General features: G+C 36.1%; 2 protein-coding genes across 2 annotated transcripts; both read left to right on the top strand.

Moving 5' to 3' along the window:
- The first annotated feature begins 9,956 nt into the window (after nt 1-9,956).
- On the top strand, nt 9,957-16,000 carry LOC149787907 (uncharacterized). Its single transcript, XM_089974153.1, has 2 exons — nt 9,957-15,536; nt 15,940-16,000. Exon 1 carries the CDS (start codon nt 10,081-10,083, stop codon nt 15,211-15,213), a length of 5,133 nt encoding a protein of 1,710 aa, XP_089830279.1. The 5' UTR covers nt 9,957-10,080; the 3' UTR covers nt 15,214-15,536; nt 15,940-16,000.
- A 27,413-nt stretch (nt 16,001-43,413) lies between these two features.
- Nucleotides 43,414-142,993, top strand: LOC149787906 (phospholipid-transporting ATPase ABCA3-like). Its single transcript, XM_089974152.1, has 20 exons — nt 43,414-44,092; nt 56,428-56,667; nt 58,755-59,002; nt 63,380-63,617; nt 64,943-65,116; nt 67,221-67,402; nt 68,049-68,183; nt 69,720-69,849; nt 76,255-76,409; nt 79,582-79,737; nt 88,808-89,018; nt 90,749-90,998; nt 96,763-97,040; nt 108,843-109,838; nt 113,786-114,013; nt 114,625-114,938; nt 123,881-124,078; nt 125,959-126,146; nt 129,086-129,256; nt 131,841-142,993. Exons 1-20 carry the CDS (start codon nt 43,795-43,797, stop codon nt 132,271-132,273), a joined length of 5,223 nt encoding a protein of 1,740 aa, XP_089830278.1. The 5' UTR covers nt 43,414-43,794; the 3' UTR covers nt 132,274-142,993.
- Nucleotides 142,994-144,179: the final 1,186 nt, after the last annotated feature.

The raw sequence follows: 144,179 nt of genomic DNA, 5'->3' as shown, positions 1-144,179 counted from the left end.
TCTAAAGGATCCGAGGCGTGAGCCTGGTACCAAGCGTAGAAAGCTTCTCGTTTTTCGGTACGCATGTTGTCGGGGTCGTAATAGTGAGCCTCGGGCAAATGGGGTAGAACGGCGTGTTGATTGGCTTCCGTATTGAAAAAGTGTGGAAAGTACCCTTTAGCCATTTCTGTCATTCCAAACGTTTCAGGTATTCGACTCAAAGGCATGGCCAAATAGCTCATCGAATCTTTAAACTGTTCTTGTCCCACTTGCATGAAAATGATTTTGGCTCCGTTCAAAGTCACTTTAGGACGCTCGGTGCCATGTTCCGTATAGTATCTCAAAAGAAACTGTCCATCGCATCCGGAGAAATTGTGAGCCATCACCGTGGCATGACGATGACAATCTCCGTAACGTTCGATGTCCTCTTTGCTCCACGTCTTGTCGATGGGATCTAAGACTCATTGGGCAAAATCGTCCAGCGTCTTTGGTCATCGAAAGATTTTTTCACGCCCTCCAGGAATTTTGCTGCAGTGAGGGCAATGACTGAAGATAGGTTCTTGAATGCACTTCTCGCACGCTCGATGAGCCACGCAGAAATTAGGAATGTGAATACCAGTCTCTTGCATGCATTCGAAATCGAAAAAGATGAAATTGCCTTTCTTCTTGTGACCATCCTCTTTCTCTGGTGGGGGTTGGTATTTTTGCACGTAGCATTGGTGTTCCAAGTCCACGATGTGGTGACAAATGTGACATTTTTTCTTTCCTCGACATACGTGTGCCTTGGCATTATTGGTAAGTATGCCTTGTCCACAGGTAGGGCACAATCTCAGCAGTTGACAAGCACATTTCTTCTGTGAACCTTGTGTTTTCAGATGTTGTTGGTAACAGATAGGGCTGACAAACGTGCGCAGACAAGTTGAACAATGCACTGGTCCTTCGCTCAGACAGGGTGGAGAGGCCAAACATCCTGGGCATTTCATTCCACAATGCTTGTGTTGCTCTCGATTGTTATAACCATAATCACATTTCTCACAGTAATATCTGTATCCCAGGAATCCGGTGATGGTGGTAATGGTATCGAAATGGTCATCGTGATAATAAACATGAATGTATTTTCCGTCCTTAAAATCTTGGCCTCGAAACAACAGAGGTCCGCGCATTTCTTGAGGGTGCACTTTCAAGGTGTATCGTGGAGCTAGGACATCTTGCACTTTTTGCATCTCAGGAATGCCACAGGGTGTGTCTTTGGACAAGCCAGCTTGTTGCAACAGGAGTTCTGCTTCGTTTCGTTGTTTGGCTCGATAGGAACGTTGAATAGTGTTCCAGGTTCTTTCCATTCTACCGTGTCGTTCTTGTTAGCATAGCTTCGTCCCACCACGATGGCACGGGCTAAACACATCTGGTCATGAGTGTTGTTAATCCGAACGAGACTCTTTTTGGTGTTGCGAAGGTCATCCACCAATAACATCTTTCTGCGTCCAGTCCCTTGAGGAGGAGAGACGTGGGTCATGTCCAGTGTGGCTTTTCCATCGGTGATGTCAAACTGGTCATTAGATTGTTGTACGTGTTGAATCTTGTCCATGACTTTGGATGCGGTCAATTCTGCAGGGGTGCTAAACTCGATCCAAACAGGGGATTTCAAACCGTCGTGTTGTATGGAAAGTCTCAAGCGATCGTCTTCTTTGGGTTGACATTGTCGCTTGAGTGCAGTGAGCAAAGAATCCCACACCCCAGTGATGAGCACTTCTGCTTTCTCTAATGGCACTTCAGCCTTGAAATCTTTAAACTTCACCGTGTATTTGTAAGCCGTGGTTCTAAATTTTCTAGAGGAGCGCTTTTCCGTCTCTCGAATGGAATAGTATTTTTCAGCGTTGACTAAGGGTGGTGAACTTGGTTTAGAGGTTTCAAATTCTAGTTCACTCATGTCCTCTTCAAAATCACTGGCATGAATTTGTGCCAAGTTTTCAGCCCTGGTACGAGGCGATAGATCACGTTTCTGCCTCTTACTTTCTTCTTCTTCTTTCTTCTCGAATGAATAGGATCGTTTCATCTTGAGTGTAAAACGTCAAATGACTCAAGTTTAATCACCATAGACTAATTTATAGTCCTGGCAGACCAGCGTATATAAAAGGGTGTGTGTCTTGTCCTTTCACTATTCATTTCACTCTCAAGCTGAACACAACGATGGAAGAGACTAGCCAAATCGAACGTTTCATCAGAGCTTTGCGAGGGGTCATTAGAAAATTCTCTTCAGACCAGCCGACGGACTACTCTCCTTCCTTTCGAGATAAAAGTCAAGATACTTGCTATATCTGTCAGAAGAAAGGGCATTGGTCTTCAGAGTGTCCAGACCGTCAAAAAAGAAAAAAAAATAGGGACTAAAAAAGACAAAAGTCAAGATACCTGTTATTATTGTAAAGAAAAAGGACATTGGTCTCCAGATTGCCCAAAAAAGAAACAAGAGGAGTCAGAAGAAAAGAAGGATTCGTCAGAAGAAGAGAGGGATTCTTCGGAAGAAGAGAGGGATTCTTCAGAGGAAGAAGAGGAAGAAAGAAGACAATTCTATTTACAAGAGGCAAAGAAACAGGAGAAGAAAAGAAGAAGGGAAGAAAATGAGGAAAAGACGGTGAAGAAATTTAAAAAACAGAGAGACTAAACAAGGAGAAAGAAGAAGTAAATGAACTTTTTTAAAGTGTTCTGTTGTGAATTGTGAATTGGATTGTAACAATGGATAAAAGAATAAATTAATGATATAAGGTAAGTGTCTTTGAGTTATGATTTCAAAATAAGAAGCTACACTCACGCACTCATACAAAGACACGTACTATAGGGGTAAAATGGTTTTTGTTTTGTTTTTTTGAGTTATTGGGAAATTGAAATTGTATTTCTTTTCGAGAAATGTGGGTGGCCCTGAAAAGGGCCTTTTTATTTTGGTGTAAGGGGTGAGTTTAAGCAATCAGCTTTAACTGCCTTAAGCCTTTGCTACGGCCAAGGCCTACTTCTGGACTGCGTAATGGTGATGATGATGATGATTGGGTTGAAATCACTAAGGGTGGTACGGTAGGCTTAGTCACAGGGTTAACGTGTTTAGCTCGGGAAGGTCGTATTCTCTTCGGTCGTAATAAAGAAGTCTGATACATTTGTTTCAGACTTCTTAACTCCGCTAAAATGTCCAACAGTACCGTGACCGTTTGATTTTCACCCTCTTGTTTCTTTGCTGCAACTTCTTCTTGCTGTTGCTGCTGTTGTTTTTTTCTTACCTCTTCTTCTTGCTGCTGTTGCTGTAGGAGAAAAGCTTGTTCCGCTTCCTTTTGTCGTTGTATAAATTTCTCCAATTCTTCTTTCTGTCTCTGTCTAAAATTCTCCACTTGCGGTAATGAAGAAGGTAACGAAGGTTCCGGAACAAATTCTTGCGAGGAGAGAAAATCCACAAAATCCCAATTCACCTCTTCTGAAAGTAAGTCCGGGTTCCCTTGGGCAGTCTCCTCTGTTGGTACACCCCAATGGATCGATTTCTGAGTTTCCGTCATGTTGAATCACTGTCGCATAGATTGACTGCACACAAGCGCTAGCGAATCTATATAGACCAACTGACGTCACAGACTACTCTCTTCGGATTGGATGCAAGCTGACTGAATTTTGTAACGCGTGTTTGGATTGGTGAATGAACTCAATCCGTTTCAATCCTTCCTCTACCTATAAATAAGCGCAGTTCACTGCATTGATTCACCTGTTCTCGTCGCTTCAAGATGTGGACCACAGTCGAATCATCCACCCTTGTGTCTTCTATGATGTTTAGGACGGACATGCTCATGTATGTCCGATCCAAGTGGACCGTTGTACACAGGACAAACACCAGTCTGTGGATACGTAGGATCTACGTAGAAAGACAAGGATGCCTCAAAAGAGTGCTGATTTACGGGCCAACAGTGAGACGCAGCCTAAGGACAAGAAGAAGACCAATGCGGTGCCCTTTATGTTAATGGATACATTAACATAAACCCAAAGGCCCTTTTCAGGGCCACGCATATGTCTCGAAAAGAGAATGACTTTTCAATTGCCTACCCCTTTTTTTAAATTTAAAAAAAAAAAAAAATCCCCTTTTCAATTCCCCTTGTCCCTAGACAAGCCTAAACTCTATTCCCCCATGTTAAATTCCCCTTGTACGTAAAAGTGACCCACGATTTATTCCCATGTTAATTCCCATTGTACGTAAAGTGGCCCACGATTTTTCGCCATGTTAAATTTCCATTGTACGTAAAGTGGCCCAGGGGTCTCTGTAACGCTAACTTCCATTGTACGTAAGGTGGCCCACCTTACTACTAGTCCCGCTTTCCATTTGATGGCCCATGCCAATGAATACAAAACTATCATTCAAGAACCCCGACTTTACGTGCGTCGTGTGGAAGTGTTACCTAAAGTGGGAAACGACGTCAGTCAGACGTTGAGCAGAACGACCGCCAAGTATCCGATACGACGCTTAGAAGTGAAAACGTTCACCATTCCCGCTGGACAGCGATCCATGATCGAAGATCATCTGTTCCAAGGACAGTTACCCAAACGTTTGATTGTTGGTATCGTCAGGAATTCAGCCTTCAACGGAACCCACGATCAAAATCCTTTTGAGTTTCAACATTACAATGTGTCCAAGATCGAAGTCAGTCGCGACGGCAAGACATTGTGTACCCGACCCTTTGAGCCCAACTTTGGTGTCGCAAAGAATTATTTGAGATCGTACTTGTCCCTGTACGAAGCCACGGGACAGTTAGGAACCAACACCAGTCACGGCATTACGTACGAGGATTACGCAGGAGGCTATGCTTTGTGGGGTTTTGATTTCACTCCAGACCAAGGCAGCGACGAGGGACATTTCCACCCTATAAAATCCGGCCAGATTCGTGTGGAACTTCTGTTTGCAAATCCACCTCCAGATCACACAGTGAACGTCCTCCTGTATGCAGGATTCGACAATACCATAGAAATCAACAGTTTGAGAGAAGTCATTCTAGACTATTAGAAGCCATGGAAGACTGTTATCCCTCTTTGCCTAGTGGAGAAACTTTGAAGATGGAATGTGAGGAGACCGGGGAAGAAGAATCTCAAGACAAAGACGAAGAAGTTGTCATGATGAAGTCGAGATGGCCAGAACAAGAAGCCCATTTAGTCTCCTGTTTTGCCAAACACTTGGTCGAAAAAATGACGGAATTGATCAAGAAAAATTGCTATGGATGTCAAAATGATCATCCCAGTCAAATTCAACACGATAAATGCCTGATGTTGAGTCAAGAAGAAAAATTGGACGAGTATCTGGACGAAGCTTGGAGTCTCATCTCGGACGAAGTCGTGTTGCATCAGTGGTATAAAGACTTGCGTGAACATTCTTGTCCACCATTAACCACTCAAGAGATCCATCGTATCGAAGCTCTCCTGAATCAGAGTGAGGAGACGAAACGAAGAAACGGTTATTTGTCAGACATTTTCAAGCAAAAAGTCAGGATCGAATTGATGACTTATTATTACCTGTGAAGAAGAGAAAAAACACACAAAAATGGATACCTGGGAACTTTATTACCTTTTGAACCACAGTTCGTATACGGCTTCTTGGAATCCTGTCGTCTGTGCTAAAGATGAACTCCCTCATCGCAAACCTCAAGACCATCTATCTTATGTGATCAACACGGACGACAGTCATCTCCCAGGAACCCACTGGGTAGCCGTTTACTTTCCTCAAGAAGGATGTGTGGAATATTTCGATTCGTACGGATTGCCCTCTTTGGAAGACGATATCATCGACTTTATGAGAAGAAATGCTCAGACCACCCGATTCAATAATGTGAAATTACAAGGCACAGATTCCTTGGTGTGTGGACAGTACTGTGTGTATTTTCTGCATCATCGCAGCCTGGGCTATTCCTTAGAACATTTAGTGACTCATTTTGATCCTCGTTCTTCTTCTAGAAATGATGTGAAAGTAGATCGATGGTTCTGTGACCATATGCTTATCTTTTGTCTCAAGCTAGGAAACGTAGTGTCCATCAATGGCCTAATGATTTCCAACAGTGGAAATCACAATTTCATTCACAACGTTGTCAGCCCTGTTTAAAGTAGAGTATGAATTGAAAAAAAAATGTTTGTGATTTGAAAAAAAAATGTTTGATGTTATAGTGTTGGATTATTGTTAAAAAGTGTTAGAGATGTTGGTTAGTGTTAAGTGATTTTTGAATAAAGAAATGTTGTGTTTTGAAAAAAAAATGCCTTTGTCTTTTGTTTGGCTATAAGAATGTTTGATTGATGCTCTTTAATTTCTTACTATCCCTCTCATGACACTCATTGAACGTTGCGGCTAGAAAACCGTGGAGGGATGTTTTCCTTCACGTCCGCGCTTTGACTTTAAGAACCGGGGAAGTTTCCAGTCTAACCATCCATTGTCGACTCATCCTTCTACGAAGATGTGCTCCAAACTAGCTAAGCTAAACGAAGCCTACGTGAATTTGCATAGGGTCAGCCACAGTCTGATACCGAAAGCTGAAGAGATAGAGAATGTGAGAATGTTAAAAGTCACTGAAGACCTGATAGAAGAGCTCTTCAGAGAAGAAGTGAACAGGGAGAAAGAAGAATGGACAGAGAAGTACAGACTTCAGAGACAGCAGCAACAGCAACAACAACAGCAGCAGCAGCAGGAACCTGAACCTGACAGAGGCTTTGTCTACTGTCGTATCGACACCAAAGAGTTCTTCTTCTCTTTCCGAAGAAGCAGACCTATCGTCAGAAAGTCTATCCTCAGAGGACGACGCATTCTTAGAAACTAAAAGATTGCCATAGCAAACAACCCCCCCCCAAAAAAAAACCCAGCCCTTTTCAGGGCTACCCCAATACTCTAGAAAAGAAATAACAATCGATTTGCCAATGTGTGTAGGTAGAGTAGTGTGAATATAAACACTGACTCTTTTTTTATAGTGTGAGGGTATGTGTTTGTGTATAAGATTGTGTGTTTGTAAGTGCTCACGTACGTTGTTGTGGATAGTAGAATAAGATCATGTTGGTTTTTTTTGGTGTTTGAGGTGTGGGGAGAGTAGATTTGGGGTTTGATTGCTTTGCGTATGTGAATAATATATTGAAGTTATTAATGAAAAAAAAATTTTTAGAATAGGAACGGGTAGTATAAAAAAGTGAGTGAGTGTTTCTTTTAGGTCCGCGCGTTGTTTTTGGTCATGATCTAGGTAAGATCAATTTTATGTTTTTAGGGGGATGTTTTCCTTCACGTCCGCACTTTTAGTATAAATTGAAACTCGTTCGGCAGTCCAGCTACCCTTGTTGATTGATCAACACCAGAATGAACACCAGACTAGCGAAACTGTTGGAACTTCATGTGCATCTGGATTATGCCAGGCGCCTGTTGAACGAACTGGCCGCGGAAGCCATTGTGGAAGAGGGAAGGATGAAAGAGGAGGAGAGAAGAAACAAAGAAGAGGAGGAGAGAAGATACAAAGAAGAGGCGGAGAGAAGATACAAAGAAGAGGAGGAGGAGAGAAGAAACAAAGAAGAGGAGGAAAAGGAGAGAAGAAATTTCAGAATCCCAGAGACAGAAAATTGGGATTCTGAAGCTATTTATCCTCCCTCTGCTCTCTCCCCAAAAAAAAGTTAAAAGCAACTGGGGAACAAGATGTGTATGTGGCGCCAGGCCTGGAAGGTGCCATCATTAACCAGGTGTCCATGAAGTTCCAAAAAAACAGCCCTTTTCAGGGCTACCCAATACTCTAGAAAAGAAATAACAATCAATTTGCCAATGTGTGTAGGTAGAGTAGTGTGAATATAAACACTGACTCTTTTTTCATAATGTGAGTGTATGTGTTTGTGTGTTTGTGTTTGTAACTGCTCACGTAAGTTTGTGTGAATAGTAGATTATGGGTTTGTTTATTGCTTCTTAGCGTATGTGGAGAGTATAGTTTGGGTTTTATTATATGAAATGAGAAAGTAGGGGATGTTTTCCTTCACGTCCGCGCGTTGTTTGGTCATGATCTAGGTAATATCAATTTTATGTCTTGGGGGATGTTTTCCTTCACGTCCGCGCTTTAACTATAAGAACCTAGAAAGTTCGTCGTTCGCACCATTCTACAGAATAATCTAGACAAGATGACGCAAGTGATTGATTTATTTAATCAGTTGAGGCATATCTATTTCTGGATGATAGATGCAGAATATGCTATAGAAAGGATACAAAAGGAATGGGAGTATGAAGATAAAGAACACTTGGTAACCAGTCAAGTCGAACGTCTAAAGGCCGCCAGACATATAATAGAAGGAATGATAGAAGATGAAGTCAACAAATCAAGAGGATTTACTGACCCACCTTATGTCAGAGTGGGGAGTTTGAAGGAAGCACTGGATTATGTCATCCAAGTTCGGTGCTTCCTAGAACATATAGTGTATCCTAGATTTTGCTTCTTGAATACATTAACACTCAGCTTGGCTGATGTGATTGAATCCATGTAGGCGTAAAAAAATGTATCAATGCTTTTTTTATTATATGCATTTGTGATTTATTGTCCTTTTCTGATCCTGATGTTTAATTCGGTAACAAAGTTATAGAAAAGATGAGAAAATTTATGTTATTTGCATGTTAGTTTTACCCACAAAAAAATCACAACTTTGAATGAAATGTGCAATATATAGGAATACATTATGTTCATTGGTGTTATGGTGTTGATGAGATTAGTAATGGTTGGTTGAATACAGGCAAACAACGATAAACATATCAACTAAAGGGATAATGATAAATTGCCATTAGACCCAATACAACGGCGTTATGTTAAATTCTCATTTCCCTTTAACCATCCATCATGCTAGACTATGGATGTGCTGTTACCGTTGGAACAGCCACAGTAGTTCTTTAGATTTGTCTCCCTTTTTCAACTCTTCATAAATATCAGTTTCCTATTTTTCGTTTGTAATACGTCCAGGCAGGAATGTGAACGTGCCTTCACAGCTCTTTTCGTTGAATCTGAAGCCCACCACAGTGTGAGTAAATTTATGAATTATTGTTAATGCCTCGTATATTTAATTTCGGATATGGATGGTAATTGAAAATGACAATAAGTTACGACATAGGGATAGATAACTATATGCAATGCCACGTGGTTTGCGAGTGCATACGATACTCTTTATTTGTGTGAGATTCATCTCATAAACATTCCTTTTGTGTCATCATTTAAACCCTCTTAGTAACAATCTTTGTTAAGCTACGGTAGAAATATTAACGGAAATGTACCTTATTGAATTTCAAAGTATGGAAGCACATACTGGACATTATTTCGATTAGTAAATTTAAAAGGATGGAAAGACATAAGAAAGCTTTTACTTTCAATATATGTTGATGTAGTAATTTCATATTTTGTAATGGTTGTGTTTCCATTTATTACAGCTTTTTACCTCACCTAATTTCAAGAGAGTTCTCGCCTACGAATAAAAACAGTATTTAAACACATTGTGTTGTCTTGTGTCTTGGATGCTGGAGAACTCGGGGTTATGCTAACTGTAATTCCTCCAGGGGAAAGGCAGTATAGTAAAAAGACTGTGATCAGCAACTTCATGGAAAATTCTTCGTAGGGATAGAGATACAGCTGCCTGGTTCATCAAGACCGCTGGATAGCTACGCCTCCTATTTACACACATGTGGAGAATTACTACAGGCACAGGACAATCGTCAACAGTCACGTGACACTGACATTTGGTCGCCGCCTATACAGTATATTCTTATGTGTTGAGAAAGCTAAATGAGCACACCTTCCTTTTAATTCAAGGATTAAAATTCACTTACACTACAGAACTAGGATCTGATCAGTACAACCGTTTACCTATGGTCACCAAGAATTTGAATTATGAGAAGAACTAATTCAAATTTGCTAGTCTATTAGTCTGTTTAATGTGAAAGAAACAGTGATTCAATCAAAGCTACATAACATGTTTACAACATATTCTACAGAACTCAACCCGTTTGGAAACAATTGTCATTTGTTTCATCAACTTCTTGTCACATAGCCTTCTGACATCTAACAGATTCCATTTTTTCCATTTAGTGAAGTTCTGTCATCTGTGCAAATGGATCCAATTGATTCAAAATCTGTGGACCTTGAAGCAGTTTCATCGCAGCCTACTGAACGGCGAATCAGAACATTAACTGTCAAAGGCATGGAAATGTACGAGACGGCCCGAGGAGAGTATAATGTCAAACTAGAGAAAGCTTGGAAAAACGTTGAAGATGTTTTGTCAATATTCGCTGATCGTCCCAGTGATATAAATTCTTTACGCAAAATAGAAAATGATCTAGTCAAGTGCTATGACAAATATTGTACTCTGTCCGCAGAATACCTCGATTTTCTGTCAAAAACAAGCATACAGGAGAGCCTTAAAGAGTTGGAAACACATGTTACGTCAGTGCAAGCATATAAATTAACAGTCGAAAATACCTTAAGACGACTTCACACCTTCAAACAACATGCGTTGGAATCTGGGCCACCTCATTCTAACTCCTCTATACACACAGCAAAATCTAAATCTAATGGTTCGACTGTATCCAACATCAGTTCCGTGCTTGCTAGAAAACGTGCAAAAGCTGACGCCGCACGTGCACGAGTGGAATTCGCCGAGAAAGAAGCAGGGATACGTAAACAACAAGCACTTCTTGACGAACAAGAAAAGTTGTCTAAAGCGATAGCTGTACGTAAGAAAGCAGAACTGGAGGCTGACCTGGAGCTTCTAGCACATCAGAAGGAAGCTGCAGCAGCTGAAGCTGAAGTAGAAGCTTTACAGTCGGTTGGTGAGGACCGTGGTGACTCCAATCTAAGTGAATTTGATATATCTCGTTCTCTGGACCCCATGGAACGTGTTAAACACTATGTTAATCAACAAACAGAACTGCCAGAAAATAATAATGTCGCGCCTGACTTCGATAAGGACAATACGAACATCAAGTGTGATGTTAAACAAGGCGTACACCACAGTGTCGGTTTCATACCTGCACCACTTGTGTACCCGAATTTCGTACCGACACCGCAGCCTGTGATTCAGACCTGTCGCCGTGTCAACCGTTATGATCAAGGATGTGTATCTAGTGTAAGCTTAGACTTGGACCAACTACACGAATCAGGGATGCATAAGAACGCTTATTTACCTACATTTCGACCCACTATGTTGAATGCTGATGCACCTACCTACCACCCCAATATTGGACAAGTCGATTATGCTCCAGCAGCATTTCAACCACAGGAATGTAGTAGTCACTCTATCAGTATGGAACTGACTCGTTTTCTTCTGAAGAAAGATTTGCTCCTTTCACGTCTTTCAAACTACAATGATCGACCAGAATTTTATGCCGTTTGGAAAGCTTGTTTTCTCAGTGTTATGAGAGAATTACAGGTTACCACTAATGAAGAAATAGACTTATTAGTAAAATGGTTAGGTGCTGAATCCTCAAAACATGCACTTAGCATTAGAGCATCAAACGTGAACAACCCTTCTAGAGGACTACAAAGAATCTGGGAGCGTCTGGATGAGAGGTATGGTTGTCCAGAAATGGTTGAGGCGGCCTTAAAAACTAAATTAGCTAACTTTCCGAAGCTGACTAATAAGGACAATAAGAAACTCTATGAGCTATCAGATATTCTTTCTGAAATAGAGTCTGCCAAGGAAGATAAAAAATACCAGTCACTTTTGAGCTATTATGACTCGTCTTCTGGTGTACTTCCCATAGTGAACAAACTTCCTTATGGTATACAAGAAAAGTGGACTACACAAGCAGTGAATTATAAGAAACACCATGACGTTTCTTTCCCACCGTTTTCCTTCTTTGCTGAATTTATCCGTGAGATTAGCAAAGTGAAGAATGACCCCGGATTCACATATGAGGCCAACACCAACACACCTACTAAGAAGGAGACTACCCCTCTTAGGAACACCAGTAATAGACCTATTATCTCGACAAAGAAAACACAGGTATCGCGACATTCAGATGTGAATGATGTTGAACCAGACAAACGATGTCCATTACACAAAACAAACCACTCTCTGAACAAGTGCAGAGGTTTCAAAGTCAAACCTTTAGAAGAACGTAAGAAACTTCTAAAAGAGTACGGCATATGTTTTAGATGTTGTGAATCAACAAGGCATATGATACGTGCATGCAAAGAAGTAATACAGTGCACGGATTGTGGCAGTGATCGTCATCCCACAGCTTTGCATGTCACCGCTGCTGTAGCAGAGAAGCTTATATCTCAACCACCCGCAATAGGTCATGGCGGGGAGAAGAAGGATATTTCAGATTCCTCACCCTTACGAGTAACATCTAAGTGTACACAAATTTGTGGCGAAAGGTTTATTGGTAAATCTTGTGCTAAAACTGTCCTTGTGAGAGTATATCCAGATGGCCATCCATCAAAAGCCACAAAGATGTATGCTATCCTAGATGATCAAAGCAACAGGTCATTAGCCAAGTCAGACTTTTTTAATCTTTTTGACATACAAGATGAACAGGTGGAATACACGCTTTCTTCGTGCACCGGTTGTGTAGTGACTTATGGTAGAAGAGCAAGTGGATACATTGTAGAGGCACTAGATGGAAGTGCAAGGTTGGAACTTCCGACGTTAATTGAATGTAACCAGATACCAGACATTAGAGAAGAAATTCCCACTCCAGAAGTAGCGGAACACCACCCTCATCTCAATGATATTGCGAGACACATCCAACCATTAGATGGTGACTCGTCTATACTACTACTGATTGGTAGAGACTTGACTGAAGCACATCACGTTCATGAACAGCGCATCGGTCCACGGAACTCTCCATATGCCCAGAGACTTAGCTTCGGATGGGTAATAATAGGAGAAGCTTGTCTTGGTAAAGTACATAAACCCGATTTCGTTAATGTCAATAAAACTTACCTGTTAGGAAAAGGACGTACGTCTATCTTCAGACCATGCCCTAATGGTTTCAAGGTAAAGGAAAACCACACCAGGAGTGTATGCACAGACGACAATATAAAATCGTATTTTTCATCATTCGCGGATGCAGAAAGTGACCTTGGTGCCTCTGTTTTCGAGAGAACAAGAAATGATGATAAAGTTGGGATGTCAATAGAGGACAAAGAATTTCTTAGGATAATGGACGACGGGTTCTACAAAGACCCACAGGGAAACTGGGTTGCACCCCTTCCTTTCCGTACACCAAGACAAAGACTACCGAACAATAGACCGCAAGCCATTAAACGGGCTAAGACATTAGACATTAGTCTTCGTAAAGATCCGGTCAAAAAACAACATTTTGTGACCTTCATGCAAAGAATCTTTGATAGTGGACATGCGGAGTTAGCCCCACCTTTAAAAGACAACGAGGAGTGCTGGTACTTACCTATCTTCGGTGTCTATCATCCGAAGAAACCGGATCAGATAAGAGGCGTATTTGACTCCTCTGCCAAATACGACGGTGTTTCATTGAACAATGTTTTACTGTCAGGGCCGGATATGACTAACAACCTTTTGGGTATTCTTCTTCGTTTTCGGAAGGAATCAATTGCTATCACAGCTGATATTCAACAGATGTTTCATTGTTTCTTAGTCAGAGAGGATCATAGAAATTTTCTAAGATTCTTTTGGTATCGTAACAATAATCTGGACGAAGATCTGGTTGAGTATAGAATGTGTGTACACGTCTTTGGTAATAGTCCATCTCCTGCAGTTGCGACTTATGGACTGAGGAGAACGGCGCAAAACAGTGAAAAGGTCTTTGGAGTTGACGTTAAAGAGTTTGTTCAACGGAATTTCTATGTGGATGATGGACTTACATCACTCCCTACAGGTACACAAGCTATTGACCTAATGAAAAGAACACAGCGAGCTCTTAACGTTGAAGGCAACCTACGTTTGCACAAGATTGCTTCAAACAGTGATGAGGTGATGAATGCCTTTCCTTCCAATGATCTGGCTAAGGACCTGAAGGATCTCGACTTAAGTGAAGAAACACTACCCTTACAGCGCAGTCTAGGCCTGACCTGGGATCTTAAATCAGATTCATTCACATTTCAAGTGTCATCTGAAGAGAAACCTTATACACGACGAGGAATTCTGTCGACTGTTAACAGCCTGTTTGATCCTATAGGCTTTGTTGCCCCTGTTACTATTCAAGGGAAGATTTTTCTCAGAAATTTTGTGTCAGGAACTACGGATTGGGATGAAGCTCTACCTGTTGAACATCAATCAGAATGGAAGGATTGGAGAGATTCGTTACAACTCCTTGAACATGTGAGAATTCCACGCACATATTTATCTATGTCTCCCGGTACTGCTGTAAAAAACGAGTTACACATATTTTCAGATGCCTCTGAAAAAGCTATCGCCGCAGTAGCTTACCTCAAGACTACAGCCGCCAATGGTAGTCAACAAATTGGTTTCGTTCTAGGCAAAGCTAAAGTCGCTCCTATGCATGGACACACTATTCCTCGTCTTGAGCTCTGTGCAGCAGTACTGGCTGTGGAAATTTCTGAGACTATATTGGATCACTTAGACATTATAATGGATCCAGTCCGGTTTTACACCGATAGCAAGGTCGTTCTAGGATACATACACAACCAAACGAGAAGATTCTACGTATATGTCAGCAATAGAGTGGAGCGCACGATCGGAATCACCCGTCGAATTCTAGACTCTATGATGACTGAAGTGGAATCCAAAAACCTTACAAATGAAGTACTAATCACCTTTATGGCTGAAGTTTGTGCTATTGTTAACGCCCGTCCTATCGTGCCTGTTTCATCCGACCCAGAGTCTCCAGTGTTACTAAGTCCTTCAGTGCTTCTTACTCAGAAAATAGACACCATTACAGAACCCTTTGGACCGTTCGAAATGAAGGATTTATACAAGGCGCAATGGAAACGTGTACAAACTCTGGCTGATATATTCTGGAACCGTTGGAGGCGTGAATATCTCCAAACATTGCAAAAAAGACGGAAGTGGCAGATCGATCGGATTAACATTAAACAAGGAGACATTGTACTCTTAAAGGACAAGACCGTTTGTAGGAATGAATGGCCTATAGGCGTGATTGTGAATACGATTCCAGGTGGAGATGACAGAGCTCATAAAGCTGAGGTTCGTGTTATAAGAGAAGGCAAGCCGACAACCTACACAAGACCAATTACCGAGATGATTCTATTGTTAACGGAGGAGTCTACCGTGAAATGATTTACGCCTTCCTGTTATATGCGATTTGAAATGACCTTAAGCCATCACATAGATTTTGTTTCCTCTAACAATGATGTTGAGACTAAAGAGGAACTTTACACTTACAGTGCACATTTGTATATTTCTTTATAGTGATATCTGGTAGATATCAGGCGGGGAGTGTGCTGTTACCGTTGGAACAGCCACAGTAGTTCTTTAGATTTGTCTCCCTTTTTTAACTCTTCATAAATATCAGTTTCCTATTTTTCGTTTGTAATACGTCCAGGCAGGAATGTGAACGTGCCTTCACAGCTCTTTTCGTTGAATCTGAAGCCCACCACAGTGTGAGTAAATTTATGAATTATTGTTAATGCCTCGTATATTTAATTTCGGATATTGATGTTAATTGAAAATGACAATAAGTTACGACATAGGGATAGATAACTATATGCAATGCCACGTGGTTTGCGAGTGCATACGATACTCTTTATTTGTGTGAGATTCATCTCATAAACATTCCTTTTGTGTCATCATTTAAACCCTCTTAGTAACAATCTTTGTTAAGCTACGGTAGAAATATTAACGGAAATGTACCTTATTGAATTTCAAAGTATGGAAGCACATACTGGACATTATTTCGATTAGTAAATTTAAAAGGATGGAAAGACATAAGAAAGCTTTTACTTTCAATATATGTTGATGTAGTAATTTCATGTTTTGTAATGGTTGTGTTTCCATTTATTACAGCTTTTTACCTCACCTAATTTCAAGAGAGTTCTCGCCTACGAATAAAAACAGTATTTAAACACATTGTGTTGTCTTGTGTCTTGGATGCTGGAGAACTCGGGGTTATGCTAACTGTAATTCCTCCAGGGGAAAGGCAGTATAATGGACATATTCAACAATATCCCTTGTCACTGCTGTTACGTATATTTAATTTGCATCGATTGTTTGTAATTTTGTTATTTTATTATTTTCATTATATGATATGGACAATTATATTTTGGACTTACTTTGTCCAAAATCTACTTCAATTTTTACTTGGCCTGAACCATTGATATAGTTGATATTGGTTTCATAAATAACATGTTTATCTCAAATTTTAATCCAGAACTTTGAAAATTCTCCATGAAATGCCGTGTCTACACGTTCTGTACTATCTTTTAATTTATATTTGTAAAAATGACTTCTAATTCTAAGATTTTATCTTATAACATTTTCAGCCTTCCAGAAGGCATCTTTCCATTAAGGTATGCTATTTTCAGAAAATGTAATTGTGACCTGAGGTCAGGTAGAGGACTATATAATCTTGTTTTTTTTCTTCTTGTGGAAATTATTCATTCGTGCTTTAAGATAGCAGAATCAATTGTATTATTGTTCTCTTCAGTAACTGACTTGGGCTGCAATTTATTTATTCAAATTATATATTCACTGGAAATACAAAGTGCTCATCTATAAAAAAAATTATTGGATACAGGCTTCAATTTAGTGTGAAATCTCAAATAAGGATATATTCTTGTATTGTATTATTGTGAAAAAAACCAAAGGGCTTTAGGCATATCAGCATTATAAATGTCACCAGAGTTAGATTTAATTTGGATTGGATTTCACTCAAGTTTTATTAATAATTGTAATCATTAGGACTTGTCTCTGTAATTATCTGATTATTACGGATTTAATTTGCAATACTGTAATTTTTTTTCTGCATTTTTCACTTTGCATAATGGGAAATACATTTTTGTTGATTTTTAGAAAGCTTATTGTTTCTCTCTTTTTCTGTTGCATATTTTAAAACCATAGAGCCGTAATACATGTACTATAAATTATAAAAATGTCCACCTCCGTGTTTGGACGGCGTTGAAAGATCAAATCTTTATTCGAGTTGTGTTATTTTAGCTGGGCTATCTAATGAAGAAAAAAATTATAGTAATCTGGTAGGAATTGGACTCTCGCAGTGGGAGTATTAGCTTACTACCAGATTACTATCTAATTGTTTTCTTTTTTGTGGAAAAAGTGGAAGAAAAAACTTGTTATTTTTATAGAAAAGTTAAAATAAATTGTATGCGTGCATGTTCTGTGTATTGTTTACTATCCAATAGTTGTTAGTAGTGATCCTATTCCCCCGTGTTTTTGTGCTTGTAATGTTCTTGTTTATTGACCACCCTTTTGGGGAAATTAGGTGTGACCCTTACTACCTCGCGTTAGTCATGTAGCATCGGTATCACACCATCACGTGCTTCTTACTCCGTTTGTTCAATACCCTGTCCCTTCTTATTGCGTTGATATGTTGTTATGCTTGTTTAAAAATTCTACGAGATAGTAATGCTATTAGTTAACCATCTTAACGAAGCTAATATGGTCTGCTTTTTCCATTATAACAGTAATGGAGAATTGAATTTAAATTTAGAATTAAATATTGATGTTTATGTAACCAAAAATATAGGCATTGGATTTTATGCAAAGATACCAATGTTGAAACTGAGATTGGTTTCATTTGGATTATTTATTCAAAAGATTATAACTTACGCAAAATAAAGAGGTGAGTGACATTGGGAGGTCGTGAAAGAGTAGAGCAGGTCCTTTTGAGGTATCTGTCCCCGGCGAACGATTTACCCGTCCATCTCCCACCCGTCCCCATCATCCATCTATTACTATATTTAAATAAGTTTTTAAGTAGCAGCCATTTTTATTTGGAAATATGTGCCTTCAGTGGTTATTGGATTAAAACGTATCTCTTTTCTTAGATTTTATAATGATTGTGATAAATTCTTTTATTTCATCATATATGTCTTCCTCGAATATTTCATTTTGTAAAGAGGATGTTGCAATCTTGCATCCTCCTTTTATATTAGTTATCTTTCCTTTTATATTGTCTCTAGATGATGCTGTATTAGTACAGTGCAAGACTATATGGGTTTATTTTAGTTTACAATTTTTCCACACAGATGACACGGAAGGATAAGATGAATAATATGCTTATTAAAAGCTTCCTCTCCTGTCATCCAAACATCGTGCAGATATATAAAAAAAAAACACATCACTGACTGTTAAGAAGGTGCTTTAAAAAAAATTTGAGGGTGATTTCCCCGGTTGATCTTTACAGACCAGTTGGAGATGCCCTCCTGCCCTACTTGTAAGTTTTTGCTATATTGTATTGTTTATACAATGGTAGTGGTTTGCTGTATTTATTGGTTTATATAATGAGATAGTTTATTATACTTGTAAGTGTTTTTTCATGTCTTTTTTATTTTTAGTTTTGAATTGTTAAAATATTTTATTTTAATTTTAATTTTAATTTTATTATTTTATATATATATATTTTTTCTAATCTAGAAATTCATCCAATGCTAAGAAATATTCTTCTGCCTCTTCTTGCTCCCTTTTTTGTCTTCTCAATTCTTTTCTTCTTTCCCTATCTCTGTCCTTTCTTTGTTCTGGAGTTTATGCAGCTGGTATTGACATTGGATGCTTGGGTAACTGATTTCCTTGTGGTTTCGAGATTACTAGTGTTTTGGCTTGCACAATTTTTTTTTTCTTGCTGCTGTTGGTACTGATGACATTGCTGCTTGCTTTCCTGTTGACTTTGTTGTTGTTGTTGTACTATTTGTCTTAGATTTATACCTAATTTCCATTGTTGCTCATCTTGTTGGTTTGGTTGCTGTTGTTGTTTCTGTTTTGCATTAATTTCTATGTCTATCCTCTTTCTCTGGCTCTGTTGGGATTGTTTTTATTGATCCATTTGTCGTTGTTTTTGTTACTGTTACTGGGGCCTGTGTTTTCTGATCAGCAATTGTTTTCTTTTGTGTTTTATTTCTCTGATGTTCTTGTTCTTGGTGTTTTTGTTTCTTCATTTGTCCACCATGTTGATTTTGGCTTTCTTGTGGTTGTTTCTGTGTACACCATGTTTGTTCCTTTTGCGTCTACATGGTAGTTAATTTTCCTTGTCCTTGTTCTAGTTGTTGTAGTTTTCCAGATTGTTGTTGGTTTTCTTTATTTGATGTCTGTATTCCACTTGGGTCCTGTTCTGACGTTGTTGTTGATTTATCTTCGTTACTGTTTGTCTGACTGTTATTTCCGCTTCTTGTGCTGCCTGGGTTATTCGGACATTTATGAGGTGTGTGTCCTGTCTTTTCGCATTTATTGCACTTCAGATGGTAGATACACCCCTTATACAATGTCTTTGCCAAAAATCCGTGTAAAAAAGGCTCGTTTTACCTCTGGTAGTTTGCTTCTTTCTACTTCCAAGATGCTCGTTCCATTGTAAATTGTCGTCATAGGGATGGTTTCTAGTCTTGACGATATTACTTTAATTTTCAGTTTCATCTCAAACTTCTCAAATGTAGCTTCCAATGGTATCTCTAGTGGTATATCTGAAATGTGTAGCTCTCCAGTTTGTTTTTCGATTTTGTGTACGATTGGTGTGGGCTCTTTGATTATAGCTGTTACTCCTGCAATACTGAAATCTCCATACGGTAGTACAGGCTGGGTTCCTTTTGGGCGTGCAATATAACCTTCGTCCCCATTCATTATTGAGTAAACTCGTTGCAAACTTTCCGGAATCTGCACTTTAATTGCAACCATTACTGACGTTATCCCTGGTATTTTTTCTCTCGGTATTTTGGTCATATCTATTTCCTGCGCACCTTTTTTATATGTACATTCCAAATAGGATTCTCCTTGTCTTTCTATCCGTCTTGTACGGAAGTATTTCTCCAGTTCTTTAACCGGCTTGTTTGCCATATTTTCTCGTGGATCTAGTGCTGGTAATGCAGCGTGTTCAATACTCATTTCTTGTGGTCTCTAGTATTAGTTAATTTAGTATTATATGCGAGTTATCCGTTGCAAGTTTCTTATAATTGTATCTTAATTATTTTGAGGTTTTAGTCAGTTTCAAATTTGCTCTGGCAGTGCCGTTTCAGTTGCTCACACTTGCTTGGTTGGGCGGCATTTTGAACTCTTATTTACACGCTAATGAAATATGCTTAGAGCTTTGGTTATTCAAGTCGAAACCAGGGGCTTTAAAGGACCAGTAACCGGCCAGAAAGGACCAGGGCGGAAAACGCCCGGGTTAAAAAGGACCTTTTAGAAGATTGATTAATAATAATAATAATACTTTTTCAACTTTTCCATTTGATCAACTCCGCTTCTGTACTTAACGAAAAATAAGTGTTCTGTCCCTTTTTGCTCTGCTCTTCAAATCATTAGATGCATTTTATTTTGAAAAATAGAGCGGGTGTAAGCATGATGTAACGTTTGCAGTTTTATATTTAAAACAATTCCATCCTAATAACGAAAGTAATCCTGAGATGACTTTATGTCATGGGCTTCTATAACACGAAATCGACTGAATTTGTGCTGAAGGGTTATAGTTTTGTCTCTCTAATTGAACAATGAGAACATCAAATCTAAAAACAAATCTAAATGTAACATTTGAATCCTGGACGAAACTGAATAATATTTCACATGGTCCGAATCAGCTTGGAAGTTGGGCCGAATCAGCCAAAAAGATGGGCCTAATCAGTCAGTAATTTGTACCGCATCAGCCTGGTCCTAGTTTGAGGGCCATTACCACATCAGGGGCAGATGCTTTATCTGCTCAGGAAATTGACGCATCCGCCCATCCACGAGTCTCCTGCTCCCTTGCAGGTTGGCTTTGGTTAGCCAAAGGCTAAGGGAGTAAACCCTATAAGAAAATCCGGAATGGAGACCCTAAGGCAGCTGGACGATGTACTACATCCCCTTCTGGCAACTCCTTGGTCTGGAGAGGGATGGGCTCCGCCAGACGACTTTTGCCCAAGAAATACTGGTAATGCTGGACAAATCTGAACTTACCATACCGGATCGGTCGTCGCCCGGGTCAACAAGGACCGCGCCTGCCGTTGTCCACCAGGACGGAGGTGACAAGTGTGCTACTGGTACTTTGCATAAAATCAGAGCTAGAGACAACATCGCCATCGCTACCTGGAACATTAGAACTCTGGCGCGAATTGGAAGACTCCAAGAGTTGACACATGAGCTGGAACACTACACATGGCACAGTCGGGGACTATGTGAAGTCAGATGGAAAGCCCTAGGAGAACACCAAACTGAGGATGGGCATATATTCGACTATAGTGGAGAGTTTAACAAAGCCCTCAAGGGATTTGAGCTTGAATGCCGCTTCATATCTAGCAGAATCATTTCCATTCGTATGAAAGCATCCCCCTTTAACATCACAATTATCCAAGTATATGCTCCAACTACCGATCATGATGATGAAGAAATAGAGGAGTTTTACAACAAACTACGGGGTATTCTAAACATGGTCAGTAAAAAAAGATATCCTCATCATCCAAGGAGTGGAATACAAAGTTGGCAAAGATGTTCTAAAAGACTCGGAAGATCATTGTGGACCTTCTTTCAATGAGCTTACCAATGAACGAGGGAGACGGCTGCTCGAGTTCGCAAGCTACAACAACTTGGTACTAGCCAACAACCTGGGATAACATAAAGCTTCACGATGCTGGATAAGGCACGCACCAAATGGAACCCATCACAACCAGATCGATTACATACTGGTTCAAGACTGTTACCGATCTGGCATCAATAGAGCAAAAACAAGGACGTTCCCAGGTGCTGATGTTGGGAGTTATCACGACCTCGTAGTTATGAACTTCCGAGTGAGGCTGAAGAAAATTAACAAACCAAAGAACATCAGGCTCAGATTCAACCTTGAACAACCGAAGGATCCAAACAACAGCAAGCGATTTGAAGCCACCATTGGAGGAAAATGTGATCCACTCCTTGATGTTAAAGTGATGACAGACACTTTCAACACAGTCATGACAGCAGCTGTCAAGAACATCATTGGCCTTCACTGGCCAAAGAAAAAACCCTGGGTTACAGAAGAGATTCTGAAGTTGTGTGATGCCCGAAGAGACCTCAAAAACACCAGACACACAACAGGGGCAATGGAGTACCGAGAAATACACAAGAATATCAGAAAATAAATCTTGAAGAAAGCAAACGAAGATTGGGTTGGACAAAAGTGCACATAAATAGAGAGCAGTCTGATAAAGAATAACAGCAAAAAGGCATTCCGAATTGTGAAAGACCTCACCAGACAGAAGCAACCAAGAGTCCGTACCATTCAAGACGAAAATCGAAAATGCCTTACGGTAGTGAGTGACATTGCAGAAAGATGGACTGAGTATTGCAAAGAACTCTACAACCATCAGTCCACAGGAGACCCAGAGGTGCTTGAAGTTCCAAACTTCTCAAATGATGATGATTTCCCCATTCTCAAAGAAAAGGTGGAGTCAGCAATAAGAGCACTGAAGAATGGGAAGGCAGCTGGAGTAGACAACATCCCAGCTGAACTTATCAAGAATGGGGGTGGGGTGGGGTGGGGTGATAAGTCATAGAGCTACTAACAAAAATCTGCAACAAGATCTGGCAGACAAGTTAATGGTCAACACAGTGGACCAAGTCACTAATTATAACACTCTTCCCAAAAAGGCTATCTCCAGCTGTGCCAAAATTACAGAACTATCAGTTTGATCAGCCAAGCTAGTAAGGTGATGCTGACGATCATCTTGAACAGACTGAAACCACAAGCAGAAGAAATAATCGCTGAAGAACAGGCAGGGTTTCCGAGTGGAAGAAGCACAACAGAACAAATATTCAATCTCAGGGATCTGTGTGAAAAGTACTCGCAACACCAACAAGACATCTATCATGTGTTCATAGATTTCAAAAAGGCTTTTGACAGACTATGGCATTGTGGGCCACAATGAAGAGGTTCAACATGGGTCAGAAGTTGACCAATACCATCAAGCAGCTGTACGCCAAGGTTATTAATGCAGTAATAATTACCCAAGGTTATATGGGGGACTGGTTCCAGACAACAGTCGGTGTACATCAAGGCTGTCTCCTCTCACCCACTCTTTTCAATATCTACTTAGAGAGCATCATGAGCGAAGCCCTGGAAAAAGACAGTCAGCATTGGAGGGCGTAACATCAATAACCTCCTCTTTGCAGACGACATTGATGGGCTGGCAGGCAGTGAAGACGAGCTTGCCACCTTAGTGAAGACCTTGGATGAAACATCTTCCAGATTTGAAATGGAGGTAAGCGCTGAGAAGACAAAGCTGATGACAAATAGTGGCAAACAAATCTCAGCCAAGATTAAAATCAGAGGACAGGAACTGGAAACAGTGAGCCAGTTCAAATATCTTGGTTCCATAATCACCGAAGAGGGATCAAGAGCAGAAATTCTGTCAAGAACAGCACAAACAACGGCAGCTATGTCAAAGCTAAGACCCATCTGGAGAGACAAGAATATCTGTCTGAAAACTAAAATCAAACTAGTGCGAACACTGGTCATCTCAATATTTTTGTATTCATGTGAGGCCTGGACCCTGACAGCAGAATTACAACGAAGAATCCAGGCACTTGAAATGAGATGCTACAGAATCACCTTGGCATCTCTTACATGGACCACATCACAAATGAAGAAGTGCGTAACACCATCAGGCGCAAAGTAGGCCAATATGAAGATCTCACCACCGTCAAAAAGAGAAAGCTGAATGGTATGACCATGTCACTAGAGCCAACAGTCTATCCACAACAGTCCTGCAGGGCAGCGTCCAGGGTGGCAGAAGGAGAGGTAGACAGAGAAAAAGGTGGACTGACAACATCACAGAATGGACCAGGAAACGTTTTGCGGAGACACAGGCATTGGCACATGATCGAGACAAGTGGAGGGAACTGGTCAGATGTTCAGCAGCACAGTGCCTCGACGACCACACTAGGTCATGAGACTGATGATGATGATGTTGATGACCATATTAATGAATAATGTTAGTATAATCATAGATATTAATTATGAGATGTCGCGACATGGTTGTTACGGCTTTATTATTTGTTGTTTTTCTTCAACTTAATAACTTATTAAATCTATAAAATGTGTAACTTTTCCTTTTGATCAACTCCGCTACTGTACTTAACGAAAAGAAGTGTTCTCTGTCCTTTTTTGCTCTGCTCTTCAAATCATTAGATGCATTTTATTTTGAAAAATAGAGCGGGTGTAAGCATGATGTGACGTTTGCAGTTTTATATTTGAAAAGATTCCAACTTAATAACCAAAGTAATCCTGAGATGACTTTATGGCATGGACTTCTATATCACGAAATCGACTGAATTTGTGCTGACCATCAATAAGCCAAAGGGTTATAGTATCGTCTCTCTAATTGAACAATTTAATCTGATTGTTCATGGAGATTTGCTAACAATTGGCGAATGTTACTTGAACTCGATAAAAAGCATCACTGACGCCTACTCAGGAAATGCGGTCGCTACTGAATTCAACATCATGGCTAATGCGCAGAATTCAGACGGTTTCTGAAAGATCACTTGTATTACGCCCATCATTTAATTTATTTCTTCTTTTTTTGTTAATTTCTTCTTTTTGTCAGTGTTTGTAATTGTATTATTTCTCAATAAAACAAACTGTTTAAAATTAAACGAGAAGTTTAAAAAATATTTCACTACTAAATTGCCGATGCAAAATAAACAGGATTACGTTATTTTATTATATATATAACAACACCATGATCATGCGTACTAAGGGGGTTTTGTTACCTTAAATGCATATTTGAACTGCTCGAAGTACTCGGGACATAATGAGAAGATCAAATCTAACAACAAATTTAAATGTCACATTTAAATCCTGGACTAAACTGAATAATATTTTACATGGCCCGAATCAGCTTTGAAGTTGGGCCAAATCAGCCAGAAATCTGGTCCTAATCAGTCAGTAATTTGTATCGAATCAGCCTGGTCCTAGTTTGAGAGTACTTACCACATTAATGAATAATGTTAGTATAATAGATATCTCGATCAAGAAAGTTAACAGTAGCATTTGTTTAAAAACTGTTCTCGTGGTGTTCCGGTATGTGTTGTTATAAGAAATCTAACGAGTTTATATGAACACACAAACTTTCAATTATAAGTGATTTATTTTTCTATTATCGACATTAAACAAACAAGATGAATGCAGAATAGGAAGGAAGGGTTTATCATACGAGTGAAAAACAGTCTTGAATGGAAGTGCGGAAAGAAAAAATGCATATTCATCCGATGCAGTTACATACATAATCAAAGCCACCTAATAAATTGAAGTTGGAAACATTGAATGATAAAGCATAAACATCTCTTTAATGTTATTTCATCTGGTATATAATTTCTTACTTTTCAAAGATGGAGAAATGAGAGTTAAAAAAATTGAGGATTGTTCCAGTACCCATGTTAATATAATTTTACAATACAAATATCAGAGTTCAACAACGATCTAAAGTATGGATTTCAAAACGAATACTTTTTGCTACCAATATTGAAACAGTTTTGCCGAATAACTGTCAGAGATGAGCACTGATGGAAAGCAACGTTAATACTTCCTATATTATTCAGTACCAAGCGTTGGATCGTCAAAGAGAATGAAAAACAAAAATGTATTCGGATACGCGCTGAACACATTCAGTCAAGGAAAAGGTATTCAACTATCTATCTGATAATCTGAACCCTCTACTTACTCAAAAACTACTTAATAGTACGTTTGGTAAAATTAGTTACATTTATTTGAACATCAATGAATTTAAATAAGTTGCGCACGGAACTTAAATAGATTTTTTAAAATCAAAACGGGTTAAGAACAAAAATGTTTATATCAGAGTTACAAGCAATGATGACTAGTGCTTTTTGTATGCAATCGAATCACGTCTAAACACTTCCGTAAATGAGCCCTTGATACCAACAAAATTAATTTTTAAACAAGTATTCCTGTTGTTTTAGTAGACGCCCGAAGAAACGAATGATCTCAGCAAATTTGACAATGATTTTGATTATCACTGCATATATCTTTGAACTTAATGAAATTTACCAAATGATTAAAAAGGAATATACACATTGCTATGATGACATTTGCACCATTACGTTGGAATGACATACATACTAAAATAGAATTAGGATACATGTGCAGCATATAATCTAGAACAGACGGAGTGAAGCCATCAGATAATCTAGATATATTTCAGTTATTTAACCCAGGTTTGTAACTATTAAAAAGGGTACTCGCTAATATAATTTATACATTACTAAAATAAGAGGCAACGATTAAATTCCATTGAAAATAATGGCATTCATTGAAAATAAATAGCTTTTTTAATTAAAAAAAACAGTTACAATGAACGCTCTGCTTTTGATGGATGGAGACAAAATACTCATGAAGGAAATGAGGAAACGAGAAAATAATTTGCTATATGATGTAACAATCGGGGCTGCGTGAATTTCTTACCATCTTGGACACCACACAGATGACTGTATCATCTCGTGTTTGGTAAATTTCAGACAAACATGTCTGCTATAATGCCTGATAATGGTAGTAATACTACACAGATGAACAACAGCAAACAGCAATTCCACAATGATCGGTAATAATAGTCCGACATATACAGGGCTTAAGTAAACACTTGCAATGGAAAACGACGCGTGTGTGGTGGTATATTTGAATTTCAATGCGAATGTTAATCACGATGAATTATAATCTCAATTAGGTAATTGAACAATTCAAAATACGATCAAATAATGCGGTAACCACCATGTGGCGACATCTTTGTTGCTAAAAGTATTGTTCTAAGGTACACATTGCTAACTTTTAAATAATTTCTTTGTTTCAAATATCAAGAATAAATAGGTTGTTTTGGTGACAAGTTTTGGGGCAACTTCTCCAACCACTCAGGGGCGACTTATCCAGATAAGCTGGGTCGAGTTCTCCATGGGGCGAGTTCCTCTAGGGCGAGTTCTCCATGGGGTGAGTTCTCCATATACCTGACAAAGGTAGCATGCACAAGCCACACGTGGCTTACAATAACTCGTATTCGGTATTATAACAAAGATAGTATCGAGTCGCTTTACTTCGAATGTGTTCTTTTACGATTAGTATTTGCCTTATTTAAACTTTATCAGTAGTGAAGGGGGATCCTATAGCCTCAATGGGAATTAGCATTACAGACCCCCTTGGGAACATATAGCCTCAATGGAAATTTAACATGGAGAAAAATCGTGGGAACATATAGCCTCAGTGGGAATTTAACATAGAGAAAAATCGTGGGACGATATAGCCTCAAGAGGAATTGAACATGGGAATTGGGACTGTATAGCGTCAAAGGAATTTAAACAGGGTGGGACTGTATAGCGTCAAGGGAAATTGAACATGGGAATAGAGTGTGGGTCTATCTAGGGACTAGGGGAATTTAACATATGGAAATTGAACATGGTGGGTCTGTATAGCGTCAAGGGGAATTGAACATGGTGGGATTGTCTAGGGACAATGATGGTAGAGGGTCAAACACAACAGAGACAGAAACATACATACACTAGTACAAGCGTGAGATTTATATATAAAGCATTACCAAGACCTGAAATCTTGCTGGGGTGTTCAAAAATTTGCATAATTGTAATGATGCTATAAATAGCTATAATCAAGGAAATGCTCAACGACAAAATGGATGTGACTAAAAGTAACGCTAAAATGACGAAATTGTCCCAGAATTTAAAGGAAAATAAACATATCCCCGAAAATTAAGTTACAATGGTTTAGACTAAAATGGATAAAATTAGTAACTACTTACAATATCAACTTCTGTGACGATCGTGAATAAATACCTATGTATCTATAATCAGCTGAAATTCCTATGAAATCCCACTATCTATTTATAGCTCCAACTTGTGGGTTTTTCCTTTGGAAAATCCCACTATCTTTTTATAGCCTCAGCTTGAGTGACGTTCCTGTTTATGAATTCTAGTATATATGTATAGCTACAAAATGTGGAAATCCCCAAGTCGATATTTATAGTCTCGAAATTTCCAGCGTCAGTGACGTCACTGTACTGAACACTAGGGGATAAATGGCAACAGTGTTGCAAGTGGCTGACCTGAATACGCGCTACTGTAGGTAGGTAGGTAGAGTGTATCTGATAGGGATAAAGTGAGTTTTATACGGACAAACAGAGACCAATAGACACACACAACGTACGCGCGCAGACACACAAACACACACACACACAAACACACAAACACACACACACACACACACAACGTACGCGCGCAGACACACACAAACACACAAACACACAACGTACGCGCGCCGACATACTCACACACACACACATACTCACACACACACACATAAACACACACACTATAAAATAGATAAAATTAGTAACTACTTACAATATCAACTTCTGTGACGATCGTGGATAAATACCTATGTATCTATAATCAGCTGAAATTCCTATGAAATCCCACTATCTATTTATAGCTCCAACTTGTGGGTTTTTCCTTTGGAAAATCCCACTATCTTTTTATAGCCTCAGCTTGAGTGACGTTCCTGTTTATGAATTCTAGTATATATGTATAGCTACAAAATGTGGAAATCCCCAAGTCGATATTTATAGTCTCGAAATTTCCAGCGTCAGTGACGTCACTGTACTGAACACTAGGGATAAATATCAACAGTGTTGCAAGTGGCTGACCTGAATACGCGCTACTGCAGGTAGGTAGGTAGAGTGTATCTGATAGGGATAAAGTGAGTTTTATACGGACAAACAGAGACCAATACACACACCCACACAACGTACGCGCGCAGACACACACACACACACACACACATACACACATACACACACACATACAGAGGGAAGAGGAAAAAACAAACCCCAAATATACTATCAACACAGAAGGGAGATGATACAAACCCCAAATAAACTATCCACACAAACGTACGCGAACGCATACAAACCCCAAATATACTATCAACACAGAAGGGAGATGATACAAACCCCAAATAAACTATCCACACAAACGTACGCGAACGCATACAAACCCCAAATATACTATCAACACAGAGTGAAGAAGTAAAAGTTTTTTGAAAGCACCTAAGCCCTCACCTGCAATGACCAACTCTGCCAAACACCTACACCCCACCCCACCCCACCCCCACTTCCAACACTACAAAACCCATTTAACCCGTTATTTTATGGCATCAGTGTGTGATTTAGGAAACATCAAGACACAAAATAATGGAGGAATAGACTGACTATTGTTTACCGACTTGCATGCCTAAAGAGCGTGCGTGAAGGAAAACATCCTTCCATTTCAATTCTAACTAAAACATGATCCAGACGGATAGAGATAGGTGAAAGGGAACAATTTCATAAAGTGTGAGTAGAAAACAAAACACGCCATCCTTATTATACAATGTCAAGACCAAGAGACACTTACGTGTTCTTTCTGGTCTATTCTCTTTTAGACGGTAGTATGAAATTTCACATCAGGGCCAACGCATCGGCTCACATTGTCAATTTTTCCATTTCCATGTCTTTACTGGCACAAGTTCTTCATCATCTTCAATTTCTTCTTCTTCTGAATCCCTCTTCTCTGTTTCGTCTTGTTTTTGTTTATTCTCTTTTCTCGTAGGGCACTCTGAATTCCAGTGTCCTTTCTCCTGACAACGATATTAGGTATCTTGACTTTTGTCTCTCTTTCTTAGACGAAGCAGGTATTCTGGAGACAAATACCCATTTACCTTTGCAGATATAGCAAACTTCATTAGCACTTACACACTTTCGTATGACTCTCATCAAATCAACGACCAAAAGAGTAAGTTTTGTTGCCACTTTCGCATGTGAATTATGCTTTCGTACGACTTTTAGCAAATATTTGACCAGCAGGTCGATCTGTGCTGACTCTTCCATCTTTGATCATTTGAGAGCGGAATGAATACTCTGACGCTAAGACACTCTCCTTATATACAAAGACCTGCTGCGTATGAAACCTAGTCAAATGTAATTTTGCAATAAGATGAAACGATTTCATTGAGGAAGTAAAAGGCAATGATGTACCGTATCGCCGCACATAAAACCTGAAGTGTTAGTTCAAATCCGTGTCAGCGATTTCGAAGACGACATAACTGGGCTTTAATCAATGCTCTCCATTTCTGCCACGAAACCACGAGTCCTGATTCACGCCAAAAGAAATTTCGTTCGGTCCATAAAAAATAGTATCACATCTGAGAAACGCAAAAACGAACTTCCAGAAAACTGAGAACGACGGCTTACACCTACAACGTAAATGTATGAGTTCAAGTAGTGCGTAAAACTTAGTCAAATTAAATTTTTATAGTCAAGACGAAACGATCTCTTTTCGAAGAAGAAAGCAGACACCAAACGACAATGGCGATCCGTGTCACACAACACTTTTCAAAATGTGTATGATCAGAGGTTTATTTAGCGATCTGCACGGTTAAATTAAATGTTGATGTATTTTGCAATAAGACGGACACAATTTCCATGGGATCGCCCATGGTACGATTGTTCGTGCATTAGTTTAATTTTTAAAAATATTTTTTTATATAAATCGCCTATAGGATAGACCCAGTAAAGCATGGCCATTCTCGTCACTGTCTGAATAGCTACTCAAGTCAATTCGAAGCGAACGCGGTAAGAAAATAAGTATAGCCAATGAAATGGCTTACAACGGGTGATGCATTGTTTTGTTCTAGGACTGTGTGGCATAATAATCCCTACGTTCTTGCGTTGTTACCATTACAGTGCAGACACTGAAATGTGAACTTACAAGCCCAATTTGTGTGTGTGTGTGTGTGTGTGTGTTGTACCATTTCCTCTTACCACATCAAAATACTGAGCGTCACAGTATTGGTTCGCGTTTCCAAGCTGACCATTTTTTTTATATCTCACTTAAACATTTCGACATAAACACTCACACTCACATCGGTAGAATCAGAACAGACGTGTTACAGTATTGAGGGGCATGTTATCTTTTTTTTCAAACCAATAAATTTGGGTTTGTATGAAGTAAAGAACCGAAAGTACAGTGAAACTCAAGGATGATGACCCAATCTGTCTGTCTATTGATGCATGTATTTACTTAAGAAGAAATATGAACTCTAAAACACAAAGAGATACGGCAAGCATGATTAGATTAAACACAACGATGTTTTTCCTTCACGCCTGTGTAATTTAGAGTTTCAATCGTCTTTGAACACAAACTTGGTCTCCTTTTGTAGGGCTTGAAATAATAAAAGAAGCTGAAAAATCTTAAGCACTTTGCTATAGATAATTTCATCAACAGACTAAACAACATAAATACCGTTACAACAATAGAAAGCCTTAAATCTTCTATCAAAAAGAAATGCATGAAAAAAATTAAAGATTAACGATAACTAACCAATGAAACCGAATTTAACAAAGGCAATGACATGTGAAGAAATGCCTCTCACTTTGGAAAGGTAGGCGAATGTACTCTGTCATGCACCATCAACTTGAAAAAAATTATAAACAGAGAGAAACCTGAATTCAAAATTCAGTTGTTTTTTTTTTTCTTCAAAATTATTTCGTTTCTTTTTTCTTTTTTTTGGAACAAATCTAAGCACTAATATAGAGTGGAAAAGGGAAAATGCACATACAAGCTTTGATATTTCTGAAAAAATGAGGGGATATTCCTAACGTTCATAACCACCTATATATGCTTGGACTTGTCTGTGACTTATCCACAAAACAAGATGTACATATTTCTGGTCAAGCTGCAAGTGTGTGCGTGTTTTTGAAAATGGTAAAAACTTGGATATACAATTTTCTCGTGACACTTATAAAGTGAAGAGTCTGTGCAAGTGTCAAAAGCCAAAGTCATATAAGTTTTGTATTTTGTACGGCTTGTAAAGATTTCCACTTTAGGAAATGTGAAGTATCACAAGTTATTATCACAAACAGAAGTGGAACATAGGGGCTTGCAAGAAAGAAAATAACCCAGACAGTTGGTGTCATCAAGAGTGCTAGAGACGGTACCCGAACTTGCTTGCTTGCTTACTTGAATTAAAGTGATTTTCGCTCTAATGGAGCATGTATCACTGGTTTAATAACGCACCGCGTGATTTTTAATTACTCCTGGGGAAGGAAAGAGAGCCTCATCCCCCCAGGCTTTTATGTACTCACAGACTACTTTTAAATTTAGCCACTCAGGTGTAGGACTAACTAGTCCTTAACAACCTGACTGAAAGGCTTTACACATGAGTGGGAATTGTCTCACCACACACTCATTTTTCTGTCCGAGCGTGGTAAAGGAGGAAAAAGGTGCTCAGCAAGACAGCCATGGATGTTAAGTACTCACCAAAACGCTAGCCCGTACTTATTTCAGATCAAGTCGTGTCACCAAAAAAGACGACGTGTACGACATCAAAGGCATTGTCAAACGCAGAATGCCTCAATGCTAACTGGCTAGGTCTGCATTTCTTGCTCCCGCTGCTGTTGCGTATATTTCTTCCCTCCACACCGAGTTCTGGGCCTAATTCTTTTAATTTCGTTGTACCCGAACTTACATTATCCATATTATCACCAACAAAAAAAAACAAAAAAAAACGCACAGACCTAAAAGAAACATTCACTCACTTTTTTACAGAATATTACTATTTTTAAAATTTTGATAATCGACGGAAACGAACAACTTAGAGTCACACTTTCTAACCAAGATAAAGAAATCATGTGCTGATAGACTCACTTCTGTATTTTTTCTTCTAACTGACTAACATATCATAGGCAATGGAATGTTATTTCTTTTCGAGAGTATGGGGTAGCCCTGAAATTTTTTGGGAACTTGAAGCTATGGCGATCGCTTAGGTTATAAGATGGCGGCCTCCTCTGACGACAGGCTTTCTCACAGGATAAGGTCTGCTTCTTCGGAAAAGAGAAGAACTCTTTGGTGTCGATACGACAACTCTTTGGTGTCGATACGACAATCGACAAAGCCTCTGTCAGGTTCATGCTGCTGCTGTTGCTGCTCTCTCTGCCGTTTATGAAGTCTGTACTTCTCCATCCATTCTTCTTTCTCCTTCTTGAATTCCTCCTTGAAGAGCGCTTCTTTCAGGTCTTAGTGATTTTCAACATTATGATATTGTCTATCTCTTCAGGTCTCAGTATCAGACTTGTCATGACCCTATGCAAATTCACATAGGCTTCGTTCAGCTTGGCTAATCTTGAGCACATCTTCGTAGGAAGATAAGTTAACAATGGATGGGCAGACTGGAGACTTCCCCGTTTGTATTGTCAAAGCGCGGACGTGAAGGAAAACATTGCTACACGGTTTTCGAGCCGGAACGTTCAAATAGTTTTATGGGAGGGATAGAAAGAAGTCAAAGAGCATCAATTCAACATTCCTATAGCCAAACAAACCACAAAGGCATTTTTTTTCTTCAAAACACAACATTTTTTTATTCATACTAACAAACAACTCTAACATTTTTTTAACAATAATCTAACACTATAACATCAAACATTTTTTTCAAATACCAAACGTTTTTTTTAATTCACACTCTACTTTAAACAGGGCTGACAACGTTGTGAATGAAGTTGTGATTTCCACTGTTGGAAGTCATCAGGCCATTGATGGACACTACGTTTCCTAGCTTGAGACAAAAGATAAGCATACTGGTCACAAAACCATCAATCTACTTTCACATCGTTTCTTGAAGAAGAACGAGGATCAAAATGAGTCACTAAATGTTCTAAGGAATAGCCCAGGCTGCGATGATGCAGAAAATACACACAGTACTGTCCGCACACCAAGGAAACTGTGCCTTGTAATTTCACATTATTGAATCGGGTGGTCTGAGCATTTCTTCTCATAAAGTCGATGATATCGTCTTCCAAAGGGGGCAATCCGTACGAATCGAAATATTTCACACATCCTTCTTGAGGAAAGTAGACGGCTACCCAGTGGGTTCCTGGGAGATGACTGTCGTCCGTGTTGATCACGTAAGCTTGATGGTCTTTAGGTTTGCGATGAGGGAGTTCATCTTTAGCACAGACGACAGGTTTCCAAGAAGCAGTGTACGAACTGTGGTTCAAAAGGTAATAAAGTTCTCAGGTATCCATTTTTTGTTTTTTTTCTTAAGTCATCAATTCGATCCTGACTTTCTGCTTGAAAATGTCTGACAAGTAACCGTTTTCTTCGCCTTGTCTCCCAACTCTGATCCAACAGAGCTTCGATACGATGGATCTCTTGAGTTGTTAATGGAGGACAATAATGTTCACGCAAGCCTTTATACCACTGTTGTAACACGTCTTCTTCCGAGATGAGACTCCAAGCTTCGTCCAGATATTCGTCCAATTTTTCTTCTTGACTCAGCATTAGCATTTATCGTGTTGAATTTGACTGGGATGATCGTTATGACATCCATAGCAATCTTTCTTGATCAATTCCTTAATTTTTTTTCTGTCAAGACTATAGCATAACAGGAAACTATATGTGATTCTTGTTCTGGCCATCTAGACTTCGTCATGATGACTTCTTCGTCTTTGTCTTGGGGTTCTCCTTCCTCAGGATCTTCACATTCCATGTCCAAAGAATCCCTACTATACAAACATTGATAAAAGTCTTCCATGACTTCTAATAGTGTAGAATGACTTCTCTCAAACTGTTGGCTTATATCGTATTGTCCAATTCAGCATACAGGAGGACGTTCACCGTATTATCTGCGCGTAGATTTTCTGCAAACTGAAATTCCACACGCATCTGGCCGGATTTTATAGGGTGAAAATGTCACTTGTCGCTGTCTTGACTTACAATTCGTTAGAGAACCGTTTTCGAAAATGGAGTTTCACTGTAACTTTCCCTTTGGAGAAGGGAATATTTTGTCCCAGATCTCCTTTTATAGCAATGTTGACAGTGTCTAAATACGACTTACTGACGGGTAAATAGTGAGGATGTACAAATTCACGGTGTACGTGATAGGTGTTTGCACCTTCCTGGTCATTGTTTGTGGTACTATCCACTTTGAAAGGAATGACACGCAGTAACGGCACAGAGGTGTGTCCCACCACGTTGTACTCCACCACATCGGAATACACAAAGATCAAATTAAGTCCTTGGTTCAGTTCTACCGGGTTTCCAAACGCTCTGTAAAAATCCATATTACTTTTGATCTTGGGGCTCATATTGTTTGCGACCATTTCTGCATGTCCACCCAAAATTTCAAACAAACTACCATTGAACCTGAGGGACAATGTGTCCGTATCTTGAAATTTGATCACGAGACGATGAGCCACTTTATGGTACTCAATCTTCACACTTTTTTTGGCTCTGTTCAGTGCTTTGCCAAAGGCTAAGTTGAACCTGTCCGCAATAGTGTCCACCAAATGTTCACCACTAAAATAATAACCTGAAGGAATTTTCAAGGTGTAGATAATGAAGGCTGGATTGCTGGCTGCTCTTGTGTCCCCTAAAAACCCGATTTTGTTGATTTCTTCCTCCAATTGGGCATTCAGGATTTCCACCTCGAAAGTGTTTTGCTTTTCGGTGATGTTTTTGATTTGTGTAGGGTGAATCATTTCTACCAAAGCCACTTCCCAATGGGCTTCGTGATCTAACTGGATGGTCTGAGGTAATTTGACCGTGTAACAGCACAACGTGTTGTTGGGAAACACCTCCATGGAACTGTCACTGGGAAGGTTAAGTAAAATTGGCTGTTATTGCTCATAATTCCAGAGTTTTGTGGCTCTCCGAGGCGATACTGGAAGTCAGAGGCGTGTCTCCGCCCAAAATGGAGTTGTTGTTGGAGTGGTGGCTGGCACTGACACTGGACACAAGGTTCCCGTGGTTCCCGTTCGAGGAGAATTTCAGGGAGGGATTGGGAAGCAGGTAATCGATGTAACTGCTTAATACAATGGTCCACAATTGTTTGTCTCCTTGTTGCAAACTCAAATTGGCGATGGCTGCCCCGATGACACAATACACCACGAAGATTTGGCAGAAAAAGACGATTTGCGTTTTAGGCACACGTTCTCCGCACTACACCCACAAGAGTTGTTTTTGTAAATCTTGCAGAGAAGAATTGGGTGAAGGAGTGATCGCAGTAGCTGAATCTGTGTGAAAGGGAATGATGGTCACTTCTTTTTATAGTCGATGACGTGCGAAGCGTCGATCCAAGAATGATAACTGGTCGGATATCCTTTCCAACGTACTTTGACTTCTTTGACGTCGTTTGCCCACTTTACGGTTTCTGCCAGTTAGCACTCCACCCACCTCGAGAACACAAATAACATCTAGTCAACAGCCGACTATACCTAACAAACAACCCGTCCCGGAAAGAGTGGTGGCAAAACAAAGGTCCAATTATCTTAGACAAACGGTATGGCAAACTCAAATGTAATTATCGGAGGCACTACGTTCTTTTCTCACTCCGATACTACAGGCAATCTCAGCTGAAATAACAACCACAACAACAATAACAGCGACAGACACCATAGCCGCGGATTTGAAAATATCTGAAAAATTAGTATCAGAACCAGAAAAAAAATTGAGGCGGTTGAGGAGGAGGAGGGGGACGCTGACCCTCGTTGAAAAGTACACCGAAATGGGGCTAGATCAAGCATTGTATGACGTCAACATAGCAGGGCAGTTTATTAGAGCCATACAATACGTTGCCTACAGATCTCTAGACACCTTTAAACCAAGACCTTCTCAATGGGGATTAGGGGTCAGAGTTCTTCCCCAATTCTACAGACAAACCTACACTGGATACCCCCTCAGTCAACTGGTAGAAACCGCTGCTTACATTACCGCCCATCATGGCTACGCATTTCCTGATATCAAGAATCATGTGACTAGGAGTGCGGGAAAGAACGTGAAAGCAAAAGAGAGACGTGTTACCTTCTAACAGAAAAAACAGACTTTTTTAGGGCTCCAAAAGATTGCTTTTTATTAAATAGGGAACCATATTTGGCTTGGTATCCCTCCTTGACTAAACTATTCTCGAAACAAACTTGACCCATTGGAACACTCCAACAAACTTAACTTTTTAAACCTAACAGTGACCAAACTGGTATATGTCGCTTAGACATAATAATTTAAATAAGATCAGTATGGCTATTTTTATGTACACTAAGTACTAATATTAGACAGATATGTTAGGAAATTTAACAGACTCGTTAGATTTGAACTAATTGCACAGGTGGTTAACACATTATTGGTACTTATTATTGTCGATTAGCAAAAAACAGGACTTGATTTGAAATAAGTACGGGCTAGCGTTTTGGTGAGTACTTAACATCCATGGCTGTCTTGCTGAGCACCTTTTTCCTCCTTTACCACGCTCGGACAGAAAAATGAGTGTGTGGTGAGACAATTCCCACTCATGTGTAAAGCCTTTCAGTCAGGTTGTTAAGGACTAGTTAGTCCTACACCTGAGTGGCTAAATTTAAAAGTAGTCTGTGAGTACATAAAAGCCTGGGGGGATGAGGCTCTCTTTCCTTCCCCAGGAGTAATTAAAAATCACGCGGTGCGTTATTAAACCAGTGATACATGCTCCATTAGAGCGAAAATCACTTTAATTCAAGTAAGCAAGCAAGCAAGTTCGGGTACCGTCTCTAGCACTCTTGATGACACCAACTGTCTGGGTTATTTTCTTTCTTGCAAGCCCCTATGTTCCACTTCTGTTTGTGATAATAACTTGTGATACTTCACATTTCCTAAAGTGGAAATCTTTACAAGCCGTACAAAATACAAAACTTATATGACTTTGGCTTTTGACACTTGCACAGACTCTTCACTTTATAAGTGTCACGAGAAAATTGTATATCCAAGTTTTTACCATTTTCAAAAACACGCACACACTTGCAGCTTGACCAGAAATATGTACATCTTGTTTTGTGGATAAGTCACAGACAAGTCCAAGCATATATAGGTGGTTATGAACGTTAGGAATATCCCCTCATTTTTTCAGAAATATCAAAGCTTGTATGTGCATTTTCCCTTTTCCACTCTATATTAGTGCTTAGATTTGTTCCAAAAAAAAGAAAAAAGAAACGAAATAATTTTGAAGAAAAAAAAAAACAACTGAATTTTGAATTCAGGTTTCTCTCTGTTTATAATTTTTTTCAAGTTGATGGTGCATGACAGAGTACATTCGCCTACCTTTCCAAAGTGAGAGGCATTTCTTCACATGTCATTGCCTTTGTTAAATTCGGTTTCATTGGTTAGTTATCGTTAATCTTTAATTTTTTTCATGCATTTCTTTTTGATAGAAGATTTAAGGCTTTCTATTGTTGTAACGGTATTTATGTTGTTTAGTCTGTTGATGAAATTATCTATAGCAAAGTGCTTAAGATTTTTCAGCTTCTTTTATTATTTCAAGCCCTACAAAAGGAGACCAAGTTTGTGTTCAAAGACGATTGAAACTCTAAATTACACAGGCGTGAAGGAAAAACATCGTTGTGTTTAATCTAATCATGCTTGCCGTATCTCTTTGTGTTTTAGAGTTCATATTTCTTCTTAAGTAAATACATGCATCAATAGACAGACAGATTGGGTCATCATCCTTGAGTTTCACTGTACTTTCGGTTCTTTACTTCATACAAACCCAAATTTATTGGTTTGAAAAAAAAGATAACATGCCCCTCAATACTGTAACACGTCTGTTCTGATTCTACCGATGTGAGTGTGAGTGTTTATGTCGAAATGTTTAAGTGAGATATAAAAAAAATGGTCAGCTTGGAAACGCGAACCAATACTGTGACGCTCAGTATTTTGATGTGGTAAGAGGAAATGGTACAACACACACACACACACACACACACAAATTGGGCTTGTAAGTTCACATTTCAGTGTCTGCACTGTAATGGTAACAACGCAAGAACGTAGGGATTATTATGCCACACAGTCCTAGAACAAAACAATGCATCACCCGTTGTAAGCCATTTCATTGGCTATACTTATTTTCTTACCGCGTTCGCTTCGAATTGACTTGAGTAGCTATTCAGACAGTGACGAGAATGGCCATGCTTTACTGGGTCTATCCTATAGGCGATTTATATAAAAAAATATTTTTAAAAATTAAACTAATGCACGAACAATCGTACCATGGGCGATCCCATGGAAATTGTGTCCGTCTTATTGCAAAATACATCAACATTTAATTTAACCGTGCAGATCGCTAAATAAACCTCTGATCATACACATTTTGAAAAGTGTTGTGTGACACGGATCGCCATTGTCGTTTGGTGTCTGCTTTCTTCTTCGAAAAGAGATCGTTTCGTCTTGACTATAAAAATTTAATTTGACTAAGTTTTACGCACTACTTGAACTCATACATTTACGTTGTAGGTGTAAGCCGTCGTTCTCAGTTTTCTGGAAGTTCGTTTTTGCGTTTCTCAGATGTGATACTATTTTTTATGGACCGAACGAAATTTCTTTTGGCGTGAATCAGGACTCGTGGTTTCGTGGCAGAAATGGAGAGCATTGATTAAAGCCCAGTTATGTCGTCTTCGAAATCGCTGACACGGATTTGAACTAACACTTCAGGTTTTATGTGCGGCGATACGGTACATCATTGCCTTTTACTTCCTCAATGAAATCGTTTCATCTTATTGCAAAATTACATTTGACTAGGTTTCATACGCAGCAGGTCTTTGTATATAAGGAGAGTGTCTTAGCGTCAGAGTATTCATTCCGCTCTCAAATGATCAAAGATGGAAGAGTCAGCACAGATCGACCTGCTGGTCAAATATTTGCTAAAAGTCGTACGAAAGCATAATTCACATGCGAAAGTGGCAACAAAACTTACTCTTTTGGTCGTTGATTTGATGAGAGTCATACGAAAGTGTGTAAGTGCTAATGAAGTTTGCTATATCTGCAAAGGTAAATGGGTATTTGTCTCCAGAATACCTGCTTCGTCTAAGAAAGAGAGACAAAAGTCAAGATACCTAATATCGTTGTCAGGAGAAAGGACACTGGAATTCAGAGTGCCCTACGAGAAAAGAGAATAAACAAAAACAAGACGAAACAGAGAAGAGGGATTCAGAAGAAGAAGAAATTGAAGATGATGAAGAACTTGTGCCAGTAAAGACATGGAAATGGAAAAATTGACAATGTGAGCCGATGCGTTGGCCCTGATGTGAAATTTCATACTACCGTCTAAAAGAGAATAGACCAGAAAGAACACGTAAGTGTCTCTTGGTCTTGACATTGTATAATAAGGATGGCGTGTTTTGTTTTCTACTCACACTTTATGAAATTGTTCCCTTTCACCTATCTCTATCCGTCTGGATCATGTTTTAGTTAGAATTGAAATGGAAGGATGTTTTCCTTCACGCACGCTCTTTAGGCATGCAAGTCGGTAAACAATAGTCAGTCTATTCCTCCATTATTTTGTGTCTTGATGTTTCCTAAATCACACACTGATGCCATAAAATAACGGGTTAAATGGGTTTTGTAGTGTTGGAAGTGGGGGTGGGGTGGGGTGGGGTGTAGGTGTTTGGCAGAGTTGGTCATTGCAGGTGAGGGCTTAGGTGCTTTCAAAAAACTTTTACTTCTTCACTCTGTGTTGATAGTATATTTGGGGTTTGTATGCGTTCGCGTACGTTTGTGTGGATAGTTTATTTGGGGTTTGTATCATCTCCCTTCTGTGTTGATAGTATATTTGGGGTTTGTATGCGTTCGCGTACGTTTGTGTGGATAGTTTATTTGGGGTTTGTATCATCTCCCTTCTGTGTTGATAGTATATTTGGGGTTTGTTTTTTCCTCTTCCCTCTGTATGTGTGTGTGTATGTGTGTATGTGTGTGTGTGTGTGTGTGTGTGTCTGCGCGCGTACGTTGTGTGGGTGTGTGTATTGGTCTCTGTTTGTCCGTATAAAACTCACTTTATCCCTATCAGATACACTCTACCTACCTACCTGCAGTAGCGCGTATTCAGGTCAGCCACTTGCAACACTGTTGATATTTATCCCTAGTGTTCAGTACAGTGACGTCACTGACGCTGGAAATTTCGAGACTATAAATATCGACTTGGGGATTTCCACATTTTGTAGCTATACATATATACTAGAATTCATAAACAGGAACGTCACTCAAGCTGAGGCTATAAAAAGATAGTGGGATTTTCCAAAGGAAAAACCCACAAGTTGGAGCTATAAATAGATAGTGGGATTTCATAGGAATTTCAGCTGATTATAGATACATAGGTATTTATCCACGATCGTCACAGAAGTTGATATTGTAAGTAGTTACTAATTTTATCTATTTTATAGTGTGTGTGTTTATGTGTGTGTGTGTGTGAGTATGTGTGTGTGTGTGAGTATGTCGGCGCGCGTACGTTGTGTGTTTGTGTGTTTGTGTGTGTCTGCGCGCGTACGTTGTGTGTGTGTGTGTGTGTGTTTGTGTGTTTGTGTGTGTGTGTGTTTGTGTGTCTGCGCGCGTACGTTGTGTGTGTCTATTGGTCTCTGTTTGTCCGTATAAAACTCACTTTATCCCTATCAGATACACTCTACCTACCTACCTACAGTAGCGCGTATTCAGGTCAGCCACTTGCAACACTGTTGCCATTTATCCCCTAGTGTTCAGTACAGTGACGTCACTGACGCTGGAAATTTCGAGACTATAAATATCGACTTGGGGATTTCCACATTTTGTAGCTATACATATATACTAGAATTCATAAACAGGAACGTCACTCAAGCTGAGGCTATAAAAAGATAGTGGGATTTTCCAAAGGAAAAACCCACAAGTTGGAGCTATAAATAGATAGTGGGATTTCATAGGAATTTCAGCTGATTATAGATACATAGGTATTTATTCACGATCGTCACAGAAGTTGATATTGTAAGTAGTTACTAATTTTATCCATTTTAGTCTAAACCATTGTAACTTAATTTTCGGGGATATGTTTATTTTCCTTTAAATTCTGGGACAATTTCGTCATTTTAGCGTTACTTTTAGTCACATCCATTTTGTCGTTGAGCATTTCCTTGATTATAGCTATTTATAGCATCATTACAATTATGCAAATTTTTGAACACCCCAGCAAGATTTCAGGTCTTGGTAATGCTTTATATATAAATCTCACGCTTGTACTAGTGTATGTATGTTTCTGTCTCTGTTGTGTTTGACCCTCTACCATCATTGTCCCTAGACAATCCCACCATGTTCAATTCCCCTTGACGCTATACAGACCCACCATGTTCAATTTCCATATGTTAAATTCCCCTAGTCCCTAGATAGACCCACACTCTATTCCCATGTTCAATTTCCCTTGACGCTATACAGTCCCACCCTGTTTAAATTCCTTTGACGCTATACAGTCCCAATTCCCATGTTCAATTCCTCTTGAGGCTATATCGTCCCACGATTTTTCTCTATGTTAAATTCCCACTGAGGCTATATGTTCCCACGATTTTTCTCCATGTTAAATTTCCATTGAGGCTATATGTTCCCAAGGGGGTCTGTAATGCTAATTCCCATTGAGGCTATAGGATCCCCCTTCACTACTTTTATCACAACTTGCGTTATTTTCATTGTTCATTTTACAAAGAACAAGAAGTAGCGTGTCGCAATTAATTTCATTGTTACTCATGTATGATTGCGACATACAAACCAATGATTCTGAACTGCACATTATTTATAGACATTTCGCAGTAAAACAAGGATTTGATATTTACATATTACTTTTAGTATACATGATACTAGCAATTAGTAAATGATACATACATGGGCCTTTTTCGACTGGGCCTTTTAAGCACTAGTCCGTTTTGACCCTGATCCACCCAAATTATAAGCCTGAAAGAGGAGGAAAATCTAACATTTGGATTTCTCTCGGTTCCTCTATCTAAAGTACAAATTTTATACTTGTATATAACGAGTATTCCCTAGTACAGTCCACGACCAGTCATGTGATTCAGTCCTTAATAATGACCACCAACGCTGCTTACATAAACGTTTGATTTACATAACTTTATGTAAAGTTCTTTATACTCCTGAGGATATTATATCCTAGATACAGTAAAGTAGTATAGAAAAGTATCGCTACACCGAAACATTACAATTACATAATCACTGGTAGGAGGTAGTAACGCGTCAAACGTGTGGCCAATGATTAAGCACTCTAAACAGAAATACTGATATTAATTAAGTGTACTAAAATAATATAAAATTCAGATTATATATCTACATTTTGCACAATGAACTGAAAAGGAATTTTGGTACCGAATATTCGATACAAGAGGTTCCTAATTACTTTCCTGACCATTTATAATTAGGAAATACGAGTTTGGATGGCCACCGTCCAATACAGTGCTCTAGGGCTTGACGATGGGTGTGCAGTTATACCCGGATCTCATAAAAGTGGTTCTCACGAGACTATTTTTAAGGACACATGAACCTAAAACTTATCGCATGTGTCTTCACGTGAGTTCAGTATATAGGTTTCCAAGTAAAGTACACTATACAAGTTCTGGATTAGGCTATTGTTAGGTTAGTTGAGTTATGCCGGGTATGAATGATGGCTTCCAATATGTTAACGTGAAAATTACGATGATCATAACATTTCTTTGAAACCACTGAAACATCGACAAACTGGTTTATCGATCGATCTTCGAGGGCCATTCTTTCTACTCGCTGTCATCAGTTACACTTATAGCTGCGGCTGAAGACTGAAGGATATTATGAGATTGTGAGAAGGCTTGGGTTTAGCAACCGATAATCGGAGGTGTAGAAACAATCAAAATGGCATCGTTGGGTAGACAATTTATTCTTCTTTTGTGGAAGAATTTTGTATTGCAGAAGAGAAAAGTTTGCGTGACGGTGTTTGAGATCGTAATTCCAATAGCCTTTGCGTTAATTCTAGTTGTTATTCGCTCACTGTCAGATTCACAGTACGTGAACTACAACACCCATTATGAACCATTTTATCCTGCAACTTACAGTCTGACGAATTCCAAGCCAAGGTTGTTGTACACACCTAATACCGCCGTGATCAATAGCCTCATCTCAAAGGTTCAAAGCAGCCTTGGAGTAAAAAATGGTATGTATTTTAATCATATAATTACTTCTAATTTATTTTTAAATGTTATTTATGTTTTGTTTTAAATAACTGATCTATGTAATCCAGATGATTAGATATTCAATGGTTTCATTTGTTTTACATGGATTTTATTACGTCAGAGATCGTGGACTCGGTAACAGTGGGAATCAATAATGGGACAGAAACTGGGACTAATATTGTTGTTGTTGTTGCAGGGTTTAACGCTATTTTTCAGCACAAGATAGGCTATACATGGCGGCCAGTATAATTGGTGGAGGAAGAACCCTGGAAAACCCTGGGAAGAACCACCGACCCACGAGAAGCTACTGGCAGGCTTTCTCACGTACCAACGTTAGCCAAGGCTGAGACTCGAACTCACGCGGACAGAGGTGAGATGGCATTGATCCGTAACGGCGAGCGCTTTAGACCACTCGGGGCCCCGGGACTAATATCAAATTCACCCAGAGAGGGGATCAGCTGTGTTGGTTCTTCATAGGATTTTGAAATTTGGTCGAGGGCGGCTTCTTTGAAAAAGTTGCAGTCCAAACACTAAAATGATACTTTTTGTTATTTTACAATAATTTAGATCATTATTACTGTATATTGTCACTATTGTATTTAACATCAGATTGCTAATACTGATGATCATGAAACATTTAGTATGATAATAAACATCTGACACAGGCTGTTGCTTTACTGTAACAGTGATGTTACAACTATAGCAATTTTCAAGCTTTTACTTCACAATTCTTTACTTTTACATTTACAATGAATAAAGCCTTGGGAAGGGATTACCTTTCTTTTTCTGTAATAATTTATTAAATTTCATTTGAAATCATTCAGCTTTCCAAGACACTGGAAGAAGAAACAAATGAACATACATGTATTCCATTGATAGCATACTTCATCTACCAGAACTTTTTTAAAAAACTTTAATAAGTTTCTCCATGGCTGTTTTTGCATCAAAATCCAAAGCTCTGGACCATCCTCAATCACCCTGTTAAGTTTCCTTACAGTTTCTTAATTTAAACATCCATGGATCTTTGTTTTGATGTTGACAAGTTCAGTGTTCTTTGGGTTGCCATTGCATGATTCCTAACCTAATCTCATTAAAATCAGTTGAAGTTTGTTAGATAGCTCTGATAGTACATGAATACCTCATTTGTACAAAAGGATTTGTTGTTGTAGGGTTTAATACCATTTTTCAGCAAACGATAGGCTAATCATGGCAGCCATTATTAATTTTTGGAGGAAGAACCTGGAAAGAACCACCGACCCATGAGAAACTACTGGCAAGCTTTCTCACATACCCACATTAGCCGCATCCGAGACTCGAACCCACGCAGACAGCTATGAGATGGCAGTGATCCGTAACGGAGAGTGCCTTAAACCACGCCTTAAAGGATTCAATAAAAGATAATAGACCCCTTTCATAATACACATTTCAAACAAGTTACCATTCCTGATAGCAATCACTGAAAATCAAAATAAGGCAATCACTGCTGGGTGAATGTTCATTATATTGACTTGGAAGTGGAGATTGGCTTTTGGAAGGTCTGAATATTCAGTGAATAACATCTTGACATCATGTTCATATATTTATAGGGTTGATAATCAAATATGTGCATTCAGAATAATGATAATAATAATAAACATATTTCCCAATATGTTCTTTTTTTTAAAAATAACATAGGCAAGCAAATTACTAATTTCTCCTCGAAATTTGTTTTGTAAAAAAAAATTGTTTTAGAATGTATTTATTTTATTTTGCACTAAACCAATTTAAGCAAGTTCTTTTAAAATTTTAATATTTGTCCAGTCTTGTTTTGTGGTTTATGCCATTTAGCTATCAAAGCATGTTTAGAATTGTATAGTTTCAATAAACTTACTACAGTCCGTGCAAAAATCAAGATCCTTGCAGATTAATAAAGAACCAGCCCATCCCCACCCATTCTGTCGAACCTAAATTTAAAAATAAAATTTTCTTTAGTCCCATTACACTAATGCCAGTTTTATTTTAAACTGAAATCTACTAGTATCTGACCTACAGATGAATGTTAGTTTCAAACCTTATAAATATCTACATAAACCCATTTTCAGAATCCTGGATGTAAGTATAACAATTAATTGATCTGTATTTAAAATAATAATATATATTGTTCATTAAACTAACATTTTACTTGCAAGAATCCGAATTGGTCATACTTATATCACCCACACCCACATACTAAAAGGTGAAGACCCACCAGAGTGCGTTTCTTGCAATGAACCATTCACTGTCAAGCACTTTATGATAGAGTGCTTTGACCTACAACCTACGCGCGATCGTTATTACGTTGTGCATGACATGAAAGAACTTTTTGATAATATAAACATCACTCGTATTATCGAGTTCTTGAAAGCCGTAAATATTTACTCTAAACTCTGACTTTTATGCTATCACCTTGTGCAGTTTTATGCAATATACATACCGTCCCATTTTAATACCTATTCATCTTCTTTACATCTCCCGTTGATCGGGAAGCTTTATTTTGCACCGTTACCATCTTACCGTTTTTAATTTCAACCATTTGTTCTTTTATATCGCTGGTCGATATAGAACCTTTTATAAGTTTTAAAAGATTATACAAGTAACACTTTGTTTGGCGCTAAATAGCCTAAAAGTGCTGATGCGCCGTTAAAAAACAAACAATCAATCAATCAATCATTTTGCTATTTTAATTTTTTATTGTTTAGGTATTTTAATTTTAAGTAACATTTTTTAGTAGTTTTATTATTTTCTTTTAAATAATATTATTCTATACTTTGGGTATTTTAATTTAAAATAACAATGTTCTAGAGTGTATCGTATTTATTTTTCATGGATGCAATCACTAATAATGTACACAGAAAAGGTCATTGTTCCTTGAAACTGTAATTTCTATTACATACCTTTCAGAAAAAATTGCAAATGCAATTTCTTTTTTCAAACTTTGTTCCTTTCATCGCTGTTATCATTTTATCTACTAAATGGTCATAAATCTGATGGAAATTCATTTCTGATAACTTTATTAAAATCTCCAGACCATTTAGCATTTTTGGAGAGTCAGTAACATATTGTGACATGTTTATTCTGCAAATTTGGGAGTATTTAAGTGACACTAATTATTATTCACATTTAAGATTTCTTTGAATTGTTTGATAGAGTAAATCCTTTGGCTATCATTAATATACTTCTTGCATTTAGATATCTAGATTGTTAATCTCCCAGCACCAAGCACCTGCACTGTAAAGTGATCCAAGTGTCATGGATTCAGAATCTATACAGGTCAGCCTGCATTGGCTGCTTCATTGTGTGTTTGGGAAAGGCAGTTAGCTCCCATTTCCTTTGCATGAAGTTTAGCCCTCTGTTTGCAGTAATTTTATAACTCAAGTCAATTGACTCATAACTCCATACCCTTGGGAGTCAAAATGAAAATCTTAAAAATCAGACCCGAGATCTTAGAGGTCATTAGTTTTTGAAAGTCTTGAGTTCAGCACTGGGGTTGTTTGTTATTCATGGAGCAGACTGATGTTCAAGACTTCTTGTCTAATATTGAATAAAGACTTGTACAGTATATTGTAAGAGACAAGAAGACATTGAGAGGGACATGGACAATGCTAAGTTTTGTACAAGTTTTTCTTTTTCTAATTATGTATGTGTGAATATTTAGTATATTAAATAGTTAAAGAATTATTGTACATTTTATTATATTTTTAACTTTTCAACATTTTTAATTTGAAACTTTTTAAACCATTTTAAATGCAAATATATACCTCTACAACTATTAGATATTTTGTTTCTGTATCAAACCAATTCAAGCTGATTATCAAACTAATGCATCAAACAACATGAAAAAGTATATCCAGTTTTATCAAGGATTAACAGTCACAATTGCAGGCCTTGAGTCACATGTCAACAGAACATGTTAGCTAATTAGATCTTCCTAATTTTACTCCTTGCAAATGACCCTAAATGGCCTAAAAGTTTTTGACTGATTTCAGAGTCACTGCTTGCCAATACTTCTCCAAGCCAAGTTAATCTTAAGGAGAAAGTTCAAGAGTTAGACATGAGATGTGTTCTAATGTTTCATATTTCTTTGCCAGTGTTTTTTTAATTTCCTATTAGTATTGGGAGAAAGATTTGGCAATTAGACATAACATGAACTTGAACATGTATAAACTTTCCTTAAGTATTCTTCGGTAAACATTTTGAGCAATGCAAGAAGAATTCAACAGTACAAAAAAATCAAAGTTCACTCGTTTTTTATAATTTAAAGACTTGAAAGCTATTAGGAGCCACTTTTGATTCATTCATTACTTTAACACATAATCCCACATTTGGCCTTAAACTCTACAGATTACAACAGTAATGAATAAGGTAATCAGTTAACAGTTCCTTGTACATTGTATCAGCATTTGTAACCTGTTTACACCACATCAGTGCATCGGTATTACATTTCTGGTTCCTAGTAGACTGGTTACTCTAATTATAGGGAGAATATGCCTAAATATATGTATTCTTTTTGTCTTAAAATTATTAATAACTTTTCTTTTCAAAAGCAATAGATGGTAACTATTAAATTGCGGACAGTAGATGGATTTTAAAATGGTACTTTTGTACCTGTTACAGGTAGAATTGTGTATGTTGATGGACAGTCAGACAAATGCTGATGTTTGATTTAAATGTTAATCCAATAAAATCATAATTGATCCCCTCTTCCTCAATTAAAAACATCAAATATAATCTTGAAACAGTATATCCTTGATTCAGTTATGCCCACCTAAGTGTGACATTAGTGACCTGTTGGCTCATCCGTTTCATATGGATCTTGAATTGGGGGCGATTAGGTGTAAATATTCGTTTTGCAAATGTTGATCACTGGCGCATACAGTTTGTTATGGACGGAAAATATGCAGTAGGAAGTTATGCCAGAGGTGAATCAAATGTAATTAAGATTGATGCTCTGGACGAAATTAATGTGTATCATATAAAGCTTGGAATTCCCGGAAATGGGCAAAATTTAAATTTCATCTGCCTCGAATGCGGAGGTCATGGGTTCAAACAACAGCCAAGTCATACCAAAGACTTATAAAAATGGTACTGACAGATACCTTGGTGCTCAGAATTAAGAGGGTAGTGTTAGGAGTGGTCACCTGGTGTCAGAATATTATAACTGGGTTGCACATGATTTTGTGTGTCTGCTGCTTGATGCCTCGATGCTAGACATCACTATAAACTGCCGCACTGCAGACATATTGTTGTGATATGACAGAAATTGTTAAAGCTAAGTTAAAAATCCAAATCACACACACATCAGTTCTTTTATGGTGAAAAACAATGTATTAGGAGTCATTTTAAAAATTGCTTATCCCCTAGCTTAGTTCAATAGTCAAACAGTCATATATATATATATATATATAACTAGTGGTGCATTACTAAGTCAGCATATGCCAGAGACAGCTCATTATTCATGTAGGACAAGGGAGTGCAAATGCTAGGAAACTAATGAGATACAGAGAACAGAAATTACAGTATTGTTCAACATTCATTATTAATGTTGGGGTGAAATGAGACATCTATGCGGCATATCAATGTGATTCATGATACACAGCATATTATAAGATACATTGTCGATACACACATGAACATGATGGTCCTCCCACCTTAAATCAGGTTCTGTCCAAACAATTTAGGTATTGATCATATTTTTGACATGCAAAATAAGTACCTTATTTGCTCAGGATACATTTATTTGGTAAATAGCCTTTATGGCAAAATACCAAACTGACGTCAATGAAAGGCTAATATCTAGGACTTAAAGCAGGCTATTGATTGTGTGTTTTTATTTGCAAATTATCTATAAATCAAAATCTGCTCAGCATACATTTGTTTGGTAACAAGCCTTTATTGCAAAATACCAAAATGACCTCAAATGCAAGACTAAAATATAGGACTCTGTGAGATCCTCATCTGCTCCACACTGGGTTAATACAGTAACAGTGACTCAACAGGAACACAGAGACACCTTATTTACTGCTTTGGGTGTTGTAAATCTCTTAATTAGAAACAGTTTACATGGCACTGTGGTAGAGGTTACTTGCATTGCAAAAATTATTAGGATACCTGGCATATTGTTTGGGCATCTATTTTAAGTAGAAAACCAATCTACAGGTAGAATTATGGACATCCTGGACAAGTTGGACCACAAGAGGTGGGGAGGCATATTAGTGGAATTCCAGATCAGTAGGTTTCTGTAGACATTGTAGTGCTAGTTGTGACATCTGTGTTACTAGGCAACTATTTACACTTCTCGCTTCTTCAGCTAGACATGAATATTTGTTAAACTAAATTTGATTGGCACATTGTACCCTGTAAGAAACATTATGTTGTAGTTTGGACCTTGAATTGAAAAGTGTTACAAATGTATATTTAAAATACAGGCTGCCTATAAACCCAAAATGGCTGATTCCCAGAGTGGTTCGTCTTCAGATGACAATTTCATTTGGCTAATACTGGTCGATGATAATTACGACAAGAATATTTTTAAAAGTTATGAAGTATATTATTTGAGTATGGGAAAGTGAGAATGGAGATGCCAGTGGGTGATTTTGAGACCGTAGATAGTGTTTGGTACAAGTCCAATATACATGCTGGATGGGCAGAAACAGTCACCTGACAGATGTATTTGGATCATAAAATGAAAAATAGATAGTATGCCAGTCAATCACCCTTTCAGCAAACATACAAAATGCAGAATACCAAGCCAAATTAACATACAGGCATTTTACAAGTAGAATGCAATTTTCATTTCTTTTCTCAAACAATTTAAACCTGCTGGATCATGTGGCTACAAAACTATATCCCTATCTCAGTTAAGATAAACTGAATATATACAAATTTTGAAAAAATGAAGTTAAGAAGTAATATTTATTTGATCATAATAAAAAGATCTTTCTGGTGGCTTAAGTGAGTCCATGTGCATCTGATAAAATGGAGCATCCTTAAATGATAAATAAAGGAGAATTTATAGCACGTAGTTGGATGCTAAGTATATGTCTGTAATCCCTGTAATTATAAATCCAGACAAACTGCATAACAACAAAGATCCTGATCGGCCATATCATGTTGTACATGCGGATCTAGGTCTATGCTGTTTCTACTGATTCCTCCTTACAAACTACACAGATCCAGACCATTTGGCACATGATATGATGGCAGATCTGGGTTTGTGCAGTTTGCAGTTGAACTGATATTATAAGCAAGTATTTACAGCATTTCATGCCATATTTACATACTGAAACTCAGTGATGTAGGCATATTTATATGTAAGAATTGAGAGGGCAGTACATAATTTGTGGTGTTTCTTAAATTACATGTACAAGAAATCTTGGAAGGCTTTTCAGTTCTCATGTATCTAGACACCAACCAATCAGTATTTAAGCAAAGATGTTTAAAGAGACAAATTTTTCATTGGGGGCTTGGGTTGACAGATGCTGTATTTAATTGCCACTGTTGGATTTTGTAAAAGATATTCTTTACACAATTTATATTACAGTAAAATCACATTAGTTGGATATCTGATAATGTGTGTGTGTGTGGGGGGGTAGAAACATGTTTGTCTTGCCTGCATAATCAGGAGATGTTATTTTTCCAGTGATGTCAGCAATAGCAGAAAGCTTCAGATATGTTTAGGTTTTTTAGTGTTTCATATTTTTTACATTTGTTGAACACAATTGAAATTATAATAATATCATTCAATACATGTCTGAAGTGAATGCAGTGTTTTGCTAAAGTAATTTGATATATTTAAATGTAAAATCACTGGTCATCAGTGTTACATGGGAGTTGATGTATAATTGTAGGCCTTTATAGGACACACAGTACTAATTATACGGAAGAACTGTGAACCAGTCTAGAAATGGGTGAAGAAATAATAGAGTATTAACAGGTTTGGTGGTCCATAATTGGTTAATAATGAAAATTAAAATTTTAGGAAAAATATCTTTTGAGAGCTTATCCTATATGTAATGTAAAAAAAATATTGACAGATTTCTGATGCAATTTTAGCATTTTTACAGGCTTGACTCGGGAGTACTCAATACTGAAAGTAGCACCTGATTCATTTGGTGCAGAATCAATAACACGTGTTTCATGCACATGTATGTAAACAAAGTGCCGCAGGTCATATGGTGTTCTCCACACATAAGCTTGCACCAAGGATTGATGTGCATGAGGAATTATAGGTGTCATTATCATTACCCATAAATTTTAAGTTATTGAATTTTGAATATGATAGTGTTTCCATATGTTTACCATTGGAGTTGAATTAGTACTGTGAGTCCTATATGTACCATTGAATAGCATGCAAAGGGAGATAAAGCAGCCATGCACATGAATTCCTGTTCTTACTAATGTGGATTACATTGTGTAATGTAAAGTGTTTAAATATGTACATGTGCATGGGTTGTTATCTTTGTATTCCAACTACTCCAGTGGCCTAGTGGTTAGTGTCTGCCTCTGACAGAGAATGTTGTGGGTTCAAACCCTGGCTGAGTCATACCAAAGACTTAAAAATAAATCGTACTGACAGCTGCTTCGTTTGGTACTCAGCATTAAGAGGTTAGTGTTAGGACTGGTTTGCCTGGTGTCAGGATAATATGACTGGGTAGGACATCATGTTACATGTCTGCAGCATGATGCCCCAGTGCTAGACATGACTATAAACTGTCACACTGCAGACATCGTAGCAATATGACTGATTTTTTTTTTTAAAGCTACATTCAGAATACTCTCTCCACTCACACATGCGTCTTTTTATTCCCTTTTCCAATAAACTAAACTGGTTTTCCATTTATTTCTTACAACACAGTATTACATATTAAGGGAAACAATTGCTATATTTGGAATTTTAGTGTCGAAATTGCTTGAAGCTTTTTTGAAGGAAAGCGTGGATTATATTTCATATTTTCAGAGGTAAGATAATATAAATAGATGTACATTATTTCAGTGATATATTCTGTTGTCCAAGCCACTTTTTATGTTATGAAACAATATCAGTGTAAGAGCTGGGTCACATTTATAGGCACAGTTTCCAACAGCAACACATACATACAGTAAACATACTATTAGAATTTTATAAACAAAAGAAAACTAACATCATAAATGCAACTAGAATACTTTATTTCTAAAAGAACATTGAAACATTACCATGCAGGTATTTTTTTATTGGTGGTGGTTGTTTTGAGTTTAATTCCATTTCTGTGTAAGATAGGCTATTCATGATGACCAGTATAAATGGTGTAGGAAGAATGGGGGAAAATCCAAGTAAGAATCACAGACCCATGGGAAGCTACTGACAACTTTCTCACATACCCACATTGGCAGATCCCCAGTATAAACCCCATGTAGAAAGAGGTGAAAGGGCAGTGATCTGTCAAGATGAGTGCTTTAGACCACTTGGCCACATGGGGCCAACATCCTTTATTGGTAAGCACGGATATAATGCAACCCTGTTTACCAACCTAGATGTCATTTCTTGCTGGGCATACAGATGTATAATTGTCTTGCTGGGCATACTGATAAATGATTGTCTTGCTGGGCATACTGATAAATGATTGTCTTGCTATGCATACTGATGCATACTTGTCTTGCTGGACATACTGATAAATGATTGTCTTGCTGGGCACACTGATAAATGATTGTCTTGCTGGGTATACTGATGCATAATTGTATTGCTGGGCATACTGATAAATGATTGTCTTGCTGGGCATACTGATGCATAATTGTATTGCTGGGCATACTGATAAATGATTGTCTTGCTGGGCACACTGATAAATGATTGTCTTGCTGGGCATACTGGTGCATAATTGTATTGCTGGGCATACTGATAAATGATTGTCTTGCTGGGCATACTGATGCATAATTGTATTGCTGGGCATACTGATAAATGATTGTCTTGCTGGGCATACTGATAAATGATTGTCTTGCTGGGTATACTGATAAATAATTGTCTTGCTGGGCATACTGATAAATGATTGTCTTGCTGAGTATACTGATGCGTGATTGTCTTGTTGGCCAGAATGTGCTGTGATGATTGAATTGCAGCAGTTACTTGTCACCATCTTTGCTGTACTGAAGAGAATACATTTTTTTCACTTTTTCCAGACATTCTCAGGTACTTGTTGCAGGCTTGATACTAAAATGGGTTGATGCCTTGAAAATACATGTATCTGGTGTTCCCAATGGATATTAAACATAATAAGAGACCTGGTTTGAAACTCAAAGAAATTGCATTTGCACAGATAGCCTTTGATTTCTTACTGGTATTTGCATTTGCTGTGAATTTTTCAGAAATATGCAAGGAAAGCTTCCTTTTAAATGAGCTACGACACGTTGTTATGAGTCAGAAATGGTAAAAGTTGAGAGACAGAAAATGTACATTTTTTATCATTGTCTGGTCAGACAGTGTCATACCAAAATAATCCAAATTAAGATCCACTCATTAAATGTTCCTTTGATCCTGGGATTCATTTTGACATTCTTTGTCTCAGGTCTAATTCATGCAGATGTTTGATAACTCATTCATTGGAAAACTTGAGTGACATGATGTATGATAATAACATGTAGTCAGATTAGGCAAAAGTAATCTATAACTATCGTGTGATAAACAATAAGTGATGTTGAACTTATAATGCATAGAGAATGCTCTTCTCTACTCTTCTTCAGGTCACCATCTACTCGGCCCAGGAATGAGTAGGTAGTAAAGTTTCACCTGGTCCAGGCAAGTTTTACCTGGCCTGGGCAAATTTTACCCAGTTAGGACAAGAGAATGAGTGGTTTCCATGAGCCTGAGTATTTTTCTTATAGATATAAATAGATGAAAGTATCCAGAATTAGTTTATGTATCTGACAGTCATGGACAAGAAGGATGAATGGGATTTTCCATCATTCATCCAGCCATTAAGACTATTCTTTCTAAATTTCTATGACACTTTACATACAGATTCATCTCAAGGTTCTTAGGATGTAAGATGCACCTTTTTTATTAGATGCATAGCTGCTATCTTGGTATCACTACTGATCCTGTTACAGATGATATTATCAGTAGGAGATTTCCTATGTTGTCCTGTTACAGATGGTCATATCAGTAGGGGATTTCTTATGTTGTCCTGTTACAGATGATCATATCAGATGGGGATTTCCTATGTTGTCCTGTTACAGATGATATTACCAGTAGGGGATTTCTTATGTTGTCCTGTTACAGATTGTCATATCAGTCGGGGATTTCTTATGTTGTCCTGTTACAGATGGTCATATCAGATGGGGATTTCCTATGTTGTCCTATTACAGATGGTCATATCAGGTGGGGATTTCCTATGTTGTCCTGTTACAGATGGTCATAGCAGTAGGGGATTTCTTATGTTGTCCTGTTACAGATGGTCATATCAGTAGGGGATCTCTTATTTTATTTTGTTACAGATGGTCATATTAGTCAGGGATTTCTTATGTTGTCCTGTTACAGATGGTCATATCAGCAGGGGATTTCTTATGTTGTTCTGTTACAGACGGTCATATCAGTAGGGGATTTCTTATGTTAGATTTGGGTTCTAAATGAAAATGGCATTGATCTGACCTTCGATATGGCTATCTTGAACATATTGTTATAGAGCTATTCCCAGATGGATGGTCATAGTGACATGCAGTTTTCATCAAAAGACTTGACACAGTCTGATGTTTGATTGTTCCGTAATGAAACTGGTGCCAGTCTTATTACCCATTATAGCTTGTCATGAAGGTACAATTGAAAATCTTGATATGGTGTTTTTCCAGCGGATTATAATAATGCTGGTTCTAAATGAAAATAGTGTATTTTACATGCTATGCTGCAACCACAGCAACCAAATTGAAAATCATGTTGTTACGATACTCAAGATTATGAGATGTTTTCAACACTTAGCAGTTGAAAAAATAAAATTGTCTTCTTTGGTCAGTATTAGTTTTAGTCTGTTTGAGGGGTTCATGTTAGTTTTCAAATTGAAAATGTGAAACCTTTTTAATCTTGAAAAATATAAAAGTTGAGAAATTCCTAAAATCTGTGGATATCCTCAGATATAAGAAAAATCTTGTGAGGAGAATTGTTGAACAGTATTTGAATTCCTGATACCTCCTATATCATTGGACTGCTGCAACCCATATTAAATATCATGTTGGGTGTTAACAGCAGTTGTATAGTTTGATGCATCCCCAGTAATAAGTCGGAGTCATTTATACAATCCTTTTTTGCTGACCTTCATGATGTTGTTATTTATTGCAGTATCGGCCTTCAACACGGAAAAAGAATTGGAGATTGAATACAGTATTTCAAATAACGTTTGGGCTGGAGTGGTGTTTAAAGGCGACTATAGCTCATCCTTAGACACTAGCATCAGTTATTCCCTTCGGGTGGCACTTCGTCCGGGACATGAGGATCAAGATCAGTGGAGGACACGCAACACATACCCCATCTTTCAGAGTTCTGGACCAAGAAATAATGACTCAACTGGTGGAGAACCTTGTAAGTCAGGGAAAAAAACATTTTCAGAACTCAAAATTAGCAGCTTCAGATGACAAATATATAACCTTAAGTTATTGTTCATTGTTTTCTCCAGCTTTCCAAGAAAAAGGGATGATTAGCTAGACTTGAGAATTAGGGTGAAGTGCGAGCTTTATGGGGAGAAGTGAGAGCTAACAGGAAGAAGTGGGAGCAAAGCAAGAAATATATATATCATAAACAAATTTGGTATATGTATGGATGTTTCTTATTCACATGCAGTGTATTCATACTTGAAAGTGTGTATGTTGGATAGAGAGATAATATGCAGTGTACTTTTGCCAAATGAATTAAGGATAGCAAAGAGAAGCTATACTTTATGATTAATTTCAACTGATATGAGTACCTCAATTGCAGTATTATAATTGCATTTGTGGTGGAGAGTGAGATGTGAGGGATTTCTATATTGCAGTGGACACGCTTTTTTTGTATGTGACTGTGATAAATAATACATTGTCAGGAATTTACAAGCTCAGGTTTGGTTCAAGCAAGCTGAAGTTTGCATGGCACTTGCCTGCATGCAAGAATTACAAAATTGAGAGAGTGGTGCAAGAAATTTTATATAACATCATTAATCTGGGTAAAATGCGTAAAACACTACATCTACACAAGCTATTTTACCAGCATGTGGTCATGTTTTGACTTCCTAATGCTTTATGTTTTGCAACTTTTAAACTCTGCTATCTAACCACAGTACATATATCGGCACCTTTATTGTAGCATTCAGATGTAGTGCATTGTTCTACATAACTGGTCACAGTTTCTTTCATTTATTGTATATGCCATTTTCATCCTGTAGGCAAGATCATTCTTGCATTTCTTGGATATAATGTGATTTTCATAAAATATAAAATATTTTATTTTATCTTTTGAATTTACTAATATTAGGATATTATTTTTGAGGCAAGCTCACATTTTTCAAGGATAACGTTTGCTGAGGGGTTTATGTTTTGGCTTCCATCTCATGAGCTCTTGGCAGGTTTATAGAAGGTCAAATATATAAACGTTTCAATGACATTTTCTGACTTCATCATATACATTTGTGTCAGGAACTTGCATCATATACTGGACAGATTTGCATTTTGGTCCATGAGTCTGGCAGTGGGGTTAAATATAAGGGTAGGGGTGTTTGTGGATATGGAGTAAAAAAGGGGGGATTTACAAAGGCAAGCCATTAGAATTATTTTTGCTTTTTTCAACAGCTTTTTAAGACTCTTCTTGATAATAGGATTAGTTATGAATTCTCAATCAAATTTAGTATCTCTGATGTAGAGACGAAGTGATTAATTCAGAATACAGTGATGGAGCTTCTAGAAGAGTTTTAATAGGGCTGAAAATATGCAGTAATTTCCTTTATGGTTCTATTTTGTGTCATTTGGAGAAGTAGATTGACAATTTACATTTTCAAAATCTTCCATTAAATTTTGTTTATAAGCAGCTGAGCTTCATGTCATTATTTTTGTTGTTGAATATGTTGACTTTCACCCTGTGAGTCGGAGTATTTTGATGGCACAAAATCGTATGATGCTGTAGGACCTGAGGAAATCTTTTGATTGAATACTGTGCGAAAAACAAATTTGACCAGATGCTTTAATGATTTTACATCTGTTGCCTTTATATATTATTTGATACACCATTTAATGAATTTTACAAGTATTGCCTTTATATTTTATTTGATACACCATTTAATGAATTTTACATGTATTGCCTTTATATTTTATTTTATATACCATTTAATGAAATTTAGAGATTTTATGTATTTTATCAGGCTTACCATCATAGGTTTTTGTGCAGTTCATCAATTTTACATTTAGTTGCCACCATATCACCACTTTTGTGCTGAAACGCAATTAGATGCCACAACCATATATATATATATATATATATATATATATATATATATATATATATATATATATATATGTCATTACCAATATACAAGTTTTATTAAATATATATGTCATTACCAATATACAAGTTTTATTAAATATATATGTCATTACTAATATACAAGTTTTATTAGTAAAGTCTATTTTTTCCAATCATTGCAGATTATTATGCTACTGGATTTCTTGCACTGAAGTACCATCTGGATATGGCAATCATAGAAACAGTGACAGGAAATACAACATTGAATACCACTGTTGCCATGCAAAAAATGCCATATCCACCTCATCTACGTGATGTGTTGATCAGTGTGCTCCAGTCCAATCTTCCTCTCTTCATTGTTCTCAGTTTCATCTTGAATGCACTCCAGATCACCAAGAACATTGCTTATGAGAAGGAAAATAAACTTAAGGTGAGATAAGAGAGTAATTGCTGTTCACCAGTTCCTCGCCTTGATTGCCAGTTGCAACTTTTAACCTCAGTCCCTCACCTTTATTGCCAGTTGCAACTTTTAACCTCTGCTATCGATCAGCTGTAAAAGATTGGCAGCTTTTAATCAAGCCACAGTAAAAACATAGATCATGTCCTAAAGTATAGTAATTCTAGTCTATAATAAATTTCAGTGTTATGAATTTCCTAGTGGATAAAAAAAAAAAATGTGTTACGAATTTCCTTGTCTATGATAAACTCCAGAGTTATGAATTTCCTTGTCTGTAATAAACCCCGGTGTTGTGAATTTCCTTGTCTATAATAAACCCTAGTGTTATGAATTTCAATAAATCCCAGAGTCATGAATAACAATAAACCCTAGAGTCATGAATAACAAAAATGTGTTATGAATTTCCTTGTCTATAATAAACCCATCATGAATTTCCTTGCGTGTAATAAATCTCAGAGTTATGAATTTCCTTTTCTATAATAGATATCTGTGCTGTGAATTTCCTTGTCTATAATAATATTAAAATTATATCACTAAAATTCAAAATGCTTGACATTTGAAATCCATTTATATGATTAAAATCCATGCATTCAATAATAGGTCACAGTCTGGTATAAAAATAGTTAGAATGATCAGATTCACAACATCCTATGGTTACATTAATTCCACACACTTGCCAAATAAACATTGAAAGTTTTTGATTCACAATATCCTATAACAGATTTTAATGTCTTCTGATATAAAGTCCAAGAATTTATCGTCATTGTCTGATAAAGTTCTGAAATCCTCCATCATTGTCTAGTCATCGTAAATATCATATGTTTCCTCAGCTTCATTGTCATTTGTGGGTGCTTAATGTTGGACTGAGTTAGGGTCTTTAAGTAGCAATTTGATGATACAGTGAGTGAAATATATTAAAGTCTGCAACTGAACACATGACAGTTATGCAGCAACAACACAGGGTGTTCAAATAATCACCCGCTGTTACATGGCGCTGAGCAAGCATCAGGCTTGTGGCTTGATCAAAGGTTTGTCATTTGGGGAAAAGAAGCTATGAGATTAAGGTCAAACATACACTGGTAACATGACTTGGCAGTGAACAAGTACATGTATTAAATTTGCAGCTCTATCAAAAGGATTCTTAACTTGGAAAGAAAGTGAGTGCTGCCTTTACAAGCTAGAAAACTTGGGGAATGTCTTTTTGAAATTAAATCTGACTTACGGAACAGGAAAATACAATTTAAAGCAAAACTTTTATTGCATTAAACATGTTGGTGGGTAACAATTACAGCTGCAGACAAAAAATGGCTGCAGTTTTCCGTCAAATGATAATGAGAACTCCCATAAATTTGAATTCCTAGTCCGTCCTACATATGTAATATTAAAATGGTTTGATATTTAGCACTTACAAGATATAAAACTTATTAGGCAACATTTGGATGGTCTGTAATATTTCATATTAAAGAAGACATAGCTAAATTCAAATGTGATTTTAGTTTACAAAAAGATTCAATGCCCATGATCTGGTTTAATGAGGTGTTATCCAATAAGAATAAAATAAACATTTTTGCACACATGAAGCAATTGAAAACAAATTGCAGTTACTAGGAATATTCTGACAATTTCCTTGTTTGCATAGATCCTATCTTGCAAGTAAATTATGAATGCTTTCTTTTTATCAGAATTTTCTAACACAGCGGAGTACAATGGTGGAAGAATTAAATATGATTGCACACCCTGCAGTATGAACTCTAACGATAAAGACTAAAATTTTAATATGATTCTCAAACAGAGTGAATGATTGGAGCACTTTTAAATTTTGACAAAGATTTTCAAAGGCATCCAGAAACTTGACAATGGTACTCCAAAATTTGACAGGGGCACTAAATAATAGGGCATGGCTTAGTTACCCCTCTATGTACACTTAGAGGTAACAATAATACTGTCTTCAGATTTAATCCACATTGTCATTTTTGATGTCATGATGTCCTGAGTGTAGTTAATTTGCAATAAATGTTGATCAGGATGGGGCTTGATTCTCCTCACCCATCCTACCAAATAAGGAGATAAATTGTGTCACAGTCCTCACCTTTAAATGACTCTGACCTCTCCCAAACTTAAAAAATGGCATGCAGCTTTGATACAGTGAAGTCCAGATATTCAGATGTAATCTTGAGTCACTGTTTTAATTTAATTGTAAATTATAAAGATGATGTAATGTGATTTTTTTACCAATGTAATCACAACAGTGATGTTGCATAAACCAGTGGTTCCCAACCTCTTTGAGTATGAGGACCACTTTGCAGACCTCCACATGCTGACCTCCACATGCTGACAGTGCTGGTTGGAGGAGCAAGACTCATTGTGAAGCTTTGTGAATTTGCTGACCCCTTGGAATAACCCTGTGGACCCAGGGGTCCACTACCCACAGGCTGGCATATAGTATTAAACTTGTCTGGCCATCCATCACACCTTGCTTAAGTTTAGTGCTTGGACAGATTTTCTGGCACTATTGTGTGGCCTTTTATCTGTTGCTGCAGGATCTATGTAAGAACTGAAAAGTTAGGAAGATGTTGGGTTTAAGGTCATACTGATCTATGACCCCTTAAATAGTGGACAAGGTTTGCAACTTTAGAAGTTTAACACCAGACTCTTGATTGCTTAATGATATTTGTGTTTATGGCGAACCATTTCAGTAATCTTGGTCTCAGTGTAATGTGGAGACATTTTCCCTTCAACAATCTATCGCACATCTTAAGATTTGAATGGAGTGTGAATTTACCAATCTTGACAGAGAGAGACAATCAGACTGACAGACGTTGACAGAGGTGATTGAAAATGTAGTTTAAGAAATGAATGGAAAATAAATTACAAGTTTGATACCATCTTTCTAATGCTCCCCTTAAAACTTGCTTAAAATTAATATTCTTAGCTCCAAATAAGATGTAGTGCAACAGTTTGCAGGAGACACTTCAATTTTGAGTTTTGCTTATGTGCTGTGCCAAGCTGTATAATGGCAGATGCCAAAATGTTGTAATACACTACTATAGTTCAGTCATTTTTCGTCAATTCTAATCTATTGTGCACCATTAATCTGTATTAAAAAAATATTTTTTGTTACTCTTTTTGTGCAGAGAAGTTTTTTTTCTTGCTAAAAGTGTGTAGATTGTTGATACTGTGGAAAATCATAATATTTTACCTGGAATTATTGGTACACTGGCAAAAATATTTGTTTGAAATGTGATCAGAAAATTACAGTAGAAAAAGTTATTAGAGTTTAAAAAAGCAACAAAATTGTTTGGAATCCAAATACATTCTATGTAAATATTTGAATTTTAAAAAAAAGGGTATTTGAATATTTGTTTGTTGATCTTGTGAGTTTGGCAGCATTTTGTAAAAGTTGACAAGGCAAAATATAAACTATGCAGTGTTGAATTAGTTTTAAGAAAACAATTCAAAGCTTCTTGGTTACCTGAAATTCAACCTCCCACTTATAAGATATTCTGATCATGATATCAAACTTCTGAATAGTCCAGGAATCGGCAACATATTTTACGTAGCGTGCCATTTTTTTCCTGGATTAATAACAAAATTAACGAGTGCATGCCACCAGTATGCCCTTCACATGCCACGCAGAACCTCTTGGCATGCCACTTTATGGCATGCGTACCGTATGTTGCCATTCCCTGGAATAGTTAGTTGTTCAGATCGTTACCATTTGTATTATTCTGGCACATGTGAAAAGATTATGTCACACGGCTTCTTGATAAAGAACATTTTATAGAACAGAGGTCATAACAAACTCATAAATGCCTTTACATATCAATCAATATATCCATATTTAATTAAACTGCATTAACCAAATGTCCACGTGATTTTCTTTATTCAAAAATTACTTCTCATATAAATTTGTTTGGCCGATACCAGCTTTTAAAACAAGTAATTGAGAATTATTCCCTTCTTTACCTACAATCTATCATCAGCACTGGAGGAAGATTTCTGATCCTACTGAGATTGAAGATAAACAGGAAATTTATGTCCACATTGATTTGATTGTTAGTTGTTGGATTTGGATGACTGGGTTCATTGTTTTTATGCTGGTATGTGTGAGTCATTAAATACCAGAGTGGACAAAGGATGGGATGGATTTAATAGCTTTATTAAAATCTACAAATATTCAAATCCTGTTAAAACCATTTGATGAATATTTAAATATGGAAATTTGTTTTTAAGTTTTGTTCTAAAAGCAATGGTGTCAAGAACTTGTTCAATGACAGCTTGTAGATTTGAATGCTTTGCAAATCAGTTGACACTGCTACAAGAGTAATATGCTCCTTCATTTGTTTCCAGGAATCGATGAAGATGATGGGTTTAAGTACTGTGATGTACTGGCTGTCCTGGTTTGTGAAATGTCTCATCTACCTTGCCATAGCTATGATATTCTATACGCTACTTCTGTGTATTCCAATTGGCTCCAAAGGAAAAGTGCTGAACTACACCCAGCCAACACTGTTTTATGTATTTCTTATTACCTACGCTTTGTCCCTCATCGCCTTCTGCTTTATGGTCAGCACATTCTTCAAGAAAGGTAAGTTTCTGTAATTGTTTGGAATTATTTCTTTTCATGGGTCAAGATGAATTTTAGATCCCCATGTAAGCAATATGTAACCCTGTAGTAATCACCTTTTCCTTCTTTTTGTTTATCCATCTATTTGCCAGTCTGTGTAAAATTTTTGGTAGCTTTTGTTGCTTATGCATAGCAATCTTTTGACATAATTCACTGCCATTTGCTACATCAACTGTCTTATACATGATGTGCCTTTCAAAGGGTTTCACCTTTTCAGCTCCGGTTTGAATAGATATGATGTCAAGTTTCATAAGCAGTTTCTTACAGATAGCACAGTTCAGAAACCAGTCAACATATTTTGATGCAATTTTGGTGAGAACTCTGTACTACAGACATTGTTGTGCTTGTTATTAGATAAAAATTGAGAGTATTCCTGTTTTTTATGTTTATGATTGTATCATTCTGAAATTTTGTTTTTGTTTGTATGAGTTGGCATCTCTAAATATTGTGTGGTGAGTATTTAATAACCAGGGTATTTTCTAGGTAATTTGATTGCATGGTTCACATGAATTTAAAATAAATTCTGCCCTAAAATAAACCGAATTCGTGAATTTCTAAAAATGTTTTATGATCACTGTTTAATAACCAGGGTCTCTTCTAGGATATGTGATTGCACGATCCATGCTAATTTTAAAACAAAAGTTTGCCCAAAAATCAACTGAATGCATGAATTTTTATAATATTGTGATGTCAGTAAAATATTGTGTGGTCAATGTTTAATAAACAGAGTCTGTTGTAGGACATGTGATTGCAGGATCCATGCTAATTTAAAATGAATGCATGAAAATTGCACATAATATGTTCAATCCCTACCTTATATTTCTTCGTTCAATCCCTCCCATATTTAGAACAAAATTCCACCTTTATTTTAAATGGAGGAGAGAATTTTCACTCTTTGGTTTTTAGAGAGACTCCAAATAAGTGCATGTAAAGAGGCCATTTAGGGGTATTTTTTATTTTCTTAATTTTGAAAAATATTGACAATTCTTTTTTTGTCAGTCAGTTTCATGTCTTCACTTTGGTAGTTGCTTTTAACTAGCATTGGTTAGGAAATGTCAAATATGTAGATGTATCTTGAAAGGGATTCATCTCAATGCCTTGTACTTCCATTTTTAAATTGACTTGAATCAAAATCCTTTTAGTTAATGTAAATATCTATCCTTGAACTTTTCTACTCCCTATTTAGAACTAAGAAAATATTTAGTCACTCAGAATCCTCCCAAGAAATTTTGTTTCTTTCTAGATAGGTATGCTTGCTGTGAAAATCAGCTTGTTTATTTTTGCAGCAAATTCTGCGGCTTTTGCTGGAGGAATCCTATTCTTCCTGACTTACTTCCCTTTCTTCTTCTTGACGGATCGGTACGAGGACATGAGCCAGGGAGAAAAGATGGCAGCTTGTCTTCTGTCTAATATTGCCCTAGCATTTGGCTGTAACACCATTGCTATCTATGAAGGAACTGGTGAGCTTTCACTTATGAATACTGTAATTCATAAAATTTTGACATGAGTGAACGACAAACTGTTGTTTAATGGCACATTACTGTGTCAGAAAGGTTTTCTTATGTGACAAGGCAATTAGGCAATATTTACATTAATTTGTTTTTTGAGATTAAGAATTTTCATTAATACATTGTATCTGGAGATACTGCCAGTATGTTTAAGTATGCACATCATGCTAAATTGTTATGAATCTACACAACTGGATAAGCAGTGATGTGTGAGAACTGCAAATTAGTTCAAAATTGTACATATAAAAATGCACTTTGTGCATTATATAATTTTTATTTAACTGTTAAGATAAAACTGAATAAAAAAATCTAAAAAGTAAATAATAAGGGTACTTATTTGATCAAGATATTTATGTCCTGTCCAACATACTTAGATGCAGTTTAATAGAGAAGGATGTTAGGGAATCCAGCTAATTGTTTACGACAGCAAAATATGTGTACTAGAGGGGTTCTGCAATTCCCCATATTTCCACATGTGCAAACTTTGGCCCATTTTTTGACGGTGATATTGTAGTTAAGTATTGCTGACAAAAAAGTTACTTGTACCTTTCATCTTTAAGTCAATGCTGGCATGAATGTGCAAAGTGAATGGCAAAGTGCAGAAAGTTTAGGATGTAGTTGATTTCTTTGTCAAACAGAGAATGTTAATTCTAAAATGATGCCTTATGCCAGGTTATAGCAACCCCCAAAGAAAAAACAAATTTTGATGCAATATTTTAGAAATCTTGGTTGTTATAGTTCCTATGGTGACAACACAACACCAAGACGAATGTATGATGTCTAGTATTTGCAAAACTTTTGGGAATAAATTGGAAATCAGCATTGAATTTTAGGATGTCAACACTTTACAGCATGCTGAATTGCTAGATCACATCCATTTTGGAGCAGAGATATCTGTAAGACAGTACCTGTAAAAAAATAATTCTACAAAACACCATAAAGAATAGTTTCCCAACTTGTTGTAGCTGCCAAAGCTAGCTGTACATAACATATGCCTACTCAGATGGCGGACTGAAAGAGTTATCAGCCCAGAACACTTTTTATACATAGAAAAGGAACAGATTAAGCTCAAACAATGAACAGGTTAATGCTGATATCAGGATTTGATTTTGATTTCAATAGAGAGGGTAGTAAGAAGGAGTGATGGGTATGTAAAGTGTTGGGTAAATATAGACCTTATGCAGTATTCACTCCACTCCACCCACCTTCCCATGTTTTGATGATCCACTCCTAATATAAAATCCTGGCAGCATCACTCTGTCAATATTGTATTGTGTAATAATCTAGCAGAGTTAGTTTCTTTTGGTTAAATGTTGCAATTTGCCAAAATTTCAATTTAAGAATTGTATTGTCCTCAAGAAAAGAATCATTTGGCTCTGTTATATTATTTATTTACATTTAGCAAAATGTAATAAAACAATGATATAAACTAATGACATGCAAGCAAATAAAGTTCTTTTTACACTGTCATAAATATTTTACATCATGCTATGGGGACTCAGTATTGATTTTGTATACTGTCTGTTCACTAGTCTTCATAGCGTTCTAATTTTCATATTTTTGCCGTTGCAATCCATGATTTTATGACCAACAGAAATTTGTTTTAATATATATTGTTTAATGGCACATCAGCAGACTACAGGCTATTGGTGTAGATTTAAAGTTAAATTTAAAAAATGTAAAGAAACCTTAGCCCAGAGAATGATGATCCTTCTGTGGAAACAATAGGAGATGTTCCCCAATCTACAGTGTAAAGAACCATTGAAAAATGTTTTTGTGTGTGTGCAAAGTCACAATAATTGATAACTACTAAAAGAATTAGTTGCAATTATAATTAATGGCATAATGATTTTGAACTATTATAGGTTCGATTCCTATAGATGGCATGTGCAGGCATTAGTGATTTCCCAACTGAGTGGATGCTTCTTCAGATTCCCTGGTCTTATCTTCATAGGGGCTAACAAGCGTCAATGCCTGAAAAGGAAAGAGTAATCACATTACTGATAAAAATGGTTTTACAGTATACTTAAATTTGAACTAATATAAATATTTTCAGGAGAGGGAGCCCAGTGGAGCAATTTCTTCAGGCCTGGCACAGTGGATGACAATTTTTCCCTCCTTGATGCCATGGGCATGCTTCTGGTTGACACTGTGTTTTACATGGTCGTCGCCTGGTATGTGGACAATGTCCATCCAGGAGAATATGGTGTGGCACAGCCCTTCTACTTCCCTTTCATGGTATGTAAATATTACATCAGAATCACTGTTATCTTTGTCAGGAATCTCAGGCTATTGACACCATGAGTTTTTCACCAAGTATTCATTTCACATTCAAGATGCATACCACAGGTGAATTCACACTTTATGAATTAATAATAATGTGCTAACTCCACGATGATAAAGATAGCCTTAGTTTAAATGCAGTCACCAATAAAATTAAACCACATGAAATTAACCAGGTGAATAATGGGGCAGGAAATAATCCATTTTAATTTGTTGGTAGCGTGTAAATCATATTTCCAGTTTTGCTTGTCCATAATAATACTTTGCTACCTTTGGCTTGCTGATAGCAAATTAAAAATCTGGTGCACTGTTCTATCTGATAAACAGCCAACACTTAAATATACTAGATCAGTGGTTCCTAACCCAGCTGAGGGGACTGCAGGGTTATTCAGCTGGGGCAGCAGGGTTATTCGAAGGGGTTTGTATTTTCACAATTTATGAATTAGTGTGTGGTGGTTGACAAATTATTTTAAAGTTAAGGGATCCTCATACTCAAAGGCTTAGGAGCCACTGTACTAGAGAAATGATGTGCACAACCAGTTGAAGAAACTTGGGAGGGTTGACATAGAAAAATATACAATCTAATCTTTTCTTTTCTCAGGCATCTTACTGGTGTGGCAGGAAGATCAAGGACATTGATTATGAGAGTACAGCAAACAGTGGGCCAAATTCTGAATTCTTTGAAAGAGATCCACCTGGTCTTACCCCAGGAATATGTATCAAACATCTCAGAAAGGTCATAATCGTACAGTTTTATTGTTAAATGTAAAAATGTTACAGTACAGTGAGCAATATACTTACCTTTAGAAGCAATGTTCATTGTGTAACCCAGGAATAAGTATCAGTAATCTCATAGAGAATGTTACATTCTAATGTTAAATGCTCAGTGTATAACTCTAAGCTTTGTAATTTGCATGGGTGTTTTGGCAAAACAAGCATGCTTAAATCAGGACTGAGGAAAAATGTTACAGTACAGTGAACAATATGCTTACCTTTAGAAGCATTTTAAGTGCTTTTAGCACAAATACACATCCCCATTGTTGCTTTTTCATTCCTTCAAGTTTAATATCAGCATTTAGCATATGGCTGTATGTTGCTATATTACATTGTCTCGCATTTTGTAAGGTACATAAAATTACAGGAAACTATATTTGTCACTGATGATATTATTTATGCCCCACCATGTCTATGTAAGGGTCGTATAACGTTACCCTGGACTACCCATCACATCTGGTCATGTCCATCATCAATTTTGATTACGCTCAAAAACTTTAGAAAGATTGCATTGTTTAAAACCAAATTATAAAAATATTTTATGAGGCTTTACTTTGCAAAGACCCAGGTCAGATTTGATTTTTATCATTTTCCACCAAAACTCAACAGACATGGTCACTGTTTCACTTAGAAGTTTGCTTTAACTTACATTACATTAGTGAAGGCATAAATATGATGTTGACACATACTTCATTTAACATAATATCTGCACTGTGATTAAAAATTTATTATTTTGAATCATTTTCATGAGTTTAAAGTTTGTAATAATCAGCACTCACAGCATCCCATTTATGCTGTTTTTTGTGCATATTAGAAAAGGTAGGTTCTTATGTATGTGCTGAGATATCTTTCCACATTGGAGGTTTATTCTCCCATTATTTAGCTTATATTAGTAAGTGATAATGAGACAAAAGGTATATGTGGTTGTAGAAAATCATGATGTTTTAAATAGACTTTAGCATCAGCTTCTTTCCCATGAGGTATACATAAAGGGACTCCAGTTTTTTCCCCATGAAGCATGCATAAAGGGACTCCAGTTCTTCCATTCAGGCTTGCATAAAGGGGCTGCAGAGGCTGATTGGTTAGAATGCAGGACTCGTGACAAGGTTTGATTTTCACCATTGGATTATACCCTATTTTCTTCCATGGCATGTCCACCATGATATAATCTTGAAAGTGTTCCTGTGCAGTAAAACACTGGAGCGAAGCAAAACCCAAGAGGCATGCTAAAATCAGACATGCTTAGAAATGGATACTTTGTATGTAAATTTTGGTGCAAGGAAACGTGTGTTTATTGAGTCATGTGAATATCTTGTACAGGGTATGTACTGTTAGCATATGTACCAGATAATAAAAGGTGTGTATGTAAAGAAGTCCAAGGTATTGAATAAGCTGATTGTCTCAAATATATTTGTTATTAATATTTAAAAAATATAAACTTACTCTGTTCAGGAACTCAGTAGATTTTGAATTTGTGGTGTACATTGTCGTATTGCAGGAATTCGGTTCTGGAAGAGGGGCTAAGGTTGCAGTGGCGGACATGACCTTGAACATGTATGAAGACCAGATCACCTCACTTTTAGGGCACAATGGAGCTGGGAAAACGACAACCATGTCAATGTTAACAGGTAAGAGCTGTTTCAGGAAAAGATACCATAAAGGGTATGAACACCATGTAAAATTTATGTTCATTCTACTAGTCATTGTTTTCTTTGAAATTATTCAAGGTATTATGATGATCTCTAATAATGTCTTTATATCTCCTTCCATCCATAGTTCTCTTTTAGGCCTACCACATTTAGTAGAATCACTTCAGTCTTTGTAATATACATATACTGGTTCATATTTTGACACAGAAAGAATTAGTAGTGGGCATGGTGGTGTGCTGTGCTGTGCCTTAGGGGCACTCACAGAGGATGTCCTAAAGTACAGAGATGCCAGGGTGCATAAATGCACTTGTAAAGCAGAAATAACTTAAACAAATTCAAAGTTGCACATATAAAATGCACTCTTGGAAGTATACAATTTTCATTTAAATGTAAGGTCAAATAAACAAAGATTTTGATGATACTTTTTTTAAATCAAAATACTTCCATCCATTCCAGAGCATGCAGATCTAGTTTAACACAAACGGATGCTTTGGAAAGGTTTACTAATTATTTATAGCAGAAAAACTAGAGGGGTTCTGCATGCAGTTGATGCTCTTTTCTAACATTTGTGAATGAGTGAATTTTGGTTCATTTCTGGAAGAAGAAATTATAGTCAGACATGGTTGGGTGAAATTGTACTGATTCTTTTAACTTCAAGTCATTGCTGGCATGAATGTGCAGAGTGAATGGCAGAATGAAGAAAGTCAAGGATAAAGTTTCTTACCAGAGATGGTCATTCTAAAACAAGGTCAGATGTTGGTTTAGAGGAACTGCCATAAAAGAAACCCAAAATCTGTTATGCAAATTTCCAGAAATCTTGGCTGTTACAATACAGATGATTTCAGTACAAGACCAGGATGGTAGACATATTGTGTAATATTTGCCATAGTTTTGGAAATGATAGCCCTTTTTTGTTGGAAATAAACATTTGAATTTTAGAATGTCAACTCTTACATGACATGCCAAGTCACCAACTCACATACATTTTGAAGCAGAGGTATTCGTGAGAAAATACCTGTGAAATATGGACACTTTTTAGCTGGGCATATACCCTTTAAGATGGAAGACTGTGAAGGGATGTTCTCAGCACAGAATGCTATTAATTCACAGATAAGAAACAGGTTGAGCTCAGTAACAGTCAGTAGATTAATGCAAGAGGGGGCATCATATGAGGAATTTGATTTCAGTAGAAAGCAGACAGGGTGGAATAGGAAAAAAGAGAGATGATGGGTAAATAATGAACTATATTATAGCATTCACCCTCTTCACCCCCCCCCCCCAACCTATTTTTTCTGCACCATAGGTTTGGTGACAAGGAGAGATCCCTTATTCAGATAAAATCTTGGCAGCATCAGGGAAGGTGAGAATTTGTTTATACAAACATGATAGAAAGGCCTATAACAAGTTTTTAGTCATCCCTTCCCTTACTGCTGGTTTTGACACTTGAAGTTTGGGAGACGGGTCACAAAGTTGAATGCGTTTAAATACACGTTCAAAAGTGAATATTTCTATCATTGGAGCTTATGGATTGAATGGTGTCGTATGAAATACAGTAAAACCTGTTATGAGAGACCGCCCCTTCTGCCAACAAAAAGCGGTCTCTCAAGACAGGTGGTCTCTCATAGCAGATTTGTACAAAGAGACAGTTTCCAAGGTCCAGTTTCAGATCAATTTCAAGAAAAATAACCACAATCACTGTACATATATTCTCTTCTTTATTAATAGTTCTTGCTAGAATATTGTATGCATTCATCTGAAAACAAAATTATATAGCAAAAAAAGACATGAAATCAAATTTACTTTTGAAGATCACATATTTTAACATATGACATTGTTTCTGAATTACCCATTTTCATTTATAACAACCTGAATTTGTTTTACCGACGTTTAAACCACTTCTTTGCGAGTGGCCTGCTCTTTTTAACTTTTTTCAGTTACAATAATTATTTTCTCCAGCCTTAAAATTTGTCTCTTTTTAGTTGGAGGTTCGTCCATTGTTATTAAGGTTCTAGGTATTAAACTTATTAGGGGCCCCGAGTGGCCGAGTGGTCTAAAGCGTTCGCCGTTACGGATCACTGCCATCTCACCTCTGTCTGCGCTGGTTCGAGTCTCAGATTCAGCCAATGTAGATATGTGAGAAAGCATGCCAGTAGCTTCTCGTGGGTCGGTGGTTCTTTCCGGGGTTTTCCCGGGTTCTTCCTCCACCATTAATACTGGCCGCCATATATGGCCTATCGTGTGCTGAAAAAATGGCGTTAAACCCCACAACAACAACAACATTAAACTTATTAGTGGTCAATTGTAATATCGAACATAAAGACGGTTTTGTCTTGGCTGTGGGAAAATATAAAAAATCTATACATATGCATTGCATGCCTAACAATTAATGAAACATAAAGAAACAATTATCTCATCCAGAAACAGAACCATTTACTCAGGGACAAAAGTCAATGGCTTCATTCAAAAATGCCATACAGGAATTAACTCTATAAGCAAAGTGCGTAACCCGGTCATACCAACTTGAATAGACAGCTTTGTGATTGGGATGTATTCACTTAACATGGGGGGGGATACCTCATACATCACAAGTCTTGAACACTATCAATCAAATCCCGCAAATGATTCTTTCTTGCTGGTTTAATAGAAAATGACCTTATTCACCCCCAAGCAATACAGATTAACTCGATAGACAAACAGTATACACGACCACTACTTCAACTTTGGCACTACAATGACAGTTTGTGACATGTACATTAGCCTGGTTTATGTAGCATCTATCGTCAGTAGCAACAATCCTTTTTTTTAACAATTCCTTTTATATTTGTTTTTGATCAGACCAATCATTACTAATCAAGCGATTGTTGTAACAATTGATTGCATATAGGTCAGTGGTGTCTGTATGTTATCATGATATGGTTGTTGATTGGGATGCTGGCTCCTACAGTAAGGCCAGGAAGCAGGCTAAGTGCGGAAATAATTAGTCTGGTTTCCTGCTTTTATGCTCCCTGCAATGCTCACCCCTATATAAATAGTGGAGAACAACATAGGGAGCATACAAAGCAGGGAACCAGGCTAGGAATAATCTGCATATGCTTTAGTCTGCTTTACGACAGAAATTATAAAACACTATATGAATAGCTAAAAAATAATGAGACATTGGTAGCCAGCCTATTTTGTTTTTAAAAAAATGTAAAATTTAGAATGGTATGAGTGGTCATTTTTACGGTGATTAAATAAAGGTCGGTGGAGTTCATCATCGTTTTTGCAATGTGGTCATTCATAGCAGTGTTGAAATGCATATTTTGCTAATACATCACATTTGCTGGTCGTGTTCAGCAGGTGGTCACTCATCATTTATATAATAAAATTGATCCATGCGTTACGACTGTGGTCAGAATCGACAGGTGGTCACTCATAGCAGAGGTCACTCAAATCAGTTTTTACTGTACTTGACATATTAAATATATTGACTCCACTGAACCTGCCTTCAAAAAAGCAAACATGCTATAGTAGGTTTTTCACATTTGAATTGGTTGTTTCTGGACACACCAGCAGTAGCACTGACAGCAGTATTTCCATGTTAAGCTCTGTGACAGTCTGTGGTCCATTTTCTTAAGGAGATGTGTAAAAGAAAACTATGGGTTGATTGTTGATGGCAGAGGTTAGCACTTGATAAAATTAGTTGTCACATTTATGGACCTCAGAAACAATCATTTTGAGCTAGATTTGTTGTAAATGAAGTACTCAGCCAAAAGGTACATTATTATTTTGTCTAGATTTTGAGACATTGGTAACCATTATTATCTTTGGCCATCTGGAGAGGGCAGAGATGTGTTTGGGTCAAAGACCACCTCAACAGCAAGTTGCACTCCTTGTTTCTTTATATTGTGGTATTTTTTTGTTAGGGGATTGCATTAGCTGGTTTAATATATCTCATATAAGCTGTTAGCATTTAGACGTGAAGTTATTTTATTTAATGTAATCCACATTATCCATATTTTTCCATGACATTTTTTAAAACTAAATAATTGCAGTCATGGCACTGTTCTAAGTTGTTCCAGTTTAGCTGTGTTATTATTCACTGAACCAAATGTTTTTTAAAGCTCACAGTTCGCTTTTATGACAACAGCCCAGTAATTCATATTTTATTTTCTATATCTTGAGATTAAAACATATAATTATCTCCACATAAAATGGAAAGGTTTGGCTATATTAGCTGAAAGTCATTTTGCCTGTCGGAGAATGGTTTAACCACACAGAAGCAATTTACTTCCTTTGATGCTGATAGCTTAAGTATGTATACAGATACCAGTATTTTGTTTACCACATTTAACATGAATGCTTGAGGAATGGAAATAAGGGATCAAGAGTATTGTAGTGCAATGAACTCTGGGTAACATTAGATGTAAAATGTCATGGTTGCTGCTTCTGTCTGTTAAATAATGAGAAAGTCACATGCTTACATATGTGTAACAGAACAGAGAGGTCAGCTTAAGACAGATGAGGAGATTTGACTTCAGATCAAAAGAACTTTCAGTGACCTGATTTTTAGCATGCAAATGGACAAAATGACAACTACTGACGAAATTTCATTTTTTTGTATCAAAATATGTAAATCAACTCGTCACTTCAGTTATTTGACAGTAACTTGTTGCCTTTTATTTAGCACATGCCTTTCTTTGAAACTTTCTAGTTTTACATTATATTTATTTAAATTGATAATAAATGTGTTGGTAAGTCCATACACAAAGTTGTCTTAGTCATAATGTTTTTAAAGCTACTAGTCACCTGGGTGCGTTGTGGTTGGGTCAGGACAGCACTTAGGTTCCCTAAGAGTTTTTGGTGGCCTTAACCTCAGGGTTTAGGTGCAAATCCTTATAAGGGGTTGGGTTAAGAAAATACAACACTGTATCTAGCATCTGGTTATACATGTCTCCAGGCCACTCCATCACTCTTATTTTTATCTACCTAATGGTAACAGAGGTTTAATAGGGTATGAAATTTGAAAAGTTAAACTATGTATAGACAGATTGCTTTAGAAAATATGACAGAAAACTTCTAAAATCTTCAGCAAAATTGTATGGACCCATTACTGTGTTACAAAGACAATTATCTTTTGAAATATTTTTTTGTATATCATTTAAAAAACAATATGTGAATATAAACTTGAAGATTACCTATATTTGTTGGGGTAAATGATTGGCATGAAACTTTGGTGAGTGTTTTAAATATTATTTCTAAATAAAATTACGTAGTTTACATCGGACAACATTTTTGATCAAAATGTAGAAAGCATGTGTACTAACTCAAGTGGCTGTCACTCAGGCAGCCAAGATGATTCTCTGGTCTTGAGTCTAGCAACAGCTGCTAGAAAGCAGACTGCTTAGTTGGCATAATAACAAGGACACTCAGTACTTGGTAAAGGGTTAATGTATTACGTATTTTACCTCCACATACCAGTTCTTGTCTAGAAATGAAAAAGATAATGGAGATAAGTTGGAGAAATAAAAATTGTCAGATTTTGGTTATCTGCCAGCCTCTGACCCACTCGACCACAAGATAGCTAAAGGAAGGTGAGATGGCCAGATAAACATGGGCTGTAGATAGAGTAATCAATATTGTTTAGCCAATGTGGGTATGTAAAAAAGGCTTGCTAGTTGCTTCCTGTGGGTTCATGGTTCTTACCAGGATTTTCCAGGGTTGTTCCTCTACCATGTCAATTGGCTGCCATGTAGAGCCTATCATGTGCTGAAAAATGGTGTTAAACCCACAACAACAGCAGCAGCAACATTATGATGTTATCTATATGGTGTCTTTCTTTAGCTGAGCATATCATAGGGGTATGATCCTTGGGGAGATTGCACTAAAGATGAAGTACTTGTTTCTCTTGTCTCTAACTAAATTCTGAGAGAGACACATTTTTGCACAGTTTTAATAATCGCAATAACTGTTCTGGGGAAGATAATGTTAAAATCAACAAAAAGTATACAAGAACTTTGGAAATCGTTAGCAATTTACAACCTGCCATAAATCAACAGTGCAGTGTTTTTTGCAGAAAACCTGTTTGATCTCAGTAATTATGTCACATTGAAAAAATTCAATGACCTGCATGTACTTTTCTTTATGTATTTAATGAATCTATCGTCAGCTTGTGCAAGTCTGAATTTTTTTAATATTCATTTAGCTATTATTTTGTGGACAGTTAGTCACAACGTACTTTTTCCCATCAGCCTTTTCAGTTTTTGGTTATTTTGGATTGCTTGGACCCGTATCGATATAAAAATATCAATATTAAAAAAAGTTATGTACTTCAGTATTTCACAGGTGTTCATCTGTAAGCAGACACAATGCAATATTATTAATACATGCATGATATGTTTGTAGGTTTTTTGGCTCCTAGCAGTGGAACAGCCATAATCAATGGTTATGACATTCGGACAGACATTGCCAAGGTTAGACAGAAGCTTGGATTGTGTCCCCAACACAATATCCTCTTTGATCTGCTGACTGTAAAGGAACACCTTGAGTTTTTTGCCCAGGTAAGTAGTGTAGATTACATTATTATCAATAAATTAAAGTTTACTGAACTTTGACTATTATGGTCTTCTGCATTGAAAAGATGCTGATGGAATACTTTGTATGGCATTGATTGACAGCACAGTGATTGACAGCACAGTGCTTCATTATAGCATTTTTCATAAGAGAAATAAACAAGGCTAGCTAATTTTGAAGTATTTCCCAACAAGCTATAATAGTGCAGCAAAAACACAGAGAAAGGATATTTAGTTATGATAGACCACATAAACATTTATTATCATAAGCCAAGAATTAAAGCTAACTGTGATTTCTTTGTAGCCAGAAGGACTAATATGTTGAGAAATTTACTAGTCCTGCCAAATCTTTACTAGTCCTGTTCACAAAACAAATGTCACACAGCTTTCATGTACGTTTACCGATTCAGTTTTAAAGTTTGAATAACCGGCAACAAAACTGGATGTTTTCTGTGTGTTTGTTTTTGCAAATTGCATACACCAGTTACACCAAATAACGTTCCTTTCTTCGTTATAATTCAGCCATTCCCTGTCTTTTGTCCATTTCTTCTGAAATTTTCCATTACGCTTTTCCATATCATAAGAATTATTCCTCATCATTCTCATTCAACTTTTGCTTTTTTTTCCAGTGGCTGAAGACCTTCGATCAAACGCCACATTTTGCCTGTATTATAATTAGGAGGGAATTGAACCTTGTTTTGAAATAGCTGATGTGAATTATTTAAAGCAAGAAAAGGAATGGCACAGTGTTCTTTATATAAGAAAGTCAGAGCAAGAAACACGTTTCAAAACGCGTGTCTTTGCGCCCACCCACAATTAAATGGCCTTTCCCTAACAAAGACTTAACTTCAGCGAATATTCTGCATGGTCAAAGCAGTGGCAACTGTAAACGCTGTTATAAAATATTAGCATCAAAAGATAATATTAGTTTCAGCTTGGAAAAGGTGTGTTCCCATCAAACGAAACCGTCTGACACTCTGCGCGTTGTATTTAACAGCTCCAATTGCTCTATCATAAGTCGTAAGTTTGGTAATTGTTCCTAATTAATCGAGCCTCAGTGCATTGTTGAAATTAATAATAAGGTGGAAAATTTTCAAATCTTAGATGCCCATGCTCAGATATTTTAATTCTTAACAAATGTACGACATTCTGCTTGGATATCTCCATGTGTATTAAATTATTTGTTCTTTCTTGTAAGGGAAAAACATAAAAACTATTCTTATCATTATAGAAAAACTAGTTGTATAGAAAGGATGTGTCAATAACGTAATCATAATAAATTGATCTAATTCTTATAATTATTTCAATGGAAATGTTAAATATGTAGTTTCCTGTTTGTGACTGTTGGAGCATTTGGGTAGCGAGCAACAAAAAAAAAGAACCATAGACAAAAAAACGTGCCAACTAATTTCTTTGAATAGTTTTGCCATGTTCTTTTGTGTGGTGTACCACTTTGTAGTTTGTTACTGTGGTCGATAGAATAAAGTGTGATACCACGTCATTTTTTCATTTAATTCATTATCAGATTAATTTGGATCAATTGCCAAACTTCCACTGTTAATGACGGGACTATAATTTGCTCTGTTAAGTGAAATGCACAAAATCGAATGGATTCTTGTTATAGAATTGCACCTTTCCGATGCAGAAATTGACTTCATCTTCTTATGCTAATATTTTATTACTTGTGTTTACAATGGCCACTGCTTTGATTCTACAGAACATCTGCTGAGTCAAGTCTTTATTAGGGAATTGTGTAAACAAACGCTGACTATTGATAACCAAAACTTACTAGCCCATTGGACTATTAACATTATGAAAGTTACTAGTCCAGCAGGAAATCTACTAGCCTCAGGCTAGTGGGCTACCGCTAATTTCGAGCCCTGTATAGATGTCTTTATGTGGTGATTATTAAATTTATTTTTATGATCGTTGATCAGTATTCCTTGAAAGATCATTATATAAACTCCCCAAGTAATACAGGTGGTGAAATCAGCATTAAAGTATGTCAGCATTTTAGAGGTGTGGTCCATTGTAAAACAGATTGAGTGTCATAAACTGTGATGTCACAATGAAAGTGCCATGTATGGGAAAACAATTGAACTACCCCTTGCACTGAAATAATTAAATCTGCTTTCATGACCCAAATTAGTGCCAGGCCACCATTGTCAAAGTAAGCATGGCGATCAATACAATTTTGTTTGGAAATTTTTTGATGACAACACAAATGGTGGAGGGAATAATAATGTGGTCAAGTAATGTTTTAAATGGTGGAGGGAATGTGGTCAAGTAATGTTTCCATCTTTAGTAATACTTCCTATATGTGTTTAAGTGCAGTCTCATTTCTTTTCCCTCAAGTTACAGAGGAATTCAAACTTGATGGATGTTTTATTGTCATTTCGAACTTTTAACAAAAACCACTGGACAAATTTCAGTCATACTTTGCTGAGAGTAAGTTTGTCATAAATGCTTTTTGATTTTGTTCAAATGATATTGATCCACCATTAGCTGTTGGCATCCTGGCTTGAAAGTCTTGCAAGTTTGTACAAATAATGCCATCATATATGGCCACCATTCCTGAAAATAAAAGAATAAAAAACTTGCATAAAGTACTGAACAGAATTGGACCAAAATTAGACACAACATACTTTGGCATAAAGGCCTTTCAGTTTTATAAAAACATTGCCAGTCCACCATTAAATATGGCTGCCATTGCTAAAAACAGAAAAACTTAAGTGACTTTTCTCAAAAAAGACACAACACACTGGGGGGGGGGGAATTTGGAGAAAAAAAAGTCATCCAGGGATGAAGTCCTTTTAATTTTTGTACAAATGATGCCAATTCATCTTTGAATATGGCCAATGTTTGTAAAAGTGGAAACAACTTAAGATGTCTTTCCAGAAGCCACTGAACAGAATTTGACTAATTTTGACCGAAATCATCCTGACTTGAAGGCTTTTCAAGTTTGTACAAATGACTCGGGTCTGTTATAAAATATGGTGCCCTTTTTTAAAAATAGAAATCTTCATAACACTTCTCAAAAACCAATGTGAATCGATTTGACCAAATCTTTATGATCTCTCACTTTCTTTGAAAGATAAGATTGAAACATTAAAATTTACAATAAATTTTAGTTCATTGCAGTGGTACCCTTTATTTCCAGTTGAAGGGCTGTGAGAAGAAGAATTTGAAGACAGAGGTGGAAGAAATGATCAGGGTGTTGGGTCTAGAGGCCAAGAGGAATGCTTTGTCTAGCACACTTTCAGGGGGACAGAAACGCAAGCTGTCCGTCGGGATAGCTCTCATAGCAGGGTCCAAGGTACTGTAAAACCCATTTTATGAAATTTGTTCAGTAGCTATGAATAATTAATTATTTAAATAATATGCACAAGGCTTGTATTCATGAGATTAAAGACATAGAGAAACCTCGTAAGATTGAAACTCTTCCAGACAAAATGTGCCAATTTTGGTTTTGATAAGATTTTAGTTACTTAGGTTCTTTCTTGTAACTTAAAATGAAATGGGATAAGGTGTTTACACTTGCACAGCTGTGTAACTTTCTTTGTTCTGACAGTGCATCAATAGCAAGTTCAATTTTTAAGTAGATATTTTATAATTGGGACTTTATTGCAGCTATGTAGTTTATTAAGCTGGGTTTATTTCTCTCTGTGTCCATGGGATATTTAAATGGATGATCATTTTAAAATGGATTTTAATTGAAAATGGTACAGATCAGATATTCAGTATGGCTGTCAGTTTTTTTTAAAAATCATTACTCTTCCTGAACTGACCATTGTATTGACATGGGCTTTTATTATTTTATTAAATTGTGGCGGGGGGAGGTAAATAAATAAAAAAATACTCATGTCAGTACAAAGGTTATTTCAAGAGTAGTAATTGGTTCTTTTTGTAAATATTAGATGTAAAACTTGGCCACCGCAGATCCCACCTGGAAAATATTTTTACTAAGTTAGCAAAAGCTGATTATCACTACTTGATTTCTTGAAGGGTTGCCTTGAAATGTTACATGCACATGGTGTAATTGGTTATAAATGAAGGTGTAATTGGTCATAAATGAAGGTGTAATTGGTCATAAATGAAGGTGTAATTGGTTATAAATGAAGGTTTAATTGGTTATAAATGAAGGTTTAGTTGGTCATAAATGAAGGTTTAATTGGTGATAAATGAAGGTGTAATTGGTTATAAATGAAGTGTAATTGGTTATAAATGAAGGTGTAATTGGTTATAAATGAAGGTTTAATTGGTTATAAATGAAGGTGTAATTGGTCATAAATGAAGGTGTAATTGGTTATAAATGAACGTTTAATTGGTCATAAATGAAGGTGTAATTGGTTATAAATGAAGGTGTAATTGGCTATAAATGAAGGTTTAATTGGTTATAAATGAAGGTTTAATTGGTCATAAATGAAGGTTTAATTGGTCATAAATGAAGGTGTAATTGGTCATAAATGAAGGTGTAATTGGTCATAAATGAAGGTGTAATTAAATGAAGGTTTAATTGGTCAGAAATGAAGGTTTAATTGGTCATAAATGAGGGTGTAATTGGTTATAAATGAAGGTTTAATTGGTCATAAATGAAGGTTTAATTGGTTATAAATGAAGGTTTAATTGGTTATAAATGAAGGTTTAATTGGTCATAAATGAAGGTGTAATTGGTTATAAATGAAGGTATAATTGGTTATAAATGAAGGTTTAATTGGTTATAAATGAAGTTTAATTGGTTATAAATGAAAATTGTAGACATCTTGATAATTGCTACATTTCTTGAATAGACAGCAGTTGTTTTCTGTTTGACTTCTATGTAATTTCTTCAGGACACAAAATACTATCTTGTTTAACTCATTCTGCCCCAGAGGTTTTTGTCATTTTTGCCTGAAATGCGAGTAGGAAAGACATTTTGGTGGCTATTTCTGAATACATTGTAATACATTGGCTTTCAACAGATTTTCCATGAGACTAATGCCTAGTTGTATTAGGAACATCGTTTTCCATTGGTTATTTTGCTTGCACATGAGCAGAAGGGTAAAAATTGGAGTTCTTTTTCTTCTTCTTCTTTTTTGCTTGATGGACCCCTCATTTTCATATGGAGACCATTCTTTATTCCAAATGCCCACCTTATCCTAATTTTTCCAAAGGTTCACCTGTCTGTGTGCAGTTCAGACCGGTCTGCCTTAGATATGAGGCCAAAAGGTCTCAAATCCAGACACAACATCGCATTCTGACCACGAGCAAATTTTGGGTGGGAAAAAAATGGGTCCAAAATATTAGGTTTGTCCCTCTGTATTTTGTAGTGCAACTAAAACTTCCAGATTATTTAGTATCATTGTAGAGCTATATCTGTCTGCTTATTTGTAATACCACCCAGTTTGGTGTATCTTAAATGACCTTGATGCTGCAGAGCTCGGAAATAGGGTACAGCCTCATCATGCCTGAAGGATCTCAGTATGTTTTACAGGGTGTCCACTATGGTGTAAATGTAATCATCCCACTTTAGTTACAGTTTTTAGAAGACAACTAATATGCAATTAACAAACACATGACAAACTTGTTTACTATAAGGTGCTGACCATTTAATTTTTGGAGCTAAGATATTTTTAGTTTCTTTTGTCTCAAGGTAATTCATTTTTTTTCTTCTAATAGATATAACAAGCTAATTTGCTATAAATTCAAGCAAAATATTTTGTCAGCTATGTGAGAGCAGAAATTTAAGCAAAATCCCATGTCCCTGCTCCAGAAAATTATATTATTAGTCTCTAATATAATTGCAGTTATCTGTGGTATGTTGTAATCAAACGTAGTGCAGATCTGATATACAACATGGCCACCATCTTGAAAATCTTCTTCAAAACTAAAGGAAGGATTGTTCAGGAACCTTATATTCTCATTCATCAAGTTGGCCCTAAATTTAAAAAATGGTGACTAGCCGACATGCCATAAGATTGCCAGGGTGACCATATTGAAAATATTGTCAAAATTATGCCTCCTGAATGATCATATCAACATGTGATTTTCTGTTCTTCTGAATCATTTGTTATGATGTGTAGTTGGTCCTAATTGAAAATGGTGCAGATTAGACATTCAGTATGGCAGCCATTTTGGGTGGTTTGAAAATTTTGTTATATTTGTGGTCAAACACATTCATTACATGGCTTAGACTGTTATAAATGAAGACCATTTGTGTGAGACATCCACTGTGGCTGCAAGTATGGCAGTATTGAAATTTTAAAAATAAAATCAAAACTTATTCCAAAATTATTCTCAGGATTGTAATGACACATTGTACAAATGTAGAGGCTGAGATTTTTATTGATTGCCTATATGGCATGCAGTTTATTTATTTATTAATCTTTGACATTAAAAAGACATTGCATAGAAAAAATATACAAATCAATCTTGTTAAAAAACTGCAATTTTCACATGTGGATTTGGGACGATTATAATTTTTAATTTACTGTATACAGAACTTTACATTTCTTTGTTCACAGCATGATAGTTCTCTTGGTGTTACCATCATTCATATTAATATGGAAACTAAAGGAGTATAGTTTTTAGTTCATCTGTCCATATGGCCATGTGAGCCTGTGGTATAGCTCTTCATTGTGCATTGCCATTTGTTTCTGTTCACAATTGTTACCATATTTTCTGCATGTTCTCAGAAGGCAGAAACAAGTTTTTTTATCCATCCAAAATCGTGAAAAGATATCTTGTTCATTGTCAAAAGCAGATAAGTAAATGAAGAAAAAAATCCCCAAGCAACCAAAAACACACATGATACTAGACTGTGCTTTAGTCACACTGGACATAATCAAAACGTGTTTAATGAATGAAAATCAAAATTACTAGCCTGATTTCATCTAGTTTATTCAGGTCCACCAGAAAATGATGTCATATTGAAACATATAACTCCACTAGTGAAAAAAGGAATCCACCATGTTTTAAACTCTTACCATCATCTACCACCTGTGAAACTTTGCATAAACATCTCCAGAAGATTCCAGAATTTGTCCCTAAATAAAACACTGGAAATCAATATTTATGATAAAATCTTTATTGGCATTTTCCACAGTTATAGCACTAGCTTTTTTGGGTAGTGAGTGGGAGAACAGTGGGTTGGTCCTAAATATCAGAGCCCATGAACCATCCAAGTTTGTGCTGTCTGGTACTGACATTTTTATAAGATGAAGAGCAAACTAAATTGCATTCCAATAGTTGAAAATTCACGTCAGTATTTAAAATTAATGAAATAAGGATTTATTTTTGCCAGGTTATTTTTATGTAGGTTATTATTAACTGAAACAAATTCCTTTATAAATGACTAGTTTGTGATCCAGTATATGTTAGAGTGTTAAAAAATTGTTAGGTGAAGACTTTCACATATTGAATGATTGATCTTCTCTTTTTATTAAAGGGTAACCTATTCTTCTAATATTTTATGATTTAAATTATTTTTCTAAAGGTGAGTAACATAGTTTGAAACAAATGTTATTTTGTTAAATCAACGTCAGTAGACTAATGAATTTGTGAAATGTGGTTCTGCCAAAATTTTCAGCAGTTAGAATCATCCATGTAACTTGTTTAGGTTATTTCTGATGATCCAAAAGCTATTCCTTTAATATCCAATAGCTATTTCTTTAATATCCAAAAGCTATTCCTTTAATATCCAATAGCTATTTCTTTAATATCCAAAAGCTATTTCTTTAATATCCAAAAGCTATTTCTTTAATATCCAAAAGCTATTTCTTTAATATCCAAAAGCTATTTCTTTAATATCCAAAAGCTATTCCTTTAATATCCAAAAGCTATTTCTTTATATCCAAAAGCTATTCCTTTAATATCCAAAAGCTATTTCTTTAATATCCAAAAGCTATTTCTTTAATATCCAAAAGCTATTTCTTTAATATCCAAAAGCTATTCCTTTAATATCCAAAAGCTATTCCTTTAATATCCAATAGCATCTTCCATTTCTTAGCATTTTAGAACAACAGTTGTGTCCAGAAACAGTGGATAAATCTGATTCTTTTAAAACTATTTTGTTAAAAAGATTTTTGTCCTGATAAACAATGAGAAAATATGTATTTATAACTCAAGAGCCATTTGTCTAATTTGTACGTAGTTTTACAGTGAGTGATGTGTAAATAAGGTCTAGATTTGTTCAAATGATGCTGGTCCATCATCCAGTATGACTCCATTACAATCCTGCGACAAAGGTACTTCAAATGATGCTGGTCCATCATCCAGTATGACTCCATTGCAATCCTGCGACAAAGGTAGTTCAAATGATGCTGGTCCATCATCCAGTATGACTCCATTACAATCCTGCGACAAAGGTAGTTCAAATGATGCTGGTCCATCATCCAGTATGACTCCATTACAATCCTACGACAAAGGTAGTTCAAAAGGCTCAGACTGAACAGGATGCTTTGAGTTCTGTCATCTTGTCAAAATGATTACACAGTTCAGCTAATCTAAACATTTTCCTCCATCAGTATTATAACCATATATTTCCATTCAAGAGATACAAAGTCTGTGATTGCTAACAAATTTCGTACATACATTATAATTGTCATTATCTGTTAATTGTTAATTGATTTAACTGCTTAATAATCCTGGGTTGATAGAAAAGTTGACAGACATTACTGATTAATAGGTGCTTTTAATGTATGTAAAGTTGTGAACTGTCAGAGAAAACTACAATTACAATTAGAAAAGTAATTACATAGCTCACCTCTACTTTCACTAGTCTCCAGCAGCCATTCCAGACATTGCCATGCAGAAACCTAATTCCGAGAGAATTAATTTTGGCCCATTTTCCAATTTAAGATTTTTATTTTTCATTAAAACTTTTAATCATTTACAGATTTGAAATTCAAGTTTGTGATTGACAATATATAGCCAGTATTGTGCTGACGATTGTCAAATACCTACTTGACTACACATTTATCCACCCATCAACCAAGATACCTACTTGGCTACACATTTATCCACCCATCAACCTAGATACCTACTTGGCTACACATTTATCCACCCATCAACCTAGATACCTACTTGGCTACACATTTATCCACCCATCAACCTAGATACCTACTTGGCTACACATTTATCCACCCATCAACCTAGATACCTACTTGGCTACACATTTATCCACCCATCAACCAAGATACCTACTTGGCTACACATTTATCCACCCATCAACATAGATACCTACTTGGCTACACATTTATCCACCCATCAACCAAGATACCTACTTGGCTACACATTTATCCACCCATCAACCTAGATACCTACTTGGCTACACATTTATCCACCCATCAACCTAGATACCTACCTGCCTGCTGTCACAAGGCATAAAAGACATATTGTTCGTAAAATCTGCTTGAAAAGCTATTATTGTTGTTTACCACTACAAGCCAGGTATTACTGGGTGAAAGTCAGTCTTGGAGTGAGTCAGCAGTACATACATCATGAATCAATAATTACCTTGATTAACCACTGCAGGTGAGGCCTCACAGTGAAGTAAGATGAAATGAGTCACACTAATTGTGAACAACAGTAAAAGCAGATGTAAATATATCCCCTGTCAACGTGTGTAATGGCTTCATTTGATGTGCCACTATGATTTTATCTTTTTTTCTATGAAAAACAATAATTTTATATGGATTTGATATAATTTAAATTTACTGGTTTATCAGAGATACCCTTATTAAATGCTGAGGATACATGTTAACACGGCATAAAGAACATAAACATTTCTTTCAATCACTCGGGCAAGTTTGACTTTTTATAAAGTGGATTTTTTTATATATTGTAACTTTATTTATTTTTTCCCTAACCATCATTAAATTATTAATTGTAGATAAAAAAATGAAATTGGTTTATACTTGCATGACAGTATATATATATATATATATATATATATATATATATATATATATATATATAAATTAAAGGCTGCAAATGCATAAGTGAAAGATTTATTTTCATTGTTTTAAAATACTGAAGCCATACTAGAAATTCTTATAATTAAGAGGTATGCTTAACTTTGCAAGAACAGAAAGAATGTTTTTTGTCTTCAAGCAAAATGTCATCTTTAAGTTTGTCAGGATTCTTTCTCATAGATCGTCACCAACGTACTGCAACTTTGACCTGATTTTTCACCTTTAAAAATCTTAATGTCGTGAAATATCCTTGTGTGTAGTAGTTAAAACCCTTTAATGTATGATGTGCAAGCATCTTGCAGTCAGGTAGGAAAGTTTCAGAAATATTGTTGAGAATATTTTTCAATAAATCCATTGCTAATGTTACTGGATCCACCATTTTCACAATATTTTGTGAGCCAGAACAACAGTAACTAAATAAATGGAGCTTATCTTTCAAAATTGGAAATATCCATTGATTTTGGAGTTAAAAAAGGTTTAGGTCACTGACTTAAAGAAAAATAATAGTTTTTACATAATATCTTTAATTCTCGACCACATACCTTAACCAAAGTTTGCGAACGGCTTGCACATAAAGTATGGAAGAGGCCTGTTGATATCAGGCCCAGACATTTAAAGGTCAGGGTCATTGTGGCTCAGGAAAATGAGTTTTGATAATGGGTAAGTTTCTCGATGAAACATTATGGGTGACTTGTACTGGGGGTAATGAAGAAGCATATAGTTTCAGGGTTCTGAAGGTTAGAGGTCACAGTTTTGGCAAATCTAATGAGAAAATAATAATTTTGCACAGTAAGTTTTATTCAAATATATATACTTGACCAAATGTTAAGGTTATTGAGACCTGCAAATAAATATTCTCCAGAGTCAACCATGCAATACTTATGTCTACATCAAGGACTACAGTTTAAATACTGGACATGCATATAATGTGCAGTATTGTTGCTTACATGATTCACTTTTATCTCCTTTCGAGACAGTTCACATACCAAGAACCTGTTTTTTTGTGTGTATCTGTCAAGTGCCTTTCTGTTATTGCTAGAGGATTGTCATGAAACTGCATATCCATTTCCTAGTCTGGTTGGTATTGCTACTCCTTATTGAATGGTAACATTAGTTTGGGGTTTTCACTGAAAGACTTCCTGTAATGCCTAGTTCACCCTCGTTGAAACTGGTGCCAATCTGACACCCAGCATGATGGCAGTGGCAGAAATCTTGAAAATCTTTTTTAGCTACTTCTCTGGAATGGATGGCCTTTTTGACATAAACATTTACTGAAAGGCATGATATGTAGTTCATCCTAAATTAAAATAGTTGCATGCAGCCCCCACCACATTGATGTTATGGTGGCCATCTTGAAAATTGGATCACTGCCTCTCGTAAGTATATGGTCATATCTACCTTGGTAACCTTGGTAACAATGGTGCTGTCATAACAAAATGGGTGTTTTATTGAAAGACTTATTCATTTTATTTGTTTTTATGTTTTCAAATTTACTAAAAGTGCATAAATAATTATATATATTCAGATAATAGAAAACAGCATAATTTTAAGCATAGAGGCATATATTGCCCCAGCTGTAAGTACCGTCTCTGTTTTATGATGGCACGTGATCATTATAAACTGTGCTATAAGTTGAGATTCTGTTTTTTTTCTTCACATTTTGAAGTAATAATACTAACACCCACTCATATAGAGCCATATGATCAGATGCTTCTTGTATCGTGTCATTTAATTGGTTCTGAATAAAAACTAGTGCTGATCTGACCGCTAGCGTTGCTGCACATTTTGAAAACCAGACCTAATTGACCATGGGGTCAAATTCGTTGTCACTGATTGCATTTTTGTACTTCACTGAGCATATGAATACAGTGACTTGTACAGATACAAATGAATTTTAACCAGACCTTGTATTTAGTTGCATTCCAATGAAGAAGCTGGTAGAACCTTGACATTCATTTTAAGGTCAAAGCACATTGACCTTTAGAAAAATAAAAATCGTGTGTTAATATACCACAGATGAACTACATGTGTTTTCATGTATCATTCTTGAGGGCTTTGATGTTGTTTGCTATTATTGGTAAAATATAGTTCAGCATTTGTTATCTCAGATTGATTATTTTTTGTATAACTACACATAATAACCTTGAATTATAAATGCATATCATTAACATAAAAATTATTGATGTGTAAATCACACAGATTCAGTGAAAAATGTTTGCAAATTTATTATTAGTGGTAGGACAGATTTTAATGTAAGATAAACTTTGAGCTGTAAACAGAATTCAGAGAACACAAAACAAACACTTACTTTGGGTGACCAATGACCATTGCATAAGTGAAAGCTGTTAATCATTCCAGTGACTGCAAAGGTGAAGAGCTGGCAGATAACTAACTACTGCACTAAACTGATCACTTGTCCTTAATATTTCTTAGATTGTAATACTTGATGAACCCACTTCTGGCATGGATCCAGCTGCCAGACGACAGACATGGGAAATCTTGCAAAAATTTCGTTCTGGAAGGACCATGATATTGACAACACATTTCATGGATGAGGCTGACATCTTGGGTGATCGTATCGCTATCATGGCCAATGGAGTTGTTAAGTGTGCAGGAAAATCGATGTTTCTTAAGAAAATTTATGGTAATGATTATTAATTTGTTTTATTTTACTGGCCTGATGGAGTATATAACTGATAGACAGTGATTTTCTTCTAACAGAAAGGGCACTGTCTTTGAATGGTGTGACTAATTCTTCCCAATGTGCATGCTCATTATTTTAGCTCAACTGGTTTTAGACAAGAACGGACCATGCAGTGACCTGTTATCCATCCATTGGCACAAGTTTGTTATCACTACTTGTCCTAAACTATTTGGATGATTAAACTTTACACACATTTAGAAGTCTCACTGATCCTAATTAAGAATGGTGTTGCACACATCCAATAATAACTGCAGTGCCAGTAGCTGGTAATGGAAAGTAACATTTCCATTGGTTAGAATGTTACCATGTGATCAAAATGAATTGCGTTTATTTCTGTATAAACTGTAAGGAGAACTACTTTTCAAAGAATACCCACTTCTATAAATAGAGTCATGTGTACAGCATAAGATAAACACTGCCATTGAAGGCAGACACGAAGTAAGCATTATAGGAAAGGAACATTCTAACAATTTTTATAAAAAAATAATTGAATAAATTTGGCTTTCATTGGTTGAAGGACTGGTATTTAATGGCCTTATTACGACCAAGCACGACAATCCCAAGTGCTATAAATAGCTGCGTAACAGAAAACCCCAAACATGTATTACTACACTCAGTTAAGATTTCTGTTTTTTAATGATGCAAACAAAATAACATAACGAATAATTGAAATTTCAGTTATAAGAGTTTAACATTGGGTTTTTTTCTGAGTTTATCATGGTATAAACTGTCAGTTGTCGAGTCACACAGCTTACATAACGCCCTTCGGTCGTTATTTGCTGTGTGAGTCGGCAGCTGACAGTTTATACCACAATATACTCAGAAATATACGGTGGGTCTTGGCTCAGTTCTTTAGTTGTACTGCCTTGTGAGTATGATAAGTATGAAGGGAGTATAATAGGTATGGAATATAATAAGTATGAAGGGAGTATAATATGTATAATAGGTATGAAGAGAGTATAATAAGTATGAATGGAGTATAATGAGTAATAAGGGCGTATAAGTATGAAGGGAGTATGATAAGTATGAAGGAGTATAATAAGTATGAATGGAGTATAATGAGTAAGAAGGGCGTATAAGTATGAAGGGAGTATGATAAGTATGAAGGAGTATAATAAGTATGGAGTATAATAAGTGTGAAGGGAGTATAATAAAAATGAAGGGAGTGTGGTAAGTATGATAAGTATGAAGGAGTATGATAAGTATGAAGGGAGTTTTATTAGGTTTAGTTTCTGGATATAACAGATGCAGTCTTTGAAATGTTGCCATTTAAATAACTTAGTTTTCCTCTCCACCCTTATAAAACAAAAGATCCTGTTTATAGATTTAATCAAACATATCATGTTGGTATATTATGCATTGTCTAAGTCAAGTTCAGTGAATTTCCATCAATGATACCAAGTTCAGTGTCAAAGCATTTTGTCTTGCTTTTATAAGTATCTTGTGAGCATGTTAAAAATATTTTGTTACCAAATTTGGTATGTTGATGTTTTTTTTTAAAGAATAGCAGAGATGATTCCTTTACTCTGCATTTAAAAATAATATAAGGACAATATAAATATATTTATCTTGGATTTTTGGAAAGTCTTTTTGGACCTTAGAGTGTAATGTCATCAAAGGTATTTTTGTTTTTGCTAATAACCCTCTGTCTTTAACAATTCATATTGCAGGTGCTGGTTACCACATGGTCATGGTGAAAAACAAAAACTGTAATGTTGATAGAGTAACAGCTGTTGTCAATAGCTATGTACCTACAGCAACACTTGAAAGTGAGATCAGTGCTGAGGTGTCATATCTTCTTCCATTTGATCAGAGCAACAAGTTTGAGGCCTTGTTCAAGGAAGTGGAATCCAAGATGGTGGAACTTGGCATCACCAGCTTTGGGACATCTGCCACCACAATGGAAGAAGTCTTTTTGAAGTGAGTTGTCACTGAGGATGGTTGTCATGCTTGTTATAACGTTTTTGAATGTAAAGTATTTTTCATTGGGTAGCAGTTTTAGTGGATTTCATAATTGCTAGAAACTAGATTCAAAGACCCAATTAATAGTGATATATATGTGGAAACAAGGGAACTCATTCCCCATTTGTTGAATTGAAATACCAATGGAAATGTAAGTTTTTAATAAGACTAAAGAATCTGTTCCTACAATAATAATGATATTACAGTATTTCAAGTACGCTTGATAAATTCTCTTTATTATAAAACAATAAAGGTCACAGTTGTGAGAATATAAGCTTAAATCATCAAGATCTTAGACAAATTCAATAATGGGAAGGATTTATTCATACATTGAGTTGATGTTGGACAAGTTCAATAATGGGAAAGATTTATTCATACATTGAGGTGATGTTGGACAAGTTCAATAATGGGAAAGATTTATGCATACATTGAGGTGATGTTGGACAAGTTCAATAATGGGAAAGATGTATTCATACATTGAGGTGATGTTGGACAAGTTCAATAATGGGAAAGATTTATTCATACATTGAGGTGATATTGGACAAGTTCAGTAACGGGAAAGATGTATTTATACATTGATATGATGTTGGACAAGTTCAGTAATGAGAAAGATCTAAACATATATTTAGGTAATCTTGTGCAAGTTCTGTAATGTTTAAGGTCTGTACATATACTGAGGTGATATTTGGACAAGTTCATTGTTGAGAAAAATCTGTACATATATTGAGGTGATCTTTGGACAAGTTCATTGTTGAGAAAAATCTGTACATATATTGAGGTGATCTTTGGACAAGTTCATTGTTGAGAAAAATCTGTACATATATTGAGGTGATCTTGCATCTGATTATCTGAGTTTGTTATGACTTTGGAGAAACCTTATTGCATATCTGATTTAGAACAGAAATATGATTTAGGCTAATATCATGAAAATCTCATAAGTTCAGTAATGAGCAAGATTTATGTACTAACTGACTGAGCTTGTTACCAATCTGGAGATGATATGTCTGATCTTATTTTGATAATAATAATAAGCTTATATGATCAACGAAAGCGACAAAGTGATGCCATCAGTGCAAATGCAAGCCCTTTTCCTATGTGATAATTTTGAAAAACATTCTGTATTAAACAGCTTGATGTTTTTGAAAATATTTGCCATCCAGTTTGTTTTTGAGATATTCTTTTTGCCTTGAACCCAGCATGTTTGTGGCTATGGGTGACTAGCTTTGCTTCTAAGTTGACTGTTGGTACTTTATTGTCTAGATACTGTGAAGTAACTAGGTATGGGTGGTGTACATGCCTTATACATCAATTTCAAGAACCACACATAATTCACAAATATATTCATATCAATTATTAAACAATAATAACTGAAAAATAAGGGGACAATTTATGAAACTTTCCCTTGCTGCCTGCCTCCATATTGGTGTCTTGTTTTCTTTGTATGGTAGTTCACAGTACACAGTTCTGATAATTATTCTTAGTCATAACCTTTGCCACCACTCACATTCCCAACTTGCAATTGTGATGATTTTGCATTTTTAGACCTTGCTAATAACTTTTCCAGATATGGTGAATGGAATTTGATCATATTTGACAGAAAGCATCCTAGCATGAAGACCTGTCAGATTTGTATTGAATGATGTTGAACTGTCATCAGATATTGTCACTATTACAAAAATAGAAAAGCTTTGAAATATCATCTTCAACACAGCTGAAGATAATTTGAACAAACTTGACAGAAAACATCTGTGCAAGACCTTTCAGATTAGACTTGTTCACAAAAACTGCTCAGATCTAACAGAGAGCTCCTGGCGTAGAAGGTTTTCAAGTTTGTACAAATGATGCCAATTTGAAATTAAGTATGGCTAAACATGACAAAAAATAGCAAAACCTATATATATTATCAATCATGATACATTACAAACGTGATCTTGACCTTGCAAATCCTGCCCTCCAAAACGTGTTTTTAGTCAGAAAAGTGCTAAAGTCATCTGACCACCTAGATGAGAGTAAGATAAGTGATCTCCTCTTGGATAAATGGATTTGTTCGAACTTTTGTCCATACTTAAATTACTTCCACTGAAGCAGAACTATGCTCTTTTGAAGATTTCACAAAGCCATTGTCCATTAATTGCCTTTTTTAAATTTGAAGATTTCTAAGGAATTGTCTCACACAGGGAAGTATATTCCAGCTATGTATTTAGTTCTTGCTTTGTTCTCTCAGAGACAAAGAATTCACACATTCTTGCTCATACTTTGCCACATGATATATGTTGATCCATTTTAATTAATAGAGTAAGTCAATTCAGATCTTAGCATTTAACCTAGTTTATGAATTCTGTTAAGTAATTGACTGGTATTGCATACTTTAGTCATTCATGTAATTATTGTTAATTATAGTCAACATTTGTGTTTGTCATTTTGCATCCTTGTCACTTGTTCATGCAGTGCTTGATTGAATCCACCTGTATATGCTTTTGTTTACCTGTCAATAGTTACAGGTGTCAGTGACTAAGCACATGGGTATGGATGCTTTAAGCTGGTAGAATATGGGCCATGCTGATCTTCTCAGTGGTACCTATAAGAACAATTCTTGCTTGGTTTGTTGACCAGTGATGGCATCAGAAATTGATTGGCTAAAATCAATTCTGGCTCCAACACAGACTCAACTAATACCAAGGGGGACCAATATATAATAAAATATTCTGTCTTACCCAATCCTGGCATCATGAATCTATTACTGGTATGGAAACTCGAATGGTCTCCCCAGTATTGACCGCCAGGTGCCATTACTGTTGTTGGACAGCAACAGAACCATCCTCAACTTCCACCTTGTGAAAAAAAAGTATTTTGACATGAACTGCTTAAAGAAACCAATGAAGATATACCAGCCAAGAAAATATCAAGTTTTTAAGGGATTGTAGCTTGTATAATAAATTTTAACCATGTTTTAAGGATTTTACATGTATTTACATTTATCTGTTATTTTTTATAAATTTGACAAAAAATTTTATTTTGTGTTTAGTATTTGTATTGTATTTTGGTGCTTATCTTTATTTGGATTTGTTTGTCTTCGTAAATATGTGTGCAATCATTTTTACATTGTTTTAAAAATGTTACCAATGCAGGCACTACTTAGCCACTTTTGTGCTGAAGTGCCATAAAACATTGCTGTTTACATTTATCATAGTGTGTTATGGTTTACCAACATGGCTCAAGCTATTGTGACAGTGCAGTCCCAGATACTGGCTGTACTAGACCTGGGGGTCCCGAGTGGCTGAGTGGTCTAAAGCGCTTTCCGTCATGAATCACTGCCATCTCACCTCTGTCTGCGGCGGTTCGAGTCTAAGATTCAGCCAATGTGGGTATGTGAGAAAGCTTGCCAGTAGCTTCTCGTGGGTTGGTGGTTCTTTCTGGAGTTTTCCTGGGTTCTTCCTCCACCATTAATACTGGCTGCCATGTATAGCTTATCGTGTGCTGAAAAATGGCAGTAAACCCTATGACAACAACAAAAAGTACTAGACCTGGACCATTGATGAATCAGACAGAATATATCAGACAGCTCTAGCTCTGGCTTTAACTAAGTCATGGTCTCTCACAGCTTACCAGCACTGGCTTTGGCTAAGTCATGGTCTCTCACAGCTTACCAACATGGTCAAGTGACCATATAGTCTTGGATGCCATATCCAGAATGTTGTCAGTTCACTGAGTGACCATCTGAATCCCGGTATGGCCAGACACCAAGTCCAGTTTGCCATCCTTTGCCACATGCATCTCAGTAGACATCTCTGTCACCTCATTTTTAGGTGCATCAGGGCTCGTAAGTTTTAGCTCAGTCATCTTTTCTTCACCTAATGATGTCCAAAGATGAATCAACTTTTCACATGGGAAAGTTTTCTCCCTTTCATCCTATTCCATCAGTGGTTATGTTCACTTTCCATATTTGACTGTCTGTTAGTAAAAAAAAAAGACCCTGTCAGACAGGAAATCCTTTCTTGACACTCAACATCTTGTTTGAAATTGCAATAGGATCTGGGCTAGCATGGGTATATGGGAAAGCCTGCCAGTAGCTTCTCGTGGGTCAGTGGTTCTTCCCTGGGTTTTCCAGGGTTCTTCCTCCACCAGTTATACTGGCCGCCATGTATAGCCTATCTTGTGCAGAAAAATGGCGTTAAACCCTAGAACAACAACAACAACAATAGTATCTGTGTTTAACTTGGTATTCATGGTTGTGTTTCAGCAATCAGAACACAAGCTTTGTTCAGTGATAGCCCCCTAGGTCATACTTGGGAGTCAGTCTCATGGATGGCATTTGTTCTGGAAAGTGCAGAGCAACACATGCTTGCCAGTTCCATAGCAGCATCATTGTAAACTGACAACTGGCAGAAAAAGATGCCTTTCTTACCACTTCAAAAGAACTTCAAAAAGGCCATACATATATTGCTGCCCCTGTCAGCAAACCTGCTCTGTCATAGTCATGTCAAGTTTTAAAAACAGGTCGACAGAGAGGTAAACCTCACAAGGGCACAATGTTCTTGAACTAACCTCTTGTTTCAGAGAATATATCAGGAACCATTCTGACCTCATCAGGCGTGATCAGTGTGAGGTACATGACTTGTTAGTTGATGTAAACTCTATGCAGCTTTGCTATGATGACTCATTTCCCTGCTTTAATATTGCTAATAACAGGCTCCCACTCATGGGGAATCAGTTCTTTGTTGTGTAAACCTTTTTCTTCATTTTACTTTCACTTACAGGGCATCAACAGGGCCCTGTAAAAGCTTTGAAGTGGTACCTTAGGTGAACTGAGCCAGTAAGAATTGGTAGATCTCATTCATTTGTTCCATTGAAAGAGATCAAGGATATCTCATATTAGAATGTATTGTCTTGGCAATGCATTTTAAAAGCTAGCCCAAGACCAGATGAATTTCTTGCATATATCATCTATCAAGATTAGGGCAGTAGCTGCCAGCATGGCAGTCCAACACAAATGTTTCTGAATTTAAGTCCTCTAAACCATGGGTGGCAGTATGTGATGAATTTCTCTCCTTTTTACCTCTAAGTCACTTCTTTCTAAAGGGATCAATTTCAGCTGGTGGGCCAGTAGCAGAATTACAGCAGGCTGGGTCATTCAGCAGCTTCATAAAGATATGGCCACTCAATTTCTGCTAGATTTGTGCAGGATAATTTATTTCCTTACAGTCTGTATCTGGGCATGATGAGAGGATTACTTGTGCCCATACCTCTCCAAGATATGAAGCTGCTTAACAAACATTAGGAAATTGGGGAATTCACTGAGATAGGGAAAGTAACTCCCTCCACCTCCTACCAGTTCTTCTAACGTGCTATGAAAATGTAACATTAAATGTTTGAAGCAAAATAAGTTTCTTTGACAATAGAGACCCAATTATAAAGGTCTACCCTCAAGTCAACCCAGCAGTTACATTTTTTTTAAAAACACCCACACATATTTAGTAGTACCTGAAGTATGGATAGGATGTACCACCAACTCCTCTTTCCAAGGGGGAATCACTCTTGTCCAACTTGCCTAGGTGGACTGACAACATTAGCACTTGCTGCATATAAGCTTGGGAGGGCTGGATTTTTGAGGCATTGGTCATATTCCTTATGCATTATTATCTGGTAGGTATTATTGAAGAAACATTTAACTTCAAAAACTGACTTCTTTTCAATGTAATCAGTACCTTCATATGTTGTACAGGGTTGGTGAAGGGGCAGATGATGAAGAAAATGGAGTCCTTAATGGTCCTCTGTCCAAGAAACTGACGTTTGACAACCCAAACTTTGAAAGTACTGAGAGGGGAGTGAGTGAAGTCAAAGTGGCCCTTGAAAATGGGAAGACTAGCCCTTCCTCTCGTAATGGCTCGCCCACTAGCAAGGTGTCTCCCTTGAATGGTCATGTGACAAATGGTGTGGCAGGAATGGAGAATGGATTGGACACTGTAGCTTGGGGTGATGACAACACAGTTCATTACATCAGTAAGTTACTTTTAAGGAAAATATTTCTTCTGTATTCTGATACAGGGTACATCAGAGGGTTGAGTTGAATAATTCGGCCTAAACTGGCCAGCTGCTATCTGTTATTTTCACTATAGTGTGTACTATTTAAACTGAACTGAGAATCTTCACCCCAACCCTAATCTGACCCTGTTGAATCTTGACAATTTTATGCTCCTTCCAGTTCCAGCAAGTGTTTTATGTATCACTGTTTTACCACAGTATTGTTTGACTCTCCCTGGTACATGTTTCTGGGAGGCTTTACTCTGTTGGTCATAGACTAGAAGAATTTATGGGATGGCCTGTTGTCCATCAGTCCATCAGCTCAAGTTTGTTGTCACAACTTTTCCTAATGTGTTGCTATGAAAGTTCCAACATATATTAATTCAGGATGTTTTTGGTTCCAAATGTTAATTGTTCTGTGCAGACAACCAATATAACAATCTTGTTATTGCTACCTAATGGAATGTAACATTTTGACATGGGATTTTCACCACGAGACCTCTTATGATGTCTAGTTGGTAACAAAAAAATGAAGCCGATCTGAAATCCAATATTGCCAGCATTGTAGCTATCTTGGAAACCTTGTTGTGGTTTTGCATTCAGAATGGATGGTCATATCAACATGTGGTATGCATCAAAAGAATTCTGATGCCATCTTGGTCCTAAAATAATATGGTACCAGTCTTAATTGTTTACGTACACCATGGTAGCCATATTCCAGTATTGTTGTCAATACTTCACAAGAATGGATGGTCATATTGAAATGTTTTGTTTTTTTAACAAAAATGACTTCTTTTGTTGTCTAGTTGGTTCCAGATGAAACGATGCAGATGCTAACATCCAATATGGCCACCACAGCAAAAATCTGGAAAATCTTATTGCGTCTCATGAAGAGAATGCCATGTTGACATGAGATGTTCACCAGAATCCTTTAATGCTATTTAGTTGGTCCTAAACAAAAATGATGTCAATCTGCTGTCCAGTGTTGCTGTGGCCATCTTGAAAATCTTGTCATTAATATTCCTCAGGATAGGATGGTCCTACTGACATGGGTTTTCACCAAATAGACAATTGCCATATTGAAAATCTTGTCACTGCTTTCTCTGAATAGATGGTCATACTGACATGGGGGTTTTACCAAAAGGCTTCTGATAGTGAAAATGTTGCAAATGTGATATCCATTATGTCATCACAACAGCTTGTTTGACAATCTTGCAGTCAGAGAGAATTAATTGACATGGTTTCGATGTTCAGCAGTTTAAAGGAAGAAATGGTATTGTCATTAATTCCTGGATTTTTGTTAAAGCCAATCGAATGTCAGTCCCATAAAGGGACTCTTGTTATATGTTAAAAATTTATAGTATATATATATATATATATCAACTTGTTTTTATAACTTTGGATGAATAGGGCTGAGAAACAATATCTCTCCAATGTTCTGGTAAATGGCATCAGTGTTTAACATTTTGTTTTGTATGATATTATCGACACATACATGGCTTATTTTGTTCATGTCAGATGTAAAGGAATCTCCAGGTAAGTCAGCATATTTTAATTTGGTGTTGTTGATCTAACTCATTTACTACACAATGATTTTATTTTGAACTTGGATGTTTTGGTTGCAGTTTTTGGTTACTTGTTTAACAATGACAAATCTGGTTCATAAAGCTAACTTACTCTGAACCTTGTAAAAATTGTATTATAATTGATATAATAATCACTGAATGCTAATTTAGGGCTAAAGTAGTGTACATTTCTCCATCATTGAAATTAGTTGATGTTTTCATTTTTTTTGTTTTCAATATGTTTAAAAAGATGAAAAATAAAATTGTATATACTTCCCTAGGACTTTAATATGCAGTTTAGATTTTATATAAAGTTTTTTAAGATATAGCTACTGAAAGAAAAAGTATTTTAACATGTAGTTACTAGAAGAAAAAGTATTTTAGCATAAAGTTACAGGAAGATAAAATATTTTAACATGTAGTTACTGGAAGATAAAGTATTTCACATGTAGTTACTGGAAGATAACATATTTAACATGTAGTTACAGGAAGATAAAGTATTTTAACTTGTACTTACTGGAAGGGAAAGTATTTTAAGATGTTACTGGAAGATAAAGTATTTTTACATGTAGATACATGAAGATGAAGTATCTTAAGATGTTACTGGAAGATCAAGTATTTTAACACATAGTTACTGGAAGATAAAGTATTTTAACATATAGTTACTGAAAGAAATTATTTTAACATAGTTAATTGGAAGATAAAGTATTTTAACTCATAGTAACTGGAAGACAAAGTATTTTAACACATAGTTCCTGGAAGATAAAGTAGTTTTACATGTAGATACATGAAGATGAAGTATTTTAAGGTGTTACTGGAAGATCAAGTATTTTAACACATAGTTACTGGAAGATAAAGTAGTTTAACACATAGTTACTGGAAGATAAAGTATTTTAACACATAGTTACTGGAAGATAAAGTACTTTAACACAAAGTTAACTGGAAGATAAAGAATTTTAACATATACTTACTGAAAGAAATTATTTTAACATAGTTAATTGGAAGATAAAGTATTTTAACTCATAGTAACTGGAAGACAAAGTATTTTAACACATAGTTCCTGGAAGATAAAGTAGTTTTACATGTAGATACATGAAGATGAAGTATTTTAAGGTGTTACTGGAAGATCAAGTATTTTAACAAGTAGTTACTGGAAGGTAAAGTATTTTAACACATAGTTACTGGAAGATAAAGTATTTTAACACATAGTTACTGGAAGATAAAGTACTTTTACTGGAAGATAAAGTACTTTAACACAAGTTAACTGGAAGATAAAGTATTTTAACATATAGTTACTGAAAGAAATTATTTTAACATAGTTAATTGGAAGATAAAGTATTTTAACTCATAGTTACTGGAAGATAAAGTATTTTAACACACAGTTAACTGGAAGATAAAGTATTTTAACACACAGTTAACTGGAAGATACAGTATTTAACACACAATTAACTGGTAGATAAAGTATTTTAACACCATTAACTGGAAGATAAAATATTCTAACACATAGTTACTGAAAGCTAAAGTATTTTAACACATAGTTACTGGAAGATAAAGTATTTTAATACATAGATACTGAAAGATACATTTTAACACACAGGTAACTGGAAGATAAAGTATTTTAACACAGTTTACTGGAAGATAAAGTATTTTAACACATAGTTGCAGGAAGATGAAGTATTTTAACACATAGTTGCAGGAAGATAAAAAATTTTAACACATAGTTACTGGAAGATAAACACTTTAGAGCATTAGTGGCTGACACAAGCCTAAAAATGTTGAATAAAAGTCAATAGCCAGGAAGAATGCCATACAGTCACTAAAGTTCCCCAGATTAATGTTGTTGACCAATTCTGACACCAAACACAGTCTGTCATACTATATGACAATAAAGAGAGAAAGTTAGTAACTTCAAAACACTCCATTCCACACCCAACTCTCGATTTGTGGCTATTTCCATTAATGAAGGTTCTCAGCTATAATCAGTGCCACATTATACTCTTGATGTATGTTTCTATTCATCAGTCCACAATTTTATTTTCTATGATGCTCCAAACTGAAGTTACATGCCCCACAGCATAATAATTGTGCACATTTTTGCATGGTATGACAAGATTATATTCACCAACAAGCTGCCAATACTTATTAGATATATGCAACTCTATCAAATATTCCTTTATCAGTTTAATTACAGTGGTAGATAAGAAAAACTTCTATTTACTATTCCATTGAATTAACTCAGTGAATTCTGTTCCATGCAAGAATTGCATACGTGTTTGCAAAAATCCACTTGTAATTTCATGAATACAAAATTTGCTACATTTTGAGTGAAGAGTGCGTTGGGGCACATACGTTAGTGACAAAAGATGATTGGTTCAAATTTTGCTACTGTTTTTATTTACTTTATTTTTAAAATTCAAAATGTTATGTAGTGGAATCATTTTTATTTGATATAGTACATTTTGGAATGGAGTGTTTATGTGTTATGAACATTGCCTCTTTTTAACTTGTGTCAGCCTCCTGTGCTTTAGAGTAGAAAAATAACCATTAGTTTCAAGTATATACAGCCACTGTGAATACAACTAAACTGTTTTTACTTTGACTTGCCACAGATATCCACCCACCCTTACCTCCCATACCAACACAGGATTTTAATGCAGGGGTATCCAATCATAAAGGTGCTTCTTTGTCTGGCAACAAGCCAGGTGCAAAAATGCAGCATAAGCGACTTGAGTATCTTAGTAAGTGTGGACGTTTGGTCAGAATTTGTGTGCTTATAGTGTTGTCTCTGTATATTGCATTTCTGACTGGATTGGTGGTCACATGAGTAGGATTGCATGCTTTCTTGTCACTTTAATTTTGTTGTGAATCTCAAAAGTTAGCTACTAAATAATGGTATAATGTTATAATTAATTTTGACACAGACTTTTTTGCATGCGTGTTGGCACAGCAAGCAGTGCATATCTTCTTAACACAGTAACATACACATGTACAAAAGTACCCAGTAGAATTAATTTATAACTGTATGTAATAATTTTTGGTTGTAAAACTGTTATTACCCTCTCTTCCTGATTACCCACCTATCTTTTGTATTTTAACTTGAGAAGAAAAAATTTGGAAAATTATCATACAGCATTGTTTGAGGAAAGAGTTTTGTTGACCTACTTTAGTTGCAAACTATTGTAGAACTATTGTAGAATTATTGTAAAACTATTTGGTTTGATATAAACTTTAGGCATGACTGCAATACTCAACAAGAAGCAATAAAGTCAGAAATAAAAATCTTACACAATTAATTAGGTTAAACTGAAAATTTGTGATGCAAAAAATTAATTGGGACAAAGTTCATGTAGCTTGTACCAATCAGTAAAAAGCTAACTTTTCAGACAATATCTTTGCTTCTTTTTTTTATTTGAGGCTTATCAAGAGTCGTCATTTTTTGATCAGGCCTGTGAATGGCATGAAATTGGTAGATAAGTATTGCTTCTCCAGCAATAGCAACATTAACAGTGGAACTTTTGGTGTGTACCACAACTGTTTGCCTTAATTTCATACCCTGATATTCCCACATATCATTGTCCTGCCGGACAAAGCAGAATGCCACATAATCATAATGCTATTCACAGGCAAGACACCAAAGTTTTTGGGACACTTTTTAATATAAGATACTAAACACTACTACCACCAATTTTAACATCTCATTTTCTCTCTTATTTGTTAAACCTTTTTTGTGTGTCCATGCAGTAATTTGAATGCTTACAATCTGTTGTTACTAAAATATGCAGAGGACTTGGTATTGGAGCAAGGAAGAAGCCTGCTTATAGCAGGGTCTAAAGTCAAAGGTCATTATCACTAACTGAAAGATAATAGGCTTCTCACAACAACAGGATTCGCACAGTACCTTGAAAAGTACTTGAATTTCAATTCATCCTTGAAAAGTACTTGAAAATCGTTTTCACCTTGAAAGGTCTTTCAAAATACTTGAAAATAAGCCTTGGTCCTTGAAAATATAAAATTAATTGACAAAACAAGTGTATAAAAGTTTCATTTCATACCATTATGTCATGTAATCAAAATAAAATGTTTTACTGTTTGGATGGTTTGCAACACATGACCAATCAGATATTTATAATTGTGAATAGACCTGATTATAGAGAGCAATGAAAAGTGTGCAAATCTTTTCCAGCGATCATTCTTCTGTCAGTTTATTTTGTGTGGCAGTCATACATCTTTGTACTTTAAATCATGGTGAATCAGCTGTTCAAAATCTTTAAACAAGATAATGAAAAATATTCATAAAAATGGTCACAACTTGTACAGATAAAAAGTTTATACGTGGCCATTTCATGGCTTACGATTTTAAGATGCCGCATGAATGCATCATATCATGCATCAAACTTATTCTAGAAATTGATTTTGTCCGCTGTGTGCAACTTCAGGTACACATAAATCATGCAAAATGCTATTTATGCAGTCATCAGATGTGTTTTCATGAAGTGTGTCGGAGAGAGAAGGTGGACTTCAACAACCTTGTAAACTCTGATCACTAGTGAATATTCAGGAGGCTACATTCACACCCACCCACCAGAGGATAAATGCATGTACATGGCATCGAGAATACAGAAGATATATCTGGGTATGTTTCTGCACCCATTTCACTTGGAGCAAAATGCCTGGGAAGTGCGTGTTCAACCCCAATTGGTGTCAAAAATAAGAATACAAGACCTGGTAATTAATTTCCCGTATACTTGAAAGTGAAATATTGGTGGGTTACACCTCCATAAGGAAACATTATACAAATTTGCTTTTACCAAATAACGGGGCTATCAGCTCTGAATCTCAATCAAATTTCCATCCTGCTGATTTTTGTTTGTAAGTGTTGTGCATTTATTCATGTCATCTGATATATTGAGTATTATCAGTCACATAGCAGTGTCTTAGACTGACACAGTAGGCCAGACCATTTTTACATGAAACTGAAAAATTTCCCATCTATTTTGAGTAAGCAACTGCTGCTGATTTCAATTATTGTTAATTAGTGGCCCATACATTTTTTTTACTGGCCCATCATTATTAGTGCTCAGCTTGCAGTGCAGTTGGAGTTCAGAATTTAAAGAACTGTTGAACCTAGTGTACCTTATTTGCTATGTAATCTATAGTTTTTTGTTGTTCTTCATATAAAGATCGGAATTCATTTGTTTTTCTTAGAAATAAAGTGTTGTTATTCTCCAAAGAGTTTTTTAAAAATATTTTCTATTATAAAGTCTCAAGCCTATTGCATTAGTATTAGGAAGCCCCTTGTCAGGAATTTACAACATTCTCACTAATTCTTTAAATGGCCATTGATAAATATACCTAAAGTACACTGGGTATCGGGGTCCTTGAAATATTGAAAAAAGTCATTGAAAAGTCCTTGATTTTTGTCACACCAAAGGTGTATTAACCCAGAACAACTGCATCATAAACTTTGTGCATGTCTTCACTTGGATTTTAGTAGAAGCCTATTGGTTTTGGATTAAAAATGTCAAAGAGCAAGGTCATAGTCATGAAAAAGAGTAGTTTCTATACTGCATCAAGTCTTGGACTACATTTTGTGAATGCTTTGTTGATTTTGTGTTGAAAAGTTGGAGGTAAAGGTAACTGGCTACAAAAAAGAAAATGGTTTAAGCACAAATCAGTTCAGTTCTAAACCATGCACCTTCACCAGGATTGTGGATGACTTAAAAATTGATTATGGGGGTCTGAAGGTCAGAGGTCATGGTGAAGGTGAATCTGAATAAAAATTATGGTTTCTGCTCAGTAAATTCTGTTCAGGATGATCTACCTTGACTAGAGGTCCATATCATTGAGACCCATTCATCAGTAACCTCCAGAGTCAGCCATACCCTAGTAGTGCTTACATAGAGGACTATCAGACATCAGGGTGGTATGTAATGTGCCATTCATGGTACTCTTCTTGATACAATATTGTATTTACCTGTGTTTCTCTTTTTGATCTGTCCATTGGATTTTGCCTGTATTTTGTTTATGCTGTGTTTTTCCATCTTTTGAATACATCTTGTTTTCCTTAAAGTTGGTATTTTCAGAATCTATTTCACCTACAACAGATGCTGCAGTTGATTGTCACAAACTTCGTGTTACATGTTTATATAAAGATCATTGTGACGGAATATACATATTGGCATCATATGGTAGGATGTGTACATGTACACTTATTAAAAAAATCATTCTACTCTGTGCATTGGGGCCCGAGTGGCCGAGTGGTCTAAAGCACTCCCTGTTACGGATCACTGCCATCTCACCTCTGTCTGCGTGGGTTCAAGTCTTGGATTCAGCCTATGTGGGTATGTGAGAAAGCTTGCCAGTAGCTTCTCGTGGGTCGGTAGTTCTTTCCAGGGTTTTTCCAGGTTCTTCCTCCACCATTAATATTGGCCGCCATGTATAGCCTATCGTGTGCTGAAAAATGGCGTTAAACCCTACAACAACAACAACAACTCTGTGCATTACTACAATTAATTCATATGTGAATTGGTCACATGACTGCTCTCATAGCTATGAATGTTCTGTCATAAATTAAATATGGAGGAGCTTGCTTCTACATGTCGTCTGCATCAGTAGTAAAACGTTGTTTGATTCTGCAACACATACTTCAACATTTTATCAATAATGATTATGTTTTTCACTTATATGTTTGATCAGATGTCTGTAAGGTTTGGTGAGTTTTTTGTATGGTCTTTTCCGTCTGTGTCATACTTCATGAATTTATCCATCAGCAGTTGTGTGTTACCACAATGACATATCTGATCCAAGTTTGATCAAACTTGAAATAAAGGCTTACATTATTAAGATGTCTGATGTAGACTCGTTTGTGAAAATAAATAATTAACAAGACCAGCACATATTAATGAGGTCATAATGCATCTGGCTTGGCTTGTTACCCTTCTGGAAGCCATAATTTTGAATGATTTTCATTAATTACCGCTCCAATGGCCTAGTAGTTAGAGCATCTGCCTCAGATGTAGGAGGTTGTGGGTTCAAGCCTCGGCCGAGTCATACCATAGACTTATAAAAATGGAACTAGCAGCTAGTCACTGAGCATTAAGAGGTTAGTGTTAGGACTGGTCGGCCTGGTGTCAGGATAATGTGACTGGGTGGGACATCATGCTGCATGTCTGCGGCATGTTGCCCCAGAACTAGACATCACTATAAACAGTCACAATGCTGATATCATAGCGATATGACTGAAACATTGTTAAAGCTACGTTAAAAATCCACATCACACACACACACAAGTTCAATGATTAATGGATGCATTCATGTTAATAAAGTGATGTTCATGATCATTGTGAAGGATGTTTTGGAATCAGCTGTTATTAGTGTTATCTTTGTGTAAGTTGCAAGATGATCTTGCTGACATCAGATACAAAATATGAATGGTTTGCTTTTTCTTTCTCTTTATTTTGGATTACTGATCTTGCATATATACTAGCTCCACGTGGCATGCAAAATTGGCAAAAGTCATACAGTTTCTTGGAACTGGACTAGGTACTCAGCAACTTGCTTTTATTAAATTGCCTTTCTTCAAAAGCTGTCTTTGGTAAGTGTCTGTCTGGAAATCCTGCAGATTAGTCATCTCTCTCTCTATTTCCCCCTCATTGAATTGTCATGATTTGACAAATTGTATTTTAATTTTGAAATTTAGCTGAAAATGAGATAACTAGTTCTTGGTTTATCTGTTTCTGTAATGTTTTAGACTCAATACAACAACTCATTCAGTACCCAGTCATTAATCCATAGTTTTCACCATCCATTCCTTTCTTGGTATTTGTACAGTTTAATTTTATATCCCCCCTCCATAAAATATAATGAACATCATTGCTGAGCTGTAACACAGTGTTTTGAAGCTGTTTTCGGTGACATCTCCCAGCCAAACTCACTTTCTCTCCATGTTGTAAATTTAACCTATGATTCATGCTTAACAATCCATGTAAATTCACAATTATATTTAACAACTTTTTGTTAAAACAGCCCCTGTATATGCACAAATATATCTAACAACAACTACATTAATACTAACAATGTAAATGCACAAGTCTGTCTAACAGCAGTTTCAATATGTCTAACAACAATTTCAATAAAATAACCCATGTAAATACTCAACTGTATGTAATAAAAACTCTTAATTACAACAACCCATGTAAATACACAACTGTATGTAATAAAAACTCTTCTTTTAAAAACTCTTCATTACAACAACCCATGTAAATGCACAACTGTATGTAATAAAAACTCTTCATTACAACAACCCATGTAAATACACAACTGTATGTAATAAAAACTCTTCATTACAACAACCCATGTAAATACACAACTGTATGTAATAAAAACTCTTCATTACAACAACCCATGTAAATACACAACTGTATGTAATAAAAACTCTTCATTACAACAACCCATGTAAATACACAACTGTATGTAATAAAAACTCTTCATTACAACAACCCATGTAAATGCATATCAGTTTGTTGTGCTTATGAGCAACACTTTACTTTGAGAATAGATCATTACTATAAAAATAGTGGCTGCATTAGAAATTTCATGTGCACATCACCTTATTTTGCACACTATCTTTAATTCTTGTCTTGAGTTGTTCTTTCCCAACTTTTTTGTTATTTTCAGTGTTTTAATATTATATATTTTTCTACAGTCATGGTTGATTTTTCTACAGTCATGGTTGATTTAAAAAAGTTAACATTAACCTTTAATTATCAGTGGTAATTTTTATACAGTTAATTATACTTTCATTAGAGATCATTCACTCTGCATTCAGGATTTACAGTTATTTTTTATATAAAGATATTTATGACTGTTTCTGATATATATTTTTTTTATTTTACTGTCAAGAATTGTATTTAATTTCTAAATTTGGTGAGGATAAAGAAATTGAACAAAGTGCTTTTGTACATAAAAAGAAAACTTGCATGTCTTTTACTGCAAATTATCAGATCAAGGAATCTAAACACAGTGACTCCAGTGAGTTTACAAGTTGGCATGGTGGAGAGTTCTTTCTTAAGCCATTTCCATGCTCTCTCCATCTCCACTGTGATGCACAGGAAAAGGAAAATTGCATCAGCTATACTGCATACAAGTGACAGATGTTTTGGGAATATCTCAGAATTCAAAGATCATTGATTGGTACCAATCAAACTGATCAGTCATTAATTGTAATTGTTCAAAGACATTTTTCTTTACAAAGAGAATTAGTTTCTCATCATCTCCAATTGCTGCATGATTGTTAATTGTTCAAAGACATTTTTCTTTACAGACAGAATTAGTTTCCCATCATCTCCAATTGCTGCATGATTGTTCAAAATTTGATGCAGTATTTTCATCTGTTCCTAATGCAAAATATGCCATGTATTATACATATTAATGCTTCCCTCTGCTTGTCCTAAATAGATCAGAGTCAAGAATATGTAATAATCATGCAGTAATTGGTTCCATGCATCAGTTGGTGCAGGCATGTTCATCCTGGAAAGTCTAACAGCCATGTTGGTGGCACTTGGAATAAACTAATATATGAAAAGCTTTTGTTTCAAGCCAAGACTATTATTTACACAATGGTAATATTTAAGAAAGCTTTGTACCTAAGTAACACATGAAGAAGAAACAAAACTCACGTGTTACAGGTTCTATGAATTGTTGCTGTTATACTTGATTATCTAATAACAATTGATTGACCAGTACTGGTCAGTGAAATTCAATACCATAAACATGTCTTACATTGCCTATCTTTAAGTGATTATTACATTCAGTTTGATGCACTGAAAATGTTCTGAAGAATTATGGAAAATCATAATCGGCCACTTGATCGATTTTATGAACCACTGTTGAGTTATTCTAATTCATTGTCACACCACTACTAATAGTTTTTATTCACTTAATTTTTGAGTGTTGTAATGTTTTATAAATTAGTGTTTGTCCTTAAAACATTGTAATTATTTGATCTTTTTTAAATGAATCAGTACATTGCATGATGAAACATGTATCATTTTTAAAAACAATTGTCGAGAAAATATCAAGTTTTGTGACCAAGGACATCTTTAACATAAGTTCTCTCCCAGTAGTATACGTATGAAACATCTATTCTGTACTTCATTAGATATAACATACAAATCTTATTTGTTTCTTTTATTTATATTTTTTGCCTTGTTTATAGGTTACAACAAAGATATCAGGAAGAACACTGGCGTCACTTTGATACTCCAGCAGTTTAAAGGAATGCTGGTCAAAAAGATGATCCACACCTGGAGGAATCAGGTTGTCACCATTGTTCAACTTCTTCTGCCTATTATCTTCACCATCCTTGCCTTACTGATTGAGAAGACTATCCCTAGTGCTGGCGATGAACCAGCCCTTGTCATGGACCTGAGCAACTTTGGTGGATCATATATCCCTTATTGCAGCGACAGTGGTGCCAACGCAGCAGCTTCAAATTACACTGGGAGAATAAGTGGTCAAACACTAGAACCTTTTAGTAACACTTTATATGCCACAATGGATGATTTTCTTTTATACAGGGCCAAGAACAAAGGTATATCTACTTTCAACAGAAAGTACATAGTTGCAGGATCATTTAATTACAACAACACATCAAATCTCACAGCCAGTGCCCATTATAATGGGCAGCCATACCATGGTCCGGGTATCTCACTAACATACATGATGAATGGCCTCATGGGATACTACAATTCCTCGTACACCATCAGCACAACGAATCATCCACTGCCCAAAAAGCTGACTGATAACACTCGACGGCTCTTCTTTTCAACCACTGGAACTGCATTCACAATTGCCATCAGCATTCTCTTTGGGATGGCTTTCATGGCTACAAGCTTCATCATTTTTTTGATCAAGGAGCGTTCCAATGGGGCAAAGCATCTGCAGGTTGTCAGTGGAGTTGGATCTTTAGCTTTCTGGTTCTCCAGTTTTCTGTGGGACATGATCAATTACATAATCCCAGTATTTGCTATTCTGATTGTCTTTGCTGCATTTCAGACGAAGGCTTACACCCAGGATGGACATCTTGGTTATGTATTTCTGATCTTCTTACTGTATGGATGGTCTATCCTGCCATTTGTCTACATGTTCAGTTTTCTCTTTAAAACTCCAGCATCAGGCATGGTGTCTGTCTCTATGATCAACATTCTAACAGGTATGTTAATATATAAATAAGGGCTTGGGTATTTAGCCTGTTTTAAAAAATGACTGCCTTATCGAAAAATTAAAACGAACATTTGAGTTTTCGTATCTGATTGTAATCTAGCATGTCTGGTTAAGGCATCAAAATGAGAGAAGTTTCACCATTACCTTGGTTCTAGCTTTCCTTTGGTAAAGTTATTTAATGCTAGGACCTTTGAACATGGATCTTGAATCTCCAATATGTTTTAAATGATTTTGAAACTACAGAGCCCAAACTTGCTTGTATGTTACTGAAATTAACAGTCAGGACATCTTACTTCCAGTTGACAAACATGTCAAAAAGTCTTAGTCTGTTGCAATTAGGTAGATTTCCATTATATATGACAACTGAATTCTCTTTTTTTCCGTTTTAAAACATTTCTCTGTATATTACGGGTAAATTATCTGGCCTTTAGAGTATAAAACATTTTATAAACAAGTATATACGCTTACTTTGAAACATGACATGGAGATGCATAACTACAATAAGACTGTTTAAAATTGAACAAACAAATTTTTATAAAGTCTTTAGTTATGTGTCTCCAGGTAAGACCTCAAAGTAAGTATGTATACTTGTTTAAAAAATGTTTCCAACTGCAAACAACATAGACCTTGATCTGTTCTTGCATAATTCGCAGACAGATCATGGTCCATGTTTTTCTATTGATTTCTCCTCACGAACTTCACAGACCCATATCTGTCAGCACATTATTTGATGGAAGATTTGGATTTATGCAGTTTGAAGTTGGACCTTACTTATAATTTAGTATGCACAGTAGCGTATTGTTTTCCAAAACATGTGCTTCCTACAGTTATAACCATGACGTTAAAGACAATCTTTTGACGATACTGTTGATGTAGTACATTTCATTATACTTTAATTTACCACAACTACTCAAGCTTCTAATTAGCACACCTTGTCAATCAACCTTACTGATTGGCTGACACGACATTGTTCTATCCATGAAGGCAGTTTCAAAGCTAATGAAAGAAACAATGTAACTTGACTAGCCTGCATGATTCCCAGTCAGACTGTAATAATTGAACTTGACTAGCCAGTCAGACTGTAGCAGTGTAACTTGACTAACCAGCATGATTCCCAGTCAGATCAATACAATGTAATGTGACTAGCCTGCCTGATTCCCAGTCAGATTGAAACAGTGTGACTTAAACCAGCATGATTCTGTCAGATTGTAATAATGTAACTTGACTAGCCAGTCAGATTGTAACATTGTAACTTGAGTAGCCTGCATGATTTTTAGTCAGATTGCAACACTCTAACTTGACTAACCAGCCTGATTCCAAGTCAGATTGCAACACTGTAACTTGACCAGGCTGCATGATTCCCAGTCAGATTGAAACACTATAACTTGACTAGCCTGCATGATTCCCACTCAGACTGTAACAATGTAACTTGACTAGCCTGCATGATTCCCACTCAGGTTGTAACAATGTAACTTGACTAGCCAGTCAGATTGTAACAACGTAACTTGAGTAGCCTGCATGATTTTCAGTCAGATTGTAACAATGTAACTTGATTAGGCTGCATGATTTCCAATCAGATTGTAGCAATGTAACATAACTAACCAGCATGATTCCCAGTCAGATTGTAACAGTGTAATTGACTAACCAGCATGATTCCACATTGTAACAACGTAACTTGATTAGCCTGCATGATGCCCAGTCACATTGTAACAATGTAACTTGGTGAGCCAGTATGATTCCCAATTTACATAGCTTTGTTTTCATTTTCTTTCTTTTCTGGTTGATTAACCACTCCCCACTAGTCTTGTAGTGTTTTGATAAATGTATATGCCAACCATGTTTATTAGTCCAAACTACATGAAATTGTATACATTGCCATGTCCTTTTGACAAATAATTGTATGGTAACAGTTAAAATCACTATCTTTAGAAATTAACCAGTGCAGACATAATGATCTGATTGGCAGGTTATGTCAGTCAACAAGGATTGATTGACAGGATAAGCCACTCCTCAAGTTTGATTGGCAGGGTATGCCACTCAGGTAGATTGACAGGGTGTGCCACTCAGAAAGGTTGATTGACAGGGTATGTCAGTCAGCAGGGTTATTGACAGGGTATGTCAGTCAGCAAGGTTGATTGACAGGGTATGTCGGTCAGCAAGGTTGATTGTCAGGGTATGTCAATCAGCAAGGTTGATTGACAAGGTATGCCAATATGAAACTTTTGTAGCTGTGAGAAATTTTAAGTACAACACAATGCCGTACGGTTGAAATTATCATCATTGAATTATTCTAGTCTCGATTGCCACTGGTGTGTTACAGTGTAGTTTGCAAATAATCAAGAAGCAAAATCTGGAGCCGAATTTTCACTCCAATATAATGTTTTGTGAGTGCAGGACCAGGCTTGGTTTGCTCCTGCCCCTAATGCATTAAGTCTTCAATGGGTGCATTTTGATGACATCACCAAATTTGAATACCTTACATATTTAATCACTTGTGCATTGACATTGCACATAAATTACAAAATTAGCCATTCCTTGATGATTTATAAACAAATTCCAAAATCCTTGTTAATTCATTAACCCTTGGTGCTGTGTTTATGTGGCAGGAGGTAGTACGTAATGCCGAGCGCTGTAGCGTCATTGTCATGCATGATACACTAAAGTTGGTGGTAATTATAGAAAGGTAGACATATCTAGCCTTACACATACAGAGGGAAAAATCTAAATTTATGGACCCAATTTTTTTCCACCCAAAATTCACTTGTGGTCAGAATCTGATTTTGTGTCTGGATTTGTGACTTTTTGGTCTCAGATCTAAGGCAGACTGGTCTGAATTGCACACAGACTGATGAACCTTTGCAAAAGGTACAATAAGATGGGCATTTGGAATAAAGAGTGGTCTCAATACGAAAATGATGGGTCCATTAAGCAAAAAAAATTAGAACTCCAGCTTTTACCCTTCTGCTCATGTGTGAAATAGCCAATGAAAAACAATGTTTCTAATTCTAAAACAACTAGGAATTAGGTTTAACTTAATGGAAAATACTAGGAAGTCAATGTATTAGGATGTATTCAGTAATAGCCCACAAAATGTGATTCCTACTTGCATTTCAGGCGAAAATGTCAAAAACCTCCAGGGGTTAATGAGTTAAAATGATTGTTTGTGATCTGTTGTGTTGGAGAAATAAAGATTTTGAAGAAAAAAAGATTTTAACATAGTTACGGCTCCAAGTAACACAAAAAAATATATAAGTTCATATACATTTATTGCATTAATCTTATGTCACCAAATAAAAGTCAATACAAAGCATGATATAAAGTGCCATGTCACTAATTGTCCATAGAATAATAGATGAGTTTTTGACATTTTGTCAGATTTGCATCAGTTGAAGACAAATAAAGAATATTTAATTAGTGAACTTTACCTAATGACACAGTTATTGAGATCCATTTGGTTTCCATGAGTGAAACTCTGCAGCTGATTTCTGTCAAATCATAAATTGCCAAGGTTTTATATACATTTTCTTGACCGTATAATTTTCTTTTCATTACAAAACTGATATTAAAATTGTACTAACATTTTTCCTTTTCATTATTTAATAAGAACTAGAAGTGGGAATCAAATTATTTCACATCCAGTCTCTCTTCAAGTCCATAGGCTTATGATACACCTAGTAGGTAAAACATGACATCATGTAAGTGACATCATAATGTAATAATTATATTGTTTCAGGTTGTGTAGTATGCATTGATTTTACAAGCTAGACCTTACATTCAGGTTCTTACCAGATGCAAAATCAATAAAAGTTTACATTCCCCAAAATTTTTAAAGCTTTATATAATTTTTAGAAATTTTAGCCTCGGTGCTTGTAAAAAAGTTATTTGACCTGTGTTATTTTATGGGTTTTAATGTCCTTCTAACTTTATCTTTACAAGGTTTGGTTACACTGCTTGCAATATTCACACTGAAGATACCACAACTTGGTACAGAGAGTGTTGGAAAGGCACTAGAATGGATCTGTGCTGTTCTCCTTCCTAACTTTAACCTGGGCCAGGCCTTGATGGATATCTACACCAATTATGGTTATGAGAGTATCTGTGAGAGTTACAACTACCAGGCCATCTGTAAAATAGCCAACATGTCAAATCCATGCTGTTTTCCTGGTAAGATTGATATGGCAATTTTATTTAATCAGTAACTTTTAGTGCAGCTGATATTTCTTCATCTGTCAAAATGAGCATTGTTAAGTTTTCATTACTGCAGAACTCAAAATATCCATTCTTTTTTCCCAGCAGTAAATTGCATGACAGAATTGCTTCTTTGAGATTCATAATGATTCAAATGTATGCATCAACATCATTTTGACTCATCCAGAAAGATAATTAATTTGAAATATATAAAAAATGTGATCCATAAATAAAATGTAATAATAAAATGTAATACTTAAATAAAATGTAATACATAAATAAAATGTTATACAATAAATAAAATGTTATACTTAAAATGTAATACATAAATAAAATGTAATACTTAAATAAAATGTCATACATAAATAAAATGTTATACATAAATAAAATGTAATACATTATATTCAAATATAATATATAAATTCAGCAAAGGAATAAACATGCTTAAAGCATCAGGATTTTTCCTCTGGACTTAAGAACAGGGAGTCCCATTTCTAATAATGAAGGGCTCTCCTTGTTGACTCATAGGGGTTCTAAATGAGCATCCTGATAGTGTATTAACAAATGCTTGTGGCTCAATTTTACAGACAAGTGTGGTGGGACATGCTTCACCTTTTACTCCAATTATCTGAAATGGGACAGCCCAGGCATTGGCCGCTACCTTGTTTTTATGGCCATGGAGGGATTTGTGTATTTTGGCATCGTGTTCCTAATAGAGTCTGGTCTGCTGTCTCGACTTAAATATTTGATGTTCAAACCCAGTACTGCAGCAGTAGGTTCCATGGTTGATATGCAGAAATTGAGAGAAGACGGGGAAGACAGTGACGTGATTGCAGAGAGGAACCGAATTAACAATACCAGCCTTGCTCAACTGATGCAGACTGATGAAATTATTATTAAGGTAATTTGCAGTTTGTCTCAATTTATGGAAGAATCTTTAAATTTGATTCACTGGTCACCCAAGCGGAGCATTCTGTATGACCTAGCCTCAGATGGGGTAACATGAAATTGGGCAGGAAACATGGAAAGCAGTATATGGTATCCACATTTTCAGAAAATCCATTTGCAGGAAATAAGAGATTTAATTTATGCATTGTTCACATATGAATTCAGTATTTACTGGAATGATTAAGAAACATTAGCGTTGAACTCATTAAGTTTGTATTTCAGTAGAAAAATTCTCTAAACACCCCTCTCCATGGTCTTTACAACCAAACTAGTCTTGTTGTAGGGGTTTCCATTAATGTAAGCACATGGATATTTTTAGATTTAATTTAATTCAATTCAGATACAGTCTGACCGTTCCAGTGGCCTAGTGGTTAGAGCATCTGCCTCGGATGCGGGAGGTCATGGGTTTGATCCCCGGCCAAGTCATACCAAAGACTTACAAAAATGGTACTAACAGCTGCCTCACTTGACACTCTCAGCATTAAGACCTTAGTGTTAGGACTGGTTGGCCTGGTGTCAGGATAATGTGACTGGGTGAGACATCATGCTACATGTCTGCGTCATGTTGCCCCAGTGCTAGACATCACTATAACCCTTTACCTCATAGAGCATAGTGACAAAGTGCAGCTCGCTATAAATAGAACACTTGTCGACCACATACACATAGCCGGCCTGTGAACTGTTAAGCAATATAGTGTATGTTACGTTTAACAGCAATTTTAACCGTTTTACATTTTTGGTACACATCTATTATATGTGGAACAATTTAAAAGTAAAGTCCGATTGTTATAGCTGTGTAATTATTTATCACGGAAGAATTTGTTATGTGCTACAGTTGATCCTGACTGTATGTTGCTCATGTATTTCATGATGGTCCAGGAGCTTAGAGTTTTTCAGGCTGCAGAAAGATTAGTCTGTCCCCACACACATACAATGCTTTGTTAGCCTTTTCTTCATCTATTTATAGACTTCTCACCAGTTTAACACACTTTGAATTTCCAGAAAAAAACATAAGCATTGTAGTTTACGGTTCAAGCACTCATCACAATCACTTAGCATGCATAACTATTTTCTGCAGCCACCTTCAGTCTTTTGAAAGGCAAATTTTTGTCTTCAGTATGACTTCAGCAGTTGCTGGAGGCTATAGGAAAGATATTGAGTTTTCTATATCCTTGGCACTCTTTTAGGAGCTGCTCTAACTCTGCAGAGACGCTGCTATGGAAGGGTCAGACATCTTGTTAGAACACAGCAAGAACCTTCCAGTGTCTGCTTGTCATGATGTGGAGACAAGGTTTGGAGGCTTCATCCCCTCCATGGTGTCTCAGGATTTGAGGAACCCATAACACCAGTTATTTACAGATGCTCCTGGCCCATTCAAAGAGGCCAAGACGCATGCTCACCCTGACTACTGCCCTTTGGGATCTTCTCTCTAAGTTTGCAAGCAGGCCAAGAGCATGCTTACTCTGACTACTGCCCTTTGGGATCTTCTCCCAGAGTTTTCAAGCAGATGCATTTTTAGTAGTTTTTGTACACAGCCTTAATTCACAGCTCCCTTTCACATATCATTTGCTGAATTTTTTGTAACCAGAAATGGCAAGGAAGGAAGTCTTCAGAGGAATGGGGTCAACTCTAGAGACTCACACCCTCTCCTGCCATGTCTTCCTCTTCCCAGTATCCACATATGAGCTCAGCTAGCCTTATGTTCAGTGGCTTGTTTTGGCATCATAGGCAATGTGTGAGTCCTATCCACTCATAAGGATGACTGCCAGCTTCACTTCAGGAACATCCTCTACTATCATGGACCCCATCTAAATTCCAAACCAAATCCTGTTCCTCATAATGGCTGTCCAGGCCAAAACTTCATTGGCTCGTCTTTACCTCACATTCCCAGGACTCCAAACTTGGCAGATTTGGTTCCTCTAGTAAGACATTACTTGCATCCTATCCAGTTTCTGCTTCTAGCAAACTTGAGACCACACAAGAACCATCCATCTGCTTGATAAACCCTTGGATGCAGTTTTCACCCCCAACAGTGTTGTTGGCTAAATCCAAACTAAACTGGTTTCTGAACATAGTCCCAATTCACACCCCAAACCCCACTCATTCTGTAAACCAGTACATCAGTTTCATAGCTGCCAACCCTCATGAATTTGGTGTGAATTTCACGACCTTTTTAGCGATTCACGGATTCACGCCATAAGCCAAAAATTCACGAATTTTCCAATCCTCAATTATTTTAAATCTTTAATAAAATAACCGATTTCCCGTTAAGCTATTGTCGTGATATTCGCAGTTGCCAAAACGGTCTGGTACTGCTGGTCACGATATTAGTAGACCTACAGCCGATTAGTACAGTTGGCCCAGTAGCAAGCATTGTAGCCGATTTTAATCTATATGTATAAGAGTAGTTTTACAAATGTTTTTGAGAGAAACTGGGGCCTAACCGGAAATTTGCTCCGTGCATGCGTCAAAACCCTGATTTGAGTTACTGTTCAGCATCGCATGTAAGATCTTGAAAATGTCTTCACCACCAAGGAAAAAGAAATGTATTACTCAAAAAGTGAAGTTTAATTTGGAATATATCAAAAATTGGCTGTGCATTCTGCCATTAAACATTGATATTCATTCATGCTTTTTGCACTCAGTGTGCCATCACAGAGACGATGTGAGGAAGAATGTCGGTTGCAGAAAACACGTAGAAGTTGGGAAAATTAAGAATTCGCAGATATCAGCTCTGGAATATTTTAAACCATTGGCGGAAGACCTGCAGGCTACCAACACTGAAGCATTATTTGTGAGTTTTCTTGTCAATCACAGTCTACCTTTATCAGCTAGAGACCATGCTAAACATTTGTTCTGACAAATGTTCCCGGACTCGAAAATCGCTTCCAAATTTTCCTGTGGAAGAACCAAAAATGCTGCAGATCCTGTGCATTCCTCACAGCAACAGTGACAGCGAAAGAGTATTTTCTTTAGTGAGGAAAAATAAGACAGACTTTAGGGCCTCCTTTGCTGCAGAAAATTTGTCAGCAATTTTAGTCCCCAAGATCAACCAGCAGGCAAGAAGTCGGAACTGTTTAGAAAACAAATTTACGATCAAGCAGTTGAGGAAGTTCAAGTCTGCCACAGTATCATGTCTTGATAAATAACTTTTTCTGCATATATGTAGTGTTTTATTTTTATTTTGCAAACTTGATATAGTGTAGTATTGACGGTCGGAGTGGTCAGAGTGGATGGACTTATTGTCATGGTATTTTTCATGAATTCATGTCCAAATTCACGACTTTTTATCCCTATCTTCACTAATTGTGAGCCTGGAAGGTTGGCAGCTATGCAGTTTTCAGGGTGCTTACCTCAAACAAGAGGACATAGTTTTACAGGAATCTTTGTTCCAGGAAGAAGCAGTTCATATAAACAACTTGGATATGTTGGAAGTGTTTCTAACCCAGTGGGGTTGGTATCAGCCTCATAAGGAATCATTGCATGATAGTCACCTCAGGCAACACATCAGTACTATCATACCTCAGGCAGCAAGGAGATGCACATACTTCTTCTTCTCTTTGTGTGGAAGTCTGGAACCTCCTTCCATGGACAGCCTTGAAGATCACTCTCAGAATCTAGCATAGTGTGTGCAGTAGGACTATATCATGATAGACAGTCTTTGTTGAGGGGGTCATGTAGTCCTCACTGGTCTTTGCAACAGTTGGTAGCAGAGTCATGTGTCCAAATCTGGGAGAGACGCTTGGTGTATTTGTTTGTGATGAGACTGAACAACAAGCTCCTCATTTATGTCTCCAGTCCCCGATCAGATGGCCTTGGCAGTGGATGCCTTCAGTCTAAAGTGGGAATGATTGCTCACCTTTCAGAATGATTCTACAGGTGCTCCACCAGTCAGGATCTCCACTGCTCGGCTAATCCTAATAGTCATCCTTTGGCCCCAAAGGTTGTGGCTCAACAACCAATTCAGCTTGTTGGTAGATGAGCCCAGGCAATTTCCACAGTTGAGGAACCTACTGTTGCATCCAGGAGTCTCTACTCCACAACTGCCCTCAGATTCTTGATCTTCACTTGACTCACTGTAAGCAATCAAAATGTCAGGACCAGTTTTTTAGCATGGTTGCCAACTGCACTGTTCATGTGAAGAGATGATCCACTTCCCAAAAACTACAATGCAGTTTGGAGACTCTTCTGTGATTTGTGAAGTAGGAAACACATAAATCCTAGCGGTTCACCTTTGAGCATAGTTTTAGATTTTCTGCTTTTTCATTTTGAGGTACTAACAGCTGCCTTACTTGGCACTCAGCATTAAGAGGTCAGTGTAAGGACTGGTCGGCCCGGTGTTGGAATAATGTGACTGGGTGGGACATCATGGTACATGTCTGCAGCATGATGCCCTTGTGCTAGACATCACTATAAACTGCCACACTGCAGACATCATAGCAATATCTCTGAAAAATTGTTAAAGCTATGTTAAAAGTCTAAATCATGAATCACAAATCATTTTGAGGCAGAGAATGTTTGGTTTTCCCTATTAAGGGCTATAAGGCAGCCCCCTCCCAAGCTCTCAAAGTGACCTGCCATTGTGTTGGACCCTCATCTTTCTCATCTCATCAAGTATTTTGAACTTCAGAGACCATTATCCACTCACTGTTGCCTATGTGGAATCTTGTGTGCATTCTTTGTGTATTTTCAAGACCTAATTTTGTCTTGTCTCAGGAAATAGGTTATTTAGAGTTCTGTAGTAATTATGAGTCTGTTTCTCTTCCTTGCCAGCTTTGATTTCTGGTTGAGCTACCCTTAGTCCGCTTTTGAGATCCACAGACTAATTAACATCTGTGCTGGGGATGACTAAGATAGACTCTTTTTGCCAAGTTATGGAGAAGGATGGGTCAGAAGCACATTCTACCAGTTAAGGGTTTCTCGGATATTTCAGCATCCACTGTTTCCAGATGTATTGTCATCACTATGAAAAGAGCTTGTCAATCCCTCACCACTACTTTCTCATTTACCTTTGATCTTTGGCACATCAGAGTGAAGTCATATGGAGAGTAGGGGCCAATAATAATGGCACAACAAGAGGCACGTCAGAGTGAAGTCATATGGAGAGTAGGGGCTAATAGTAATGGCACAACAAGAGGCTCATCAGAGTGAAGTCATATGGAGAGTTGGGGCCAATAGTAATGGCACAACAAGAGGCACATCAGAGTGAATTCATATGGAGAGTAGGGGCCAATAGTAATAGCACAACAAGAGGCTTATCAGAGTGAAGTCATATGGAGAGTAGGGGCCAATAGTAATGGCACAACAAGAGGCACATCAGAGTGAAGTCATATGGAGAGTAGGGGCCAATAGTAATGGCACATCAAGAGGCTCATCAGAGTGAAATCATATGGAGAGTAGGGGCCAATAGTAATGGCACAAGAGGCTCATCAGAGTGAAGTCATATGGAGAGTAGGGGCCAATAGTAATGGCACAACAAGAGGCACATAGGAGTGAAGTCATATGGAGAGTAGGAGCCAATAGTAATGGCACAACAAGAGGCACATCTGAGTGAAGTCATATGCAGAGTAGGGGCCAATAGTAATGGCACAACAAGAGGCACATAGGAGTGAAGTCATATGGAGAGTAGGGGCCAATAGTAATGGCACAACTAGAGGCTCAACCTTCTACCAGCTTTCAGTAGGTAACATGCCTTAAAGGTAAGTACAATAGTTTTATATTAGATTTTTTGAGGCCATCAGCTTCTGTCCAAAATGGTAAATTGAGCAATGCCATAGTAGCAGGTATTATATTACTGCTATTAAAATGAAATTAATTTTAATTATGTAATACTTTCCTGCTACTATTGCCAAGTTCCCTCCTCTCACCCCAGTGTCTGATGTGTACTCTAGGTCCAAGTCAAAAAGGATAGTATTCCCATTTTGGTCTGTAACTCGGGAGTCAGAATAGGATCTTGGTTTTTCAGTTCTATAACCTTCCAGTTCTAATTAGAGGAAAAATCGTATGCTTTGGGACAAGGGACGACAAGTCCCAGAAAGGAAAGCAGTGCAGTAATAGCTGGTAAGTATTACATATTATTAAAATCAGATTATCCCGCCATCATATATTTTATGCTGATTTGGGAACAGTTTGAACAAAGAAAAACTTGGGTGTCATGATTCAAATGTATATATAATGTCATTCAGATTATATAGTTTAATGTATTTTATATATATATATATATATATATATATATATATATATATATATAAAACATCATTCCATGTATAAAAAACTCTCTCTCTCACTCTCTTCGTTTCTCTCAAAATGAATTTTATGTCACACTTATGACTTAGAAACTATTTATGGGGGGGTGTTTATAAATTCCTGGCAGTTTGTTGCTGATGAACAAAAATGAAAATAATAAAATAGATCATATTTCTGAATTTCGTCTTTTAGGTCTTATCGTCAGACCAGAAGAGCTTATGCGATGATCTGTTTTTCAGCCTTCTGTTAGCTCAAGTTTTATTATTGCTACTACTCCTAAACTAATCAGAGGACCGCCATTAAATTTGATACATATTGATCCTATGGTCTAATCAGAGGACCGCCATTAAATTTGATACACATTGATCCTATGGTCTAATCAGAGGACCGCCATTAAATTTGATACACATTGATCCTATGGTCTAATCAGAGGACCGCCATTAAATTTGATACATATTGATCCTATGGTCTAATCAGAGGACCGCCATTAAATTTGATACATATTGATCCTATGGTCTAATCAGAGGACCGCCATTAAATTTGATACATATTGATCCTATGGTCTAATCAGAGGACCGCCATTAAATTTGATACACATTGATCCTATGGTCTAATCAGAGGACCGCCATTAAATTTGATACACATTGATCCTATGGTCTAATCAGAGGACCGCCATTAAATTTGATACACATTGATCCTATGGTCTAATCAGAGGACCGCCATTAAATTTGATACACATTGATCCTATGGTCTAATTGGTACTAACTGAAAATAGTCCCACTTGGAAATCCAGTATAGTAACCTGAATGGATGGTCATATTTGCATGGGGTTTTCACCAGAAGGCTGTTTATGATTGTTATTGTTACTAATCCTGAACAGAAAATCATATTGATATGGAGTGTTCAATAGCAGATCCTTTTTTGAAAAAAGTCAATGAGCACTTTAATTTCAATGAATATTTTAAGTAAATAATTCCTTTTAGATTATACCTGAACACAACTAAAAATGAATCCACAGACTGATCTTAATATAGGAATGAATAATTGTTTCCCAAATCCCATATATATTTATTTCGCTTGACCTAAGACACAATAGAATTTCTTGGAGGAAAACAGAGGTCTTGAACTCGGATCCAAGTAAAGATCTTGTTTACTTCTTAGAATCATGCATTAATTAGGCATTACCGTCAATCATAGACAGGAATTAAGCATGCAGTATAGATATTCATAATAATACCAGCAGACACAACAAATCATATCATGAAAGAGATGTAAGTGCTCTTCAATAGCGAAAGTCTGAAAGGTACGATATTATTTAACTTGGTTGCCATATACATGATTCAGAATCATTGTGCATATTGGAATTATTTCACTCTTGTCCAATTATACCAGATTATATGTTCAGTAGAAGTTTACTTCACCCCATTAAAAATCTGTCTTCAGTGAGATATAATTCATGTTATCAGCTGAGTGTGAAAAACTGATAAACTAGTTTAGTGTTATATTTTCCCCTCCCTCTCTCCATGAGAGATAGGAGACACATTGATTTGTGCCTTTTATCTGTAACACTGAGTCTATAAATATATTTTCTATGGAACTCATAAACACAAAAGGACTTTCAAGGGTTTGTAGGTGCCTTGAGAGAATCACAAGACTTGATTAGATTATTGTGATCTTACACCAGTTTCAGGTCAAAAGGCAATATTTTATTCCAAGAAAAATAGTCCAGTCTCCAGGAATCTAATCTGATGTAATTGCCTTGTAAGGTTCCAAGACCAGAATAGGCTACATGACCTTGACGGAATTTTCAGTCACATTGCATCGATCAATCTGTCATGCTAAGTTTGTTGGCAAGGTATCTTTCAGTCACATTGCATCGATCATTCTGTCATGCTAAGTTTGTTGGCAAGGTATCTTCAGAAATATTTAAGCAAATTTGCCCATTTGTGGTGTGTTTATGAGGTTCCCAAGATCTCATTAGGTTCTGATGATATTGTCATAATTTTCAAGGTCACAGTATCTGGTGCTTTGGAAAGAAAATCAGTTTGTGAGCAGGATATTTCCAGTAAATGTATTGTAAAACCTGAAACTTTATAAAATTTTGTATGTACATTCCTTATGTGATTTCAAGGATAATAACCATTGCCTAGTTTATCAACATGTAACACATTTTATTTTTTGAAAGGGATATTTAGGTGAGGAGTAAAATTGCCCAGTGGCCTTTATCTTTTTTTGTTCTTATTGTGAGCTTTCCAAACAAAATTTCATTTGTGTCATCTATTTAGATTTTCTTTTCCTTGAAAGAGTTGCATTTTAGTTTATATATCAGAAAGACATTCACGGAGAGCTATGAGTCAGTCAAGTTTACCTCACCATTAAGCAGACCAATAATGAAGTCAGATCAGGTTGTCATGATGCTAAGATGATCAAAGTCTTTAGGCTGCAGGACAAGGAGTCCAAATACATAAGAGCTGGACAAGATTGGTTTTACGACTGTACTTACCACATACCCTTTCAAGGGTTCTGATCATTAATCAAATTCCAGTCACTTCTGTTTGCGAGTTTGAACATAAGGGTTAATTGAGGAGCTCGCTACTGAGACCTTTTCAGATATAATCAAATTAATATTTGTTTTCTTGTTTTTATCAGAATGTCAGCAAATACTATGGTCCTTTGCGTGCTGTGAATAACATCAGCATTGGTGTGCCAGTGGGAGAGTGTTTTGGACTGCTAGGTCAGAATGGAGCTGGAAAAACAACCACATTTAAAATGCTGACAGGAGATGAGAGTATCACCTCTGGACAGGCCTACCTTAGGTCATTCTCTGTTAAGTCGGATATAAAAATGGTAAGGCTTGGTATAACACTATGATATTACGCCATGCAATGGATTTGAATAGGATATTATGTCATGCAATGGATTAGAATTGGATATAATGCCATGCAATGGATTAGAATAGGATATTATGTCATGCAATGGATTAGAATTGGATATTGTACCATGCAGTTGGTTAGAATTGGATATTATATCATGCAATGGATTAGAATAAGATATTATGCCATTATGCCATGCAATGGATTAGAATTGGATATTGTTCCATGCAATGGATTAGAATTGGATATTGTGCCATGCAGTTGATTAGAATAGGATATTATACCATGCAATGAATTAGAATAGGATATTATGCCATGCAATGGATTATAATAGGATATTATTCCATGCAATGGATTAGAATAGGATATTATGCCAAGCAATGGATTAGAATAGGATATTGTTCCATGCAATGGATTATAATAGGATATTATGCCATGCAATGGATTAGAATTAGATATTGTGCCATGCTATGGATTAGAATTGGATATTATTCCATACATTGGATTAGAAAAGGATATTATGCCATGCAGTGGATTAAAATTGGATTATCACCTATTATGTTGACTTCTATTTTTCCTGAATTCAAATTAATGGACTTTTTCCTGAAAATTGACATGATGAACATAACTTTTTGAAGTTTAATATTAAAACATTTGAAGGAGATATAACAAGTTGTAAAAAGAAAGGATTAGTATATGTAATTTTGAAATGTTTCAGAAAATATGCCATTTGAGGGTGGGGTTTCAGCTTAGTTTTAGTATTAACCTTCCATGATTCACTGTTTTCTTCTGAAATTATTATGATTATAAATATATATAAAAAATTCTAAACACTATACTTTTGCCCAGAAATAAATGATGGGCATTTCCAGTAAAGTCAAATAGTAAGGTTTTTTTTTGGTCAGGTGAACAAATAAGTCTTGGAGGATGAAAAAAGTAATTAGTTGTACATGCTAGTATCTTTGTTTTTAATGTCGGTCTAGGCCTCACATACTTTGTTTGAAAGGTATTGTGTTGAGACACTATGACACAAAATACTTTTAGAAATGTGGTGTGAGAGACTGATACAGAATGCAAATCCAGGGGCAGTGGTTCAGTTTTAGGGTTTTGATCAAGTCCAGGAGATGAGCATTCATACTATTTTAGTCTTGTGCCTTGTCAGTTTTCAATTGATTTGGAATACATAATGACCAAACCAGCTTAGCCTTAATTGATTATTTGACAAAAAACAACTTGTAAACTGCACCAGGTTACCCTTAAATTTAGCTTAGTCGGCAACAACAAACTTGACCTAGTGACCTTAGAACTTTTTTCACTAAAGTGTTTATTTGACAGTTTAATGGCTAAACAAATCAAAGACAGTTTGATACAATGTTATTAGAGATATAATTTGACCAGTGTCCAGTAGGTCCAAGAAGGTGATTGTGAAATCTTGCCTGATGCCAGACATGTCCAGCAAACACAGCGATTTCAGGATCTCTGTTCAACTTTGTTTAAGATATTACTTGGGAACCTCAGAATGAGAGATTCAGAATACCTGGAAGTATGTGACATTGCAGAAAAATTATGGTGTGATTTGTATTTTTTAAATTTTCATTGAGACGGCTAGTATGAAAAACCGTGTTATTGTTCAAGTTTATGAGGTTAAGTCAGGTGGGGTTGTATTTTTCAGTATGTTATGTAAATTTGTTACTCTTTTTCTTTTTGAAATATTCCCATTTTTGCCCGTTTTTTACCAAACTTGTTTTCTTAAAGTTGCTGTACTTTATCACTGCTGATTCATGAAGAGTTGCTGGAGGACTGCATCTTTGACACATGCATTAGATTTAATATGTAAACCCATCATAATTGTAGGTGCAGCAGAATCTAGGCTATTGTCCCCAGTTTGATGCCCTTATTGACCAGATGACAGGACGTGAGACACTCTGGATGTACGCTCGACTTCGTGGGGTTGATGAAAGCAAGATTGGGACGGTTGTCAATGATCTTATTAAGGTCATGATGCTGGACAAGCATGCCGACAAACAAACAGGATTCTACAGGTATGTGTGTGGAGGGGTTGGTGGCCAGTGATGAATAATTTGTGGGGGGAGGGTAAATACTGTTACTTCATTTTTCTTGTATTTTTATGTTTTCTGTTAACAACATGTTTTAGTAACCAACGAATAATGTTTTTTTGAAGTGAAAGCTAGGATTCCTGTGCCAGATGACAAAATTAACTACAATATTGACTTGCTTATAATTTGAGTCAAACTATAAGTTACATAGACCCAAATCTACAATTGCATAATGTGCCAGCTGATCTGGGTCTATGCAGTTTGTTAGTAGTAATCAGGAGAACAAACAACATAGACCCTGATCTGTCAGCACATTATATGATGGTAAATCAGGGTCTGTGTTGTTTGCAGTTATACTCAACTTAATGGTACCAACAAATTTGTATTTATTGCTAAAACATGAAAATTTAACCAGTAAATGTTACATTCATTATGAAAATCATGTTTATATTTTTTAAGAAATTATTTAACATAAATCCTACTTAAAAATCTGCTGACTCAAAGATGTAGAAATGTATAATTTAATTGGAATGAGCAGTTCCTGTATTAATGAGGACCACATACATATTCCATTTTACGTTTGCAGATTTTGTAAATGTTTGCAGGCAGTAAACTGAGCTAAGTCATTTACACGTGTGAACTTTGCAGCCTTGTCAGGATCTTAGGTTATATTTTTTTTTGTTCTGTAGGATTTTGGTTTAGCATAGTAAAGAGACCTATATGATCAAGAGCTAGGCTGAGTGTGATAATGATTAAAATTGGTGATATTATTGAAATTGTCAACACTCTAGTGACTATCTCTGGTTCAATTTTAATGAAACTTGTTGTGAATGGTCATATATTATCAAGATGTTCAAAAAATTGATTATATGCATATTAATAGATTAATCTTATTTCTGATTGGCTAGGCTTATCACTGTTGAGACCAAATTGCAGTCAGGTTTTGTTATAGCTTTAAGCATCAATTTTCATTGTCTTAGACAGGTTCTATAATGAAGTCTCTTCATATGGGTGATATCTTGCATCAGATTGGCTTGGCTCATTACCTCTCTAGGGTCTGCAGACTATATTTCTATTTCCATAAAACAGTACAAATGGATTTTTGTCATCAGCATCTTTGATGACTTAAGTTATAAGCAAGAAAATGTGCATGTTAATTATGCCTATTTTTTTTATAGAAATCTTTTTTATCAGGTTACAGTAAAGTAGGTAATATCGGCATGATATAAAGTGTGGGAAATAGTTTGCATAGGTTAATGTTCCCACACTACTACATTTGCCTGCTACGAGCAGTAGTAAATTGTCCAGTTTTGAAAGCCAAATGGGCAATATAAGGTTGGGTTTTTTTTCCCTTCTTTTTATTGTTGTTTTTTTATATATAAAAATGGCTTTATTCACAGTTGAAAATATTTTGGAACTACTGTTTATAATTATATCTTCCCAACCACCTCACCCCCAAGGGAGGGGCATATTGAATTTTTGTTGTCTATCCATTCAACACACTTGCTTTTAAGCGAGGTATCTCAGACCAAGGTATATCATACCAAGTTTGTTTTTAAGATGCCTTAAATAACTTCAAAGACCCTATTAGTTTAAGGTGACAGCGATCTTATTTGAAAACCACAGTACTTTGTGTTTGTGACCTTATTTGAAAATCACAGTACTTTATGTTAAGTGAAAAGTGTATCCCCCGGGGTGTAAAATTGAGGGTAAGAAAAACCCCTTGGTGTCAGAACTGGGGGTGAAATAAAAATAGTGGGAGTCAAAAATGTACTGACAAATTTTCATCTGACCAATACTTTGTCAGCTTGAAATATGATATTGCAACTTGCAGAACATACTCTCTCTCTCTCTCTCTAAACATATAAATAAACCTACGTGCACAATTACCAGACAAATGCTTCGTCCATTAAAAGATTAATTGTATTAGTTCGTTTTTCTTTTTAAAGTCGTACTCTTAACAGTCTCCTTATAATCTTTTTGAAGCAATTACGTATAAGCCAATACAAAAAGACAAATAAATCTTTTTAACCAAATTGCAATTAATTTACTGCCTGTCATAAAATATGTACTATCATTGGTTTCATTGTACTTCATCCTAGAACACATTTATCCAAAAATCAAGGAGGCTAATGATTCATCTTCTTTCTAATAAGTTACACTTGAACTTTAAGATCTTTCTTTTATTGCAGCAAAGTTAAAATGCAACAAAACCTGCAATGACCCTTTGACTTTGTAATCCAAATAACGCATTTGTCTCGGCAAGTTTACTGATTTCTTTGTTGTGAAAGAATGTCAGATTATAATGTGTTCTCCAGATATCTTATGGCAAATGAGGGCATTTTTTTTTTAAAATTCTTAAACCCTCTCACTTAAGGATTATTCACTTTTGCAGTCTTCGCAATCACGTGATCATAAGTCACACTGGTAATCCTAATGGATGTGCCATATTCCAGTCGAGGGAATTATTTTCTCCATTTTTCATTAAAGTTAGATCCACAGTTACTCTTTTCTGTTCTGCTTCTTTCACTTTCTTTCAAAAACCTTGAAAGAATTACACAGAAAATAAAAAATGAATTTAAGAGACTCCACTGTTCAGTTTCAGGCATAGTTTTTACATATAAAAACCATATTTAGCAATGTCTATGCATTCCAGAGTCTATTGTATGATGCACGATTTATGATATTTTGTCAAATGTTGTGCTGGAAACATATAGAATGCATGAAAACCAAGCATCATCAAGCCTTTCTTGTTTTAATTAAATCTCAAAATATTTATTTAAAAAATTCCCCTTTTTCTCAAGTCAAGAGGTGAATTTCCTTCTGAAATTTTAAGTTCTAGAGTAGATCTTTGGGTTTATTGAATATAAACATTGATTTGAATGCTTAAGACCCAAACTGTATGGTATATCCTTCTATTCTAGTGGCGGTAACAAGAGGAAACTTAGCACGGCTATTGCCCTGATTGGGGACCCTCCCTTCATTTTCCTTGATGAACCCACTACTGGAATGGATCCTGGAGCCAGAAGACAGCTTTGGAATGTCTTGTCTCAAGTCAGGGCTAGTGGACGCACTCTTGTATTGACATCTCACAGGTAAAGTGTCACCATGTTTAAAAATAAACATTAGCAATTGGGAAATCATGTTTACTGTGTAGTTACCATAAATGCACGCTTATAAGTTTAGTACCAACTGTAAACAACACAAACCAGTAAATCGGTGTCTGTATTCCTGGTTTTACTGTTAGACCTGACAAACTGCATAGACTCAGATGGCAGATCTGGGTCTATACAGTTTGCATTTGGACCTGTCTTATAAGCATTTACAATAAAATTAATTTTTACCTTTTAAAAATGAGTTTATGCACATATCTCTGATGTAAGGTCATTGTGTCTGGATCAGATGTATATTTGAAAGTGTTGTATATACCCTTCCCACATGTGATCATTTACAGCCATATTGGTTGTGTACATGAAAGTGTTGTATATACCCTTCCCACATGTGATCATTTACAGCCATATTGGTTGTGTACATGAAAGTGTTGTATATACCCTTCCCACATGTGATCATTTACAGCCATATTGGTTGTGTACATGAAAGTGTTGTATATACCCTTCCCACATGTGATCATTTACAGCCATATTGGTTGTGTACATGAAAGTGTTGTATATACCCTTCCCACATGTGATCATTTACAGCCATATTGGTTGTGTACATGAAAGTGTTGTATATACCCTTCCCACATGTGATCATTTACAGTCATATTGGTCGTGTGCTGACAGATTTTCCTTGTGATCTTATTTGGTGTTTGGAAGTTGAGATAAATTCTCTGACTTTGAAAACTATTTTTCAAAACATACGTCAGTAGAAGGAACACAGACAGACTTTCAGTGTAAAGGCTGAAGGTGGCCAAATGGTTCAAGGTTCTTGCCTTTAAATGATCACTCACATCTCACCTCAGTTAGCTCGAGTTCAAGTCCCAGCATGGTCAGTGTTTGTACATGACAAAGCTTACACGTAGCTTCACTGGAATCAGTGGTTTTTCCTGGGATATTCCAGGGTTCTTCCTCCTAAAAAATGTACTAGCTGCCATGCATAGCCTGTCTTGTGCTGATAAATGGCATAAAACCCACACAAAAACAAATCTTCATTGTCTTTATTGGTAATTTGTGTGCTGATTTTGCCAAGGTACTGTACCTTTGAAACAGTTTTCTGTACATGTTAACTTAAACATCCTCAAGAATCTATATCCAATGTTATTCCAAATATATCTTCTTGTTCCATGTATGTTTGCAGGGTTTGTTGAAGCTCTACTGGTCATAGACCAGACAAGTTAATTTTGTCCACATGCACATGTCTGTTATCACTACTTCTGAATCACTTGGAGGATTGCCATGAAACATTACACACACATTCATGGCTTTAATTGGTCCTAAAAGAAAATGGTGCAGATTGCAAATCCAACATGGCTACCACAGTGACCATCTTGAAAATTTTATTCATTCTTCTCCTGAGTGGATAGTCATATCAAGATGGGTTTTTCATTTATAGACTTCTTGTGATGTCAGTTTCGTCTCAAATCAAAATGGTGCTGATCAGTCATCAACTGTAGCTGCCATGGAAGTCATCTGAGAAATCTTGTTATTGCTACCCCTTCTACTTGGATGTTCACATAAACATGTTTTTTTTTTATGGTGTCATGTTAATCTTAAATGAAAATAGTGCTGGTCCGATATTGAGTATGGCTGCCAAAGTGGCCATATTGAAAATCAGAGTAGAAAATTTAATGAGGTATCACCCAAGGCATCCGAAATATTTCATCTCAAGTTCCTATGTCACAATATATAAATTCAGTACCTGGAAATCATCAAGCTTTTGAAGTACAACTGAGACTTTTACTCAAAAACTCAGATCATTCGAAATCTTTCTTTCATGCTTTTTAACTTGGAGCAAAACTAATTTATAGAAGTAATGTAGCTAGAGCTAGGAATTCCTTTCATCTGCATAACAGATAATTTTTCCAGATGTTAAATTTTTAAAGCATTGTTCAGAAATGGGATTTCAGTAAAAGCTTGTTACATTTTAGCAGTTTGCAAACTTGAAGAGGTTTTACCATATATGCTCATTTATAAGGATGCACACAACATTGACCCTGATTTGACATCACATAATGTGCCAGCAGATTTATGTTGTTTGTTCTGCTTGATAGATCCAGATCTGCTGGAGATCTGTTCCTGTGAAGTGTACAGTGTTATATGTGGTAATATTTAAGGTACTAAATTTTTATGGGAATTAACTTTGGGATTAAAATGTCCCCATCACTACAAATGCCCTCTATGAAAGATGAAATTCCCACCTTACATCAAATTGACCAATAGCTTTATTGTCGGATCTCAGAGTTTGCAGTACATTTTGGGTTTTAGTATTATAAACCCATGATGTGGCCATATTTTACCAATATAAGTCTTTAAATGAAGTTTAGATTTGAGCCATTTAATTGGTCAGTTCTTAGGCAGACTTAAATTTAAGCCAATCCGATCAGTTGATTCTATATTTAAGTTCAAAATGAACTTCTGTTGGTGAAATCCTTGCCTACTTTGTTTTCAAATACAGCAAGTGAACATTCATAACTAATCCATTACTTCATAATCTATTCTGCTTTTTCTTCTCCCCTCTTAGCATGGAGGAATGTGATGCACTTTGCACTCAGCTAGTCATAATGGTGAATGGGGATTTCAAGTGCTTTGGAAGTCCTCAGCATTTGAAGAACAAGTTTGGTCATGGCTACACACTCTTGTGTCGCATGGGACTGGACAGAGATGGAAATACATCCTCTGTTGGACCTCTATGCGAGTTTATCAAATCCACTTTCCCTTTGAGCCAAATTTTTGATGACAAGCAGGGATATGTTCATTTCCAAATACCAGACCAAAATGCAAAGTTGGCTCAGATTTTTGGCAGAATGGAAGAAGCGAAGGTTCAGTTCAACGTGGCAGACTACTCTGTGCACCAGACTTCATTAGAACAGATTTTCCTAACATTCACTCAAAATCAAGTTCCACCAAAAGAGAAGAAGAAGAAATCTTGTGGTAAATTATGCTGTTGTAAATGAAAAGTGACCATGGCATGTTGTTGAAATTGACAAGTCACTATTCAAATGTACATATTTGATGTGGAGGAAAAATCATTTTGTGCCTATAGTAATGAGGAACAAGTTAATGTCAGCTACCAAAGAGTTCAAATCAGGATTTGCTTGATAATCTTATATAGATGGATGAAAATTATTAGTAAAACATTATATCAAAGATTAATGTATCTTAAGTTAGAATATGTTTTCTTCTCAGTATGCTTGTTACCATTCAATTTCTAAATTCCACATTTCCAGAGTTTTTAGCTTTTCATGCACAGTTTTAGTGTAGCCCAAATTTGAAACTTGGATTGGCTTTCTTTCATGTTAAGACTGGGCTTCCTCTTTCTATATATATATTTATGCACACACACACACACACACATGCATACAGACATACATACATAGTGGCCACTCTGTCATGAAGATACTATAATGACAATTGACAATGTTCAAATTACAGAATGAAAATATTGTCAAATATTAAGAAATAATTTAAATTCTTTTCAGAAAACAGGAAGAATCATTTTTTTAATCTGTTAAGAACATGACTAAATGTTTGGTTGTCCGAGTTCAATAGTATTTCAGTATTTTCATTTTAAACCATGTAGATACTGCATATTTTAAATATATTTTGAAATGTTTACTTTTTCATTAGGGTAGAAATAGCTAGGAAAGGCTTGAGGCTTGGACTTTGCAGCCAAAGCCAGCTGCAGCCACTGGGTACCATCTATCAGATAATGAAATTCACTCATAATTAATATGAATATGCCTAATTTGATATGTGCAAATTTTCATAGTAAAAGACAGTATTTTTTATAACAACTTCATTGAGATGCTCCTTTATTAGAGAGATTACTTTTTAGCACTTTCAAAAAGCTATTTGATACAGTAACTGTTGAACTGCCTTGGCAGAAACTCAACATAGCAGACACTCAACATAGCAGACATTTTGGTGTTCATCCACACCTTAGATTAACCTCATTGTTAACATTCTTACTTTCATTTTAATATAATTGTTTGTGGCTCATCTTCAGATTTAGAACTTTGTTTCTTACGGTGTATAATTGTATCTTGTGGTATATAATTCTTAAACTAAGGAGATTAGGATTTACAAGCATTCCTGGGGTCAGTGGTGGTTTTCTGCTGTAATTTGCATCCAGTTGGCAATTACTATATTTTTTGTGAGTTGTCCAAGACACCACACAGCCTAAAACAATAGCAGTACCACTGCTGTTCCAGTTGGAAATGGCTTTATAGAGAGGTGGTGCATGTGGGAGCTCAGCCTTGAACATTTACTTAACCTATTGCGACATCTATGGATAGATGTATCCTGTATTTTTGCTAAACATCTGAATGAAAATTGCTTTTCTTTACATGTTTCATAAGATTGGATTTGCAACATATTGCTATTAATCTTTTTAATTGTTTTGTTTTCTCATTATTTTAAAGTTGGATTAATATTTTTATTTTGCTATTGTTGGCTGTACAAGTCATAGACCAGAAGATATTATGGAATTGTCTTTTGTCTGGTGTCCATTGTCCCTCTGCATTAGCACTAGTTTGTTCTTGTTACTCTAAAACTACTTGGATGATTGCCATGAAAGTTTCACTTATTTTTCCCAAAGTTTAGTTGATCCTGCTCAAGTATCCAATATGGCCATGACAGTGAACATATAAACTTTTTATAACTACTACTCCTGAATGTGACTTTTAATGTCTTGGTGGTCCTAAATAGTATGTTGGCCATCTTGGAAATCTTGTTATCGCTTCTTCTAAATGGAAAGTCATATTTTCATGGGATTTTCACCAGAAGACATCATGTGGTGTCTGGTCTCTAGATGGTCTTGATGAAAGTTATGCTGAGCTGACATCCATTATGGCTACCATGGTGGCCATCTTGAATTTTTATTATTAATACTACTTCTGAATGGATGGTCATATTAGAATGGGGTTTTCACCAAAAGACTGCTTATGATATCCATTTGGTCCTGATGAAATTGATGCCAGTGTAAGATCAAACATGGCTGCAACAATGGAAATCTTTGAAATGGATGGTCATATTGACATGGGCTTTTTATTAAAGACTATCTTTGGTGCCAGGTTTGTCCTAGATGAAAATGGTGAACTGGCAGGCCACAGTGGTCAATTTCAAAATCTTTTTATAGCTCGAGAATATTAAAAGATGATTTCAACACTCAGCAATTAAAAGAAGAAATGTTCTTGAATTCCTTTAAATTCTTTTTCCACAGTATAGTGTCAGGTCCTTCAATGGACTCGTGTTTCTTGTCATGACATTCCATAGCTTTTTTACATTTTGTATTGTATTCATATTTTGTTGCACTAAATATTTGAAACTACTGTTTCTCTTTGTTTTAAAGAATCTGTGATGAATGGAGAAAATACATTAAGATTTATACTAAACTTTACAAAATTATTGGTATCTAAGAGTGTATATACTATTGACCATGACTGCCATAATTGGCAACATTTGCTATTTCTCAGGTAGAATCCACCTGAATTATGATAAAATCATACTGGTTATATTTTTACCAATAGGGCGTGATTGTGAAGGTGATACAACTACAAGCTTAGTGAAACCAGTAACTAGAATGTGCCTTCCATAACTATGAATTACACATTAATAATTATTGTGATGTGGTCTGCACTTGGGACAATAATTAAAAAATCACAGTGGCAGACTTGATGTCTTCATGTTGAATTTTATCTAGCTGTGTTTTCTTTTTCTGTAAGCTGTCTACTGAAAAATCTTGTTACACTGGGAAACATTTTGTTTACTAGGCTAGGACCTGAAACCTTTTTGTGCGCAGAATTAGTGTTGCTCCGAAAAAAAAGAAAAAAAAAGATATAATTGTATGACAAGAGAAACAGACATTGTTCCATTTATTATTGATGGACAAAAATTATATTCATTTCAGTTAAACTTCATTATATCTCTGTACATTTGGCTTAAGTTATTTGGATGGACTAATGGTGTAAAAAGAATGGTCTTAGAAGATTCAATAGTATTGATATGGTCACCACTGAAGCAGCAGTGATCAATAAATCTATAACATAGATGTTACCCCTTACATTCAGTGTGTTATTTAATATTTTTGATATGTCAGCATGTTAACATATCACTTTGTGTGAATATGATGGGTCCAAATAAGCCCATGAAATTTCTTGTGCAGTATTCTCACTACTGATTGGCCATGACAATGGGAAGGGTCCTTGCCTTGTTTTCTGGAACCGGTTTTATTAGTATTACTATCACCATTTTGGTTGCCATCATTACACTCAGTTGCTTTAGGGGTATTGAGGAAAAGATTATGTCTGTCAGAATATGGCCAATTTACCCCACTGGCTTGTTACAAATAAAATTAAGGGTGTCAGTCAGTAAACACAGGCCAGAGGGCGATCCAAACCTGTATAACTGGCACCCCACCCCTATGATGGGCTTGGTATCAATGTTAACTTATAAGAGTAAATAAACATTCCTGTTTTGAAACAAATTTCAACATATTGAAATTCTCCCAACTGGCAGAAAGTTGTCTAACTACAGCAGTCTTCCAAATCAAATAATGCAGTCACAAATATTTTTAAATCTGGAATTACTCAACATCTTTAGTCTTGCTTTAGTACAGTTTCTGCATCCAGTTATCATCCCTTCACATGAATATCCAACAACTGGAATGCTGCATTTTCTGCTGGATACAATGCTGAATCTATAGTAGTGGAATTTGCACACTTTAGGTGGAAACATTGTAAACATTCTCATCAAAATCAGTGTATATGGCTTGTTTTACCTGACGCAAGTCAGCTGTGTAATATCGCACTGGAATTTTCATTAGAGATCTAGTGCTGAAAACTAATGTTTGTAATTATAGTTAAGCTTTGAATTATAATTTGTAAAACAATATAGTTTTAAGTGTTACTCTTTATGGAAATCTGCATTGTTAGTTTAGCTAGTGCCTGTGACTATTTTGTTATGTGCAACAATTGAAAGGTGCAGCATCTGCAAAATCTCTTATCTTAAAAATATTTCCATTTAAATAAAAACTGTGATAAATAGAATTTCAAATGGGCAATGATTTAATTTTAAATTTATGGTACACATTAAAACATTTCCAGGTTTCTGCTTGTCAACATTTATTATTCAACTTATTTCATAAATTCAGTATTAAATCATGACCCATTTGAGATCTTTTATTTATGAAGTTTCATGTATTTAGTAACCATCCATAATGCAAAAATGTATTTCTACCATTTCTTTGCATAATTTATATTGGGCCTGTTTATCTTTAGCACATTGTGCCATTCTTTAGTTATTCTCCACTTGATAAACTCCTGGATTTATATATGTATTATGTAAAATTCTGTAATTTATCCAGTCCATTGATATTGCACCTTTTTTTGTTTCAAAAAAATTGATGAGAAGGAATTTTATCTCACTGAACTAATTGCAGGTAAGGTATACATTTTGCAATGGTGATAATGTCAATAAGTTAAAAAGCTTTTTATTAATACATGTATATATTCAGGTACAAGGCAACCCGAGTTCTCAGGACCACTTTGTGTTTATACAAAATGCACATATACTGTGACCAAAATTTTGGTTATTTTTGATTGAAAATAGTCTTTGATTTACTATTTTCATATCAGAGCTCTTTATTGCATTATCTAGTTAGAAATCCAAATGATTTTTGGTACAAGGCAACCCGAGTTCTCAGGACCACTTTGTGCTTATACAAAATGCACATATACTGTGACCAAAATTTTTTATATTTTCAATAGTCTGTGATTTACTATTGTCATATCAGAGCTCTATTTTGCATTATCCACATAGAAATCCAAATGATTTTTTTTTTTATGTGCATGCCGTAAAATGGAGCCTATTATGTTTTGTTGTCCATCTGTATTGTTTTTGTACAGTAAGTTGGATTGACCACCATCTACGGTTGCCAAATATTATAAATAAGTTGCACTTGGGGTAAGGAAGAACCCTTTATTTAAGGGTGAAAGCCTCAAATCAGAGTTCTCTATCATCTACAGTTACAGTCTCCATTGATGGCTTATACTTGGCATGGAAGGACTTGCTGAGTTTGGAGTCAAAATTCCAGGCCACTATGACTAATAGAACAAAAATCGTTTCTGCACACAAGTTTTAGTTACCTACATGGATGACCCTTAAAAAATGGTGTGGGTGTATAATGTGATGTTAATTGTACATGTTTTATGACTGTTCATTGGGTAGTTTCTATTATTTGTTTTCTTACTCAAGATTTTTAGTTTTTCATGCTGAATTTGTATGAATCTGCTGGATTGAGTTGCTTATCTTTGTTGAAATCTTGAATTATAATTGAGAAAGAATGCACGAGAAGTGAATGTGAAAATGCCTATACAATATGCTCTTTTTATTTTCATCTCTTTTAATCAGGAATCCATATTAGTATTATATTATTATTATTATTACTATTATTATTATTATTATTATTATTATTATTTGACTCCTGTTCCAACATGCATTTTTGCTGTAATTATTAGATGTACTTATTGTATTATTTTCATCACACCTGTATTCTTAATTGACAACACTCATGACCTACTCTTTAGTATGTATTCATTATTTTTAAAATTTGACCATTCTGGTGTCTTTCATGTTTTACTCACAATAGATGTTTGGATGCATACTTTGCATAATTCATGCAAGATTTTCATAAACCTTGATACAGATGACACCGACTTTGAAAGAACTGAGTTTCTAGTTTGCGTTGTTGTTTTTGTGGTTCTTTTTATTTTTTAATTTGGTATTTGTTTATTCTGTACAGTAATGACTTAGAATGTGTATTATGTGGTTTTAAGTTTTGGCCTTGATGTTTAAGCTACAGTCAGAATTTTGCTAGTGTTAAGAAACTGTTAATTAGTGCTGTTCTGATTAATTGATTTAGATGAGCATTTGCAATATTGAGTGAAACAATAAATGAATTGATAGCAACTTCTGATCACTTTAGTTCTAAATCAGTTCTGGACCATTTTCCACCATTCATGACTTATTGATATTTAAAAAATACCACAGGTTTTGGGTTAGATAACATATGGATACATTTTTGGCTTTTCAGTTGATCATTGATCAGTTTGCACTATTGAGGATTATTTGCTAATTACGAAATTTTATCCAATTCCTAGAGTTGTTGTAAATCAGATATGTTAGCATACAAACTGTTGTATAAATTGCAAATTGAGCAAATTCAGGACAACAGTTTGCATCTTGTTGATGTTGATACAAAAATAGTTTCTTTAACAGTTTATTTATTAAATGTTTTAGTAATTTACTGTTTACTAAAATTCTGTGATGAACTATTGTTTCAATTTCCTATCATTCCACAGATTATCTCCCTTTCAATGTAACATTGTATAAATATAAAATCCTATAATCAGGTTGGGATTATTTGATTGTTATGTGTAGTATTCACTTTTTACATTATTCTTCAGTGGAATATTTTCTTTTTTATACTGTGGAATTGTCAAGGTGTAAAGGGGAAATGTGTGTATTCCAGTTGTTCTGTTAGTAACATGTATATTACAGATCGTTCTAGCACAGCCACCCCATGCAACATATTTAAACTAGTAAAATTTTTATATTATTGACTTCTCTCATTTGAGCTGTTCTCATTTAGTGTCATCTGGTGATGTACTGTACTCCACCAGGAAACACCATAGGAATATAGTTCCCAAGGGCAGTAATAGATTTAGTTTATTGCATAATGTCATGTGAAATAATATAACGTTGACATGCTGCAATATTGTCTGCTGGTACAGTTATAGTTCCTGTTGTCAAGGGAAATTGCATGATGTCCTAAACTAGATCCCTAAAGTCAGCCAATTGGAACTTAGGAATTTATTTTAAAAGTTATGTTTTCTTTTTATTTTGCATAAAATTACTGTTTCATGTGTTCTTAAATTGATGGATTTGGGAATGTGCCCATTGTTTAAATAGACTGAAGCTTCTTCATTGAGTATTAAATTCATGGATTTTGGAAGGGGCCCTATTGTTTGAGTAGATGGATACTTGTTTATTGGGTCTTAAATTCATGGATTTGGGAAGGGGCCCTATTGTTTGAGTAGATGGATACTTGTTTATTGGGTCTTAAATTCATGGGTTTTGGGAAGGGGTCCTATTGTCTAAATCAACAGAAAGTTGTTTATTGGGTCTTTAAATTCTTGGTATGCTGTGAGCTGTGGAGTCCAGAAATAACATTGACGTCATGGTATTTGAATTTTTCATTTCCGTACAGTCCCTGAGGATAATGTTGAAATTTTCTTTCCATTTGAATCCAAAAAAAAGGATTTTCTAACTTGACATTTTGATTTATACATTAAATCAATTAGAAATGCTGGATTAAAATTGTACCAGTAAGAAGTATGAGCTCCCTGTTAAAGTTGCAAATGGGAACTAAATTCCTTTTCTTTTGTTGTTGAGGGAATCTATATAGAAACATATTTGCTTGATACCATATTTTCTCTATAGTAATCATCTTTACCATCTGTCACTCTCTCATTCCATTTTTTTACTATTCACACTTCATGTCACCAGTTCTGTAACCCTTGTGAATAATTTTTTGCCATTTGGTATGTGATCTATCTATTTCATGTAGGAGCATTATTCAGATCCAGTTTTGATGGAGTTATTGCCCTTGTTTCAAAAATTATACATTTCAACAAGAGCAGTTACTTGTAACCAGCATAACTCCAGAACCATGAAATAGCTTCAGATGCAATTTGGTGCATAAATTATCTCTAGATCTAGACATGCCTTACATGGATTTTCCTTCCTCAATTCTGTTTTGGATAGAGTTATGGCTTTGGACCATTAATTTCATAATTTCACATGAGATGTTGCTTGTAATCAGCATTACTCAAGAACAAATCAGCATGTTTTAAGGCAGTTTGATATGATCATTTTCCTATGACTTACATGCACCTTACATGATTTTAGTGTTATGACTTCCTGATTGCTCAGATTCATGACTGGTTTCTGCAAGGTAACTTTACTAAACAATTTTAGATTTCAACCTTCACAAACTTTGCTGTGTTTATTTACAAAAAAATTGTGTGCATTTAGTTTCCTATTTTATAGCCATTTAAAACTGCATATATTTCATTACCATAAGACCAATAATATTTTTGGATGGTGAGAAATAACATTTATTTACCAGGAATTGGTTTAATTTCTTATAATATACCTTGAATCTGAATTATATTTAAACTTGTTGATACATAATGACATGTTTATCAACTGAATTTGAACCCTAATTTTCTTTTATAGTTTTAACATCACTGAATCAGTAATTTTGAGTTAATTATTGTTAATTAAATATATGCATCTCTTTTGATTGTTTCTGCTGTTCGATTAAATATATTTACCAGGTTCAAAGTATGTTGGCATCCAACAATGAATGGTGTTGTTTATTGGTATCCAACAATGAATGGTCAAGTTTATTGGAATTTAACAACGAATGATCAAGTTTATTGGCATCCAGCAATGAATGGTTAAGTTTTGTTAACACATCCACAATTTTCATCACCTATCAAGCGTTCCCGATGGATGGATAGCCACATGTGAACTGTTGTCGTCTTCAGTGGCAGTTACTTACTTGAAGGAATAAGCTTTGTGAACAAAATAATGCAAGTTTCAGCACTTGCTACTGAAATGATTCCTTTTGAAATGCAAAATGTGTCTCTTTATAGAAATTTAGGTATCACTAAATATAGAGGGTGATGGATGTGATAAATATTCTTGATGTATGTGAGCAGGATATTTTACTTGGTTCCTTATGTCATTTTATAAGCAGTAGGCAAGGTCTTTCTCACATGTAATTTGAATACACTGTATAAATACTTGCTTATAAGTCAATTCCAACTGCAAACAACATAAACCCTGATCTGCCCTCGTGTACAGCACAGATTTCACTTTTCTGCCAACACTTGTCACAGATTTAGTATTGATGTTTTGTGTTTTGAAAGTAAATTATCTGGATTTTAGGAGAATGGCCCACCTACTGATTAGTATAGTTATTTATTTAAAATCTAGTTTTTCTCCTTGGAAAAAAAGTGTGTTGGTGATTGACAGTGGACCTTTAAATATCTGGTGTACGTTTGTTTGAAAATTGGATGAGAGATGTAGTTAAAAGATGTGAAAGTGTAATTGTTTTATAGCACAACCTTTACTGATGACTGACCAATGCCGGAGTCACTACTTGACTGACCTATGTGTGGGAGAAAAATGTTAGATAAACAAAATGCTGGGAGAATAGATTTGGTGGTAAACCACTGGAATTTCTGTCATGCAATTGTTAATTAGCAGTCTTCGCACTTGGTCGAATGGACAGTTGAATGGTCATTGTTTCAACCTGGACATGCCTTGTCAGATCTGTGTAAAATAGATACCACACCATGCAATAATAAGATTTGATGCATCAAAGTGGAACAAGAACAAAATCAAAGAAAGTGCTTTTTATTTATACATTTAGTCTGATAGACATGCAGCCACCAGCCATTAAATGTCTGAATTGTGCAATTTTTTTTCTTTTAATGAAGAAAATTAATCTAGTGGTCTTTGTTTGATTACTCTGATTGCTATTCTGAACTGTCTTTTTTCCCACCATTCTCCAGATCCCACATACAGCAAAGCTTGATATTGTCTGGAAAGAGTTGTATATTGTATATCCCATGATACTTCTTTCCTTGAGAGCTAAAAAAAAAAAGATAGGCATGTGACCAAATTGCATTGGTCTTGATGGAAAATGTCAAACAATTTAAGTAAAAGAAACATTTTAAGCTCAGTGAAGTTTTGTTAAGAGGTAGATGTGGAACAACAGCTGACAGATTTCTTTACCCCAGTACAAGCACAAATTGTAAAAGCATTGAAAATTAAGATAGTATGGTGACCCTATTGAACCAGCAGGTGAATGACATGTAAAAAAAACTGTAAATGACATCTCATTTTATTATGAACTTTGCCTAATCACATCATTGGCCCACTTTATCAAATGAAGGGCACTAATTGGTTCCTTTTTTTCTTCAATCCTTTCTGAAATTGTGCTTGGCTTGCAGGTGAAACAGAGATTTAAGTCCAATCATTTATTATAGCTCCTTATTATAATAAGAAAGATATGCCCAGTAAGACATGTTCAAGCTGATGCAATTTCTTCTCTGCATGGTGAGACATAGGAATAGGTATCAGTTTTCCAGCCCTAATGGCATTGTGTTAAGATGTGTTAAAAGTTTTGTTTTGTAGTTGTTGAAAACATGGTATGGGAGGACAAAGAGGAGAGGGGATACATTTTGCACAGGTTCACTTGTGAGAGATAGTACTCTGGGGAATGTTATTTGTAAAAATCTTTTAAGATTACTAAAATTTCCAGTGATGACCTTAATAAAAATGTGTTCTGCCATGTTCTGATCTTTAAGTAAGAATCGCAGACATTTAAGTATTGGCAGGGAATGAGTTTGTGTGTCATGTCTTTCATACGATCAGAATGACTTTTTAATTTTTCTTATGTCAAGTGTTGGATGCTGTAATATTGATAATCTTTTATAGTTATATTTCTACAAAAGTGCAGTTGTTTGTTGCAGTGTCAAGTCCTTTATCATTCTGTTATAAATCTTTGTGATATGTGTTAATAAAATCATATGAATTACTCTTTTATGTTTTATATTTACAACTATTATTTTATCTTCGCTTGAAAAAAACTAAGTTTCTTTAATTTTACTGCCTCTGAGAATGTGGAAGGGGGTGTTTATTAGTGTTTGGGTTGTTTGCGTGTGACTATGCATGTGTGGGTAACACTTGTACTTTAGCAGACCATTGCTCAGTTCACTTTTTACATGTATATATATATGGAATGTAATACATGCATATTTGCATAGAACCCTTGTTGCAGTAAAACTAGTGCCCCATGGATCTCTCCCTTGGTGTGGCAGTTGGGTCGTAAAGTGTTTGAAATATAACATCAGTAGACACTTGACTTGAGCTTTAGTCATATAGATTCATGACCTAGATGGGGTCCTTTGGATTGGTAAACTCTTTTTGATTTGTCATGTATTTTTCAGTAACCCCTTACCCAGTTCACATTGTAGTTATGAATGTAACACCATCACAACCCTTCCTTGCTTTAACATGTTCCATGGTTATATCCTTGTGTGGTGCCTTGGGGACTCCTTTTGGTTAATGATTTTTTTTCATCTCTTGCAGTTTAAAACCCCCATATCAAATTTACTTTGTAATTGGAATGACCCCAGGTGGCCAAGTGATCTAAGGTGTGTTGAAAAAATGGTGTTAATTCCACAAAAACAAAAAAATACCAGCTGTTGCATCTGGAAATATATCATCTAGCCTGTGAATGGCTAGAGAGGCATCATTTCTTTATGGGCAGCTGCATGAGCAATTTAAAATTTTGAAGTAACTTGTTGTAACCCTTTTACTCACTATGAAGCAAAGGAAATCCACAATATGCAGCAACCATAGAAGGTTCTGAGGAGCCATCTCTTTTTCTTTCTCGTATATCCAATCAGATTTATCTTGGCATCCACTGATCTTTTTCCAGGTGTTCCTGGGTTTGCTGATGTTCTTTTGGAGTTGTGGATGCCAATTTGAGGCCTGTCCAATGTTTGCTTGTCCAGGGTTTTCTAAGTGTACTTCCAGTCCAGCCTCACTTCTGTTGTTTGGCCTGTTGGTCCATTTTATTGTTTTCTTTATAGGGTTTCATTACTGTTGGTTTCAGGCAAGTATGTTGCATGGAACTTTCATTGGGAAAACTTGGATTTTCATAGTTGTTACATTCGAGCTCTATAAAAGTGCGGATTTAAAATACGTGTTAAAAAATCTG

Source organism: Sinohyriopsis cumingii, chromosome 11 (genome assembly GCF_028554795.1).
Source record: "Sinohyriopsis cumingii isolate HCF-2022 chromosome 11, ASM2855479v2, whole genome shotgun sequence".
Lineage (NCBI taxonomy): Eukaryota > Metazoa > Mollusca > Bivalvia > Unionida > Unionidae > Sinohyriopsis > Sinohyriopsis cumingii.
The sequence above is the reverse complement of the archived record's forward strand: the minus strand, read 5'-3'. Positions and strand labels throughout refer to the sequence as shown.

What these genes read in the sequence shown, in the direction of transcription:
- LOC149787906 (XM_089974152.1), top strand. Translation starts at nt 43,795, where the DNA reads ATGGCATCGTTGGGTAGACAATTTATTCTTCTTTTGTGGAAGAATTTT. An exon ending in TGCTATCTATGAAGGAACTG is followed by an intron (nt 65,117 to 67,220) that starts GTGAGCTTTCAC and finishes AAATATTTTCAG; the next exon opens with GAGAGGGAGCCCAGTGGAGC. An exon ending in CTCTCATAGCAGGGTCCAAG is followed by an intron (nt 79,738 to 88,807) that starts GTACTGTAAAAC and finishes AATATTTCTTAG; the next exon opens with ATTGTAATACTTGATGAACC.
- LOC149787907 (XM_089974153.1), top strand. Translation starts at nt 10,081, where the DNA reads ATGGATCCAATTGATTCAAAATCTGTGGACCTTGAAGCAGTTTCATCG.